Here is a 144,179-nt window from a genome sequence, read left to right as displayed (position 1 = left end):
AGACATAGGTTCAGCATTCAACCTCATTCTAGATATATAGCATGACCCACATACACTGTGATGATTTTCATTTCTCCATCTCTGCTAGATTGATAACTCTATTGTCTCATAAGCAACTTGCTATATATAGGCCTACAACCTATTTCTCACATCCTCTACCCCAGGATTTGTAACTGCAAGGCATTTCTGATATGTACATTATGCAAATATCAATTCCTTTCTTAGGTATTTTTTATCATAATAAAACCAGCAATGTCATTCTATTGTAAGTACACTACACTGTACATCATTTGAAAGTAAAAACTGATAATTGGATTGAAGAGATTAACTTTTTAAGAGAAATTCAAAAGATATAAAAAAATATTATATACAAAACCTTACATGTACATGCAATTTATTTTATTATTATCATACAGTGGTGATATCAAACTCAATGGATGGGTGTTCCTCTATTTGCTTTTCAATTGTCAATACTTTTAGGCAATGCTATTTTTCTATCAAACATATTTATTTGTTTGGAATTAAAACTGAGAATAAAGGTTGTAAACAGAGTGGGTGGTGTTTTTGCAGAGCTCGAGCTACTTCATTCTTCTTCTACTCTTTGTTACAATAATCCATTTTGATAATTTCATAATCATTTATTCAGAAGAAACCAAATAAATAGCTTAAACGCATCCTTATTTTTTCCTGGTCATCCATGCTACTATATGGAAAATATTACTTTGTTATGAATTTCTGACCAGGTACAACACAGCATTCCATCGAAGACCCAGTTCACACCTGAACCCTCCATGAGCCAGTTTCCACTGAAACACTACCGTAATTCAGTGGGAATAGATCCATTTCATTGTGACTGTGAGAACACGAAAAGCAATCATCCAGAAAGCAGGCAATCTGGTCAAGTAGTTATGTCCCTTTTAAAAGTGTGAGTTTCTTCATGAACAGGTTCGTGAGTGACTGTGAACAATAGGGTTCAAGGAAATTATAAAAACTGGCTCCATGGATGTTGTGATGACCATACCAAACATGTACAGAATTTTGTCCAAAAGCCAAACCTCCGACTATGACCCCACTGCCCAGTATCACATGGTTCCATGACAACAAGAAAGACACCGTTCTCATTACAATCCCAAAAACTAGTTTAATGAAATTTGAAACCGCAGCGTAGGCATTCTACACACAGCATAATAATAATAATAATAATAGTAGGCATTTATATAGCGCCATCTATCTAGAAATATTCTAGTCCGATGCGCGTTGTTATTATTATTATTACCCCGGCTTTAGCTTGAGCTGCCTTTCAGCGCTCATGCATTCAAGGAATTAATCCTGCCGGGTACCCATTCACCTCACCTGGGTCGAGTGCAGCACAGTGTGGATAAATTTCTTGCTGAAGGAAATTACACCATGGCTGGGATTCGAACCCACGACCCTCTGTTTCATAGTCAGAAGACTTATCCACTGGGCCACAACGCTCCACGTTATGTGCGAAGATCGCACGGTTGTGTCCTAACTTGCGCTAAAACCAGTTTAATGAGGCATGGTTTTCTGAACCGGTTTGGAAGATCGCTTCCAAAACCCCTTTGACTGTTCTCATTACACATTAAACTAGTTTCCACTTAACTAGTTTCCAGTAAACTAGTTTTAGATCAGTAACGAGATTGGGGTCATAGATACGGCTCACTGACAGTTTTGACTATGATAATGCTAACAAAGCAATCTTCTGAACTGGTTCACTAAAATCAATTCAGTGGGAACTGGATCAGAAAATGTCAATGTGAATTGGTCTATTCCATGAACACAAGGCTAGTGTGATGATGAATAAATGTCAACAAAACTATAAAACTGTTCCTGAGAGTCATGAAATGAATAACCTTATTGCACTTGTGTGACAAAAGGCACAGCACGCAATACAGACTTCTCAAGGATTAAAACTTCTTCAGTTACATGTTCCAATCATACTGTGAACAAACATGTCTGAATGACAAACAAGATTATACAATTTATAAAAAGTATATGATACTGTTCAAAGATATAATTTTTCACAGGACATCAATGACAATTTTCTGAAGATTTTTTTTCTTCATAAAGAAGTATATATATGAATTATACAGAGATAACATAAAAAAAAACAACAAGAACATTCTCAAATATCAAAAGACATTCATAACAATATAAATGTATGACATAATACTAAAATAATACTGGTAAAAAATATCATAACATTGCAATCAATGTCAGATTATTATCCTATTATTCATCATGCAAGTATTCTCTTAAACTTATTAAGATTTTTCCCCAAAATGAAGACTGCCCACTGTGTACACCTATACCAAATGATAAAAAAATGCTTGATGTTATCAGGAACTGATAGAATAAATAAAATAAAATTGATTTTTTTCTATCCCATTCTCCCCTTTAGAATCTCATATTTATTAATTTAACAGCTTCTTATAATATTGTAAGATTCAATTACCCTGATTAATATTTATAGAAACTGAAACACAATGCAGCTGTTCATTTTCATTATGTATAAATCATGTACGTACATGTACTTCAGCTCTACATTGTAAGTGTTGACACAAGAACAAACAGTTTCATTCTCCAATTGTGTTTTTCACATACGGTATATTAAAAAAAAGGATTTTGTTCCTATAACAAATACATGTACACGCACGAAAGGGAGATACATGTAGATATAAGGATAAGTATATTGCCCATCCAGATACTATGCACAACCACATTAAAAGTGTATTGTGATTTCTACTAGAGCTTGAAGGCATGTTGACTGATCATGTACATGTAGATAATAATGCTGTCTACATAATGGGCTGATTCACCATTACACAATTTATGAATATTTTATATTCTATTTCTACATGCTCCTTTTTTGTCAATATCACATTTTCCTGCTGTAGTGATTTGTTACATAAACATGCACACAACTGAAAGCAAGTATATCACAAGAAATTAATATCAGTTAGATCTACACCTAAATAAATTATTCTGCTTTTACACAAATATTATTTCCATTGTACAAGTAGCTTGTGAGACATGTGTTGATTTTTCCCAGAAAAATGAGAATGTGATGAAATGGTTGCGTTGTGCCCTGATTTACTGGAAAATTATCCTGTCTAAGTTCTTTCTGTGACTTGGGTAATATATTTTCATAAAAAATAATGTGGTTGTACACTTGTAGGTAGACTATATCGGAATATATATGTAATCAAAGTGAATTTGCGTAGGAATTTTGAGTTTAGATTGCATGAAATCTCATTTCTCCATGCAGGTACTGGATTGAAAAAAAAAATTCTCGGCAAGTGTGTGTCCGGATAATAGAGAGATCCAGATAAGGGGAGGCCGGATAAGAGAGGTCGGAATGTCGGAACGTACATATATGTAGAAATTCAAAGACATCATCTATTGTTATTTTGTAATCAAATTTGCTGCAACTGACTGGATGAGCAATTAATTTTGATGTATTGTCATTAATCTTAATCAGCCTGCTTTTCTGATAATCCTACTATTTCTCTACATGCCCTCAGTGACAGGCAGTGCCAGCGCTAATGGAACAAATCAAAACAGCATTAATATCCCATCAGGTAGTAGTCCCTTCAATTATAGGTGATTGATGGTACAGCTCAGAGACACGCTCTCACACACACACACACACACCCTAAAACGCACATATAATTAATTGAATCAATATTGAAGATGATGAATATGAATCAATAATGAGATGAATACCCGCTTACAGGTAAAATACAGATTCAAGGTACCCTCATTCATTTCCACAGGTTACTGGTAATAGATTTTACCGTGTGATATGATTCAAAGGATTGATTAAAGGAGAATGAAACTCTTGGAGCAAGTTTGCTTTTGTGAAAGCAGAAAAATCAAAGAATAAGATTAACAAAAGTTTGAGTAAAATAGGACTAGCAATAGAAGAGTTATGAGCATTTGAATGTCGAGATCACTAATGCTATGGAGATCCTCCCATTGGCAATGCGACCAAGATCTATGATGTCACAGATGAACAACTCTCCCCTTTTGGACACTGAAAATATACCCCAAAACATCTCTTTGTGCTCATTCTAATCATGTAAGACAAACGATTCATCAATGATATAATGTTGTGAAACCTCTGTACTTGTCCTCTCATAAAGAGAACACCTCACCTTGTGATAGACTCTATAAAAGTGATAATACAAGTGAAATAAGTACTAAAGTAATGAGGGAGTTGTACGTGTGTGACATCACAGATCTTGGTCGCATTGCCAACGGGAGGATCTAGATGGCATTAGTGATCTCAATATTCAAATGCCCATAACTTTATTATTTATTCAATCTTCCTCAAACTTTCAACAATATGTTTCTTTGATTTTTCTCTTTGATATGGATTCAGTTGGTTTCAAGGGTTTCATTCTCCTTTAACTACTATATCCAGCTGATTATAACAGGAAGAACATACTTACATATAAAAACACATTGGAATACATGATCGATCAGAAGTGGAATGCTTTAGAGACATTTTATACTTGGTGTGTTTTCCGAATGTAAAATCTTTACAATCAATAGATCACATTTTCGTAAAAAATTTCCCAAATCAAACAAGATTTTCAGCAAAATTAACTGAATGTAGATATTTTTAATTTCATTACCAAAAATCATTTTACCAAGCTCGGCATGTAGGCCTATTCACTCAATAACATTCCTTTTAAACATACTAATCATTATTATCATCATGACAACCAATCACCACTATTATCATCACTATTCTTCAATGTGATATGACTCATCATCATTACCTTGCTATCAATTTCCCTTATCTGTATGCAGTTCTTCGAAACATTTGTATCAAGAGCAATAGAAATGTTTCATATCATTATTATAAACATCCTTGTCTATCAACACACCCTACTTTTCACCGCAGTTACCTGAAAAATCATTTATCAATATCTTCCGAAATATACACGTACCTCTCTATTTTACAGTGTTTAACGGACTTTGGACACTATAACATATAGTGCACTTAAACTATATATGTAAAGTACAAACAACTTTATTAATGCTACATAATATTATGGTTAAGATAAGATGATAGACAAGATTGTTTACAAAGAAGGTGTCACTCACAGAGGCTTTCACACCTGCCCCATCACAAAATGACTGGTATTTTCTGAAAATTATAGGTATTTTACTAAAGTACTGTACATGTTGTATGACTTGTATCCCCATGAAGAAAATAGATGGATGAGTCGGTACTTCTACAAGAATATCTAAAAAGTCACAGGGATATTTGCAACTTGAAAGAAAATAGCAAATGGCAAAAACTTTGAGCTGGCAAGAACAATATCTTCATCATGTTATAAGATTGGTAGACCCTCTGAGAACATCTTCTTTAGGCAGGTGTGCATGTGACAACTAATGATAAAGTATTTTGAGGGCCTGAAAAAAGTTCTTGTAATCTACAGGTAAGTTTGTGATCAGGTGGGTGTGAGAGCGTCTATTAAAAACTGAACCTAATGATTATCACTTCAATTTCAATAACACAAAAAGTGTGCAATACTGCAATAAATCACAAACGAACATAAAAGCTTAAATATAGGGACCTTGAATACTACTAAAGCACAGATTTACACTAAGTGTTTTTTTTTCTTAAATGACAGCTTATCAAAATACAGCATTCTTGGAACGTTTTATCAAATACTTAAATTGCTGTTCAAATAAGGCAGACGCAATAAAAGTTTCATAAAAATTCCTGTGTATACAAAGGTGTTTTCTTCTTCTGCACACTGTAAAAAATAACCATAATTTACAGGGAAATAGGCCTATAATCTTGTGTATAGAATATGGTAATGAGTGCATACATGTAACAGCTCATTAATGGTAGCCACAAGGCTTTATAGAAGAGAGAAAAGTAATATAAACCTTTCAGAATGAGAACAAAAATATCAACTATATAAAATCATCAATAGGCAAGGCTGACATCTTTTAGGTGTGTAGGCCTATTTGATGAAAATAAAATTCCAGAAACAATTGATATTTTTCTAAATATCAAGATAAAGGTTTTTATTTGATAAGAGAACACTAAGTTTTGAAAATTGTGTTAATAATGTAGGCCTACATATTTAACTGATGTCAATCTGAAAATACTAATGAAAGGCGTAGAATAAAACAGCCTCAAAGGAAAATATCATAATGATATCATATCAAAGAGGGTGTGGTTTGCTCACTTACTAGTAAACTGTTTTCTGAAGACGATGGCATAGCAGGTACACCTCAAGCAAGGACATCAGATTAAACAAATAGAAAGTAATTCCTGGTAATATCCACTTATTGATCCAAGAGCACTGACAGAGATCGCTTAAGGCAGGTGTTGGCTTGACCACGACTGACACACCAAACAGAAATGACCACGCCGCCACACAGGTAAATTCTATTTGCAATCCACCCAGCATATATTCTGAACCAAAAACGTGAGCAGAGAATCCTTCAAACACCACCACGCAGGCGCTGAGCTGAGATGGTATAATGTCAGAGCAGTCAGTGTCTACAATAACAAAACACAGATCAGTGGAGCAAGCAATCTCTGGTCTATTGACAAGCAGTCTGCTAGCCTGTTTAAAATTCAGACCCATTTTTGGATGATCGAATTCTGAACCACAGAATATGATTGTTTGGTTAGTATGTATGTACATCAGCCGACCAATTGGATTCAAGAGTAAGCTGATGCTTCCTGAACAAATTGGTCAGAGGCACTGATATCATGCTATAAAACATGCATACTGAAGTGAAATGAGTTTCAAAAACTCATCCAACAAAATTAGGGGGTAGAATATAAAGAGGCATTAAAAAAACAACAATAAGAAAGATCATTTGGGTCTACAAACCGAGACTAGATGGAATACAATGGAAGACATAACTTGATAAATAACCAAATCTGGCCAAACAATGACACTAGAGAGCGGCATACCTTGGTTGATTAGACGTCAAAGGAAAGAAAAAGGGCGTCTACGAATCATTCATGGGCATGTGACAGAAAAAGGCATGATGGGTGGGGATTCTCTCATTGGCCTGACGATAATTGCCTCGCACTAAAGATTTGTTCATTTTTTCATGGGCATGGTCATCATCACATGCACTCATTAACTCAACAAGATTGCAAAGATATTATTCCTTGTTTTCAAGACTTGGCCATTCTTTATCATTGGCATAGGGCTCCAAAGTTCAAGGTCACCTTGGTGTCAAATCTGTTTTAATAAAAACAGAAAATATCAATATCAATGAAGGTTTGATGATATTTACCAAGGAGTAAAGCAATGAACTATCAAAGTTTGATTTTGTAATGTCAAGAAGATACAGGAGAAGGCCACTGCAGACTGAAGGAAAGAAGAAAGAAATAAAAAAAGAAAAGAGGAAGAAATGAAAATCAAAATGTACACAGAAAACATGGTCACTGTGGAATCAGAGCATTCAAGCGAGATTTTTATCAACAGTGATTCTCCTACATTTCAAGCCCAACCACTTGATCTAACTTCGAATGCAAGTCCCAACCGGTAGAAAGCCTACAGACCTTTTAAAGAATAGAGTGATTGTATTCAAATGGGTTTCAATGACTGTCAAGTGCCAACATACGATTCAATATTTCATGAGTGGACTTTAATAGATATTCGTTTTTCCAACAGGCAAAAAAAAGCAGTTGAATGCAAGTTTGGTTTCAACTAAACATTGGATTAGAACCATTAACCTTCTGCTGGAAAGATGGGCGTCTGAACCTCTAGACCCTTCCAATTCACACACAAACAGAGCACTGCACTTTTCACATCTGACAGGGTTCATCCAATCTCAAAGCATGATCAAAGAAGGCAAACACATGGAAGTACGCTACTCTGAGCTAACTAAACAAAGTGAGAGTTCCAGGCTATTTACTTCATAAAATGGTCTTTCTATGGTTCTTTGGGGTAATAAAACTTAGGCTTAAAGCCTGTATTCACTCCATGCTCAGTAAAAATGCTGTTAAAATTTTGATACAAAGTAGTTTACTATATGAACCTCACAGCAGTTGTTTATAATCGGTTTAAACAAGTTTTTAGAATCTTTAACAACAAAGTTTAATTTCTAATATTTGATTCTCAATAAATCAAGTTAAATCATGTTAAACAACTAATGTATGGTTCATAAAGTAAACAACATTGTATAAAATTTCAAACAGCGTTTTTACAGAGGTGGTAGTTCCATGGTAAATTTGAAGATAATTATTTTCAAAATCTGAATTCATGTATAATAATAATAACGCAGTTCTTGTATAGCACACATCACATTATGTCATAACGTCCCTATGCGCTTCCAAAAGACTTTTCAAGGAATAAACTCTTGCCAGGTACCCATTCACCTCACCTGGGTTGAGTGCAGCACAATGTGGAAGAATTTCTTGCTGTATATCTGATAAAGTGAAAGAGTTTATCATAACACAGATGTTGCGTAAAAAATGGAATCAAAATTTGATGACGATTGATAAAATTTACAAAGAAGCAAGAAAAAGAATCTAAAAAGTCAGGAGTGGCAATCCAATGGTGGAGGGGCCTTAGCCCATCCCCCTTTCACTTTTGTGGGGTGGAGACAAAAATAAGGGGAGAAACAGAAAGAGAAAGAGAAAAGGAAGAAACAAGGAAGAACATAATTAGAGATGTCTGGGTCATGTAATATTACCCCTGTCATTCGACAATGTCACCTATTTAGCTCATGTTGCCACCCTAATAAAGTACCCTGGTGCTACCCTGTACAGACAAAAATACTATCATTAAAAAAAGAGAGAAAGAGGGACAGACATCAAGTGATCATTATATAAATCAGACTCTTTCTAGCATCTTCAGGACTGCAATCCTTGTCAATTTTGAATACACACATTTATATGAAACAAGATTCATAAAATACACCAGCAATGATGTAGCATTCTCAAGAAGAAAACAAAAATTTAGCACTCATCAAAGATTACAACTTGAAGTTCAAAGAAAGATAAACTAACTTGTTCACATGCTCATAATATTTGGGCTAAATTTAGGCATCTATGGTAACAAGGAGCTAAAAATGGGGGCAAGAATTAGCCCTATCATGTTCTAATCCTGTATATCGTCCTGGACTATTCTTGGATGAGTTACAAATCTTGCATGAAATTTGATCTGTATCTTCCGAGAAGGAAGCCAATGCATGAACTACCACATAAATTCACTGCATGAAAATAAACTTTCTGGCAGACTGCGGTGAATTCTATTACCACGAAACTGTTTGATTTCATCCAAATACTTCAGATGTCCTACATCAATCGAAGGAAAAAGCACACTGACTTGATAATAAGTGGTACATGTATATATGTACGATTGTCCATTTCAAAAACACTTTACAAGAACAAATTTATTCCAGATAATATTTTAAAATTTTTGTGCATGCCTTCGCATCAGAAGCTACTACAAAATCAACATTCTTGTAACGATGACCATAGTTGGTCATTTGAGGGCAGTATTTACAATTAGGATATATGTAGGAAGCATAATTTCAGAACATACGTGTTTACTTAATGGGGGATATTCTGGAGGCTTGGGCCATACAAAAGAGCATTGCACGCGTGCGGGTGGGAGTGGGTCGGGGAGAGTGGGCGTGCCAAATGCCACACAACTCGCAATTGTTTGCTATTATGAGCATCTTAAAGGACAAGTCCATCCTAACAAAAAGTTGTTATGAATAAAAAGAGAAAAATCCAACAAGCATAACGCTGAAAATTCCAAATCAAAATCGGATGTATATAAAATAAGAAAGTTATGACATTTTATGTTATGTATGTTTTATGTTATGACAAGTTTCGCTTATTTTTCACAAAACAGTGATATGCGCAACAAGGTGAGTCAGTCGGTGATGTCCATCACTCACTATTTCTTTTGTTTTCTATTGTTTGAATTATACAATATTTCATTTTTTTACAGAGTTTATAATAAGGACCAAGGATTTGGATGAAATTTTCAGTGTTATGCTCGTTGGATTTTTCTCATTTTATTCAAATCAACTTTTTGTTGGGATGGACTTGTCCTTTCAGCAAGGAGAAACACAGTAAACACTCCTTGTTTGGGCAGAATCAGTACTTCATACTTTACATCATGAGCAGGTGAGCATGAAAATAGGAATTCATACAATAACTTCTATTTTAATGCATGAAAGTAAAAAACAATGTTGTGTACATGCATCTATCATATCCAACTTATATCGTGTATGGGGGTCAACAATTGAAAGAGGGATTTACTCCACTACCCCCCTAGTCTGCAGACACAGACCCTTGGTTTTTGCAATTCGCAAAGTGCATAATGCAGAGTCTGAAGCCGTGAGACTAGATTCACTATGTACTGTGGCTGGCTCTACCAAGGACAGAACCTATGGCGCTTAGTCTTTACTCTAGACCTGTTATTGGTTGTTAAAGTGTCAAATATGAGTCTGTGCTTACAGACTACCCCTTCCCCACCTCTACACCAACGAGTACTTACAATACCTGCCCAAAATTGTACATTTTCAAGACAATTCCTCTTACATGTATGTCCACAAAATTCTGACTCATGAAATAATAATTGACAACTTGCAGTAACTTGAAACTTCTGGCAATCATACCAACAATTAATGGGTGGATAATGAAGGAAAGTCCTATGTAGTTCACAGCATTCCTCCAATACAATATCAACTCGATGAACTAGTTTTAACAGACTATCAAGGGAGACTTCAGACTTAGATTTCCAGTTAATCTATAAAAAAAAAACTTAAAACCTCAAAGGCCAGAAAGTTTATGCCTATATCCAAAAATAGACAACAAACAAAGTACAGTCCACCATGGATTTATAAAAAGATGAGCCCTGTTTCCATTCTTACTTCTTTCAAATTATTTTTGGCAACTTTTGACAGAAATATCACACTACAACGGAAGGAATGTACAGGCCTCTGTGACAAGGATGTGTGGAGTTGCCAAACTGTAATGAACATGATGCAGAAAATATCATTATTGGCACTGAAGAAACATTATAACAAAAGAAAGGGAATTAATACGTACATGACATTAATTATAATGCATTATTGATTCATGGTTTCCTTGGATGTACAAAGGCATACTTTAGTAAAACTATATTCATCTATTTTTCCCATTAAAACTGAAGATTAAAGTATGAATACATGCAGAGTAATGGGTACACTGTAATCTAACAACAACAAAAAAGAAGCTACATGTATTAGAGCTTTCCCAAATTTAAAAATAATATAAACACATACTTTGGACAAGGGGTTATAAAGTTTAAATCTCATTGATTTTGGTACAAACAAATCTATCATATCAGTTTCAAATCCTTCAGTGCAGAACTGTACTGAAATGGACCATTGTGTTTAGTCACCAGTTTCGCCAAATACATGTATGCCTTTTCATACAAGGTTTCAAAATAAAATGAAAAGATAATAATTTTCTACACTTCTTTCTGAAGCACTGATTTGAACATAAGTATAGACTCTATTCTTTCTTAGAGTTACATGTAGTTTAATTGATTTGTTTAGTCTACATGTTGTAAGAATGTGAACTAGTAGTACCCCGGGGGGGGCACTCAGTATATAATGCATAGTGGGTATGTGCCGCGGAGGGGACCCCCATTTTTACACTCAAATTTCCGTTCCAAGGCATAGCATTTTTGTCCTATTGAGAAAAAGAACAAAGAAAGCCGCTCCAAGGCATAGCATTTCCTTCTTATCGAGAAAAAAAGAAGAAAGAAATCCGCTCCAAAGCTTCGCATATTTTTCGTTACGCCGTTCCGGTCGCATTGATCTGCTACAATTTTGGTGAAAAGCGGCCGTAGAGCGCTTTTCGACCATCGCCTAAGCGCGAGCGCACCCGGCGGAGGCCGCGCTAGCTGCGCCATGCACGATTGCCTGTTCCATAGGGATGCATACGCATTCACAGAGATACGGAGATCCGTTCCGAGGACCCCCGTTTTCACAAACATTTGTAGTTCCGAAGCCCGTTCCGAGGACCCTCCTTTTTACAATAAGCCCACTCCAAGGCCCCCGTTTTTTGCCTCGCCCGCGGCACACCCCTACCACTTTTTTGGTCGAGTGCCCCCCCCCGGGAGTAGTACAGATAGACACGCTTCGTGAATACCGAAAAGTGCATGCGAACTGTTAGCCAAGCATTTGTGTGAACACAGTGTGTTCTTTCCAGCAGGGCATGTTCACACACAGTGAGAATAATGAGACCCATTAATGTACTCATTAAAAAAAGTTTGTCATCATTCCCACTCTCTACTAACTGATTCATTTATAGAGCTTTAGAGTGGCTTTGCAAGTTGATCTGGGAATCTGTTTTTAGTTCCTGTATTACGCATGAAAGATGGCAAGCTGGACAGAGAAGCTAGAGAAGCAAACAAGAGGGGACTGCCTGAAGAGAGGGTCACATTATTTTGTAGAGAGTATTGCATACATATAAAAAGAAATGAATCAAGTAAAGCCCACGTTGGTAAACTCTCAAAACAAATTAGTCAAAACTCTCAAAACAAATTGGTCAAAATGACTGGTTAATCAGGTCAGCTGTTATTCTAGTCATATCTATTTTCTAGTAATTTTTTACTAGAGCAGAGTTATTTCTGACTAGAATATACGTCAGAAATGTGACTAGACATATCATTTGCACCCAGCTGACTACTGATCTAGTCAATTTGACTTATTTGTTTTAAAAGTGTATTCACTTTCAAAGTTTGAAAAGGTAGTAATAACAACAATAAAATATATGAGAAATGTGATCTATATCTACTCAATTTAGGATGCAATCTTCATTCTAAAGCTTTTTGAAATGATGTACGGTTGCTAAATCTGTGAGTGTTTAACTCATCATATCAATATAAAAACATTACAATGGAGGGTGCTAACCTTATCCTGAACCAGAATAGACCATTTAACTTTCAGAGTACACACAACTTTAAAGCTACGACTTGGCTGCTTGTTGAGATAATCATGGACATGGCAAGTTCACCTAATGTTCAATATCTCTACATCTTCTTAAGATGAAAAAAAAATCACATTAATTGACAAAAAAAAACTTACATTATACTTTTATTTAGCACTATTCAATCATTTAATAAGGTTATACATATTTAAGAAATTTTGAACAATTTAATATACTTTGAACAATTTCATCAAACCTTCCTTGATGTGTTTCTGTCACTTGTCTTCATTTATTTTAAAACCTATTAAACTTGATGTAAGCAGGGATTTACTAGGATCAGGGTGGACCTCACATTTCTACACATCATGAAGCAATATCTTTTATCACACAACTGTTAAAATATATTTCAAAGATGAATAGAATATTTCAAGAAATGAAACTTAGGCAGTTTTGGACACCAATTAAATTCAATATTACCACCATAAACAATATTTGGACTTTAAGAATTCCTGGTAATTTTATAAAACTTTATTCCTCCACTTTTGTGACCCTTGCCATCGGGTTTGCCATTAAAGTGAAAGAGTAATACCCCTTTCATAAACCCAATAAAACACAATTATGCGGCTAATAGCAGCATAATTTGGTCGTAAAATCAGAGGAGGACAAGAGTTATCCGCATTATTCTGATGCTGCTATTATCCGCATAATAGCGGCATCGGGACAAGATTTTGAGTTTATGAACGTATTTCCAAATAATGCGGATAATTGCCATGGTGCGGTCACAAGGTCACCCTTTTCCAACACAACCGCATTGGAGGGGGCGTGTCCAGTTGTCATGACGATTATCCGCCTTTTTCAGGACGGGCGCTCGTAAAAATAATTTATGGAGTTTGTGAACGCAATTTTTATTGAATTATCCGCATTACTCTTAGGCGGCTAATTGGAGGATATGTTTTATTGGGTTTATGAAAGGGGTATAAGAGAAGCCAATCTGTCATAGCTCTGTGAGTTTCCAGCTCCGGAGCCTCAGATTTGATATTGCAGATTAAAAATAGACAAACGGGATGATCCTCGTGACTCAAGCTAAACAACCCTGGGACAACCGGCCGTTCGAGATCTATCAGGAGGATCTATCTATGGTGATCGTGTTTTTCTAACAGAGAGAGCCTTGCGGTCTAAGAGAAATACTGGGAACTGGCAGGGACACTATAATTAAACAGGATGATATTGTTGAAAAGGTCACATATAGAAGATGTTTATACATGTAATAGGTAAAAGTTTTTCAGGGAATCGATTAAAGGAGAATGAAACTCTTGGAGCAAGTTAGCTTTTGTGAAAGCAGAAAAATCAAAGAATAAGATCAACAAAACTTTGAGTAAAATAGGACTAGCAATAAAAGAGTTATGAGCATTTGAATGTCGAGATCACTAATGCTACAGGAGATCCTCCTTATGGCAATGCGACCAAGATCTGTGATGTCACACACGTACAACTCTCCCATTCGGACACTGAAAATATACCCCAAAACATCTCTTTTTGCTCATTCTAATCATATGACAAACGATTCATCAATGATATAATGTTGTGAAACCTCTGTACTTGTCATCCCATAAAGAAAACACCTAACCTTGTGATAGACTCTATAAAAGTGAGAATATAAGTGAAATAAGTACTAAAGTAATGAAGGAGTTGTACGTGTGTGATATCACAGATCTTGGTCGCATTGCCGATGGGAGGATCTACATGGCACTAGTGATCTCAATATTCAAATGCTCATAACTTTCTTATTTATTCATTCAATCTTCCTCAAACTTTCAACAATATGTTTCTTTGATTTTTCTCTTTGATATGGATTCAGCTAGTTTCAAGGGTTTCATTCTCCTTTAAGATTGTAATACATGCGGATGGTAGAGCCGGATGGTTGGTGACGCCAATCCTGATTTAAGGGGGATAGTTTACATACCTCATGCAAAATGCACAGTTAAACAATTAACACAGTCATAGTTTCAGCGAACCAAATTACCAATTTTGTGAAACCATTCTTAGCAGTCGCCAGTCACACATTGCCACATGGCGGTTTATGGGGTTTGGTACCATAAGTTGAATGGAATCCGAGCCCTTTATTATTTAGAGTTTAAAGGACTTTGATTGCATCTAACTTTGGTAGCAAACATCTTTACCTTGAATGCTAGCAATTATATGGGATGTTATTAGAAACTTGAAAGACAAATATGTATTGACAAAATGATACTTCTTCGAGTGACGTATGCTGTGCCATTCCTGAGTATCTTTTTAAATAAAACTTATCATTGAGCTTTCTTAATTGGCAAAGTAATGAAAGCAATGATTCATTGTTTGAAAATGCAAATAGGCAACCTAAAGTCTCAATTTTTGTTCATTTTGATTTGCATTACGGGTATATCCATACATCATTTTTTTAATACAACTGGATTAAAGATGTATAATTGTTAACAACTCAAGGAATAGAACAGGATTCTTTAAACAGCAATTCATGGATGTTTGACAAGAGAGACTAACTGCGTACCCTCTACCTCCATAGATTTATTTATACTAAAGGTGATATCTGTCAACCAGTGGAGCACTGCTTACTCTACCTCCTAGTACGATCATGAAAGCCTCTTTGAGTCACAAGCTATTGAGGGCTCCGGCAAGGGGAAATACTGGAATTAAAGGCATGCTGTTGCCATGGTGATCCAAAGAAGATCCACGACAGCCTATTCTTTCTATAGCTTGCTTTATTGGCAGTACATATCTGTCTCGTCAGAAAAGACTTTGAAGGTTTTCAGAGTGAAATTTCTTTCTTTGTTGAAGTGCCACAAGGATCACATTAGATTGACCTACTTTTGAATTTCAGATAACTTAAAAAATAAAAATAAAGTCTAAATATAAAGTTAAATCATGTTTTAACTGATTATCTTATGGATTTGATGTTTGACATATAATAACCAGCACATCAATGATGTGGTACTCATCCAGGATGGTCAAGCATCCAGCAGATAAATTATCAAAATTTATCAAAATTTTGCTTTCCTCAGAAATTCTAGCCCAGTTGACACAGTATTAGAATGAAAACCATGTTTTAACTGAAAAAGTGCCGATTAGAAATTTCATGAATTTTGATGAGCTTCGTTTTATATCCACCAACTACATGTAATGCTATCCTATAAAACAAATGGAATCGAGATTGATCAACAAACAAATAAAGAACATACACTGTTTGTGATTTTTTTTTAATGCACATATATATTAGTAAATTAGTTTGAAAATTATTTCCCCATTCCCCCAACATAAAATTTGTGCATACACCATGATATTATTTTTCTTAAATCATATGTGAATATGAAAGCTAACAGGATTGTTTTTTGCCTTCCTCAGAACTAAACTTGTATTAAACCTCTGAACATTTTTTTTCTGTAAAGGCATTGTCATCTAAATGGACAACACAAAGTTTTAATAAAGAAAAGGCATGACAATTGTAACATTTTTCATGAATATGCCAGACAATTGTGACATTTTTCAAAAATATTCCAGAGTTGATAAAAATGTAAAATAAATATTGTCCAAAGCTTTAAAGAGAGTAAATTCAACCCCTTCTAGAAGAACCATTCACACATTTTGCATTTCTTCCGTTCCCCATAGTCATTGCAAGTTTTTTAAGAAAAATATACACTAGGTGGTTTCAGACCGCCTCGAAGTTCGTCAGTTCCAGGTATTCTCTGATCGGGAAATTTACCCCGATCAGAAAATACCAGGTATTTTGGTAATGTGAAAGCAAACTACGCGTAATTTCCCCGAAAGAAAATACCCGCTAAATAGTAGGTACTTGGCGAAATTACGAGAACTTTCGCAGGGATTTTTCCAAGGTCGCAGGTATCCTGGCAATGTGAAAGCAATTTACGGGAACTTTTAGCCCAGCGTGTCGTTGGGCGCGGGCGCCGTGGGTGGCTGCTGGGCTAGTGGTTTTGAATCTCGCGCCTTGCCTGCTTATTAGACCATACTGCGCATGCTCCTAACTTCAGGAATTTATCCCGAAGAGTATGTTTCAAGGCGGTGTGAATGCAGGAATAATTAATGGGTATATTTTAGCCTAAAATGTTCTCGTAATTTAACAGGGATTCTTGTGATCGAGGCGGTTTGAAACCACCTACTGTATGTCCCAGTGTTCCTCCTGCAGGATTCCTTCATTTTCTTTGTGATTTTTGTTTGTTGTTCTTATACGTGATCAGGCAAATCTTTAGGGTGTTGACAAATGAGACTGCGGGTGTTGGCTAGGATAGCCACGGAGAGGGCCAGGGGTGACGTTCTTCCTCCTCGGACGACGTGCATAACGTCCTCCAAGCACGGAACGGGAATGAGGAGTACTCTTGGAAGCCACCATTCTCAAGAGGATGGACTCAAAATGAACTTTAGTGTCACTCTTCTTTTTTTATAGCATGCATACCCAAAACAGCATGAATAGCTTATTCAATGAAAGTTTTTACAATCATAATAAAGAAAAAATAGTGGTTACTATCAACTAACACTTCAAGGAATTATTACTTTGGTTCACACATTAATTCCTATTTATTAATTTCAGGCTTTTCATGCATCCATTTCAACATCCTAAGATTTTAGAATACCAGATCAGTATGTATTGTAATACATGAATCTTCATTCGTCTACAGTAGATTTCAAATGAATAGCATGCATCGATATGTAAGTGGACTCTCAAAAGCACTCTTTAATCAAAACATGTCATAATACACTGTTGTGATTAATTTGATGTACCAGTACAAACTAGTGTGGACTACAGATGAAATTCTGCTGGATACTAGAACTAAATTGCAAGCGGGCATTGCAAGTTCATTCAAGCATACTGCTGAAGAATAATGCCAATACCAAACAAACTTCCCAAATCAACATAAAAATTAGGCTACATGGAATTCATTGTGACTTAGAGGCTGTTCTCACTACGTTCCTAAAACTAGTTTAGTGGAAACTAGTTTAACGCGTAGTGAGAACGGTCAAAGCGATCTTGGAAGCGATCTTCCAAACCAGTTTGGAAAACCACCTCGCGATGTAGTTTTCAAGATCGCTTTGCCTCGTTAAACTGGTTTTAGCGTAAGTGAGGACACAACCGTTCTTCGGGAAGCGATCTTCGCACATTTTGAGCGCGCTACTCCACACGACAGGTGTAGAATGCCTATGCTGCGGTTTCGAATTTCGCGCGAAACGTGTCACCCCACTGAGAGCGTTTCCATAGCAACAAGAGCGCTTTACGTGAAGTGATTTTGAAAACCACTTTCATGTGATCAAGTGGGAACGCTAGCAAAGCGATCTTCCAAATTAGTTTCCTGAATCGGTTTCCAGTAAACTAGTTTTAGAAAGCGTAATGAGAACGGCCTCTTATATCATGTACCAAACATCCATTATACATGTAGGCCTACATGTAGTCCTATTTGAAAGAGATATCACCCTCTGAAACGCAACCCTCCCCTGTCCATAACAAGATGTGCCTATAGCAATGATGAATTCATACCAATGTAATAATACTTATTAATAGCTGGCATTATCGGCTTAAGTGATAGAGTCCTGTTATTTTCCCCCAATTTTACCTTTGACCTTGGTTTATCATAGCATGCTACACATTTCCTGTTGTTTTGGACTGGCGATGAGCGACCTCCCATGAATACCTCCAAAACAAGCGGCCAAAGATTTCTTGAACATTGCAATTAGTAAAATAATATTGCAAAAATTGTAAGAAAATTTGAAAAGCAAAAAAAAAATGAGTATGTACACTTCGGCCAACGCATGAAACAAAATTTCATACATACAGATGTACCGGGTAGTTGAAAAACAGTGATGTAAATTTGGTATTATCATTTAGACATTAAATATTTTGAAAATGATAGGGTTCTTATTGGTAAGATAACCAATAGTGAATATGTAAGCTTCTATTTATCATTTTTTTACCTCTAGATAAACAAAATCATAAAACAAGAACACTCAGGGAAGCTTCTTCAACAATTTAGAAATAAATTTTGTTCATTGTCATAGAAATATTGTAGAGCGTCCATCTCACAACTGGGAGGTCGGGAGTTCAAGCACCAGCTGTGTCAGACCAAAAGACATTCAAAAGATGGGAGTTGCTGCTACCCCGTTTGACGTTCAATGATTTAAGGGAGAGAGCAATGTCGATCTAGTCCTGCACAGTGGCTGCCATGCCAACTATCAATTGGGCAAGAATAAAGATGAATTTTCCGATTATTACTATTTCAAATTTCTTGAATTTGAACAATTAAATATTGATTTTTCATATTCATATTCAGAAGTTTCGACCGATATGTACATTCTAGGGCAATTTGGTCAGTCCACTCAGGCAACATTTATTTCAAACATGGTGATTGTTGGTCATAACTAGCCATGGCATAATTTCCTTCAGCAAGAAACTGATTCACAGTGTGCTGCACTCAACCCAGGTGAGGTAAATGGGTATCGGTAGGAAGTAATTCCTTAAAAAGCTGTGTGCGCTATGAACGCCTAGCTTAGCCGGGTAATATAGGAGCGCCTTGAGCACCTAACAAGGTGGATATGTGCGCAATATAAATACCCTATGTTATTATTATTATTATAACCATTCAAAGGGGAAAAACTTCAGTCTCGCAGTTTTTCTCAACTCACAAGCTAACATCAAGAAGCTGAATACAATCATTCTGTGGGTCTTGCCAAGACTACAATTTGCCGTTTTTATAACTTCAAGAGTACATGACTGATACAGTATCCAAACTGTGTAATTAGTTATCTGAGACATTCATTGCTTGGAGACAAAAGGGCGGTGAACTCACATTTGACAAGGGTTTCAGGGAGGGGGGGATTTGGGCCTTTTTGACACTCAACAAATATTAGTCAATGAACTGAGATTCAACCTACGTCGTCAGTCTTTCTCCATGATTCCAGCAACACAGGGATAAAAGAGCTTCCAAGCACAGCAGCTCTCACATAATTCCTCCTCCTTGTCGGATATTTTAAATTAGTGGATTTTGTTTCCAGATGTGAAAATGACGATGATATGAATCAGAGATGAAGAAGAGAGTAGCAATTTAAATATGCAATGAAATTTTCCATTTTTGGAGGGATACGAACCTCTGCATGAGTAAATTAATATGATTCACCTTCAGCAGTTCATACAGTTTGCTGAAAGTATGGACTTATGTACTGTATGCACGGTAGTTCATAAAATATGAATTTATACCCACTCAATAATACAAATACCCATAAATATCATATAATATATACTTCACATAAACCCTATACCAAAGAGGAGGGCTTATGAATTCTACCCTATCTCCATAAGGACATAGAAAACTTTACAAGAAAATTTCTATTTACTAGCAATGACATCATAAAAATCACTGATTTCATTGTAGACTATGAAAGGGCAATGTTTCACCATGGAGCTACCAACGGAGCTCCATGTTTTCATTTCAAAACTAAATTGACTTGATTTTATCAGCAAAACAACATTTTAATGAAAAGGGGGAAATGATAACTAAATGAAATTTAGTGTTTATGCATATTTCATTTCATATTTTGCCATAACTTATCTCAATAACAAAAAAATGCATAGGCGGCCGCGTACCTGAACATTTACATCAAGTATTTATTTTTCTTTCAGGGCAGGGGGGGATTACCATGGTTCAATTTATTTCTTAGAGCACATTACTCTCATGCTAAAAGAGTAATCCACTTTAAATTGCTTACATATTGGCAGCTGCACTAATGGGTGTATATGTGTCAAGATTAGAAGCATACCCAATAATGACATTCATAATAAAGTAGGCCTCATTAAAACATGTTCCATTGAAAGCACACACTTGATGGATTGGGCAAGGAACTACATGAAAGCCAAAAAAATGTAACATAGATCTTCCCCCATTATAACAAAGTAGGCCTCATTATAAAGCATGTTCCATTGAAAGCACACACTTGATGGATTGGGAAAGGAACTATGTGTAAGCTAAAAAAAATGTAACTTCGATCTTCCCCCATCATAACATAGTTTCCATGTTTGCATAATTAGTAGTGCGTACACATATGCACAGTCAAACCAGTTATAGCAGCCACCTCTCTATAGTAGCCACCGCGTATAAAGAAACCATGGAAACTGATTAGCAATGAACACAGAAGCACGATGTCTGCATAAGAACCTGCCTATAGCAGTCACCTGTCTACAAAGGCAACGTTTTATGTTTCCCTAGGTAGGTAGCTCTCCATACTAGTGTTATGAGGGAAAATCATATGTACCGGCTATCAAATAGTCATCTGGCAGCAAGATACATGTAGATACAGCCCACTGGTAAGGTGACACGACATTTGCTCCTGCGACGATTGCTCTGGGCTTAATTTTGTATAAGATGTAGGGTTAGGGTTGCAATAGGGTGAGTTTTAGGGTAGGGTATAGTGCTAAACCCAGGGTTGAAGTTGGTCATTCGATTCGTGTGTGAAATTTAGAGCGAAGCAATCGTCGCCGGAGCAAATGTCATGAAACCACTGGCAATATTAACAATGTGTGAATACCAGCATGGACGTCGACACACGACTTCACTCTTCTCAAATGGGGCGGACAACAAAATAGGTTGTTACCTCCCCCCCCCCCACCTCAAACGATAGACTCGCTGCTCACATCCATGAGCATGAACCACAGAACCAGTTTAATCAGATCGGTCCAGGCAAGTGATTTTCAAAATGTGAATTGGGTCTTGGCCTGCATACTGCAATGTCAATCACACTTAATATTCTGCTAACATGTACACTGCACAACTTTGGCAAAAGGAAGCAAGTGACACATCAGTCAAACTTGAGTTATTTTTGGTTCTGAAACACCCTTTGTATGTTACACTTTCAGGCAAAATTTGGGGAAGAAATTATCATTCAATGGCAAAGATATTGAAGAAAATATGCTGTTAAATTGCATTGCTGCCTATGTAAATGACGAACACACATTGCTCATCTACAACAAATGATACTTTCCTAACTTGCTTCCTTTTGCCAAAGTACGGCAGTAATAACAGTTCATCCACTCCCTGTTCACAGTACATAAATCATGAAGGCTACAAAATGATTGATACCTACTTATACTAATGCATAAAATGAGATATCATGAATTATCAAATAAGGCCATTGCCATACAACATTTGTGTAAATGTGTCAAGGGATCTTTTAATAAGTGTCACATATTAACACACACATGTAATATAGGCCACAGCTACATGATCATATATGGGAACACTAAAGTACAGATCTATGAAATGTAAATTAGATTTATGTCTGGTACATGTAGGTGAATGATACAAATACTGACGTAGGTAGAATACTGATTAAATATCAGTAACTGGATAAGGCATTGAAATTTCAATACAAAAAGGGTAAAAACATTGTAGCCTAGGCCTGTATATAGGCTAACATTTTCCAAATAATTTGTATTTTCTTATTGTTGCTTTCTAATGATCATTTTTTATTTCTCTCAGAGTTGATATCAATGTAAAGGATTGTAGCTTCAGCTGTGATCAAGGGCTCAGCTTTGTGTTACAGAGCCCAAGGTCCCGTAACACAAAGGTTAGCAATTTATCATATGATTGGTTTATCACGCCTGATCATTGCACATTATAGTCAATGGAATCAATCGTTAAAAAAAATGTTCTACGATCATTGCTAGGCTTTGTGTTACGGGCCGCTGATGTAAGACAAGACTCCTCCTATATGAAAATATATTACAATCTTTCATTTCCCCTTCTTCTCCTTACTTTGTCAACTGGCATGACCTTTTGAAATTAAAAATAGGAACAAGCGAGAATGCAATTAAACCTGACAGTATGCAACCGGTAAGGAGGCCACAAATAGGATTTCCCCCCAATTTTGAATACCGACATGAATGATCCCAAGTACTATTTTCGTTCCAAGCCTGCATACATCTACATGTATGTCTTGAGACACAACTTCTTACATACCAGTGAAGTAATATGGTTGTAAATGTCAAATTATACCCAATTGCACTTTTGCCACTTTCTTTTTACTGATTTTAACTTTTAGCCCTTTTCAATAATAGTAAACATGTGCAAAATACATGCAGCCTAGAACTTTGAAGACAGGACATATGATGTATTTGTTACAAGGAGAGAGTTTAAGTATGTACCAAAACTGGGCATAAATGTATGTATGGTTATCTTGGAAACAGACCTGTAACTTGTCACAATGTCAGAATTGGTTTCATAATTTCTCTGCAATTATTCATTTTCCACCAGAATAAATTCGCACATTTTTCATTTACCAGTATATTTTTTTAATTGTATGTATACAATAAAATTTAATTGACAACAATGGTAAAGAAGGGAGAATATTAAATATGTGTGATGAACATATTGCCTAATTTAATTTTTTTCAATCTTATTTTGCATCTAAAAAAATAAATAACCACTATTTTTTAATATTTCCTCTTCACTGTATTTCTTGTAAGAATATTTCAAATACCTAAAATGTGATTTTTTGTAAAATTTTCTAAGAAGCTCAATTGATATACATTTAAAAAGATATTGTTGTGTCCATTACCACTGTGTCTACAAATCACAATGTACCAGTACATTATTTCATTAGATTTTGTTCAAATCCAAGTTATGATCATGATCATAACTGGAAGTTAAGTTTATAAAGTTAATTAAGCTTCAACATTTTTTAACTTCTAAAGAGGAAAAAAAATACTTACTCGACTGAGAGGTCTTTTGACTTGCCTAACTTTGGGCAGATCACGAGAGCGTTTATGAGGGCGAGGAGGCCACGGTTTCTTTCGGTACTCTATGACCATCTTGAATTCTTTCAAAAATCAATTCTTCAAAGAGTTTACACAAATAGTGGTCTTCCCAAGTTCAGGAGTGTTAAAAAAGGAAAGCTTCAATATAACCACATGTGGTGGCAAATGTCATAGGATCTTGCCCTTGTCCTGATGAAAGATTTCCAATGAAGTGTGGGATGAAAGCCCCCAAGAATTAAAACAAAAATTGTATTTTTGCTTCAATGTTTGAAGACTTTTTTAAAAAGGTCTGAATCCAGATTAAGCTTTAAATCATAAATGCTTGGTGGAACTGCAAATTGGAAAATCCATCATTATTTACTATCAAAAGTACTGCAAAGATCATTTTATCATCACTGATCATTTAAAATGTTGATAGGTTTCTCATCAAATTTAGTTAATCCACATAAATGCAGCTGCTAAATGCTCTTGATGTTCACATTCATCTGTAGAATCACAGGAAACTTTCAAGGTGCACTCACAGGAAGATTATCAATGTCCTGTTTGTGACTCTCTTAAAGCACCTTCTCCTGACAATCAATGGCTCATAACCAAGTTGATGCTACAAGGCACTTCCACCATTAATGCCACCAATTGACAAGTGAAACAAATGAATCAAATTCCAAAATTAAATGCTGAAAGATCCTTGGTCCTGCTTACATGAGCAAAATAATCAGTAAAAGATTTATATAATCATGAGAATATATGTTAAGACCGACATCCTAGAGTTTGTAGGGCTTCAAGGAGCTCCGATTCAGGATTACTGCAACAAGTGACAAGAAATTACAGAAAATCAAGTCTTTCCCTGCTAAAATTACAGACAAGAATAGCTGCAGTTGCAAGAAAGCAGGAATCAAATTTGAATGAAGGCTGTTTAACTGGAGTTCAGAAACACTTGCTGCATGTCAAGAACTTCTTTGAAAACTTCTATACAAGCCGACTTAAAAAAAAGAACCATTCAAACTTGATCCTCCGGTAAGGAACTTGGCAGTCCTCAAGACGAGAACGATCTGATCCAGAATGAGGGTGAGAGAAACTCCGGAGTAACTGATTGGGCTACTTCCTAGGAGAGTTCTGACTGAACATCCTGTCGCACGCATCAAAATGCTACAAGCGGGTGAATTCATGACTCGTATCAAGCACCCCCTCTACTGTTTGCATAAAGAGAAGGGCGAGTCATGTGACGTTGGCACATGGAAGTGAATGGTGTAACTTATGCCTACAGTAAGCAACACAACAGAAAGGCCAGCTAAGGTTCAATTTCATGTGCATGTATACTATCACCAAAATAATAATGGGGAACCTCTCAGCTGATGAGAGTCTTATTAAAGGACAAGTCCACCCCAGAAAAATATTGATTTGAATAAAAAGAGAAAAATCAAACTAGCATAACACTGAATTTTTCATCAAAATCGGATGTAAAATAAGAAAGTTATGACATTTTAAAATTTCTCTTATTTTTCTCAAAACAGTGATATGGACAATTAGTGACCTGTAAATGAGACAGCCGATGATGTCCTTCACTATTTCTTTTGTTTTTTATTGTTTGAATTAAACAATATTTTATTTTTTACATATTTGACAATATGGACCAACTTGACTGAACCATATAGTATAAACAATGCTAATTTCACAAGTTCAGGGAGGAATTATTCATTGTTTCACTTGTTAATGAGAAAATTAGAATATTTCATATACTAAAGTACAAAGAAATAGTGAGTGGATGACGTCATCAGTCTCCTCATTTGCATACCGACCAGGATGTGCATATAACTGTTTTGTGAAATTAAGCAAAACTTTAAAATACGATAATAATAATAATAATAATGGTATTTTATTTCAAGACTGTTCGCAGCAAGAGCTGAATTGTACAGAACTTTTACATAAAAAAACAATATGAAACATAACAGTATCAAAATAGAATTATACAAATACACAAAGCATGAAAAAATATACAATCATTAATACTTTTGGGATTACTATGAATCAACAGAATATTTTCAAATATATATGTCATAACTTTCTTATTTTACATCCGATTTTGATGAATTTTTTAAAAGTTAAATGCTTGTTGGATTTTTCAAATCAACTTTTTGGTGGGGTGGACTTGTCCTTTAACTGGAATTGCACAATTTATATTAGGATAAATGACATTATATTGATTTTTATTCACACTGAATTAAGAAAAGCTGTACTTACATGGTTTTCCTATTCCATGCTTGTAAATTTGTTTTATGACAACCCCCACAAGAAAGAATACTAATACTGACCAAATCTATACAGAAATTGGGATAAGGAAAGGGACCTGGCATTTCCAATTCAGACTTTGGTTAATAATATCTTTTCATACAAAATACATGTGTTTAATCTGAAAATAAATTCAAATTTTGTAAATGAACAATCTTTACAGTTCAAAACTTGATACGGGCTCTACAATGATTCAAACCAATACTCTTACTCTTCGTCATCAAAGTAAAACTACTTTGGGACTTTCTGGAGACAAAGTATACCTCAAAGTCAAAGACATTAAACATACATGTACTAGTACATGTGTAAATGTAATAATAAAGCAGGAAGTGCCATCTCTGCAGTTTCACTTGAGTTTGATTACCATCAGAGTAACAGAGGTTATCAAAAGGATAATATTGGAAAATCAATGATGGGAACTATATATATATTGTCAACCTAAATATAATACAATCAATTGTGGATAAAGAAATAATTAGGCTTTACTAGAGGGCTCCACACTAACCCTTTTTTCTACTGGTCCAACCTGTTCATGTCGGACCAATAGATACTGAGTTTTTCCATTTTTTACTGGTCCACAAAAATAAAGAAAAACATGAAAAATGGCTTGAGTTTATTTTGCTGTCTTGTATTGCTTTTATTGCCTCAAAAAAAAAAAAAACATATAAACAGTACACACACACACAACATAGTTCATTAGAGCCATTTCTCAATTTTGGAGAGCCATTTATTATAACTTACAAAAGGGGAGAAATACATGTAGGATTAGTTACTATTATCAGGTTTTTTTTACTGGTCATGTCGGACCAGTAAATCTGGCTATTTCTGAAAAGTTACTGGCCCAACAGCAATTTTTACTGATCTGGGACCGTCGGACCGGTGCCAGTGTCGCGCGCTGCTTTACAGAAGTGTTGAATATTCTGTACCTCTACTGTATATCTTTTTAAGGTTTTTAATCTTTAATTAACTGCAGGCATATATGTATATCAAATAAATCTCTTGCAACAGTATTGTTGAGCAAGTATTTGGGTGCAAGTACTGTAGGCTACTCGTGCCTCTCCTGCTAATCAGTACTGTGCACGCTCATAACTATGAAAATTTACCCTGAAAAGATCTGGTTCAGATTGGTGTGAATGCAAATGAAATTATTACCCTGAACAAGTTCAAGTAATTTCACAGGTATTTGGTGATCAAGTCGGTCTGAATATGCATAATGTTTGGGCCGGCCCAAATCCAACGTCACATAGGCATGTGTGCTTGGGCGGAGGAAAAAAAAGAGTATTTACAGCCTCAAATTTTCTAAGTGGAAGTGAGCAATTAAAGGTCAAATCCACCCCAGAAAAATGTTAATTTGAATAAATAGAGAAAAATCAAATTAGCATAATGCTAAAAATTTCATCCAAATCAGATGTAAAATAAGAAAGTTATGAGATTTTTTAGTTTTGCTTATTTTTCACAAAACAGTGATATGCACAACTCAGTGACATGCAAATGAGACGGTTGATGATGTCCCTCACTCACAATTTCTTTTGTTTTCTATTGTTTGAATTATACAATATTTTATTTTTTTACAGATTTGACAATAAGGACCAACTTGACTGAACCATACAGTATCAAACAATACTAATTTTACATGTTCAGGGAGGAATTAATCATTGTTTCACTTGACAACGAGGAGAAAATTAAAATATTTCATATAGTAAAATACAAAAGAAATAGTGAGTGGATGACGTCATCAGTCTCCTCATTTGCATACCGACCAGGATATGCATATAACTGTTTTGTGAAATTAAGCGAAACTTTAAAATGTCATAACTTTCTTATTTTACATCCGATTTTTATGAAATTTTCGGTGTTATGCTTGTTTGATTTTTCTCTTTTTATTCAAATCAACTTTTTGTTGGGGTGGACTTGTCCTTTAAGGCTGCCCAAATTTTGACAATCGTGAGAAGAGCTTGGTCTGAAGGACTTGCAAAGAGTAGATTTAGACCTGTCCAGGGCCAGCTATAATATTGATTTTAATAAGAAATAGTTATGAAACAACGTGCAGTGTAAAGTGGAACCCTGTATATATTACAGGATAGGCCTTGATGCATACCATGTACAGTATACTGTATATCAGCAGGCACGGAAAGAATATCTTCAAGTGGACAAGGCTTCATACTCCCACTCAGTCTACACCCTTTGTATTTTACCTCAATTTTTTAGATGTCAGCCTACATATATCCGATATCATATCACCTGGTGTACGTTCTACCTGCATATATTTGACTCTTTATTTCAGCTTTCCATTCCTAGTCTGTCATGCATGCAAATGTAATCTAATCCGGTATGATGCCTACAACAATGATATTTCCTGTTTTTTATTTTAAGATAGCTTTCGCTTTTGACGGATTGTATCAATTTCATTTTCTTGAGTACGAAACAAGATCAATCTAAATTATTTTTGTATGATGAAATGTGAACATGTACATGTATGTGCAGGTTCCGTCCCCTTTCTATTGATACCATACAGTGTGATCAACGAATGTTGAATAATTAACTTCCTGTTCATAAAGCTACAAACGAAATCAGGATTATGATGATCTGGATGAACGTATTGTGCTCAACCATTAGGTACATACATGTATTTGTGATTAAAATCCAGTCAGACCAAAAGTATTTCTCAACCTCAGACAACAAAATCACACAGGGAAACAGTATCCAAATCATGAATTTGAAGATTGTATGGAACACTGGCGGATCCAGGGGGGGGGGGGGCAAAGCCGGCCCGTGCCCCCCCCCCCCTTTTGAGAGACACAATTAAAATTTTCATTGTAAAAATGCCGTTCAAACAGAAGTGTGTCCCTCCCTTTCAAAGTGAAGACCTTTTTTGGGGGGGGGCTTGTCCAATTGATTCATGAACGAAATATCCTTAATTTTGGGTTAAAAACCTTCTTTTTTTTTGCTTGTCAAATTTTTCCTCGGAAAGAATGTGCCCCCCCCCCCTCCCTTTTGGAAAATCCTTGATCAAAATTCTGTGCATAAGTTTTGAATCCCCCACCTAGTTGAAATGACAAAGAAGAAGCATTTTGAAATTGTGGACGGACGACAGACGATGGACGCTGCGCCACGGCATAAGCTATCTAGCCCAAAAGGCCAGATGAGCTAAAAACACAAAAGATTTTTAGAGATAAGAGAGAGAGTACAATGAGAGTTCAGATGCATGAAGGTTGTTTTGAAAGGAAAGCTTTTAATAGGATATCTTGTGATCCTATAATGAGTGACCATGTCCTGTACATGCAAACTATATCCTCTGTTCACACTTTTGTCCAAGGGGACAGATAATTCTCCTCTTTCCCTAGGGGTTCAGAGACAAAATTTGGGAGATGGAGAGATGTAAAGTGTGGACTGATGGGGCATTCACATTAAAGCAAAATGTAATGAATTGATGGCATGGCATTCAAAGCATATATGACACATGTGCTCTTCGCGAATTGGAATCCGTGTCCACACCACAGAGAAATATGTGAAAGGTTGATCAGTAGGGCCTGTCTTACAAAGAGTTGCGATTGATCCGTTCAATCACGTCTATGGAAAGCCAGCAATGTCAACATCTAAAATACATGTTTGTTCAAAATATTTTCTAAAAATGATATATATTCATACTGTACATTCAATGTATTCTGGACGATTCGGTATGCTTCTCCTTGTTTTCAAAGGACAGTGAGCAGATATCCTAAAGAAAAATAAATAAATGGGAGAAACCTCCTCTCATAGTCTAAACCTGTGTTTCACAATTCAAATTTTTTTATGTTATGTCATACAAAGTGGCCTGAAAAGAAAGAAACATGCATGTTGATTACATAAGGTCTGAGCCTGCAAACTTAACTGAAGCTACATATACATTGTACTTTCAACCAATGTCTAATCAGTGTGGAGCATAAAAGCAAAGACCCCCCCAAAATACAAAAACAAAATCTTGAAAGGTAACTCACCACATCTAACGATTCCACACGGATAAGTCTGGCCATGGTGTTTTTCTCTCTATATTAAATCCACTTTAACACATTCTAATCAATGATTTAAAAAAATTCTCTCCAACAGATTCCAATCAATGCTTTAAAGCCACTCTAACAGATTCCAACCAAGTGATGTTTCAAATTCACTCTAAGAGATTCCAATCAATTATTAAAATCCACTCTAACAGATTGCGATCAATGTTTCAATCCTGTTTCACAGAATCAAGTCTTGGATCCACTCTAACAGATTCAAAACAATCTGGAACAATTCCAGCAATCCTATCCTTCCAAGAAACAGATAACAAAACCACTGCACAGCTTGAGCAAGTCAAGAAAATAGATCAAGAGCAGTTCATCCAAACAGAAGCAACTTGTAGTCTTTGGTGCAGCAAAGGTATAGGCCTAGTGGAAACGTGAATGACAGAGCTATCAAATTGCACTTGAGGAACACAAACTATCCACCGATACCTGCAATCTAACCATACCTATCTATCATGACCATTATACTGGTATGATGTATTATTGTTGAGTATGAGAGAGATTCCCAGGTAATGGTGTTAGTTTTTTGTTGACAGTGGCACTTCCCTGAACTTCCTATTCATGTTCATTAGAGCTTGGAAAGGAAATCTACCTGGCCTTAATTCCATGCACGTTCCTGTTTTTATCTCGGTCGGAAAGAGAAGAAAATAGAAATCATGAACGTTGTGTCTATTGATCTGATCCAATTTTTAAAGTATGTAGGAGTTGTACCAGTACAATTATGTCGAAAGTACAGCAACAACGTTTAGAGACAATCATGTCAGATTAATGCATATACATGTATACACGCATAAAATTTGAAGGGTTGAGTGATAATCTGATATATTATCTCAATTAAAGTTAAATGGGTGGGCCTCTTCACGTATTTTTCATTAAATCAGGGATAACTAAGAAACCTGGCATGAATTGCGTCCCAGATAATATCCACAACCAAATTGATTAAAAGAGAAGCCAATCTCGAAAATAAACTAAAAAGTAGTTGGCATGTATGTAGCCTACATGTACACCCACCACAACCACAATTCATAGGCATTTTCTGGAATCTTCAAATTAGGCCCCCCCCCCCAAAAAAAAAATTGTTGACTTGGCGTAAAAGGCCAATGAAAATTTGGGTAGGTAGGGCAGATTTTTTTTTTTTGTCGCTTATAAATATATTTGCATACATGAAAGTAGCACTTTATACACATACATACATACATGTACAGTGGCGTAGATAGGTCCGCACACCTTGGGGATGATCTGATGAGAGGGGTAGACCATATATATGAACACAGAACAAGCCAGAAATTGTTGAAATCTTGAAAGCAAAGAACATCCGGGGTTTTTCCACATTGCGATAACGATATTTACGCTATTGATCGCATGATCAGATTAAAAAAATAAAAAAGCATAGGGTCGGGCAGGTTATACCAAGTAAACAATTTTTTTTTTTGCCTTATTAACAGGGTGCGACATAAGCGCTTGCCCGATTGCCCGGGGCAAGTAAAAGTTAGAGTCGGGCAAGTGTTTTGAAGTAAAGATAAAAACTACTTGCCCAGATCGGGGCAAGCAAAATTTTCACTGTGAAATGAAATTTTACAAAGTTTCCCCATACTTCACACTCAAAAATACAGAAGAGAGAGAGAAAAACAAAGTTAACAACCTCCCTCAATTCAAATTGTGACATTTTTTGTGATCTACACACAAAAACACAGACACAGAGTCAGCATACATACATGTGGCTGGTGTGCCCAGCCTCCAGCCTGTGTGGCATGCATGCATGGATCTCCATGCTGCTGTGCATACCTGTACTATCCCCGATCAAATCCGAATCAAAGTGAACAAGCTCACATGAAAAATAGTTTTTCCACCAAAATAATCTCAAAATCGGCGGAAAATTGTTATACATATATGGATTCTCAGATTACTGATTTGGTGATGTGATTGGAGGAGCAAGTTATTGAGTTTTCATAACCAGTTTTTGTTTTGAGTGTTGTGATCGGTGTAGTGGGAAGAAAGATGCGTGCAAATCCACGATGCCGCGATGATTCATTTGATTTTTAAGTTTGTCAATGTTTCTCTGTGAAATTTATTTATTTCTAAAACTTTTATTTTTCCAACAATTTTTAAAATATATTTCAAACAAATATCAGCAAGATTTTTGTTAGATGATTGCATTTTTTGTTTTATTTCAAATTTGAGCTTTCTTCCTCTTTCTTTCTTTTTCTTCCTTCCTTCATTCCTTCCTTCCTTCCTTCCTTTCTTTCTTTTCTTTCTTTTCTATCCTTTCTTCTATCTTTCCCACTTGCCTTTTTTTGTTCCATCTATCTTTTCAATCTTTCCTAGCTTTCTTTCCTGATCTTTTTTTTTTCTCTCTCTCTGTTCTTTATTCTTTGTTTCCTTTGTTTTCTTACTTGTACTTTCCTTCTTTCTTTAAATTTCTTCAATTTTTCTTTCCTCTAATTTGTCGTTGCTTCCTTCTCCCTTCCTCTCCTTCTTCTTTTTGCTCTTTCTTTCTTTTCCTTCTTCCATTATTTTTTTTTTTTCTAATTCTCTCTTCACTTCATTCTTTCCTTCCACTAAAGTTTCATCCTTTCTTTCATTCGTTATTATTTCTTTCCTTCTCTTTTTCCTTATTCTTTCTTTCCTTTTTTGCTATTTCCTTCCTTCCTGAAATTCCCCTTTCTTTCTTTAAAAAAATGCAGGAAATCTTTTTTCTTCATTCTCTCTTTCTTCCCTTTTTCTTACTTTCTTTTCCCCCCGGCTTTTTTATTTTTTTCCATTCTTTCTTTCACCCATTAATTCATTTTCCCTTCCTTTCCTGTTCTTTCTTTCCCTTTTTCTTTATCAATTTCACAGAATGAAGGAAACCTTTTTTTTCTTTCCTTTGTTCTTTCTTTCTTCTCCATTCATCTCTTTTCTTTCCTTTTTTTCTTTCTCTCCTTCATTCTTTCCTTCACCCATTCGTTCACCTTCCCTTTTTTTTCTTTCTTTCTTTCTTTCTTTCTTTCTTTCTTTATTTTTTCCTTCCTTCCTTCCTTCCTTTCCTTCCTTCTTACTTCTTTAGTTATTTTCAGTGATTCCCCTTTTTATTTTGTGTCACGGTCATATACAAAAGCACATGAAAATATATGAGAGAGAAAATTAATCAAATGGTGTATTGACACCAATTTCGGTCATAGGAGGTAAAATAACTTTGAAAAAAAAATACTACAAGGTACAATAATAGTTCACGTTAAAAAGAGAGGAAAGGAGCAATGGTATATAAAACCGTAGTACTTACTTTGTATCGGAAAAACGTTATTTTGAAGGATTTTTTTCGGGCAAGTGAAATGTATTTTCGGGAAAATATTTTCCAACTATTTAGAAATTCACTTGCCCGACTGGGCAAGTCCTTCTAAAAAGTTATGTAGCACCCTGCTTATTAAATACAGCAAGCCTAAAGTGGGCCTACATGTAGTGTTATAATGTGTTATAATGTTAGCAACTAGGGCTGGGACTAAAACCCGGGTACCCGGGTCCCGCCCGGAAGCCTCGGGTACCCGGGTAGAAAAATCAATACCCGATACCCGAAAATTGCTCACCAGTAACGTACATGTATTTTATTTTTATTGCGTAGTGTAAGACATGATTGTAACTCATCACAAAAATACACAATTCTCATTTTGAATCTCACCAATTACCCTCGAAATATCCATAAATATACAAGTTTTTCAAGTGATGATGATGTGACTGAGATCGTTTAATCGTCGCCATGTTTCTTTTGCAGCGCAGTGACGTCATCTAGCCACTGCGACGCAAGCCAATTTATGAATGAAAATATAGTAAGCATGCGCATTGCAAGCCTCCCGTGCCCACGCAGTATTCCATTGAAACAAGTCTGCAATACTCTGTCACCTCGTACCAAAATCGACCTAGAATTCCACTTTTCTATATTTAATATGAATTATGAAAGGTATTCTCAGAGGATCTGTTTTCTCACCGATACCAAGCAAAGTAAGCAAAATTTTATTACTTCTTGCTTTTCCGTCAAAATCTTACGAAGTAGCGTCAATATTACATCGTGTTCGTGAGTTTGTAGAATCTATGGCTACGTGAACAAAGTCAATTGATTTCCGGGTTTCGGAGCATACGAAGCGCCAGCCAATCACGATCGTGTTACCATTTTCGGTTTATGATGAACTGAAAATGGTAACAAGAACGTGATTGGCTGGTGCTTCGTATACTCCGAAACCCGGAAATCAATTGACTTTGTTCACGTAGCGATAGATTCAACAAACTCACGAACACGTTGTAATATCGACGCTACTTCGTAAGATTTTGACGGAAAAGCAAGAAGTAATAAAAATTTGCTTACCTGTGTGGTATCGGTGAGAAAACAGATCCTCTGAGAATACCTTTGATAATTCATATTAAATATAGGAAAGTGGAATTCTAGGTCGATTTTGGTACGAGGTGACAGAGTATTGCAGACTTGTTTCGATGGAATACTGCGTGGGGCACGGGAGGTTTGCAATGCGCATGCTTACTATATTTTCATTCATAAATTGGCTCGCATGGCAATGGCTTGATGACGTCACCTATGGGGTTTTTCCACCAGTCATATTTCAAGCGACATGATTTTCGGGTACCCGCCCGAAAATTACCACGGGTACCCGAAAACAAAAAAACCCGAAAGTCCCAGGCCTATTAGCAACAAAACACAAGTAGCCAAACTTTGAGCTACATGTACAAAGTGAAGCCAATAAGTCCATGAATATCAGGTATGATTATAACCTAAAAATATTATGTGCATTTTAAATCTTGAATCTCAGAGAATCGCCAGTTGTTTTTTTCTCATCGCCTGGGAATTACCTGGAAAAGATCTTGATTTCCATGAATTCAGGAAATCTACACTGATCTAGTATTAAAGTCAAAAACTAAATATCTATTTCTGAAAGCAAAAGGACAGGAAACTTGTCAACTGATTTCTTAGAATTAATAGGTGGTTTCAGACCTGACCACCTTGAAGTTCGTCAGTTCCAGGCATTTTCTGATCGGGAAATTTACCCCGATCAGAAAACACCAGGTACATGTAATTTTGGCAATGTGAAAGCAATTACATGTAATCTCCTCGTAAGAAAATACCTGCTGAATAGTAGGTATTTGTCAAAATTACGAGAACTTTCGCGGGGATTTTTCCAAGGTCGCAGGTATTTTAGCAGTGTGATAGCAAATTACGGGAACTTTTAGCCCAGCGTGTAGTTGGGCACAGGGGCCGTGGGTGGATGCTGATCATGAGCTAGCCATTTTGAATCTTGCGCCTTGCCTGCTTATCGGATCATACTACGCATGCTCATAACTTCAGGAACTTATCGCGAGGGGTATGTTTCGGGGCAGTGTGAATGCAGAAATAATCAACGCGCATTTTTAGCCTGAAAAAGTTCTTGAATTTAATGGGGATTCTTGTGATCGAGGCAGTTTGAAACCACCTACATGTACATACAGTTCCATCCTACATATACATTGTATGCACCCCCTGGACACCTGGCCATACAAATTTCACTGTAACACACTGCTGCATGGGGTCAAACCAACAAGACCACAGAAAGGAAATGATATCATTCTTCATTAGACTTGTTCACTGTCTACACATATCCAGAAGGAATTGTGAAAACCTTGGGCTTCTTTGCTGATCATACATACTAATCACCTACATCTGTGTACACATATAATTATTTGGACTGTAACTGTGCACATTAAGCTTTATCTGAAAATCTGCCTAAAACTATAAAAGGGACATTAAGTGGTTTCAAACCGCCTCGATCATAAGAATCCCCGTTAAATTACGAGAATTTTTTAAGGCTAAAAAATACCCATTAATTATTCCTGCATTCACACCGCCCCGACACATATCCTTCGGGATATTAAAGTTCCTGAAGTTACGAGCGTGCGCAGTATGGTCTGATAAGCAGGCAAGGCGCGAGATTCAAAATCACTAGCCCAGCAGCCACACCCGGAGCCACACAAGGTGCCCGCGCCCAACTACACGCTGGGCTATAAGTTCCCGTAAATTGCTTTCACATTGCCAAAATACCTGCGACCTTGGAAAAATCCCCGCGAAAGTTCTCGTAATTTTGACATGTACCTACTATTTAGTGGGTATTTTCTTTCGGGGAGATTACGCGTAATTTGCTTTCACATTGCCAATATTACCTGGTATTTTCTGATCAGGGTAAATTTCACGATCAGAAAATACCTGGAACTGACGAACTTCAAGGCAGTCTGAAACCACCTAATAATTATATAATATTGACTGGCCTTGAGGGGAACATTGAAAATGCTGCCCGCAAGAGAATCACATTGGCTCGAGTCTTTAGACAAGCGCAATATGGTTCTTTTAAGGGCAATATATACTTGATGTTTTCCAAAAGAAGAGCCAGTCAATTTTATCATTATTACCTACAGCTGTATATTGTAATTCAAGCTATTAATTGGAACAATCTATATGCCTATTTGCTTATTGACAACTTCTGATGCCAGGTTATTAAAAAATTGGGCAAAGTGATTCTTGCTAATAAAGCAATTGTGACGTAATCTTGAATTGTTACCGCGCAGTCGCGCATCATGCATGGCGCGCACATACACAACGCGTAAATATCTTGCGCTTGGGTTTGATCAGCTGGGAATGTGTATGCACTGGCCAAGCCACTTTATCCATGTTTTGATTCATAACATATCAGCAACCCCCCTCTCTGATTTTTTTTAATGGCCCTATGATCATTGAAATTCATTGATTGGATATTAAAAAGCTAATAACAAAAGTTGTACTGTTGTATCCTGCAATTTTCAGACCATTCCATGCTTAAAGGGATGCTCCGGGCTGAAAATATTTATATCTAAATAGAGTGAAATTCACAGAGCAAAATGTTGAATATTTCATCAAAATCAGGTGACAAATAATGAAGTTATTGAATTTCAAAGATTTGCATTATTCCGGTGAAACAGTTACATTGTATACAGGCATGTCTTCATGAATATTCATTAGGTGGGCTGATGATGTCACATCCCCACTTTCCTTTTTCTTATGTTATTACATGAAATCATAATTGTTTCATTTTTTCATTTTTTTAAGTCCTTGGTAGAAATTTGTTGAATAAACCTTAATTCATATAATAAAATACAAAAGAACAAGTGGATATGACATCATCAGCCCACCTAACGAATATTCATGAAGACATGCCAAGAACTGTTTCACCAGAATAATATAAATCTTTAAAATTCAATAACTTTGTTATTTGTTATCCGATTTTGATCAAATTTTCAGCATTCTGCTTTGTGAATTTTACTCTATTTATTGAGATATAAATATCTCCAGCCTGGACCATCCCTTTAAGCTTAAACCGAAAGTCTGCCTAAAACTAAAAGAGTCAATAATATGAATTATGCTTCATCTAGTCTAATCTTACAAACGTGTAATGGCCATTGAATCTTTTTTTCAATTCAGTAATTCTTTATGAGAATTCATGTTTTGATGCATAACATCAGCACCCCCTCTCTCTGATTTTTTTAAATGGCCCTATGATCACTGAAATTTATTACTTGGATATTAAAAAGCTAATAATAAAAGTTGTATTGTTGTATCCTGCAATTTTCAGACTGTTCCATGCTTGAAAAGTGGTTTTCAAAAAGATATTTATTTTCATTGGGCATCCAATCGAACAGAAATCATAAAACACATACATATTTCATATCCTTTAATAACATTGTAGCTTTTGATTGTAAAACGTGTCAATGCTAACCTTTTCAGCCACATAATCAAGGCTTCCTGATACAAAAACTTCTTCATTACCTACAATATACCATGTTTGTCGAGCATGTAACGATGCATGATTGACCGATCAATCAAAGCTTTACTCATGAATATTCATGAAATTTTCTTGAATCGACTACTCTGACTGGTTCATCTGGTTAGAAGGTGTGGTTTCGCCGGCTTCCTGGGTTAGCTATTTTGCATCTGATTGTCTACCAATTTGGTAGCAGAAGTATAACAAAGAACATTTAGAAATAAACTACAACAACCATTCGGTTTAGTAAAGGTCTCGTAGCTAAAGCACCTCACATGTTAGTCTAACAAGTGTCATAAAAAGTGTGACCTTAATTTGCGCACGATCGTTTTGCCAAGCTTTAGAACAGAAATCTAACAAATAACAATACAGTCGGATCATGACGTGCAAATTAACGTTAAAGGAGAAATATATTGATTATGAACATATGGCCTTATTATATATTAATGGAAAGGTAATGATGTGGGGATTATCATTAGGTCATTTGAAAATAATGAAAATAATACATAAGGTGGAAATCGCATATTAAAACTTGCTAAAATGCCTCTCTGAAATATGCCTCGCATCGGTCTCTGAATTGACTCGAACTTGATGACGTGTATGATGGTACCAGAGACGTGAATGGCTCTCCCATGTCAAGCTCCACTTGCGTGCAAAACCTATTGCGAATGCTAGTGAACGTGCGAAAGTCCACACTGTCACTGAGTACTTCGATCATGAAATGGAAGAAAACCCAGAAGTTATACCTAGATTTGGATTTTGACTCAAGACGACACCAGGCATATTGCGATATGCATGGATCGTCTTGGCAAAATACAAAGAAATCAAGATGGCGACGTAAACACGAAAAAATGAAATCGATAGCGTAGAAATTTCGGAAATGAAGTTGTATCCCATTTACATGATTTAGGGCGAGATCTTTTAGAAGTAGAAATCTCAGGGGCGAAAGTTTCTGTTTTTTTGCGGTACACGTACATGAATGGGACAGAATCCCTGGTTCCGTGGAGAGTAAAATCAAAGGGAATTCGATTGAAGAAGAAGAAATTATGGATGACGAGGAAAGCTCTCAAGCAACAGCGTAAGAAGTACAAGTCCTGGAAAAGATTTAGAGATGGTGGACAAGCAAATATGATTGACTACAGAAATTCCAGATGTGAGGCTATCCAACTGCCTAAGATGACAAGATATCTCAGGACGTTTGAAAAAGACATTGCCCAAAATGTCAAGGCAAACCCAAAGGCCTTTTGGAAGTATGTGAACAGTTCCCTGAAGTATGGTTCAAAATGTGGAGTGATGCAGAACAATCAAGGAATTACTGCTGAGAGTGATGAAGAAAAGGTAGAATTGTTCAATGCCTTCTTCAGCAGTGTCTTTACAGAAGAAGATTTAGAGCAAGTCCCATTGCTATATCACAGACACAGAGAAAACATGTTATCTGACATAGAAGTAAGGCCAAGCATGGTCAGAACAAACTCAAAATGCTGAAGATCTGTAAGGCAGCAAGACCTGATGGGTTTCACTGATAAGTTCTGAGAGAAACAGCAGAAACTATATGTGTACCCCTTGCACTCATCTTCAGGAAGTCACTGAAAGAGGGTGTGCTCCCACAGGCATGGAAAGATGCCAACATAAACACCCCTTCACAAAAAAGGTAGCTGCAGTGCTGTAGAGAACTACAGACCAATTAGTCTGACTTCAGTCATTTGCAAGATTTTGGAATCAATCATACGAGATGCTGTTGTTAAGCACCTTGTTGAGAATGAAGTCCTGCATGACTTCCAGCATGGATTTCTACCAAGTAGATCATGTGTCACACAGCTGTTAGAAGTCATAGAGCTCTGGACATCAACTCTTGATGAAGGATACAAAGTGGATGCAATCTATCTCGATAATTAAACTTTTGACTCCGTGCCTCACCAGCGGCTGCTGAACAAAATTGAGTCATATGGTATTACAGGTTGTATCAAGAATTGGCTACATAGTTTCCTTATAAGACGCAGACAGAGAGTTGCCCTTAATGGAAAAGTTTCTCGGTGGCTGCCTGTCCAAAGTGGAATTCCGCAGGGAAGTGTCCTCGGCCCCACCTTGTTTGTGATCTTTATCAATGACTGGCTGAAGTTGTCGACAGCATTGTCAAGATTTATGCAGGAATTTTGTGAAATCAAGCAAAGGAGTGACTGTGACCGACTTCAGGATGACATAGATAAGCTGGCGGAGTGGTCAGAGAAATGGCAACTTAACTTCAATGCATCTAAGTGTAAGTCTCTACACATAGGAAAGAAGAGCATACACTTTCAGTACCAGATTGATGACACTGTGCTTCAAAAAGTCAGCAAAGAGAGACTTGGGAGTTATCATTGACTCTGACTTGAAGTTCCACTCCCATGTTGCAAGTGCCGTACTGAAAGCCAACCGTGTACTTGCTCTGATCAGGCTTACTTTCATTTATAGAGATAAAGATACCATTGTTAAATTGTACAAAGCATTGGTGAGACCTATTCTTGAGTATGGAAATGCTATTTGGCACCCAAGGTATGTCTGTGACCTGAAAGCCGTTAAAAAGGTTCAGCGACATGCTACCAAGTTGGTGCCATCATTGAAAGATCAAGACTACGGTAGAAGGCTTCGTTCCTTGAAGTTACCTTCCATTCAGTACAGAATGCGAAGAGGGGATATGATACAGATGTACAAGATCATCAATGGCATTGACGATTTGAACAAGGACATGTTCTTTACATCTGCATCAACTCAGGCGACACATGGACATCCATGCAAATTGTATGTGAAGAGAAGCAGACTGCCTTGCCAGCAGAGATAGTTACCGCATCGACATTGAACAGATTCAAATCACAGTTAGACAAGTTTTGGTCTGCAGTGCAATATACTCACCCTGGCTTGTACCTCGAGCGAAGTTCGTGCAGGCTCCACTCCACTTCACTACCGCTACACTACGCTCCACCTGCCCAAACTTCGAGTCCATGAACTCGATATGATATTCCGAGTGACAAAGGTGGGATTTTATCAGGGGAAAGTAAAAAATTCATGGAACATCTTGATCTTTAAAAACAATCAAAAGTTTTTTATAAAACTAATATTCTTACTTTAATTTTTTAAACAAGGTTTCACTTCTTTTCCATGACCATGCTTCTATCAGTCTTAAAATTGGTGATTTAGAGCCAACATGAAGTTCCTCACACGTATAAAAATTCGCTGCCGATTTCAAAACATCATGCGTGAGGGTCTCGGCAGGGCCAGGGAGTGGAGCCTGCACAAACTTCACTCGAGGTACCTGGCTTGGCAACAGTAACTCTGCCACTGGCACATCACACAATATTTTTCCACATTATGTATATTTTCGTTATTTTCAAATGACCTAGTGATAATCCCCACATCATCACCTTTCCATTGATATAAGACCATACTCATAATCAATATATTTCTCCTTTAAGAAGTGTTTTATATCGTTTGATCTAACGTTTCTCCGCGCTCCGTGAGTTCGCCAGGCAGCGGCATCGGCAAATAGAGCGGCTGGGACTGCCGAGCCCCAGCCCCGGCGAGCATCCGGGGGAGCTATGGCGAGCTAGCGCTGCGAAGAGCTGGCGGCTGTTTGTTGAACAACTTACCAGATCCAGAGTTGAAACAGTGGAACTTGCATTGCTATTACTGGGAGACCGTTGAACTGTGACGAGTGACATCTTGAAATTGATGATATCTTATTTTCTTGTTTTGATGATTGAAAATTTGACAATTCCCCTCGAGCTGCTCACTTGGCCTGGGCTTGGCTGATATCGAATCACTTCCGTAGCACACACACGCTCGAAAACATATCTGATATATAGTTCGCTGTTCTTCACATCAATGAAATATCCATGTCGATATAGCATCAGCGAAAAAAAGGCCCAAAAAGGTCGAAAGGAGAATGAGGAAAAGACATAGAGATGTAGTATGGGAAAAGAAAGGGACACAAGAATAGAGAAAGCATACACAGAAAAAGAAAAGACACTTAGATTTATATCGTATTACAATTACCGTATTATTATTATTATCATCATCATCTATTTGGCATAATAAACATGTAAACAACATGTATACAAACAACAACATAATCATAAAATGCAGGTTATTTATTGCGAATGTTGTATCCACACTTATATTGCCATATTTGTCTTATTGTAACTTAGTTTGGGGTAGTAAGCCTACTTTTCCGTCTATAAACCTAAAGAAACTTGTTACAAAACAAAATAAATTAGTTAGAATCATATAGCTGGAGCAAGCCCTAAATCTAAAGTTAGCACACTATATAATCTGAGTTTAAACTGCTTACTTTAGAAGATATTACAACCTTAGTCCTATACCAGCAATGCATTTTTATTTCAGTGTATCAATCGGCTTATTTGTTTGATACATAGAAATTTATATAAATACAATACACGCTCATCTTCATTAATTCATTTGCCAAGATACAGGACGTGTTCTTATCAACATAATATTCGTTCTACATGTCCAAAAAGTGGAACAATTTACCTACAGACATCAGAAATGCACCAACTTTGAATAACTTTTGGACAAAACTTAAGAAAAAACTTACGTCTGGTCCCTAAATTTTGTGATTTGCTTTCATGATAGTTTTAGTTGTGCCTTTGGTTTGACAATTTATTTTCTGTTTCAAATGTCATACTTGTATTTTATATAAAGTTGCCCTGCCCCCTATTTGTTTTCCCCTTGTTTTGTATTGTACTCTGTTTATATAAGGTTTTTTTTTCATGTACTGTGTACACTGCAAAAACTCCGGTGTTGAATTAACACCAGCCCGGAATCTATATATGTCCACACCAGAGAAGTATTGAAACAACTCCAGTTTGGAATCAAACAGATGCTGTTTTAATACTAATTGGTGTTGTATAAACACCTATCTGGTGTTAAACCAAAACGAAACTGGTGTTGTTTAACACTTCTCTGGTGTGGACATATATAGATTCCGGGCTGGTGTTAAATCAACACCGGAGTTTTTGAAGTGTATTTATTGTTTATGTCACGGTGCACTCATCACACGCTGTGCTTTCTGAGTTGCTACCTCCATTGTTTTGTTCAAGTTCATAAAATGTATTGATGCTTTTATCGAGTGGAAATAAATGTACTTCATTCAGGTCAAATGGATGCCGGTTAAAAGAAAAAGATTAAATTATTCTCACGTTTACCACGCAACACGACCGACGGCCGCTGCCCAACTCCTGTTTAGGGTTCCTCTGGAACATGTTTGCTGCTTCATTTGTTTTGCATTCTATTTATTCACATTATAATCAAAGGTTTACACAACAAATTGCAAATCACGAATAGGCTCTACATGCATGATGTTCAAAATACAAATTCACTTGGAGGTTTTTCTTTCGATGAATCTTAATTAAGCCGAGTAATTCCTATTTCCTTTCCTATTATTTTGCTTTCTTTAGCTTACCTCTCTCGCGAACGCATGTCATGTTTTAAATAATTACCTTTTTTCTATTAGTTTCTTGTTCCTGGCAAACCAAAATGCAAACTATCAGGGTTCCAAAATCAGATTCAGGAACTATAAAAGATACCAGAAGGAGAAGTTCAATGATGATATTTCTGTTATTTCTAATTTACCCTGGAATGAAATTTATAGTTGTAAAGAAGATAATGTTGCGTATGACAAGTTTATACACCTTTTTGGTAAGGTATGTGATACACATTTGTTGAAAGGTCTGTGCGGGCAGGTAAAAGTAAACTTTGGATTACAAGTTCAATAAAACAAAAGTATAAAACAAAAGCATAAACTGTACTCAAAGGTGTTATCATCGAACTTTGATGCAAATGTTTACAATAAGTATAAAAAGTATAGGACTGTACTAACTTCTACTCTGAGAAATGCGAAAAGAATGCATTATGGTCTGTTGTTTGAATCATAATGGCAATTCAAGTAAAACTTGGAAAACAGTGAATGAGTTACTGGGTAAACAGAAAAAAACCCCAAGGGGTTGGTAGAGAAATATTGCATGTTTTCTCTGAACAGCTGAAGCTGGAATCCAAGTGTGTAGTAAGCCAGATGAGATTCTGGAGATATTTAACAGTTTTTTGTGTCTATTGGGCCCCAGTAAGCAGGAAAGATAGATATGTCACAGACTACTCATGCTTTTGGAGAGGGTACCAATATCAAGTGTGGAAGTTGAAAATATCCTCCTAAATTGTGATACTATAAAAAGTCACATGGACATATCCCAGTGAAACTCCTGGCAGACGCTGCTCGTCATCTTTCACAGCCTCTCACTTTCATATTCAATTTGTCACTTATACTTACGGGCATCTTTCCTGGCTCTATGAAGATAGCTAAAGTAAGCCCTGTCTATAAAAAGGGGAGTAAATTTGACTCAGGTAATTATAGACCCATTTCAGTTCTACCAATTCTTAGCAAAGTTTTTGAGAAATTGGTAAATAATCGTTTGATGGAATATTTGAATAGGAATTACTTGCTATTTAAACATCAATATGATTTTAGAGAGAAACACAGCACAAAATTATCTTTAATCAATCTATCTAGCCAACCATCTGATAAATTATCAAGATAAGGGCCAAGTAACAGTTGGCGTTTTTATAGATTTGCCAAGGCTTTTGATACAATCGATCATGAAATACTTCTGCATAAATTATGGTATACAAGGCATTCAACTTGACTGGTTTCGTAACTATCTATGCAGTTGCCAGCAGTATGTTCAACACAACGGCTCATCATCTTCCCTCTCATCAATTGTTTGTGGGGTACGTACCTCATGGATCCGTGTTACGTCCAACATTATTTTTGATATATATTAACGATTTACCCAAATTGTCAGATTACTTGCAGATGATTCCAATATTTTTCATTCGTTCCCATCCAAGCATAAACAAATTGATTTATAGAAATATCTGAGAATCTCAGGCTAATTAGTCAGTGGTGTGATGAAAACTAATTATATGATAATAAAGCATATAAGGAAAAAAGTTAGCGTTGTAGGTGAGGTGAAGATTAAAGGTAATAAGATGACCGAAGTGAAGTTCATTATTTGTTGGAATACTTATTGATGAGTATTTAAGTTGGAGTGAACAGATTAATCATGTAATTGATATACTTCGCCAAAAAGTAGGAATTATATATCGTTTGAGACACTTTATTCCCCAACGAATACATTTGTTGTTATATCACTCATTTATTCAATCACATATCTCTTACGGGCTTGAAGTTTGGGGGTGTGCATGCCCCTAAAAAACAAAATACATAAGAAATACATTATACAGAAAATGGCACTGAGAGCTATTACATTCAGTTCGAGAATGACACCGTCATCGCTTTATTTCACTCTTTGCGTGTTTTAGACATATTCAAATTGTACAGGCACTCTGTAGCCATTATTGTTTATAGACTTATAACTGAGCAATTGCCTCATTCAGTATGAGTATTAAAACTTCTTTGAGAATCAATATAGTACAAGACTAAAACAATCAGCTCTACTCTTACCAAGGGTGAGGACAGAACATGGCAAAACTTCAATCTCATTTATGGGTTCACAAATCTGGAATAGCATTCCTGATGAAGTAAAACGGCTCAAATCTGTAAATTACTTCCGCAGAGCACTTAAAAACATTTTCATACAAGAATATTTATGAGTTCCTCAATCATTTGTATATTGTATGTATGTTTTATTTCATTTGTATGCAATTCTTGATTTTACCCTATTGTGCTAGACCTAGTGGCGTACCGTGGGTCACGGCATTGGGGCGGCACCAGCAAAAATTTCGAGTCACTTAGGGAGCGAGCGCGCTTCGCGCTCAGTTGTCAGGTATACTGACCTAATAGAGATATTTTAAGGACATGCAGTGCCATTAAACGGATATGTATCTCACTGATTAAATAGTGCGAGCGCGAAGCGCGAGCTGAAAATTCTTTATGTTAAGAGCTAATTATAAGCAATTTTTTGTTATTATAAGCAATTTTTTTGTTATCACGATACATAACTGTCTCGCGAAACAAACAATGCGAACGCGAAGCGCGAGCTAAAATTTTTGTATATATTGACCCTAAACAGGGAAATTTTAAGGACTATATTTTAGAATCCATTAAGAGTATAAATATCTCACCATAGTCATCTAATGCTAGTGCCATCCTTTGCTGATTTTATTAGAATTACATCTAAACACAGATCATGAAGCACGTTTTGTAGTCATTGTAATCATGATTATCATACGCATCTTACTAATCAAATACTGCAAGTGCGAAGCGCTAGCTGAAAATTTAGGAAATTCAGACCTGAAGAGATGCATTTTTAGGCTTGTTTGTAGGAATTCCCTAAGACCGTACGTATTTCACTAACCAAATAATGCGAGCGCGAAGCGCAAGGTGAAAATTTTGTATATATTGACCCCAAACATGGATATTTTAAGGACTATGTTTTTTAGGAATCCATTAAGAGTATACATATCTCACCATAGTCATCTAATGCGAGTGCCAAGCGCTTGCTGATTTTGTTAGAAATTAGAATTACATCTAAACACATGAAGCACTTTTTGAAGTCATTGTAATCATGATTATCATACGCATCTCACTTATCAAATACTGCGAGCACGAAGCGCGAGCTGAAAATTTAGGAAATTCAGACCTGAAGAGGGGCATTCTAAGGCTTGTTTGTAGGAATTCACTAAGACCCTACGTATTTCACTAACCAAATGATGCGAGCGCGAAGCGCGAGCTGAAAAATTTATTTCTGTGGAGTCCTTTTGAATTTTATATGACAATTTACCCTGTATCAATGTATTTTGACATTATTTGGTAATAAATTCAGTTCAGTCTAAATAAATATGTTTTACTGTCCTTTTCTAACATTGGTAAATGCTCAAAATTTATCTCCTGTTTTTGCGCTGCAAATATCTCACACTAAACTGATATAATTCGATATACTTGGTTACAGTGGTATCACATAATTCGTGTGCAAACGGTGGAGAATCCAGACAGGAACATGCCCTGGATGGCATGATATCGGAGGAGAACCAGAGCAAATTAACCTAAAAATAATGAATAATAATAATAGTAGTAGATATCACTCCCCCTTATTTTGAAGGTGAATGTGATAAAACGAAACTTTTCTTTACGCTTTCTATTATAGCTTGGTTGCTTTGGTTTCCCACATGGGCCCTGCGGAATGGGCCCGCATGATTTCTCTAAGAATCGCATTATTTAGCACCCTGTCTAAATTCAAAATCTTTATATAGGCATAATCGGCATTTTTAAAAGATTAAACATGAATTTTTGAATAATCTAACCTCTGAGGGAGGTACACTGCAAAAACTCCGGTGTTGATTTAACACCAGCCCGGAATCTATTATGTCCACACCAGAGAAGTGTTGAAGAACACAACTTTCATTTTGGTCTAACACCAGAAAGGTGTTCATACAACACCAATTAGTATTAAAACAGCATCGGTTTGATTCCAAACTGGTGTTGTTTCGATACTTCTCTGGTGTCTGGGCTGGTGTTAAATCATAAATCAACACCGGAATTTTTGCAGTGTAATTTTAGGGGAGCAGAAAACAGAGAGAAAATAGGCCTATAGAAATTAGGGGTTGGGGGTAATGACAGCTGTATGCATGAGTTTTTAGTGCATGGGGGTCGATCTCTTTGCCTTCTTGCATGATTTCTCCTGGATTTACATACTTTAGCGGCCCTATCATAATTAAAACTAGCTTTTCATAAGCACGGTTTAGATAAAACATCAATTTCAAAAAATAATGTGACCTGAGCGCTGCGAATTGAGGGAGCAGAATCGCGAAAGGGAACAATAAAGAAGGGGGAAATAAAGAAAAATAAAACTCTTTATAATAAACAAGGCAGTCACTACAAATTAAGAGGTTTGAGGAAATTATTGGAGCCTGGTCGCTTCGCTTTCTCGCACATTTTTTTTTGTTCGTTTGTTTATTTCAGGGGCATGAGATTTTACAGCACTTGAAAAAGTTAAACAATTTTGCCATCATTAATTGCTAATCGAAAATAGGTCTTGGGAATTTGTCAGGGATTTCATTAATTTGACTGCGCCAAATCTTTATGACAAAAAGGGGGATGGTCAGTTTAAGATAACATTGCGCACATGACTGTCAGTCAGTGGCGTACCTGGGATTTTTCACAGGGGGGGCAAAACCGTCCGCCAAAAAATTTGACAAGCAAAAAAAAAAAAAGAAAAAAAAAGAAAGGTCTTCAATCACAAATGAAGGATTTCGTATCAGAAAAAAATTTGACAAGCAAAAAAAAAAAAGGTCTTCAAGCTCGTCAGGGGGGGGGGGCAATAAAGGTCTTCAAGCTCGTCAGGGGGGCAGGGATACGTCCTTTGCATGGGTTGTGGCTCGTCAGGGGGGGCAGACTGCCCCCTCTGCCCCCCCCCCCCCCGTAGGTACGCTAGTGCTGTCAGTGTAACCGATTTTGGGGGCATAATGTAAAAAATAACACTTCAAGTTATAATCTAAGCCGTTTTTAATTTCATTCTTTATTTTCTCTATATTAGTTTCTTTGCCAAAGTGCGAACGAAATTACGTTTCCCGATTCAAAATTTGGATTGTATTTCCACGCTTGGTCGCTTGCTACGCATCGAGACGATCGGGGAGGGAAGGGGGGGGGGAGGGGCGCAACTTCAATGTTTGCCCCTAGCGCGATAAATGCTTGCTCTGTATTATAATTGCTTTACCTTTAAATTCCATGTAAAAAAGGGTTACCTCTTGCTGGAAAGAGATTATATAATAACGTTTTACTAAACTTTCATGATTCTATTTTATAAAACTTAAACAAGATTTTTGAAAAGGTGATTTTTAAAGCAGAGGGTGGGGCGAACGAAGGGCAAAGGTTCTTACTTAGGGGAGGGGGGGGGGGGTCGGGTGTAATCACCCCTCCTATTGGTGCCAACCAGCGGTGACGATATATTTTTACAACTGGGAAGCCGAGGGGACACGATTATATCTGGATGACTGGATGAGGGGTCTATGATTAATAATTTTCAATCATTCGTACGCGTTGGAGCTTTGGGACAAAGCGCCTTTGTTATTTTCAAGTTTTTGAAATTTAGCATTTTAAACAACTTACTGATCGGCCTTTCGCAAGGATGGAAATATGTAATACCCTCTATTTACTATACCTGTAAAAACATGTTTCAGTTAATTGCCTGGCTGCGAGGAGTGGAGCCCCCCTTTTTTTGCAATGTAAATCGCAGTGGGGGGGGGGGGGTGTTACAAAAAAATGTTAGAGGGACACATAAACCTATCACCAAAGTTTGCACAACGGAGGCTTACATTGCTTAATGTATTGTGAATAAAAATACCCTACTAGTGCACGTTTTTATGTCAAGCAACATGATACGGGCCAACTGAGAAAGTTCTGAACAGATAAAACTGGATTCTTCAACACTTGACGACTGGGATTACCATGTATTTTACTGGGTTTTATTATTATTTTACTTTATTTACTTATTGATTAGTATTTTTCTATGTTTATTACTTTTTATTATTTTTTTTTCATTTACTTAATTTTATTTATTTATTTTTATTTTATTTATTTCTTTGGGGGCGGGCACTGATTCCTAACCATTTTAATCGAACGCTAATCAACTTGATACTGGGGAGGACTTCACCAATTGAGGCAAAGACATATACCTAGTGCGGATATGAAGAAACATTATTTCGTCAATTTTTATTTATTTACCGTTTCAAAGAATGTGTAGCACAAGAAGATGAGAGGAATTGAAATGGGGAGGGGGGAGGCTGATAAATACACAGTGACAGGGGAAGAAGGAATGAAGCAAAGAGTTTGTCAACGAAGAGAATTGCGGTTTTGTCAAAATGATGAAGGTAAACCTTGAATATTGAATTCGGCGATCCCGGACAAAAATTGATCAATCACATCAAAGCGAATTTATGAATTAGGTTCTTGCCCTAGGTAACATACTCGTGGATCAGGATTTCATAAATGGATTGCATTCCAGCCCCTTCCAATCAAAACAGCCCGTATTTTTTTAGACAAGGGAACAGAAAAAAAGGATTTCCTAAAAACTGTCTTTCTATAAAAAAAAATTAAAATAAGAAAAAAATTTGGCAATGGGATAGGGTGGTAAGACCCAAGCAAATTGACCCATGTCATAAAATGAAATTAATTTTGAAAAAAATCAAATCAAAGGTACCGGAGCACACCATGGCAATTTTTTTCATTTTTTTGGGTGAAATAAAATAGTATCATTATGCATTTTAATTATTTATTTTTAAAATTTTAATCATTCTTAAAATTTAGTTACCTTTATATTATTATTTATTCATTCATTTATTTAATTTTATTTATATATTTATTCATTTACTATTATTATTATTTTTTTTTTGGGGGGGTAGGTCTTGCCACACCCTGCATAAAGGTAATCAGCAAAGTACAGAGGAAGAATAAATACAAAAGGAATGATGGAATATATATATGTTTTTATGAAGGATGGGGAAAACAACAAAAGATTGAGGATAAATAAGAAATTGAGAAAAGATAAGAGAAAGGGAAATAGATATCCATTTTCTTTTTAATTTGATAAGCTTATTTGTAGGATGAAGTAATCAACACATTGCCATCCAGGTTAGGAGCAAATACCCACACAATTATGAACAAAGGACACAATGTCATATACAAAAGCAGACCACAAATTCATCACTTTCTTTTATCACTTAGACAGTTTATTACAAAAACAAAAGAACTCCATTTTCCATCTCATGAATTATAATCATCTGATAAACGTGTGGACATGGACAGCTTTGTAAGAATGGTTTTCTAATACTTGGCTTACTCAGCAGAAAAAAAATAAGAAAAATTGAGGAAACCTCACATATTTCATAAATATCGATGTTACTCGCTATAATTTTCTTTTGATACACACAAATAATACCATGTCCCATTGCATCCATAATCTTTTGTGACATAAAACATATAAACATTAATAATAAACATGAGCAATGAAGCCATATTCAATTAAGATGCAGTGATATGCATGTAAATTGATACAGCATCTGCCCCTAAAAGGAAAGTGTGACATATGTCACAAAGAGTCCAATAGAGTACCGCAGTGTGACGTCATCAATTTTCAATGTGTGCATTTCAGCGTTTTTTATACCTTATTTTGGTAGAGCATGATGAAAAATCCCCACAACCCAAGTATGGTGGGAATCGGTCCATGGGGCCCCGATATGACCTCATGAATACATAATTAGCCCCATTGAAGTCAATGTATCATATTGGCCTGGTTCTAAATGTTAGGAACCAGGCCAATAATACGTTGACTTTATATGGGGCTAATTATGTATTCATGAGGTCATATCCATATCTCAGGCCCCCATGGACCGACTCCCACCAAATTTTGGAAGTGGGGATTTTTCATCATGCTCTACCAGAATATGGTATTAAAAATGCTGAAATGCACACACACAAAAAAACGTTTTTTGCGACGGCATTACTTCGGTACTCTATTGATTAATGCTTGTCCTTTAGACCATCAGCCTGTTTGCAGTAAAAAGCTATGAACAAAGTTACAATAAGACTAAAATAACTTACAAATACCCTTCAAAAACCCTTACCAGGTACCTGTAAAATAAATGAGGCTTAATATTACTGTCTATGCCTGGCCGTACTCAGACAAAAATAATGGTCCATTAGGAATAAGGAATTCATTTAAAAAGAACTAATTACATATATGAAGATGTTTAGTAAAGTCAGACTCATGAATTAATGAATGAATATAACATATCTAATTTAATTCATTAATTAATTTATATCACCAATCATTAATATTCATTTGTATGTTAAAAAAATTATTCAGTAATACATTGTCCTGAAGAATTTCCCTTGTATTTGTCGCTTTCTAATGTAATTTTTTATAATTGTATCTATGTATGTGATATATGTTATGTTTTATTACAAATGTTTAAATTGTGTGCAAAATGAATTTCCATGTGGACAATAAAATGAAATTGAATTGAATTTGAATCATTCAGTAATATATATGGCATGATCGCATTCTCATTTTATTTTATTTTCAGTTAAGGGGATGAGTTCTGCTTTTTGACATCAATTATAGGTAAGTATGCGTTTGTGCAAAAATATGAACGAAACCGCTCTACGAGTGTGTATTGATGTGAACGAAAAACACAAAATTTAATTTCAAATCTTTTAGCAATAGGGCACTTGCAGTCTCCAACTCTGTATTATAATTTTGTATTGATACCATGTCTTTTTGAAACAGGGCTTCAGCTATTTAACTCCCAAGAGGCGAAATGCAGTTCGTATATTCATATATATATATATTTTTTGTACAAATAATCTACATCTGACTTCTTTCATAATAAACTTTACAAATAACTATTTATTACAACAATACAAGTTCTCTACACAAATTGCATTTATAAGTTTGCTAAAGCTGTCCAGTGCCCACGAGGTGCACCCATTTTGACAAAAACCTATTACTCGACGCACTCGGAGATAACAAAAAATTTACAAGACATACCAGACATAAATACAGATTCAAGCAGAAAAATCACTCATTCTTCACTTCTTCGGAAAATACCATACTTTACAATAAATACAAAAGAAAGGCAGAAAATATACAAATGTTCCAGTTTAAACATGAACCAGAGCACATATACCACATTTAGAGTAGGATCTCACAGTTAAATTGTCAAAGAGACTGAATCAGAAATTAAAAAATGGGTAAATCACAATACTTTAATAAACCCTGTGTTTATAACAAGACTGTAGTTCAATAAATAATGACATAGTTGATGAGGAATTACAAATAAAACAATGCTTGGTCAAGATACCAAATATCTTGAATTCATTCTTTATGATCAAATAAACCTTATGGAAAGACTTTCAAGGAGTTCTTTACAGAGACCCTCTAAGAATTGAAAAATGAAATACCAAGTAGATGAATTCTGCATTAGCAAACAACATGGAGATCTGTGTTGGTATTTCCATGGAAAACATATAGGCTAGCACTTACTAGAATTACAATGATATGCACTTTAGTGAAACTGGCTTGAGCGACCATCCGTTAAGAAGGACCAACTGTCTATAAATACTAAAAGTTAAAGATCAAGTTCACCCCAAAAAAAATGTTGATTTAAAATAGAGAAAAATAAAACTAGCGTAACACTGAAAATTTCATCAAAATTGGATGTAAAATAAGAAAGTTATGACATTTAAAAGTTTCGCTTATTATTCACAAAACAGTGATATGCACAACTCAGTGACATGCAAATGAGACAGTCAATGATGTCCCTCACTCATTATTATTTTTTTATTGTTTGAATTATAAAATATTTCATTTTATACAGATTTGAAAATAAGGACCAACTTGACTGAACCATATAGTATTAAACAATGCTAATTCCACATGTTCAGGGAGGAATTGATTGTTGTTTCACTGGACAACGAGGAGAAAATTAAAATATTTCATATTCAATATAATAAAATACTAGTAGTGAGTGGATAACGTCATCAGTCTCCTCATTTGCATACCGACCGGGATGTGCATATAACTATTTTATGAAATTAAGTGAAACTTAAAAATGTCATAACTTTATTTTACATCCGATTTTGAATCAATTTTCAGTGTTAAGCTTGTTGGATTTTTCTCTTTTTATTCAAATCAACTTTCTGTTGAGGTGGACTTGTACTTTTTTCTTCAATAGTTTTTCCCAGTGAAACATTACAGGAACCTGCGCTCAAAGACCACCTGTTCATGAAGGCCGCTTTCCTTTGTCACCCTCAGGTGGTTTTTATATATATATAGGTTTCACTACTATGTTAGGTTCAGAGGAGGAAAAGAAAAAGCTCTTGAAAATCATCTTTATCTTTGGAAATGAAAAACTGTAAAAAAACAAAAATATTAACAGTCATTAAGTTGACGACATCCTCCGATAACAGAGATGATCAGTGATTGGTCCAAGCCTCCTCTTCCTAATGACTGTTTGCACTGCAAAAACACCGGTGTTAATTTAACACCAGCTTGGCATCTATATCGGTCCACACCAGAGAGGTGTTGAAACAACACCGGTTAAGAATCGAACCGATATTGGTTTCACACTAATTGCCGTTGCTTAAATGCCAAATTGGTGTTAGCCTAACGCCAAATCCGTGTTGTTTCAACACCTCTTTGGTGTGGACTGATAAAGATACCATGCTGGTGTTATATTTACACCGGCATTTTTGCAGTGTGGTTGCACTACATTCTATCTCGCCTGCACTAGAGCCCATCTACTACTATAGTGTGTAGTTAGGGTATGTCTATTTTCCTTAGAACACTGATTAGTCTATTGATGGGGGGGGGGGGGGGGTATCGCACTAAAATTACCAGCTGTGATACGTTATTATATATATTATATTCATAAATGGACCTGAAATGTAAAGGCAGTTCAATTACATAGGTGCAGATACAGGAAATTATGCAGCGCATTCTTGCAATATATTGATCTGCATTAAGCGGACATATCCAACTTAGAAGTTTTTATTTCTGCATATAGTTGAACATTTTGTGATGGTTTAATTTTTGCTTATATTGTATGAAGTCAAACATCACAAAAAAATGACTTTTGTATAAGCTGCACATACCAACAAATAATACCATGAACAACCACTCATGAAAAATACTGAATAATTCACAAATCAGTATATCTTGACCCAACTGTGGCATGTATCCACTCATTTTGTTGTTTAAAACTTCTTTGCATACCCTTCTATTAATATTAGATTCATTTTAGTTTCATAAATATTTTTTCCATTATCCAAAATATTAGGAGCTCGTTAAGAGCACATAAAGACCTGTAAAAACAGTTTTCACTGTGTCAAATTCATTGCAAATAGAAGTAGTGGGATAGTCATATACATCAGGAAAGACAACCTTTTACACAGCAGTATTTAGAGGAATCAATTAACAATTATAGAATAGAAAAACAAAATACATGAATTTACCTTTTTCTTTATTAAAACATAAGTAGCAAAAACAAGTTGGATAATTTATCCCATGGAAACTATATTACGTGACAGTACGAGACAAAAAAGTACAAAAGAGCAAAAAGCTGGCATCTCAACTGCTGATTCCCCTTAAGAATCAATAACATTTTGATCTCCTGTAAAAAAACAACAACAGTTTTTTCACATTTTCTGTAACAAAATACATTTTCTACATGCAAAAAAAATACTGAAAACACTGATTTGGTGAAGAAATTGTAAAAAAAACCTGACAGACAGGGTGCAAACAACTAGCATAACATTTACCTTGTTTTAATATTTCATGTGTACACATTTAATAGCAAATAGACAACTTTAGAATGTGTTTTAGCAAAAATAAGGTTGAAATACAATGGTTCATTTGATATATATAAATATATTCTGGTGGTGTTTCTTAAAGCTGTTCTTAAGTAACACATGTCGAGAGGATTGTTCTTTTGTCTGAACTCACTCAGATTCATGAATCCTTCTTAATAGCCATTTCATAACATTCCTCATTATCAAAATTGACAATATTAGTATTTTTCTGTAATTTCTACATTTTTCCCACTTCAATTTAACATATATATTGTAGTTTTGATTGAAGTGATGATATAAAGGTTTTGATTTATTTCCCTTCAAACAAAATCTCGCATAAAGTGAAAGGTCCTGATACAATACAAACATGTTCAAAATATCAAGATTTAGCTCTTCTTCTGATTTATTTTGAATTATATTAGTGCTTTTGATGTAAATCACACCTCCACACTTTAGATTTCAGTTATAGGAAAAGTCATGTGAAACCTTCCGATCAGCTTCATGAAACAGCCCCCAGAGAACATGGAATCACTCTTTCTCCTCTTTCATCACACACAGCGGTTATGTGAGTTTTACACGTTGGTACAACAGGGCAGTGGTATTTTATTAACTGTCATTCCAATACAGTGTAAGACTTACATATATTTTTTACAAAATTCCGTCAGCAATCCTTGAAATTGGAAATACATTAAGCATACATCGTGTGTTGTGATTGTGAACCCAACATAAAATGCAGAGGTGGATCCAGTCTCAGGTACGATGCCATTTCACAGGCCGTATTGTTTGTGCAAAATTATTGTTGACCCGTTGAAACTATTGGGTGGTATTGTGATAATTAAACCTAGGTCCGTAGTCTTAACTAGAATTTTAAACCACACTCACATGGAATGCTGGGCTTTCATAATATTTCTTACATATTTTGTGGAAATTATAATAGATCATTTAATTCACTAAAATTCACAATATTTGAGTATTTGCCTATTTTTCCCATTTCAGGACTCAAGTGATTTTTTGACAACTTTTTCCAGCAGAATAAGAATAAGTTTGAATTGGTATAGCTGACAACCAGCACTCCATGAAAATGTGGTCCAAGGAAACCCAGGTTTGACTACACCATACCATCCAATTGGTGATTTCAAGTCCGGTGTTGAAATTTGGATTGCTTCCCCTAGCTCAAAAACTTATTCAGAGTTTGTAAAACTGATCCACATCACATTATTGACATCTCAACAATGAGTGAGTGACTTTTCGGGACCATCCCCATTTTATGTTTGGTGTTATAATCATGTAAAAACTGACCTAACACCGACACCAAAAGGTCAACACTGAACTTGAAATCACCCAATGTGTCTAATCAATCTTGATCCACCCCTGCACTAATACCTGCTTTAGCAAGCCTGGAGTTCCCACAAGACTCCCTATCAACTTTGCTTTTATGTCGTCAAGGAAAGAAAAGAAAATCCATATTTTATTGTGCGAAATAGACTCTTGGTCTGACGTGGCCGAGGTTTGAGCTCCCAACCTCCTGGTTGTGAGACGGATGCTTTACCAACTGAGCCAACACACTGGTAAAGGGCTGGCAATGAGTATTCATTCCATTTAGAACTTATGACAGTATGATTTTTCTTTTTGTTTTAATTATAAAATCATGTATGGTATTGTAATAACCTTTCATTCCAAATCAAATCACAGTGCATTAGAGTGCAGAGGGCTCCACAGGGTGGAAAATTATTATCCCCAAAGTGTTTTCATTCTGCAGTGCTTATACTCCTAAAGATTACATACTGGATCCTTTTTTTTGGGGGGCAGATTTTACTTGCAGTTTGTATGATGCACACAAGTGTAATTATATTGACCACATCGATACAATATCCATTGTTACAATTACAACTTGAATGGTCCTAAAGCTTGTGAAATACCTCCCTATGCAAGGGGGGTGTTTCACAAAGATTGAGTCGCACTTAAATGCTGGCGTGTACATGATATGCAACGCGCGATCTTATTGATCAGTACGCTGTAGTGCGCGTCCTCTTGGCATGATCTGACCAATGCGGTCATGCCTTTTATACCGCACGCAGCTAGACATTTAAATGCGACTCGAAGTCATACTTAAATCTTTGTGAAACACACTCAGGAGGACAATTTGCACCCCTAAAGCACCCTAGAGGTGTTTCACAAAGAGTTTAAGTGTGATCTAGAACCATGCTGAAACGCCAGGGCAAACATGATACTGAATGCTTTGAAAACCTAACTCATGCATGAATTGAAAAATTGAAGTCCATTCACACTGTAATGTCTTGCAATCTCCCTCTCCCTCCCATGTTCTTGTACATGTGTAAATGGCTTTTACTATCATGACATTTCAATATACAGCAAATACAGGGGTGTGGTGATTTTCAGCAGGTAGGTTAGCGACAATGAACAACTCCACTAGAAAATAAAATAGCTCCTGATAATATGTACAATATTCTTCTAATAAATCTGTTAGCTTCATGAATTTCTCTATGTTAAATACATGTATATTTCCGAACATTTTTTTTTTGTCTCATATCTTTGTTATAAAAATAAGAGTTGACGATGATGGTGGTTGCATGACCGACAGTGACAGCGATGAAGGAATAAGTATTGTGTCCACTGCTATATCAGGCAAATGTAGCATGGTGGCACAGATCCCTGCAAGTGACGTGCATCCCAGTAAGTGAAAGAAGTTGATTGTTAGTGGTAGAACGTTTATCTACAACACAGAGACAAAATGGGAGAAGATTTCAGCAATACATGGTGTGTCTCAAACGGACACTTCGTACGTCATCATTTGAGTCCTATCTTCTCCGTTCGCTTGCACTATGTGGCTCGCATTATGACTAGAGTTGTAACTTGTATTGGAGCGTTTGACGGTGGGCACCGTGTGATTGTTGCGTCCAACGTCCGCCTTGGTCGATTTACTTCTAGCAGGAGCGCTGTTAGCTGGCTTCCCCTGCCCTTGCATCATGGTCTCCGCCTCCTCGTTCATCTTAAGCGCCGTGACGAAGGAAATGGGTCGCCGGAGCCGCGACCCCTCCCGATTTCTCATGGCTACATGCGGCATTTGAGGTTCGACGTGGTTGGGGGCACTGTTCGCTTTATGATTGTTGTGCTGCGCGTGGATGTTGTTCTCGTGGTGGTTCACGTTATTTGTTTTCATGGCATGTACATTGTTCCCCTTGGAGCCGTGAGGGCTGTGCCTGTGCGGACTGTGCACGCTGCCCATCGAGGGCGTGCTGCTCATCTCCCAATCACGGAGGTTGTTTCGGCGCGACGCAGGACTGTTTATCAGTTCGCTGCTCCCGTGAACGGGTGTGTTGGACTTGCTCTCGTTGCTGAAGCTAGGGTCCCTTCTTGAGTAGCGTATCCTGTTGTCCGTCTGTGGGGATGAGCTGTTAACATCGTGATGTTGATATAAGTGGACCTGGTTGTATGGGTTGACGGATGATGGTGGTGGAGGTGGTTCGGCTTCGCAGTCGTCTCCCTGGCTTTCATCTCCTAGACCTTCTCTCCTGATGTCTGAGAAATAAGGTGCTGTGTGGTTGTTACCTACAGTAGAGTGTACCTGTCAGACAAGAACACCAAAGTAGCAGATTAAATAAAAGCATCCTAACTCCAAACCCCGAGTTAACCTAGTCCTATAATGATTAATCTTTGGCAAGATCTTTAATTTGCATCATTATAACTACTTAATTACTAGATTTCTGATTATGACCAAAAGCACTTTAATCAGTTGAATTAACTGGGTATTATAACTAATAGAATGGAACTCCTACTTACAGGGTCTATTGGGAGATTTCAGTGTTTCAAAAATTTTCAGCTTCTGTGCATTTGCTTGCCAATTACAAATAATCCAAATTCATATTAAAACCTCTTCAAACATTTATTCATACAAGAATAATATATTCATAAAAAAGAAAAGAAAATCTGTTGGAAGTCAAAAGCTGGTTCTCCTATTTATCAGCTAACCAACACCCATACATCCACTATTCAAAATTTACAAATTACTATAAAAAACTTTGATTTTCATTTAAAATCCTAAGAAATGGCATTAACTTTTTAAAATAATAAAAATTTTACAAATTTCTTGATTTTACATTTTCCAAATTAAGAATGTGAAAATATCCTTGAATTTGCCATTAAAGATGTGTCTTGAGAGCTAGATGTGTAGATACATAAAATCCCCATATCTAAATGATGAATAAAAATTCTGGTACATAATGTGTGTTTTCAATGTAGATAATTGTTGGCTTACAGATAAACAGTACTTAGTATTAAAATGAGCGATTCTTAATGACTAAAAGTTCATCAATTCCTTCCGGCAAGATTTCAAATTCAAGGTAAATTTAGTTCTGTGAAAGTGAAATGTATACATATATGTATAATATATCCGCAATCAAGTCTCGCACAACTTTTGAGACCATATCTGCGACCCTTGATAAGTGGTGTGAAAATTATTATGCAACAGTTTGCAAATGCAAGTCAGACAGAAAATTTGACCAAGTGTGCTTCCATACATATAAATAAAATGCAAATTGTGTTTTAGCCAAGATTCAATAAAATTAATTTATCATTATTTCTAATAATGCTGATTAAACTCAAGTCAATCCTGTTTATGATCAGAATAGTTTCATTGACAATTTATATTGAAAAAAAAAAACCCAATAAAATACATGGATTTAAAAAAAGGTATACATGATCAGAATCACACACAGGTCTAGAAACTGATCACGCTGCCCTTTAGATGTCATGCTTAGTTTTTGTTTACATTGCTCTATTACCAGACACCATATCAAAAGCAAAATTCTATGAAGAATATCACTTGTGCTGTTAAGCCTTACAGAAAGAAGAATAAGAAACAATTGTACAGTATAAAATTTGACAACCTATTCTATCACCTACGCAGGGGCCGCGTAACCGGGGGGGCTTCAGCCCCCCCACTTTTTTCCAAAACCGTGTACAAAAACGTAAAAAGGACCATATGATTGTGATTTTTAGCATGGTCAGCCCCCCCACTTTGAAAACCGTTCCGCAGCCCCTGCTAAGTACCCTGTAACATAAAATATAAAACAAATTTTATGCTTGATTTTAACTCTCTTGTATATGTCTGTCTTACAATTATAATCAATTTTTTTTAAATGCTATAGGCCAAAGAGGATATACATATTTCATGTAAATTCCAAGTATACACTTACAGTTGAGATGGAATTTGTTACTTTCCAAATAACAAATGTGGTGTAGCAATTAAATATGGTGTAGTAATCAAAGAAATCTTATTTGCTTCCAAAAGAGTTTTCTATTCGATATAATGATGCAAAATGTACAGTGCATATGTCGCTACTAGTACTAGGGATATGTTGATATACAAATTGCTTGATGCATGTTGTTAGTAACCACGGCAACCGGTGATGTGCTCCGCCATCTTCCTCCTCTTCCTCCTGATGATGGTCGGGGCGATGATGTTGGTGCGTGTTAAACGGTGATGCTCACTTCTACGTGATGAAAGGAAAAAAACACAAAAGATACACAGACCTCACCTGATGTTGTTTGTTATTGACGTATGGCGCCATCGTGCGTTGAGGTGTGACCGTCGTTCTCCCGCTCTCCACCCTCACATGGACCTGGCTGTCGGTGACACCATTACCCGTTGCAGTGGTGGTGTGCACCGGCATGTACATGGCGGCAAGCGACACCGGTTTACTCTTGAAACCAACATACCTGGAGAACAAGAAAATGTAAATGACAAAATTATGTGAATGATTATAAAGAAAGTGCCCTTTTTATTTTCAAAGCTGTTCCTTTGAATGGCTTTACAAAATAATTTTTCAAGATTATGCTTCTTACTTAAAGACTAACATGTATAAACCACAAGCTTCTAAATGATTAAATTTTTTTTTGAAGATTCAAAGATCATATCCACCCCTACAATGTGACACAATTTTCCTTTTTTCTTCTACAATGTTTATCCAAACAAACCTGTTTGGGTGACATTGGCTCTGTAAAACCTGTAAGATAATATCTGTTTCAAGATAGGCTTTCTTCATAACAACTCAGTACTGTTATTGAAATCCAAATAGAAAAAAATCAAGATGAGGGCAGTGCTGACGATACTATGAACACATAACGAAAATGATGATGGTCACAACGACGACGATGATGATGATAATGATAAGGATGATGTTGGTAATGATGATAGTGATGATGATTATGATGATGATGGTGCTGTTGCTGATGATGATAAAGATGATGATGATGATAGAGATGGTGATGATTATGATGATGATGGTGATGATAATGATGGCAATGATGTTGATGACGATGATGATGACGACTATGATAGTGATTATGATGATGATGGTTTTGATCATATCTTATATTTTACCTTGATGGCTGTGGACCACAGAAGACCTCCATACAATTTTTAAAACATCCTTTATCAAACGGATTGTGACCACTCTGGAATTTACCGGTTACCTGTCATAGTAAAACAAGAAACATGTTTAAAAACCTACTCTCTAGTCATAATGGTAACAATTCAATGTTTGAAAATAAAACAACGACCCATTCTTTTATATTTTACTTGAAACGACTAATCTAGAATTGATGATCACAAAAATATTGTAAAAGTATGTAATGGTGAGTTTGGAACAAAATAACTGTTTGATAATTATGATTGCTGCCCTCATTATAAAGAACCAGATAGTATATTACTATTTTTCAACTCCAGATGGCAGCAGACAAGTACACTTCAAGGACAGAGATTTTGCAATACAAGCCCCCTTTGAGTTATACACTCTTGTCACAAAAGATCAAAAGAAATTAGAGACGGATGTTGTTTGATAAAAATAAATATCATAGTTGAAACTAAAAGCCATGTCTAACCTACACGTACAAAGGTATCATTAAAAAACAATAACGTGTTGTAAAAGAATTGAAGAATAGAATCACGTATCATGTACTTCAAAAAAGTTGTTTGTGGCGTATGGTGTTTTGCGTGTCAACATCACCATGGGATGGCCTCTCTTCTTACCAAGAATACAAAAGGAAACTTAAAATAACTCTTCAATTCGAACTAAGGAAATACCTTGAAGTTCCTACAAACAAAAGATGAAGTGTCAGGTCTAATTAGGCAAGCAGGGTGACAGGAAATGCAGGGGAGGGGGCAGAGAACATAGGGTATACAACCAAAAGAAAAGTAAAATTAGGATACACTGAGGGGAAAGGGAAAGGGTTAAATAAAATGCTTTCCTACAACAATTTACACTTACGATTTTCTCTGCCATTTTTCTTACATGAAGTATTATCAAAGAGCAGGACAAACTTTATGGAAATGTGTGATTTTCCCTTTGGAACTCAGATTGTGCTCACCAAATGAATTGTTGGCCCATTACCTTCAAATTGTTTTTTGAACTCATTCATGCAAGAAGTATATCATTAACTTCCGCAAATGAAGGATGATATGCTTTATGAATATGTGCCATTTCTTGATTATAATTGCGATTAATTTCTGATAAAGGATTGATAAACTCAAATCTGTTTTTTGTCTTTGGGATGCACATTAATCCTGGTTACTGCACTCATGCTTAATTGTATACACTGTATGCACATTCTCTATTAAAGGTCAAGTCCACCCCAGGAAAATGCTGACTTGAATAAATAGAGAAAATCAAACTAGCATAGTGCTGAAAATTTCATAAAAATCGGATGTAAAATAAGAAAGTTATGACATTTTAAAGTTTCGCTTATTATTCACAAAACAGTGATATGCACAAATAGGTGAGTCAGTCGATGATGTCCATCACTCACTATTTCTTTTGTTTTTTATTGTTTGAATTATACAATATTTCATTTTTTATAGATTTGACAATAAGGACCAACTTGACTGAACCATATGTATTAAACAATACTAATTCCACACGTTCAGGGAGGAATTAATCGTTGTATCACTTGACAATGAGGAGAAAATTAAAATATTTCATATTTCATATAATAAAATACAAAAGAAATAGTGAGTGGATGATGTCATAGTCTCCTCATTTGCATACCAGCCAGGATGTGCATATAACTGTTTTGTGAAATTAAGCAAAATCTTAAAATGTCATAACTTTCTTATTTTACATCCGATTTTGATGAAATTTTCAGTGTTATGCTTGTTGGATTTTTCTCTTTTTATTCAAATCAACTTTTTTTGGGTGGACTTGTCCTTTAAAGTCAAGTATGCATGACATTTGCAATATCATTGCTATAAAATGAGAACTTCCTAATATGTATATATTGTGAACTCTATCCTGGAATGAAAATGTAAAAGAAAAATTACAGAATCAAAGGGAACGGGAGGAAAAAAGTGCAACAAAATATAAGAAAACCAGGAGAGGAGACATTTCAAAATAGCTATTCTTAAAGTTATGCATAACTTTACGAATGACTAGCACACTTATACTTTCTAAAACTAGTTTACTGGAAACAGGTTCAGGAAACCAATTTGGAAGATCGCTTTGCTAGCGTTTCCATTTGATCACCCGAAAGTGTCTTTCAAAACTACTTCATGTGAAGCGGTCTTGTTGCTATGAGAACACTCTCAGTGGGGTGACAAGTTTCGTGCGAAATTTGAAACCGCAGTGTAGGCATTCCACATACAATGTGTGGAGTGGCGCGCTCGAAATGTGCGAAGATTGCTTCCCGAAGAACGGTTGTGTCCTCACTTACACTAAAACCAGTTTAACAAGGTAAAGCGATGTTCAAAACTACATCCCGAGGTGGTTTTCTGAACCGGTTTGAAATATTGCTTCCAAGACCGGTTCGACCGTTCTCATTACACGTTAAACTAGTTTCCACTAAAGTAGTTTCCAGTAAACTAGTTTTAGGATGGTAATGAAAACAGTGTCTAGGATACATTCTGGTGCAGTTGTGCTCTAGTGTTCTAACAAAGTGGGATTTAATTCCTATCCTACAGAATCAAATTTCAACTAATAAAACGACTTTGGCTTAAGATTCTATTTACCACAACTTACAATATAATCATATTCCTAAAAAAAATCATATTTTCAAATCAAATGACTCACAATGAAATTTAGCAAAAGCACGTATTCCATTCGTTTGTAAAGTCATGCATATAACTCTGGGAGCAGCTTAATGAAACGGCTCCCGGGATTGCCGGGTTCTCTGGTGCTGCAATATACTTACCTGCTCGTTGGTGGTGCGTCCCTTACAGACGAGAGATATATGGAATACAGTAAGCACTATCACTGGTATGAAGCATAGGGTATCTATACTCATCACAACAATACTGACATAGCAAAAAGGTAGAGTGAAAGTAGGTCAAGGAAATCAGAACATCTAAAAAAAAATATCATTAAAAAAAAAGAATATACAACATTTAAAAGCTTCATTTAAATGCTCACACACTTGGGTGAAAATTTAGTGAAAAAAGCATGCAGTAGTGCATTGCACATTGTGGAACTACAGTACTATATAAAAATAAACTGTATTTTTCATTAAAGCTTGTCAAAATAACATAGTAGGACATAGAGAAAACACAAGGTGACTATAACCTTAAAATCAAAGATCACAATATGTTCACAAGACAAATGTACTCTAGCCCAGCTGAACAGCGCGATGCTCCATTCATTGTCAAGCAGAAAAAAAAGGGAAAAAAATGGTTTTCCATCAAGCATTTTACGTGATATAACTTATTATTAGTTAAAAAGAGAAGGAAATTATGTATGAGGCCATCCATTACTTGAAAAGAGGCGACAATAGAACGGATAGGTTTATCATAAAATGTTGCCGATAATGAAGGGAAATAAAGCTCTCATCAGGTTACTGCATTTGCAAATTGGTTGGGTGACTCCATGCCTGAGTGATGCACCGACTTCCTGTATCATTTTGTCTCATATTTATCAATGAGTAAATGTGACAGTGCTGGTGAGAAAAAGCTGGCGGTAAAATGCAGAGTGTAATGCAGACCTCAACAGTTCAGATTTTGATGATGATGATGGAGATGATGATGGTGATGAATGATAAACATGACAACAGTGCTGAATGATGATGAAAATTATGATAGTACATGTATAATGGTGACAGTAATAACAATGATGATGGTGATGAAGATGATGATGATTAAGATGATGACTCTACTATGCATAAGTTGGATGTAGATTAGGATTGTAGATGACAATGATGATGGTGGCGATGATAGTGATAATGGTGGTGATAATGATGATGGTGATACTATGCAGAAGTTGAAGTTGATTAAGAATATAGATGATGATGAGGATGATGACGACGACGACAACAATGATGGTGATGACGATGATGATGTGGACGATGATAATGATGGTGATGATAAATGATGGTGGTGATGCTAAATGATGGTAGTGATGATATTGTGGATGGAGATGGTAATAAAAATGATGACGACGATGATGGCAATGATGATGATGATTTGTACAAGTTGATGCTGACAAGGATGATGATGATGATGGTTCAAGTAGTCATGATGACTACAACTGTTAATGATGCTAAAAATATAATTTTAAATGTTAGGGATAAGAACAGTGCGTGATCTATTTATAACAATAAACATGGAGCAATAAGAACAACCAAGACATGAAACATCCACCCACACAAGCAAAAAGATAAAGCCATGAAACAAAATATTTCTATCTACATGTACATGTAGATTCCTCACTGCTTTCACATGAATAAATTGCAAATAATTGCTTGAAGGTGGATCCATACAAAATATGAAGGCCCATAGGACCAATATGAACAAACAGACACTAAAACAGCTTCAAAATCTAATGAAATCTAACACGTTTTCACAGCATCACAAAACACATTGATTTTGCATTCCATCCAATCTGTCTACAGGAAATAGTGAAAAGTCAGAAAACAAAGCATGAAAAATTAGCAATTTATTGACACAATGACAGGAAGGGGGGGCTTGGTGGGGGGGGGGGGGGGTTGGCAGTGTGACACGGATTCAGCTGTACCTGCTCGTAAGTCGTTCTTCCTCTGGATGAGAGCGAAACGTGGAAGCCTGTTAGACCGAACACAGGCAGAAACGTGATCCCTACTATACACATGATGACCACACTGAGAGTAAGAGTTAAGTCATGTTCACACAGTGTGTTAGGATGAAAAATCATGTTCACACAGCAATTGTTAGGATGGAAGACATTCAATGGATATGGGTTAATATGAACTGAAGATGGATGCTAGAAATCTTTACAATGCGATATCAAATACGATTTCAATTCAAATTCCCCTGACCCGAACATTAAAATGACATTAATTGAAGGTTGAGGCTGTGTTCAACAGCATACACTATATGTCACAGTACAGGTGAGGAATTCCCTGATGCATTTTCTCACTGAACTACTCACATCCACAAATATCATATTTTATAGATTTTGGGTATTTGTTATTGATATTTGTACCACTTTGCGAAACAAGGTCCATGGGCCAATTGCATTATATGAAATACTTAAATTTGTACTTCTAGTTGGTGGAAAATCAAATTTGGCTTAATTTTTTTGTTTCGTTTGTACTACTATTTCTGCAACAAGTTCCTTCTCTAATTGTTGGTTTTCCTTAAAGGGGAAGTTCACCCTGATGAAAAGTTTGTGAAACTGTAAAAATAGCAGAAAAAATAATAGAAAATATTGGTTTTGAGGAAAATCCATCACGGATTAAGAAAGTTATTAAGGTTAAATTTTTTTATTTAGTGATGTCATTTACAAGCAGGTGCCCCAAGTGTTATGTCAGGCATGTCAGGCATCCAATCAAAACAAATTTTGAGGTAAAATCAGTAAATATATCCAATAATAAAAAAAATTACTTCAGATCCTTCACATCATAACTATTCTAGGCACACACTATTATCTGGAATACTCCTCAGGGAGTGGAGGGTATGCGCACATTGTGTGCGGTAATGACTGATTGAATCCGATGACCGGGGTAATGATATATATCTGTAAAGCGCTTAGACACGTTGTTCCGATGTATTAAGCGCTATATAAAAGCGGATTATTATCATCTAGTAATGAAATTGAACAGTAACATGCATTTTGGGGGATTTTCTAAAACTAAATATAGGATTTAAACTCAATTTTCATAAAATTTTAAACTAGAAAATGAAATACAAACATTTTGTCATTACAAAGTATAAAATCAAAATCGAAGAATTCCCGACATTAAGCTGATGACTTTGTGTACAACAGTGATGACAACATGGCTATGAAGTCAGAGGAATGAATAAACTTGTAGCGTCTAGGCTTACAGGCTTAGACGGCGCTGAAGTCAGAGAGTGACGACATTCAGAGGATTGCATTCAAAATTAGTCAGCAGACGATTGCATTAGAATGCGTTCCCTCGAGCACACGAGCAGCGACCGTCAAAATCAATGCCAAAGGAATACATCTGTATGATGTATACAGAAAGCATGAGTTTATACATACATGTACTGTACTATTTACATGTCAGTTTTAACCTAAACCATCCCCTTTCCCCGCTTCAGTCTGAAATGACAAGAGGCGGGGAGAAGGGGGGGGGGGGAGCAGAGAGGGATTGGGAAAGAAAATGTGTGTTTGAAAGAAATTGTTTTAATAATGATCTTCAGTTTGATATTTCAAAAGATCAAATTCAGTAGAGTAGGCATGTTTACAAGTTGGAAAGTAAGATATCAGAATCAGAATCCTCAAAAAAGAAATGAGAAAAAACATTCTAAACCCCTAGTGGAAAATGACAAATACATCACAAGCGCTTGGATAAAAGGCCATTTAAAAGAATTAACAGAGCATGAGGTATTCATGTATGTAATACATGATCCTCTTTCAATGCAATGCTTGATGTATATGAAAATATCAGCAGATTTATAATCGGTACTACATTGTGTACACACAAACGCCGAGTTGCAGTTATATTGCTGCACGTACTAATTTCTACCCCCCAAAAAAGGAGAAAAGAAAAATGACGTGATTGAAGTTTCATGTTGCATTTTGTGGATTAAGGAGGTAGCCCAAATTAGAAACATGTCAATATTTTGTCAGTCCCATATTCATTACTTGACTTGACTGTGAGGCATGCAAAATGACACGTGCCTACCAATAGCTAGAATCGCTATTTTTTTTCCCCCGACTGTAATGAGAGAGTGTTGTGAATTTTTGCAAGAGTGACTGAATACCATGTATCTGAAAGAGTTCTGGTCACGAGATTGAATTGTGGATAAACCCGACTAGAAAATGTTGATATTTTCTTTCACCTTTGATAAAAAGATGTGCTTAAAATGTGTATTTTGTGAAATTTTATTCCTTTTTTCAGCCAAAAAATAAAATGTAGTGAATGCACATACATGTAGAAACGCATGTATGGGACTGCATACATATATATGGTCCGATTAATTTTGTGCAAGTTTGCAGTAGACCTCGTTACTTTCTTATTCTTCCCATAAAACCAGAAGAAAAAAAACTTGTAATGACACTTTCATTTATTCAACGACAAGAGCCCATTATCATAAAAACTATCAATTATGACTTTGTCACTAGCCAATCATCGCTTTGCAACCTTTGATGAATGCACTATAATGATTATAAACTCTCCTTTAAAACTCCTTATGGGTACTCTTTTTGTCCACACAAATGTATCACCGAGGCTCCAGGTTTATGTCTTAGCTTGGAAAGAAGGGTGATACCGGTAATCAAAATATGACATCACAGGAAACTCTCTAAATGACGCTTGCTAGTTGAACAAGTTGGAAAACAAACATGACAAGCTCAAGCTCTAATTGCCTTGCAATTGAACTAGTAAGTAACCCAGGTATGAGTAAGACATGACCCAACTAATGGGACCATCTTTTTAACACAAAAGTCAATGGCAATCGGAGATTGTTGTCTTTTCAACATTTCCTCAAACACAATTTTTTCATGCTCTTGAAAGTTCGGAAACAAAATCCAATTGAAAGCGAGATCTAATTCTGTTCAGTATGACTGATGAAGGTGTCACTTTTCATTGCTGTAACACAACCCCCATTTGTTGTCTTACACATGCATGTTATGTTATATTGCTGTATCCAAATACATATTATACCCCATTATTTTGAGGGGTACTCAATACCAGTCTTTTCCACAAAGCTGCTTGCAGCTTGTGCTCGTTGAGCCCTTTGCGCGCTGATGTTGCAATCTTGCACGTTCGTACAATTAAATTCAACAATCATAATAATTAGTTTTCTCCCTTACCTTCAAATTAGATAAGGTAAGCTAATACAATGCAATAGTTCTTGAATAACATCTATATAATAATAATAAGTATCAATGGTGCAATATGGAAATCTTGAATTAAAGAAAATAACATGGAAACAATTGCCATTATTATCCCCCAAAATTAATTCAGCGTGCAGTTTATAACTCTTTGCACAAGAAATGGAAATGGGAAAAGGGATATATTTACTGTAATATGTTAATGAGCCATCATTTCTCAACAATTACTGCTTTGGAGGTTCTGTCTCTAGGAATATAACTTTGTTACAGCAAACAACATAAAAATTACAAATTTATTTTCCAATTTTAAATTTTACATGTAAGTACAGAGGGCTCATTCATCACTCAATGATCCTAAAAAAGGTATGTGTATGTACAAACCCATATCACAATCAATGATATAAAATATGCAATTGACATGTATGCCTACATATACATATATTTGTATTCAAAGTGATGGCCTGGAAACATTACGCCCTTGTGGCCTATAGCTACTCATGTACACTAACGATGTCTCACGAACAGTTCTCTGCACTAACTAATGAACAAATTTGGCTCCATGACAATTTCTTGAAGGGAACAAAAAAGTAAGACCTTGAAGACTTTACGATGGAGAATCAGTAGTTGACATTGCCAAAAATATACATGAAAAATGACAAAACCTTCACAAGAACCTCTCTCCAAAAGCAAAGCAGAAACTGACATATCTGTCGCTATCCATACTATGGACAGACTGGTATATATATATATTTTTTTTTTTTTGGGGGGGGGAGGGTGGGGGAGGATGGGAATGCAATTTTTATTGTCTGCTCAGTCAATGTACTGAAATTTTCAGACTAATCTTAAATAAATTTCCTGTAATATCTGACCAATAAGACTATTAAAAGTCATTAAAAAAATGTAATCACAAAATATTGATTTTCATCTTACTCATTTTACGTGCTCACAAAAATCGAGAACTCTTCCTTTGATAAACGTACTACTACAAGAACCTCATTCTGCATAATCCAGCACTGCATACACAGGCTGACATTGCATGGGTCACACGAGGGCGTGCTGTGAGAAAGGCAAAACCAGAATACATGACTCATTTGAAAGGGAAGGCCTAGGACAACTATAAACATCACTAGTGACACCAGAGGCTAATGACAACATGGATCTATGAGGATACAGATGATACATATCCTTTATCAGCTTCAGAGCTTGACATGTAATAATTAACAATAAACTGAATCGAGCGGAGAAGTCTATGAGTTAGAGTGAGGTGGAATAATTTGTCTTCAATGCTGTCGTTTTTCCATGAGGAAGATCCGTACAGGAAATACTACTGACACCTTAAAGCAATTGCGAACCAGCATCCCTGTATATATAGCACCAGCTCAAGTCCTCAACTTCTCAAGCCCGGTCAGGTTCCTTACCCATGTTGCAACATTGAGCAGTGTAGTCTTGCAATATAGACCCACTTGGATGATAACAAACCAATTCACTACTCAATACATTCATATCGCAATAATTATGTTAAAAAGTAGCAAAGAAGGTACCCTTCCATGCAGAAACATCTGAGTTTTCTTTAAACAAATAAAATTATAGATTAGTTTATCCTCTGTATCACAATAGTTATCTCTAAAGGTATATTTCAAGTCTACATGCACATGTAGCCCTTCATAAATACAGTCAATGAGAGACAACATAAGAGTGTTGGTTTGTTCACTCCCCCCTTTAAAATGCTTCTGGCAGAGTTAACAGTAAAATATTTACACCATGTGACAATTCAGAGCTCTTGAGAGACAGTGTAAAATGAAAGCCAGTTTCAGATGAAGTAAAAGATAAGAGTGGGGGAAAAGTATTACAAACACAGCTGAAACGTCTTTCAAATCATTATTCTCGCCAAGGTTAACAGTTTTCATCTGTAACCATTTCAGGTAATATGTCCTGGTAGGAACTTGTATGCCCTACATATATATGAATGCAATGTTGTGTAAGTTTGGAGGGTTTTTTACTTCAAAATTACATGCCACTGTTTTTTTTTTACAGCCAGTTATTGAATATGAATTACATATTGTTATTGACAATTTTCTGAGATAGGTTTTAATTGATGCAAACAGCAGAAAAATCACTAAATCAAATTGATAACCTTGACAGTGGGAGTGCAGAATGAAAATATTTGCCACTTCATGAATCAGTTGGCACCATAGAGATGTATACTAACTACGCTAGAGTGCGGAGTCGCCATAGGCGCGCGTACTTAACGTCTGTGATTGTGTGGAGCGTGGCGGCCATTGCTCGATAGGTATAGATTCGCAAAAGTACCCGGATGTACCCATAGCTCGTGCGTTGTAACGCTGTGAAAAGGGGTGCCGTCTCCGGCCTTTTTCTTGAAGAAAAAAACACAACCTCATAAAAATCGAAAATATGAATGACAAATTGCATCTCAATACACTATTAGAGTGATTACATGGGGATTATGCTATTAATTTGGCATTTTAAAAACCTGATTTCTCGGGATGAAATTCTAAATAATTTGCATTTACCTGTCCGTTTATATAGGCCTGTAATAGATAACAATGTTGATATACTAACATATAAACAATCATATAAAAATAAAAACATACAGCGGACATTAATAGAAAGATTGACAATTAATTCAAAAGACTGCAGTGAATTAGCCCTTCTCTGGATTTCCCTACCTTTAACTGCATCGTCCTCCTTCCATCCTTCCCACATTTACGTCCTTTGATTCTATGTTTATGTTGGATATAATTTTGTAATTTCTATATAGGCCTACATGATATGTAACTTGCTTTAATTTGTATGAAATATAGGCCTATCATTTTTATATATTAAGTTGTACAATAATTCTGTATAAGTTAGTGTTTTGATCTACATGCGCTATTAAAGGGCATCTCATTATTGTTCTTGGTGAGCCTCCCGTTACACCATCAATGTTGAAATTTGTGTTATTTGGTGAACGTGCTGATTTTGTTCTTATAGGAACATAATAAATTCCCCAAAATCTGCAGGCCTATATGGCCCGAAAATAAAATATTGATTTAAAATGTCGAGAATATAGCCTAATTTGTTCAAACTTTTCAAAAATGACAGTTTTAATTCCCTTCACTTTAAGTTAGATTTGTTTTAATTCGCTTTTTAGGGGCCGTGTGTGCAATTAAAATAACAAACACACCTAAGCAAATTCGCTTTAACATACTGATCAAAATAAAATACAGGGGGCGCGACCGGACCCCTCCCTGAAATGAAAATGAACATTACACATAATAAATGATTGTGATTTTATGCACCCCATCACTTTCAAAATTATTCCGCGACGCCGTAATTAACATAATATAATAATTTTGTTCATCCATGGAAATCTTATTTAAAAAAAACTGATCGAATAACCAAACTCAGGTCCATAGGCCAGCAAATGACATTAAAGGAAGAAAACTAGAAAATCAAATTCAGTTATACTTTTAAAATGAAAAACAAAACTGGATATTCAAAACGCGTGTTTATCTGTTTATATGTTAGGCCGGTGCCAGTGCTTACAAATATTTGCCATAAAGTTCATTTATTCAAGCGACACAGACACAGTTAATTAACACAGTTTCAAGGCAGGTATCAAATTTGAGATTAAATTAGGATTTTTAATATCTTATTCCAAGTATTGTCACTTTTGCAATATTATTGTTTCATAATTATGTTTGGTTTTAGTACTCACAATTTTGCAACCGTTTTCATAATTATGATAAGTTTGCATTGATGTCTTTCATGATATTAGTTTTATACACTCTTGCAGTAGTAATAATATTCTTTATAGTATAATACAAATTATCATAATCCCGCCCCTTTTCTCCTCTCCTTCTCCCCCTTCTTCCTCTCCTTATTATTCTATCCTTGATTTGTTCACATGATATTGGTCCAATCATTATAGGATCAGAAACAACGGCGATAAACAAAATATTTCAGCCAGTTTGCCGATCAGCATATTTTCAGCCGGGGAGAATCAAGTCTATACTTTCCAGAAAATCAAAGTAAAATTGTTTTGCGCATTGTGATTTGTTTACTCTCCGAAATTTTAAAATGTTTGCAAGGCAATAACACTGTACATAAACATCCAACCCCCCATTAGGCCTCCTGTACATTGCAAAATTGTACGACTGCATGCGCGCATTTGATATGCAAATTTTGCTGTCAACAAACTTTTCTATACATTGATCGAAAGTAAGAAAGTATACTTTTATATACATATTTATAAATATGATTGGATGGTTGCCAGCAAAGGAAATCTAAATCATCAATTTTTAACTGAATCAATGCGTAAATCATTTCCAAATATCAATAAAAAGTCATTTTATGATTCGCGAGTTTTTGTGATGTTGGTTTACATCAGCGTGTAAGACATGGGGAAAAGGGATCGAGTTATTATAGGCCCTATTGTGTAGATATATATGGAAAATGAATTATAACAATTATCTAAAGTGAAGAAATAAATTATCAGCAATCAGCATAATAGTAATTAGGAAACTATGAACTATAAAAATACAATCGTGGTTTTTTTTTCGATACAGCGTCTCAGATGCATCAGACACTGTGATATGGCCTATGAATTTTCTTAGGTTAATGTACATCAAATCATATTAAAACACATTAAATTTATTTATCAGGACCTAGGCCTAAATGTTATTTTTGATATTCATCTCTTCCAAATCATTAGAAAATAGAAGTCATATTAATGTATCGAAATTTTACCTAAGCAAAAACAATTGGGACTTTAAATCGTTTGCCTGTATTATAGCTGTATCGGCCTATATATTATGCGCTATAGATAGGCCTATATAGGCCTTTTGACCTCAGTTTTGCTAGATTTTTGTTGTATTTGAACTTTAATCCAGTGCAATATTTACAATTTTGCTTTTCCATATGCTTTCGTGCTCATATGTCATCAATTTGTCATGTTCTGTGCTCATCCGTGTACATGCCCCATAGGTACTGTACGCTGAATGGCAGGCTGCGAATACCTATCGAGCAATGGCGGACGGTCTCCACGTAATCACAGCGATTTGACGAAGTACGCCCTCTAGCGTTACTAGTATACATCTCTATGGTTGGCACTCATCATGTTTCAGAATGACTATGTGCAATTTCAAATGCACATTCAACATACAGGTTAGAGAAAAGACCCCGCACTCAGGGTTAAATTGGGACATCACTACATGTACACGTAGAAATCAGAAGGCCCCACTTGGGAAGGTGAATAATAATTTGTGAGTTTCACAGCTTTCCACGTCATTTTGCAGGAAGAATCAAAATAAAATGAAAATATACACCGCAAAGGTTTCCTCTTTTAATGCTAATAGGGTCTATATCACTAAAATATTTACAACAAGGAATTCATACACACGTAACATACACACAGACATATATGGATACAAGCATGGATTTCCATCCATGCATGATATGGTGGTCCATAGACATGTTTCTATATCAGGCATTTTAACAAAGGATAGAGTGAGTAAAAGCATAATTTAATTCCTAAACTTGCACACTTGTTCATTCTTAATTGTTTGAAATATTTTTTTTTTCTAAATGAAAAATCCCATGACAAAAATGAACTCAACCTTAAAAGTGAGACTTTCTAATTTCCAATGAATAGATTCATTTCTTCCTGTACATTCTCTATTGGACATGCACATGTAGGCTACATGAATGATAACTGCAAAACGCTCACATAGACATGAGCATGTAGACACAAGAGGGCAATGGAAACGATCCCTGTATTTTGGCACCCAATCTGACATTATTCACTTTCCTTTTCGGAGATAAAATTACACGCATTAACCCTATTCAATCGGCAAGTCCATTCCAGTCACTGACTTCGCTCATCTACCTCCGCCTTTGGGAGTGGCAGGGTTAATACAATAGTCCATTGTTTCCTTAGGGGGATTTATGGTGGACTTCCAAACAAATCCCCTTAACATCAAATATGATCATCCCTAAATCTGCTAATAAGCCACGGTATGACAGTTTGACATGTAAACACAGCATGGCCGATTTATTTCTAGGGGGGGGGGGGGGGGGACTCACGTGAGAATAAAACTGTAATAGCATAGCTAGTGCAACATTGATTTTAATGTACTTTAAAAAGATTTCTTATGGGACAATATATCTTTTACGTAACTTCCATGTAATCTGAATACTAAGGAGAATAAAAAGCATGCCAATAATGCCTTCTTCAAATACAACCATTTCATCTAAACTCTTAAGTTTTTTATTAAATGTGTTGAGATAGGAGCTTTTTAACAGAGAGTTCAGAAACTAATTCAGGCACCAAAGTATCAGACATCAACGGATGGACAAGGGTATTTTACGGGGGGGGGGGGGGGGCATCGTAAGGTGATGTAGTGGTAATAATAAAGATGACCTACATCTCTTTTCACTACATGCCATAATTTTCCCCTTCTTTTATTTTCTACTCTTTTTCTTCTTAAATTCATTTCATTCATCAACCCTGCATGCTCCCACCATATGATACAACTCCTAACAGGGGCGGATCCATTTTGAAATTTGACAAGCAAAAAAAAACAAAAGGGTGTCCACTTTCAAAAGAGGGGGCACACCTCTGTTTTAATGGCATTTTTACATTACAAATTTTAATTTTGCTTCTCAAAGGGGGGGGGGGGCACGGGCCAGCTGTGCCCAATCCTGGATCCGCCAGTGACTCCTAAACATAAGTATTGATAGTTCAAAGATTCACTTTGAATTAAAATCACATGAGAAACAGTTTGAATGAATTAAACTTGTCAAACGTTGAGGTTGTAAAGGTTAAATAAACACTGCATGAGTAGTATCGTGAGAGGCAGATTCTTTATTCTGAATACCCTCACATTTCATGCATGGCTCGGTCGCAATGAGGCAGAGAGTCAGGGGAATACCCTCATCTTATTTGCATAGAGACCTCTCCACTCTATGATGTCATAATGACTACCTCTTCTCCAAACAACCTCTAGTCTCCATCACCAATACACACATAACATTTACATCACAGGTTTGTAGCTTGCATTGTGGGTATAATCCCTGAGCAGTTTGTCAAACCATGCAAAAGTAATAGTGTATCTATAATTTCTTAGAGCTACATGTAGCTAGAATTATAAACAAGAAGTATAATCAGAGCATAAACACAAAACACAGTTTATGGAGAGGGAGAATATAAATCGCATTGTTTTTAATAATCTCTTTACAACCCACCAATTAAGTTTGACATCAGAAGTAAATGTCACCATTCATTTACACGTAATACATGTCAGAATTGAAACAAGGCCCTTTGTAGAATCACTATTAAGAACTTTATTGCATTTCATCAAACTTTTGCACCTGAGGCTCTGCTAAATTATCTTTTCAAACAGCATCTTTTTCTACACTTTATATGTGTGTTTCAAGAGAGATGTTTATTTTATGACAGACAAAAAAAATTGATTATACCACACCCTGACTTGAACTGCATGTCAATCAGTTTAAAAAAAAATCAGTCAATAGTTCAACAAGGATTAATCTTATTTCCATGGTATCACGAGACATACCAAGTCTCATGCTTTAGGTGCGAGACTCCTGCCTTTGGGACTCTTGCTTACCCCCCCCCCAATCTCCTCCTCATGCCTAGCTGGTCTTTGAACTTGGCCTCTCTGCATTAAAGTCAATGTTCTGATACAATCTATGGTTATTCTTGAATAGGAATGAGTAGAAATTGATTGAATGTATCATTCTGTAGGGAGATTACCAGGGTCCCTATCCATGGCAGCTAGCCTTGAGGGGGAAAATGCACAGCGGAAAGGTCACATTTGCCTCCATTGTCCCAGGTGCATGCTATCCTCTCTGGGAGATCTGGGCGGGGTAACAAAAAAAAAAGCAGGGAAAAACTTACACGGGGACTCGGGGCAAAATCAGCCCCCGAAATGACCTAAAGAGCCCTGGAAAAGTAATAAAAAGCCCCTGCCATTCCCTAAGGTTCTAATAATATAAACTGTAATACAATGTAGCAAAGTTGGGCAAATGAGCTAAAAAAAAAGGGCTGGTGAGCTAAAAAAAAATAGCCTCGGAAGAAAAAAATTTACCGGTGTATTCATTTTTCCCCTGACATAAAGCACAGCGACTGATCCTGTATGATATAGTTGATTTGTATGATTGATTTAGAATCAGATGAAGCTCAATAAAATCAATCATAAAGTCATTCATACCATCAATCATAAAATCAATCATACCACTGATCGTAAAATAAATTATACGATTAATCAACAGGCAATAGGCTATATACAGCCAGGCCGTTGTTTCATGAAGCTTGTCGGATGTCACTGATTGTCATTGACAAGTGCCAACTGTCAAAGGCTCCTGAAAATGATCCTTCCATTTCTTTGGCCAAGATTGAATTTGTCAGTGTGGAATGCCTCTGGCATGTTACTATGATGATACATCATTATCATGGTCATCAGATCCTGGCTTGCCCGAGTACATGTACATCATGTGCATATTCTCCACTCCCTGGGGAGCATTCAAGCAAGAGCTCCCAAGTTCAAATTCTTTATAAGTATACTACATTTGATTTTGCATCGTACGGGATACCATACTCGTTTAACACCCGGCAAAGTGTACACTGCACATGTAGATGAATATCTTGCCAAAAGATGTCCTTGTCGGTGGTGGGATTTGAACACGTGACTCTACCACTAAAGAGTCAGGACCACTACACAACACCTCCACCTTGCATCTCTCCTACCAATCTTCTCTCATCTTCTTCCTCCTATTCACCCATCTCCTGGATCATCCTTACTTCCTTGGGAAGGAATTGTCTCCCTCGTCAGACATTGGTGATGGGAGCCGAGACACCATGAGGCATACAGTGACTCAAATTCCTGCAAGATGATAGGAAAGGTGAAATCCAAGCTCCCCTAATTCTCCCCATATCCTGAGCCCTACCTACCAAGAGCTTTCACACCTGCCTTATCACGAAATACATGTATACCTGGGTCCCGACTTACGAAGAGTTGCGATTGATCCGATCAACCACAATATGAAATGCCAGCAACGTCAACAATCTAAAATGCATATTAGTTCAAAATATTTTCTAGATATAATGCATATTCATACATTCATAGTTTTCTTGAAAATTTAGTGTCCTTCTTCTTACTTACAAACACTAGCGTACCTACGGTGGGGGGGGGGGCAGTCTCCCTGCCCCCCCCTGACGAGCTTGAAGACCTTTTTTTTTTTTCTTTTTACTTGTCAAATTTTTTACTGGTACGAAATCCTTCATTTGTGATTGAAGACTTTTTTTTTTTTTTTTTGCTTGTCAAATTTTTTTCTGGTACGAAATAATTCATTTGTGATTTTTTTTTTTTTTTTTTTTTTTTTTTTGAAACTGTGATATGGGAACTGAGGTCTGAAGAAGTTCTTGTTTTAAAGTTACAGATATTTTCTTTTCCCAATCATGTGACAGTATCCCTACTGCAGAAAAGCCCCTTAAGATTACAGAAAAGAAATTATCAAACTCGTAGGTAAAAATTGAAAAAAAGTCAACAGAATTACGTAGCCATGTGTTGTAACAAATACTGTTCATGATGTATTTCCAAATTGTGTAAATTTATTTCAATTAATTATTTACTCATTTATTCGTTTACTTACTTATTGTTTTTGTGTGGGGGGGGGGGGGGCTAAGTAGTCAAAATCTTGAATGGCTTACATGCAGTTAAGTTCTATTGCTGTAATATGCATTGGTACAATAATTATAAAATATATGAAAGAAGTGTTTCTCTCTTGTAGAGAACAGCCTTTTGAAGGGTCTAAGGCTGTTTTTGTTGAGAAAAAACAACCCCACTACAACTATAAGAAATGAAGATAAACCATAGTTGTCATCTATTTATAAGGGTAAATATATGCACATGAACTGTTAAGAGGTTTTATACTAAAAACAAGCATGTAATGACATAGAATTCATGTACAATATTGTAGACGATATATAATGTACATAATACAGTGTATGCTCATCATTGAATGCTCCCAAAATGTATAAAACGACACCCTCGCTAATAAATGCAGCTATGATGAGCATTATCCATCAGCAAGAGACACTTGTTGCATGCTCCTTTGGTGGAAGCATCGATCCGCAACCACTCTTTAATAATCATTATGAAATACATCAGACTTGTGGTGCATGAAGATCTTTCACTATGAAAATTGAAGTGAAATTATGATTAGCAATTACATATTTACTGTCTTTTATGTTTTAGTAATGTACATGTATGTAGAGCATGTCGAATGTTATAAGCATTAGCCTAGGTATAATAAATATGAGCCATGTTTAAATGGACCTTTTAGTAGTGATTCTGCTATGTACCTTTTTATCTTTATTAATAACATTGGAAGTTAAATTAAATCAAAGAGAGAAGGATACCGAGATCTAGAGAAGGGGGGAGAGAGAGATAGAGAGAGAGAGGGGGGGGGGGGCACAGAATTATACACAGTATACCCAATAAAGGAGCCCCACTGTGACCTTTCAAATGATTCTGGATACATTAAACTGTTTGGGATGTTATCCAGCGACAACATTTCTCCCTGGCCACAAAGCCAAGTTGTTCCACCCAGAACATATTCATGATGCATCAATCGAAATCATAACATTGATGCGAGTGTCTGCGAGCCAGCCATCTATCTTAACACAGCTTCCGATACCTCGCCGGAGCCCCACAAACTACCGATATTTCAATGAAAAGATGGATGACGAGAAAAAGAGTGTTGCCACACGGGAGAAGATGAAACGGAAGTATGGGAAGATGTGATGGGATAATTATGAGAAAGAGATTGAGGGCTAATGAAAATGATTGTTTTTTTATTTTTTAAAGAATAAACATCAATGATTTACTATTTGAAAGAAATTGATTTTGCATAAAAATACAGAGAAAAAGAATTGAGGAAGAGAAAGGTGGATACAGAGAGAGTACAGAAACAAAAAGGGGGTGACTGGAGAAGAGAGGAAAATGAGAGAGACAAATAGAGAGGGGATTTTTTTGTGGAGTGGACTATAGGGGCAGAGAAGGAAAAACCTTTAAAAAAAAAATCATGAAAATGGAGATGTACTTGACAAACCCGATGCGACGCAATCATACTTTAACAACACCATCCTCAGTCGCTTTCCTGGACTGGTTCCCACAGGACCCAGTCAGAAGATTCTGTTGGTGCTCACGTACACTCTGTCAGCAGGATAAATCAATCTTGTTGCTATGGTAACATTCTCATCATTGTGCAATGGGTCAAAGTTTTCTCAATATTTCTGTACTATTTCATCACCGCAGCCTTATACCTTTAAATATTCTGCACAACATATCGCAGTACTTCCGGGTGAAGATGACTTCCAGGTGAACAGTACCTTTCAGTCACTTGTGAATCAGTTCAGGAGGCAAAACGATCTCAAAAAGCTTAATCGCAAGGTGGATTTGGATACATTTTCACAATCATGCTACACCGATTCTTAATGCAATAGCAGTAGCTTTTACTAGAAAGTGAATGTGAATGGGGTCCAATTAATTCAAATCACTTTTAATACCTGATAAAAACAACAATACAAAACAGAACACTTGATATTTCAACAAACCACAAATGGTAATCAAGAGACATTTCATTTTCCAGGGAGAAGATCTTCATATCAAGAGGCAGTCCTAATTCCATGTATGGGGAAATATACCAAATTGCTCTTTTTCCCATTTTGCATCATATCAACCATAAGAAGCCAGGAGAAATATGAAGAAACAAGCATTATATTGAATAAGTAGGATTAAGAAAAGGCATTTGAAATCACTAAATTTCTGGATTCAGAGATGGGTAGCTGATTTGCAGTCACATTTTCATTTACGTTCAATTTTAGGATTGATATGTAAAAAATCAGCCTTGCTCTTATTGTAGTATCAATAGAGAGTTAACTCCAACTCTCAATGCATGGAAGATCAGAGAAATAAGTATATGTATGAAGGAATATAAAGTGAGAGGAATAATTTTGAGATTAATTATTAATGGGATTATCAGTTTTGGCAGATGAAAAAAAATCAGTAAAATCCATGTGTTTTTATAGTCTATCTCTCTATACAATAATAAGATATAACACTGTACATGTTGATGAACCATAAAATACAAAAATCTGTTCACTTAAAAAAAAAAAAAGAAGATAGAAATACAAATGAAAACAAAAATAGGAACCATAGGTTAAACAATTTCACAGGATGTGGTGTTGTTTCAATCATTTTTTTTTTAGAAATTACTTTAAATCTTCTTACATCAGCTACATGTATGTTAAGGGACATAGAAATCAGGAATCACCAGATATTCTTTAAATGAAACTTGTTGGCCAATAGTGATGGACAAATTATTGGGAAAAGGGTAAATAGTAAAAAACCCAAATGGCCAAAATGGCATAAACAATCTCATCAATTATTTGTAATGCATGCAACGAATCTAACAGTCCATATAGGGTACAAGGTCAGTAGATAATGTTAATTAATTTGTTGCCACCGAACCTCTGAAAACAAATTGACAGGATGCCATTAACATTCTTGAAATGATTATAAAAGGAAAAAAAATAATAGTATGCTACATAACAATTATATGACAAAAGAAAAAAATGACTGATTTGAATACATATAGATAGACTGAACAGGAAAGGTCATTCCCAAAACAAGTATTTTATCATTTGTGAAACATGAAAACTATTTCAAATTTAATTTTTTTTTAATCCAAACTTCAAATAGAACCCCCCCCCCAAAAAAAATACTAAAAATAATATATTCCCTTGAAAATATCTTTATTAGTAACATTGTGCACCCACAACAAACTCATGCTGACTATTAATTCTCTTCATCTGAAATTAAATCTCAAATTGGTGTCTTACAGCAAGATAAATCACCAATATTTATCGCGCAGGTCTCTAGTCCGCTTGGATAGTCACCTGGTAATTTATACATAATGGCAATGTGTGGGGAAAACATGCTTATTTACAGGATAACGAAGAGATATAGCACTGCATATCAATTCCTATTGGGTAGCCATTTACCTCACCCGGGTCAAGTGTGGCAAATGTTGATCAACGCATACTAAAGGACGTTAGTGTCGAGGCTGGAATTGAACCCTGAACCTTGTGAACTGTAGTACAGAGAAACATCTACTAGACCACAACAACTCGATCTACATATTCTATGTAAAATGGGGAAATATGAATTAAGAATGTGAGTTGCAGTACTGACAGCACTGGTCCGGGGTGATTTCAAGCTCAGCATTGGTATTGGTGAGATTTTGGTTCACCCTCGACATGTACACTGAATGTGGGTTTACAAAAATGATACCAATCCTACATGTATATCGACACCTCTGACAATGGTCTTAGCACCAGCCTCACTTCAAGTTTGGTGCTGTGGCTGGTGTAAACACCAGTCCAACACCAACAGTAGCTCCCAACACCAAACTTGAAATACCCAGTGGGTTGTTTCTATTCATCTCTTAAAGGAGAATGAAACTCTTGGAGCAAGTTCGCTTTTGTGAAAGCAGAAAAATCAAAGAATAAGATCAACAAAAGTTTGAGTAAAATAGGACTAGCAATAGAAGAGTTATGAACATTTGAATGTCGAGATCACTAATGCTATGGAGATCCTCCCATTGGCAATGCGACCAAGATCTATGATGTCACAGATGAACAACTCTCCCCTTTTGGACACTGAAAATATACCCCAAAACATCTCTTTTTGCTCATTCTAATCATATGACAAACGATTCATCAATGATATAATGTTGTGAAACCTCTGTACTTGTCCTCTCATAAAGAGCACACCTCACCTTGTGATAGACTCTATAAAAGTGAGAATATAAGTGAAATAAGTACTAAAGTAATGAGAGAGTTGTACGTGTGTGACATCATAGATCTTGGTCGCATTGCCAATAGGAGGATCTACATGGCATTCGTGATCTCAATATTCAAATGCTCATAACTTTCTTATTATTCATTCAATCTTCCTCAAACTTTCAACAATATGTTTCTTTGATTTTTCTCTTTGATATGGATTCAGCTGGTTTCAAGGGTTTCATTCTCCTTTAAGCATTTAACCCACTCTATAGTGGATTTGGCATATCATACATTAAATCATATAAATTACTATCTTTATTATTATCAAATATATTTGTTGAAAAGGATACGAAATAATTGTTTGGTAGTCTGAGATGGGGGATTTGGTCTCCAGCACGTAGATTAGACTGAGGACGAAGACGGACACCATGTGCATCGTTAATGAGAGAAGAAAAAGAAAGAAGTAGCGGTAGTTTCTCCTCCCGACACAATTATTCACCCATGGACAGTGATGATCAAACCTCTGTAAAACAAGAGAGAAAAGAAAATATACAATGGGTGATTTCAAGTCTGGTGTTGACCTTTTGGTGTTAGGTCAATTTTAACACGAGTATTACACCAAACATAAAATAAAGATGGTCTGAAAAGTCACTCATTAGTTGTTGAGATGTCAATGATCTGGCTCATTTTTACAAACTTAGAATAGGTTTTGGAGCTAGGGGAAGCAATCCAAATTCCAACACCAACGCTAATACCGGACTTGAAATCACAAAATATCAATATCAAGCATCATTTTTAAGAAAAACAAAATCCTTTACAGGCAAATGTTGGAAAATCTACAGATTATTCATCTACCGGTATAAATTCACTGTCACATAAAATGAGACAGTACATGTACATCATAAATAAGTCAGATTTATCAAAACATGTGATCTGAAATCTGATATTCAAGGCTACAACTTAAAATTGACATGTCCAAATTAAAAAAAAAAAGTAATAATAATTGGCACATTTTTTTTTTTGGGGGGGGGGGGGGGAGAAAAAGACTTCTCAGACATTAAAGGGGTGAATTGCAGCATACTATCTTTACAAATACATTTCTGAAATTATGATAAAATCTATATTTTCAAGGCACCTTCAAGTTTATGAAATACATGATTAATGGCTTTGACAATTCATATCATAAAGAATCAACAAATGAACAGTAACAACACTTCTGTAACATTGTAATGACAGAATGATAGTCATGTTGAACCATATTCAAAATTTCAGACTGACTTTAAAAAGATAAAGGAATTTAAGAATATGGTGTTATTTAAAAAAAGGAATAGTGTAAAAAAATGTTAAAATACTGTATCCATATGAAACACTTTAATATGAACTACATACATGTATATGTTTACATAATCACTGAGTATATGTACAGTGCACATTGAAATATCAAAAGGTTTTCAATTGAAAAACCCAAATGTAAAATGATTTTCTTATTTCAATGCACACAGTGATGAAAACAGAAGCTGACATTTGTCTGGTTCAAACAAATAATAGCCAGAAAGGATGGTGATCGAGGCTTTATTGGAAAGTTGATCAGTTGCTCTGGATGATTTCTAACAAGCAATATGTATATATATTTTTTTTTATTTTAACAATGCTGTACTGTACATCCTCACAATCTTTATATGCTCCATATTATTTTTTTATTTCATTGTTCGAAATAGACATGAAACGAAATACTCAAAAAATTTGCTTTGCCCAATTGATCGTGGGCCCGGCAGCTGCTGCTGTGCAGCGCAAGATCGACAAGGCTCTGTCCCTTTAATCGTTGAACGCCAAACAGGGTAGCAGCAACTCCAATCTTTTAACGTCTTTTGGTCTGACACGGCCGGGGTTTGAACTCCCGACCTCCGACAATCTATATTCTTTTAATACCATACATGTACAAGTATATTCATTTTCAATTCCTTGTTTTCACTTTGAAGGTAATGGTCTCATATCCATACATGTATCCATGTGGAATAAAATTTGACTTTGCACTTACTCATGGGGGAGGGGGGAAGGGGTAAGAGAGAATCGGCATTTCTGTTTTTTTTTCTGCTCCTGTTCATTCAAAATTATTGACCCAAATAGTTTTATTTCTGATTTTTTTTCTGGGCTTTATAGCACAATATAGCCATACTGTATTTTTTCCATGGGGGTGGGGGGGGGGTGGGGAAGGCTTGCAAAAAAAAATGTTGGAATGTTGGTTGCACATGTCTAGACTTATGTTATGATTCATGCCAACTGTTTGTTTGCTGCTGCTACCAGTCCATACAAACCATCAAAGCGGTATAAAACTGTATTTGATGATGGTAAAAGATCAAATTCTAGGGCAAAGCTGGCAGCATACCTGAACCAGGCATACAATATCATTAGCTTGGTTTACATGACACTCTTCCAAGATACAGGCTGTTGTCCCAGGGGAGGGAATGATCTCTTCGGATCTTTAATAGGCCAATCTCTTTTGTGATAGCCCATTTACACGCTCGGACAAACGTGTATTACACAAAGGGCATAAATGTTACCTTTGAGATTCGCACAATGCTACATGTATTACGTAAAGGTGAATTAATACACATGTATGCGCTTCATCCATGCACCATATTTCATGCATGAGCACATTTGATAAAATAAAAAAAACGAGTGTGCCCATCCAATATGCAGTTAGGGTCACTCCCTTCTCCAAACTTCTTGACAGAAGGTGAGATAAGAGGAGAGAGAGTGCTTGGCAACCATTCAGATTAAAACATTTGTAGTGGATTTCTCTTCAGAGACTAGTCTGAATGGGCAGTAGTACCGTCTTCACACTGGCCACAAGCACAGCTACAGTACCGGGACTGTAGCGGTGTTGCCTCCAGTGTGAATTCTCGGACCCGCAATAAACTACCCCAGGATAACCTCGCCTCGCTATAACTCCGCAAAAAACTATCGCTAGGCAAGCCATAGTAATAGCAGCGGGAAAGCCCCAGTGACTGTTGCGGTGTTCCTTCAGTGTGAAGGCACATCGCTACAACACCGAGATAAACCACCTGTGTTATGTTTACTATAATGTAGGAGTTTCGTGGTCTAGTGGTTATGACTCTCGTCTTTCAATCTGAAGGACGTGGGTTCGTTTCCCCACCCTCAAGTATTTCTGGTGTATCAGAGTCGCGTCACTCGTGGGGTCACAAGCCCACACGTTTTGTTACGGAGGTCATAAAAACCACCTGCTGCAGAGTGAATGTATACATGAAATTTATCCCGGGACTGTGCCCGGATAACTTTTCTTCTGCGAATGCATTTATAGCAGGTGTCGCTTTCCCGCAACAGCACCAGGATGAATTTGAAAACCAGTGTGAAGACGGTATAGGAAGAAGAGAGTAATTCATACTACCAGAACACCTGAGCGGGTTCAAGGAGGCTCCAAAATTGTAGCTCAGGTTTCAGAAAGAATTTTTATTCAGAAAGAATTTTTATTGAGAAATAATGTGATCCATGATTCAGAAAGGAGACATTGCAGTGAGAAAACTGTCCCATGAGAAAAGCTGCTGTTTCCTGACAGCAATTCTTTTTCACATATTCCAAGCAAAAAGGACCAATATGAAAGAGAAACTCTATTCTTTGGATACTGAACTTGTGATACATGTATGATACTAAAAAAGATTGTGTACATGTACATGCTGTATGTAGGCTATTAAAGCCCTTTCAGAAGCTTAAAACTACCCCCTAAATTTTGAATAAATTTATCTAGAATACAAATATTGGCTTTGAGTATTGAGATGGTTTGAGAATATGACAATGCAAAACATGTGCCATGTTAATAATTATTTCACATTCATTTAAGATCATTTTTAAAATATTTTTAAAAATAAAAGCATTGCATCATAAATATTGTACACAACATATAATTCTTTAATATCAAAATCATGATATTGTACTTGCTGTAATGACCTATCAAAACAAATACTGAGCAATGTGTATCAAATAAAGGATATTACAATGCACGTTTCCACATCAATGCTTTCCATGAATACCAAAATGACTCATAATAACAATTGAAACCACTTCTTCTTTCTCTTCAAATTTACACATTCCATAACCATTAAAATTCTCCTGAAGGGTGTTCAGAATGTCTGGTAATGGTATACAATAAAATCCAATTTCCTGAGCAATTTGCCTGAGAGCAAAGCTAAAATTTGAGAAAAACAGATTGATTTACACAAATAATTGTTTTATTGGGCAATTAAGGAAAAAATAGTGGATATATGCATGTACAGTGTAGTCAAATTGTCAAGTTCTGCAGAAAACTTGAATCCCCCCCCCCCTAAAAAAAAAAAATAAAGAAATTGGTCAATATGAAATAATGCAAATTACATTGCTTTTCAAAATAAAACTTGTCTTTTACATTTTTAATGGGAACAAGCAAAGGAATACAAGGGATATCATGGTGATCTGCCCCCCACCCACCATTGATTTTGACTGAAAAAGGGAAATACCCGGTATATAAAAGTCTGAAATAATGGGAGTGAGGGCAAATGTGGGGGGGGGGGGATAAATGCAAGAATTGGTAGAGAAATATCATGTCTCATAATAAATTTTTCTCATTTCATTGTTTCCCACTTTTCTTTGCATGCACACATGTCATCATTTATAAGAACTTCTTTCAGTGAAAACTAAATAGAAAATTCCCTTTTATGTACATTGCAAGTAAAAGTTTATGGAAGCCAACTACATGTACATCTTCTTTATTCTTCAATACATGTAGTTGTACACATTAAACAAAATAATTGACAAGTATTACACACATGTACATGTGCATAATCTGCTTATATTCAAACAAAATTCACCTCATATTCATGTTTGCAATTTGTTATGTTGCTTATGCCATGAACAGACAAGATGAAATAAAATTCAAAAGTCAAACCATCATGAGAAACATCTGAATTAAAAGTTTGAGCAAAAGGTTGCCAACCGGTGGCGGTAAGTGACACAAATGCAGTAAGGAGTCAAAACAACATTTGTGACGTCAAATCCGACATAAAATCTCTCTTGATAAATGTCTGTAGGCAGGACTAGAGTATTGCTCATGAATGTGAGTGATGCATGGATACGTCATTTACAGACATTTACCCCACCCCATTTTCTAATCTCCTTGTGCTCTCACTGTATACTGTATCTTTTAAAGGACAAGTCCACCCCCCAAAAAAGTTGATTTGAATAAAAAGAGAAACATCCAACAAACATAACACTGAAAATTTCATCGAATTCGGATGTAAAATAAGAAAGTTATGACATTTTAAAGTTTCGCTAACTTTCACAAAACAATTATAAGCACATCCTGACTGATATGCAAATGAGGAGACTACGACGTCATCCGCTCACTATTTCTTTTGTATTTTATTATATGAAATATTCTCATTTTCTCCTCATTGTCCAGTGATACAATGATTAATTCCTCCCTGAACATGTGGAATTAGCATTGTTTAATCTATATACATGTAGTTCAGTCAAGTTGGTCCTTATTGTCAAATCTAAAAAAAAAAAGAAATATTGTATAATTCAAACAATAAAAAAACAAAAGAAATAGTGAGTGATGGACATCATCGACTGGCTCACCTAGTTGTGCATATCACTGCTTTGTGAAAAATAAGCAAAACTTTAAATGTCATAACTTTCTTATTATACATCCGATTTTGATGAAATTTTTAGCACTATGCTAGTTTGATTTTTCTCTATTTATTCAAGTCAGCATTTTCCTGGGGTGGACTTGACCTTTAAGTATAAAACATACATGTACACACATGTACATGCAGGTGTGCTCAAAAGTTTCATTGTGAACCCCATCACAAAATGCACTCCTTCATGCTGAGTGTTGAATGTAAACAACACTGCATGTTTGAAGAGCCCAGAGAAACAAACTTTATTGAAATGTAACATTTTATCACCTGACTTTACAATTAAATATATCTAAAACATGGCAGCACTTGAACACTTTAAATATGTTCCTTTTCTGGTGGGGTTCATTGAATTTTGAGCACCACTGTACAAGCAAGAGGTGGAATAATGAAGAGGTTAATACAGAAAAAGTTGTGTTAAAATCCCTTTAAAAAAAATGAAAAAATGAGAAGCAAGTTTGTAGGATTGTACAAAAGTTTGTTGGAAGTTAGTTGGAACTCCATACCTGGTCATTGGGGGCATGCCCCCAACCAAATTTCCACACAAATACACATAGTACTCTGTACCTGTACAGCACAGACCCTCTCCTCTCTTGAGCGGGCCCATTTTGGAAGGGTGAAAATTAGTAAATTTTAGGAGTAAAGACCACTTTTGTAGTGAGTCATTTTTTAAAAGAGTAGAATTTTAAGGTAATAAATTTAAAAGAAAATGTTAAATAAATGTTAGCACAAGGAAAGTAGAAGTACATGTATATATGAGCTCATTTTGCTTTCGGTGTCATTAATAGTAGTCAAGTTGAAGAAAACACAACAAACTGTTAATAATTTAGCTAGAATATTCTTTATTTAAAAAAAAAATTTGGCTCTTTTTTCTAATTTCGGCCACTGAGCGATCAATTCCATTTCCTGAAAGAAATCATGAATAAAAAATTGCATTCAGATGTAGAAAAAGTAAAATAATAAGAAACTAGTAAAAGATTGCCTTGGGAAAATGGGAAAATTATATGTTTTCCAAATCAAATTACAGAACTATCATACCCAAGTCTGACAAAGAAATAAAAACATGCTATATATGCATACGATGACATTTAATTTCTGGATGTTTATTTCTTTTTATAAGGGCACAGCCAAAACAAGCTGGAGGGCAATTGGAGGCATCAGACGGGGAACATGATGGAGGTGATGAGGAGAGGGGGTGGAGAAAGGGGAGAAATAGAGGATAAAAAGCTGTACAGTAGTTCTCTATCAGACCAAGTTTCCTCAATCTTGAGATTTTAGCCCAATTGAAGTTTCACCTCATTCTCATTGACGTTTACATCACAATTTAAACCCCCCCCCCCACCCCCAAAAAACAAATGTCTCCACTAACCCAACAGAGGGGAGGGGGAGGGGAATTCTCACCTGATTAGGTTACGAAGCATGTACACTTAACAAAACTAGAAATTTGACGTGTCCAAAGGACACAGATGCCCCCGCTTCACGCGATCAGAAATTCATTCAATATGATTGAACTTAATATCACGCAGAAACCAATATGCATATATATAAAATGAACAAATTTTATAGACCTTTGAACCAACAATTTTTTTTTAAATCCATTAAATATTTTCCGAGCTATGGCGCGGAAACCAACTTGCATATTTAATGAGCTGTGACCTTTGACCCTTGAACTACGGACTACCTGTATTTTGGTGTCATCTACCTACACACCCAAAAATTTTAAAATCCATTAAATATTTTTTGAGTTATTGCGCGGAAACCAAGTGGGGGGACGGACGGACAGGGGCAACGCCGCTTAATGCCCCCTCCGGACTTCGTCTGCGGGGGCATAAAAAAAAAAATCCTTTGGTGACAAGGTGTTATCAATTATTGGGAAAACTTTCCAGATCAGAAATATCAGAATATTTGAATATTACGGCTGATGGTTACGAGCATGAAGGGATAAATAGGAGGGGAGAGGGGAGTGGACTTATCTTCATAAAGACATTCAGACAGGATACAGTCTAGTGATGAAATAATCAATGGGAAATGTTGGCATCAATTATAATTTCCACCCACACGTAGTGCACGACCAACACGACCTAGTCGTAGATCGGCACCGATAATGGAGCATGTGGACGAGGTGACATGTGAGTGTTGAGTAACTTTCTGAAATGGACGGGGTAGATGGATTAATGCTTTTGTGACAAGTCGGACTGATTGGCACTCCTGTATAATAAAGATATCAATCTCATTGTCGCTTAAAGGAGAATGAAACTCTTGGAGCAAGTTTGCTTTTGTGAAAGCAGAAAAATCAAATAATAACAATAACTCAACAAAAGTTTGAGTAAAATAGGACTAGCAATAGAAGAGTTATGAGCATTTGAATGTCGAGATCACTAATGCTATGGAGATCCTCCCATTGGCAATGCGACCAAGATCTATGATGTCATAGATGAACAACTCTCCCCTTTTGGACACTGAAAATATACCCCAAAACATCTCTTTTTGCTCATTCTAATCATATGACAAACGATTCATCAATGATATAATGCTGTGAAACCTCTGTACTTGTCCTCTCATAAAGAGAACACCTCACCTTGTGATAGACTCTATAAAAGTGAGAATATAAGTGAAATAAGTACTAAAGTAATGAGGGAGTTGTACGTGTGTGACATCACAGGTCTTGGTCGCATTGCCAATGGGAGGAACTACATGGCATTCGTGATCTCAATATTCAAATGCTCATAACTTTCTTATTATTCATTCAATCTTCCTCAAACTTTCAACAATATGTGTCTTTGATTTTTCTCTTTGATATGGATTCAGCTGGTTTCAAGGGTTTCATTCTCCTTTAAAGAAGTACTATACTTTGGAGGGGCTGGCATGCATAGTACTTTAATACTTGAACAGTTCAACAGCAGCATAAACTTACTCTGAGAAGATTATAATGTGCTCTGTTATCATTTTGAACGAATATACATGTAATTACACCCATGTAACCTGTTGAATATTAAATTCCAAAACTTCCATTTATAGGCTTGTACATGTACATGGGCCCTCTGGCACAAAGCAATGGCTTTAATATACATTTACCTACATGTACATGTAGGTTTGCACCATCAGCAATTTAAGACAAATCTGTATTTTCTTGGAATTAATCAGTTCAATTGAAGAAAAATTTGATTATTAATAAAAGTGGTACTGCCTACCTAGAATCCAGTTTTTTTTATATTGGATTACATTAATAGGCTTATGCAAGTGTTCAGGTTGCAAAGAATAATCTTTGTTCATTAAAAAAATGCAGAAAATTCAAATGTGCTAAATAAAAGATAGGTCAAAGACATGTGTACTTCTGACTTTTAAACTTGAATATAAGCAAACTTACGATATCCCATCTCGATGTACATGAAGAAGCAAAGTGCCTATCAATATTTTATTTACTAATTTATTTATTAATCCATCCATCCATCCATCCATCCATTCATTTATTTTATTTTATTTTATTTTTTTTTGGGGGGGTGGTCAAATTTTTTCAATAAAAGGTTTCCTTTCTACAAATAGAATACAATTTTAACCATCCTTAAAAGTCCATGTATTGGCATGAGACTGATAAATAATGATAAATAATGAAAGCCATTGACTGTATGTGGTATTGCCAATAATAATTTATTCATTTATTTATTTTTGTTGGGGGGAGCCTCCCACTCCCTCGCAGCGTGAAGCGATAGAATGCAAATGTACAAAAATAAATTTCACGAACTGCAGACACAATATAAGCATGAGCATAAGAACCATTGTGTTGCAAAGCAACAAATGAATTATACATTATCAACAGCAAGAAGGCATTGCCTCATAATCTACCATATATATATATTTTACATACATGTAAATGTATGAAGTAATAAATTTGAAATTTGCAAGCCAAAACCCAAACTACGAATAACATACAAAGAATAATAATTACATACCTCGATACAGTTGTTGCAGACGCTACAATGTGAACATCTTGGTGGTCTATAAAAGCGACAGGTTGAACACCATTTCATACGGACTTGGATACCTCTGATTTGGACAGTTTTATACAAGGGTGCCCTCAAGTCATCGTCTCTGTCTTCGTCTCCAACTGCAGCTAAGAGAAATCAATACTTGAATAAATAACATAACACAATCATATTTTGATCATAACAAGAAATGTATCTATAGGATGAAAGGCATATAGCTTATTACAATAAGAGGTTTCATATTATCTAAATTCCATGAAAATATCCATAATCTCAACTGCCATGCAAATCTTAAAACTCCACTGTTGAAATAACAAAAACGCTACCCCTTATCCAACATTATGAACAAGAAAAACCTCTACCTCAAGCAAATTATTGTCGACTGACTTCCAGTAAATTGCTTCAACACAAAATCAAATCAGAAAAAGAGGAGCTCCTTTAAAAAAAAAAGAAATCTTGTATTGTCCTTGCGAGGATCCTATTGAAATGAAATGCTTACTTCTTGGGAATACTCCAGGGTCAACAAACGTTGCTAGTAGGAAGTTGATAAGGGCGACCAGGAACAGGAGAACGTCAAAGGCAGCTATAGCAGGGTGGTATTCACACGTTATGATCAGACCTCTTAATCTGAAATAAAAATAAAGAGATTCAAATGGATAATGCATTGGATTTTAAGAATGAAAATAATAATAATTCATTCACTTTCCAATTTGCTGTATGAAATAGAGCCACAATACTCTTACTCTCCTTGGAGAATCATATTAACAAATAAATGACCTTCTACATTGCAAATGTATTAGTGGGTGTATGTATTTTCGTTTTCTACATGTACATGTATAAACTAGTGTTTAAAAAAGCTGATTATCCTACTCATTGACCTTAATAAGCGCAGTGGCAACTGAATATGTGAATAGCCTACATTGTACCTGGTTAATTCTCCAAAATTTGTGCGAATTCATTGGTGTTTAATGGAGATACCGTACGGTTTCTGGAAGAGGCAATGAACAAAACATGTTTAGATTCGTGAATGAAAGTCACGACTCTCAATCTTTCTGTTTTCGGCTGATGAGTTGCTTGTGCTATGAACGTGCTTTTAAAAAGTGAACAACAGAAAATGAAAAAAGTGGGAATTAATCTTCACTTCCTGTGTCAAACTGTGCTCTACTGTTGCACAGAAACAAACTGTGGGCTTATAATTCTGAATGCTCTCAAAACAAGGCAACATAAGAAAACATGTTCTGAGATCAAGTTTGCATTTGCGAATCATTCCCCGTCTTAAGACACTTTTTTGACTGCCCTACCCCGATAAAAGCAGGGTGAAAAAAAATCCCCACATCCTATTAACACGCTCCCACTGGGAGAAAAGCAGGACTGTGTCGGGAAGGATTTTTCCCCAAGACTCATCTTGACTAAACTACAGGTAGCTAATTTTCATACCATTGCAGTGGCATCATTTGTTTTTTAAATCCACGATATTCGTCTGTAATTACACTTTGCATGCAACCTTCCCGGGTAAGATTTTAGCGAGTGTCCTCCGTTAAGACGGCGCATGGAGGATATCACCCGTGGTTTTATCGCCTCGTTGAGGAATTCTACCCCGCTTTTTTCAACTCGCCCTCTGCCCGGGCACTGTCTATTAAAACGGGGCTTAAGTTGACTGTTGAACATGTAACTTCAAATGCGAAGATCAATGCACCCTCTGAATATGAGTACAGTGCATGTACATATATATCCATAGACACATATACAGCCATCCGTTAGCACCCTTATCTTGCAAGGCTAATGCCCCCTTCCCCAATCTCTAACTCATCGTTTCCATTCCATTGGGTGCCTAACCACAAATTCCATTTATATAAATTTGTCACTACTCAATAGAGACATATATTCATCCCCAAATCCATACATGTATTTCCTTGCCAAAGGTCTGTTGACTGAATGGAGTAGCGGCTAGGTCAAGATTTAAGAGAGTTACAATGTACATGTACAAATGTTGGCCTGTAGACATACATGTAACTCGATTTCTATGTGCATATAAAGGCAGACATGGATTTGGGATTTTTGGGGGACGGTGGTGGTGGAAGGAAAATTTTTAAATGTCCTAGCTTTCTTATTTTCCACCTGATTTTGATGAAAATTTCAGCATTGTGCTTATTTGGGTTTTCTCTTCTAATTTATAAGTAGTACTCTTTGTTGGTGTGGACTTGCCCCTCAAATCAAAATTAAAGATACGGTAAATGAGGGAAATATAAATTAAATTAATTACATTCATTTTTATTGTCTATGGACATTTTTTACAAATATGATAAAAACAAAATTAGAATACAGGTCATTCCTTCCTCTATTCCCCTCATAATGCCTTGCACAAATTTGAAGGACAATATTTCAACATATTTGTACCACATAAAAGATGAACGTCCATGCAGCAAAGCATCTGTATCGTATATGGATGTAGATCAAGGCGTAATTCCACCTTTTGGTGGAACGGAAACGAATCAATACTTCTTGACCGGTGGAAAACCCCTCGTCCTACGCAAACAATATCCCGCTTTTCTTGGAAGGTTAATTTTAGAGAGGACAGTCTCGTGCAAGTGTCACTGACACTTGATGTTCTGTATCCATGCTTTCTTCATCAAACCACCTCTAAAGCCATCTAGATTCCACCGAGGTACAATTACACGAGTGCTCAAAATGCACTGCATGTACATTGTATTTTCAAATTGCAACACTGCGTGTGAATATCGTGAAATCCTCAAAAAGTAAAGCAGGAGTTCCAAAATAGAAGTCTGGTTTAAAGGTCAAGCTCACCCCAACAAAAAGTTTCTTTGAATAAAAAAGAGAAATTCAAACAAACATAACACTGAAAATTTAATCAAAATCAGAACAATGTTATATTTCCCTATTTTTTTTTCACAACCCAGTGATACATACAAATGTGACTATTTTTTTTTCTCTCTCTCTCTCAATCACTCACTCACTCACTCTTTCTTTGTATTTTATTTTGAAAATTTTACATTTCATCACAGATTTCACAATAACAAGATGCTTCATCAAATCACAATAGGTTACAACAATGTCAATTCCACATGGAATCAAGATTCAAACTGATTCACATGTATTGCAGTAATAAGGAGAAAATAAACTGTTCTCAAACTTTCATTGATCTTATTCTTTGATTTCTCTGTTTTCATACTTTAATCATGTTGATTTTCCTATTTTGAAGATTAACTTTTGGTGGACTTCACCTTTACAGTGTACAATTGCTTCGGGTTTAGTAAGCTGAAATTGTTTTTTTCAATGGTTCTTTTAATTTCTTCTTTCAGTCTTTTTATGAACATGCATGGATATTGACGTGCCCTTTAACTTCTTCCAGCAAGATAACATCCCGATTCCCGAAACTGGCAACTTAAGTAATGTACATGGCAGATTGATTACATCTCCATGTATTGTATGCAAACTACATGTACATTTCTTCACCAACTTTGGAAATAGATGAGTACCAGCACATGATTACAAAATGATTGACATTTAATCAACTGGAGTACATGTACATTTATAATTTTATTATAAAACTTGTTTCATAATTTAATATCCCATTTACAAAAAAATGAACTGATGAACATGAATCTCAATTGACTTTATAACATGTGCAGTACAAGTACTGTTACTAGATGTAATGTTTGAAAATGTCATTCCTTGAATAGCATCAAATCAATCTACATTTGTTTTTCTTCAAATGGTGTTCATTTTGTATAATTTCAGTCTGTTTCAGAGCCATCTGATTGAACTCCCACATTTTGACATTTATCTCTCCCTTTTACTCAAGACAGTCTACTCCAAGCATTTTGCGTGTCTACTATTCTGATATGTACTGTATGTCAACCCTGCAGTACAGTACATGTATATTAAAAGAGTCTTATCATTAATCACTTTTCCTATTAAAAAGAGGTAAAGCTGAAGGATTTGTTCATGCAATGTTTATTAGATCAATATAGTATTATTTTCAGGTCCAAATGAAAGAGCGAGTTTGATTTCAACGGCTGTACAGTCATGTACACTCATATCCTCTACATTAATGTTGTGCAGAACTCTATAGAAAGGCAGTATACATGATCTACATGTATGTAAATGTATATACATGCACCGGTTTACATGTATATGGAGTCTACAACTCTACATACAAGCTACTTCAAACACACGTTCCAATGCGGACTACATGTAGTTGATATTTGAATTCGAACTGCTTTGACAGTTGAAACATTATCAGAACAATTTTTCATTCTTAATACAAGAAGGTTAAACCATTGGCTCTGATATTGGATTAAGTAAATCCCTACAAGCTTCAAGCAGGTTTCCAAATTTGTTGGCAATGTTTTTTTAATGTATTTAACTTTCAAAACATTTACATGTTTTTTTGTCAAAACTCAAATTTGTAAAAATTTACATACATGTATACGTACATACTGTACATGTACATGTGTACAATATACAGAAAAGTCCATTTTGGTTGCATTTAGTCCAGTTTTGCTATTACATACTGTACATGTATAAACCATTCTTATGTACAGTAACAGCAAAATTGGACTAAATGCAACAGTCTACAACTTATAATTCAAATTCCACCAGGTCATTTTCTTCACTTCCATGATTGGCATTTTTAAAATATACAGCTAATAATCTGCGACCAATGATCAAAGCATATTTTCATTTTCAATTATTTTATGCTCCTCATTTTCATTCTTTATGTTGAACCCTAGGAATGCTATCTGATAAACCTATCAAACTAATTTTCCTGAGTGTAATGTAATCAACTACTTGAAAAATTCAGTTGACAAAGAGTTTGGAAATGGGTTTACTCTTATGGATAAAATTTCTCTAAATCTGCTGGAGGGAAAATGTACAGTATCCTCTCCAAATAAATAGCCGACTCTGTAACTCTTGACGTCAACAAGCTTTGTCAGACGGCTCAGATTATACCACAATTTGGACTAGATACATTTTCTTCCATCTCCCCTACAAATCGCTGCCTTACAGTTTACACATGAGTAAAGTAAATTACTCTTTTTTTTCTGTAAACCGATAATTTTCATATTTTGTTTCTGTCATCAAAAGAATTACTTTGTGACACACAGTATGTAATCCATCATCTATTAGAAATACAAGGACCATTCTTGGAAATCACGTAAATTTGTGATAAAAATTATAAAAAAAACAAGTGGTCTATGAACTGCGGTAATCTGCATCATTAGTGTCGATATACTATGTAATCTAGTTTATTTAGCTCCTAAAATATCGAAAGAAACACATTGAGATGTTAAAACACATACAGTATTCAAGAATCAGAAATAAACATGTATTATTTCTGGTAACATTGTGCAAGTTTTTTTTTAAAACATGTACATGTATACAGTACATTTAGATTAGAATTTACAATATATTTATATCATGCAAGTGAGGGACTTTAAAAAATCTTTCGCAAATGTTTTAAGACTTCACACAGAAAACACACTTTTAAACAAAACAAACAAATTATATTATATAACACTTTTAATAGTAACGACAAAGCAACCCTACAAAATTCCACCTGTATGGATCTTGAGAAGATATTAACATGTATATATATAATGTACGTATTGTACATGTACATGTATACATGTCCATGCCTCCTCTTCACAATTCTTGAATTCACTACATGTAGAATTGCACTATAAAAACAGAGAACAATAGGTTTAGTTCACTAATCATATTGTTCTCTCCTTTATAGTGTAATAGTAAGTTAAAGAATTGTGACTGGTAGTGTATCTGAACTTCTCACTGACAACTTATCTTCATCTGATATGAAACTACTGGTACATTAATCCATAAGATGGCAGATGCATAAAAAGCAAAACAAACACTGGTCATTTAACACCTCATGGACACCTCTGCCATAAATATATTTGTTATCTTCATTCACAGCATGATATATTACCCTAAAAGTAATTAGATGTACTCGTTCATGTAAGTATGTTGAAATCGATGCGGTTTATTGATGAGGTACATGTACGCTCACAAGTTTCATTGCTGTCAAATGATTTGATCACAAATCATCTTTTGCTATCTGAAGGTTATGCCATAAAGCAGTTGATAAGGTTAGACATGCCTACATGTACAAGTGTATACACAGAAGTTTTCATACCTACTCAATCACAATAATACAGGTCTGTAAATTCTGAGAAATATTAAATGCCTAAAAAAACCTGATATGTTTTTTGTGCGTGTGTTAAACCTAAACCAGATAAAGTTCCTGTAGTTATGAGCGAGCAACAAGACAAGACATTATTCTTGCCTCACTTTCAATGTTCTTGCTTTCACACTGGCAAAATTCCAGGTATTTTCTATTACCGTGGGGTATGAATGCACCCAAAAGGACTTGATTATTGCAAATTGAATTGGAGTCTTAAAGGTCAGGTCCACCAAACAAAAAGTTGATTCGAATAAGAAAGAGAAAAGGCAGACCAGCATAACACTGAAAAAATTTCAGCAAAATTGGACATAAAATAGGATTTCAAGTTATTGCAATTTTAGGTTTTGCAAAGTGACAATGAGTTTTAACAATGAAACTTTATATTTTCAATGAGCTTATTCTCTTAATGTGTACTGTATATATTAAAGCCTACACGCACATCCGGTCAGTATACACATGAGAAAATTGATGATGATTTTTGCTTGTTGATAAAAAGGATCTCCACAAAGTGACAATGAGTTTTAACAAAGATTTTATATTTTAAATGAGCAATCAAAGTATCAAAGTATCATTGGAGGGATAAAATCAAAGAAATTTTCAAGATGATGATACATGTACGAAAGAAATAGTGAATGGCTCCCTCATTTGCATACCATCTTTGATATGCATACAGTACATGTATCAATGTTTCGTGAAAATATGGGAAACTAATATGCTTTTCACACAACAGAAATTTCCCGGGGTCAAGCTTATAGACCACTTCGGTTTCACACTACGCTTTACCAAAGTGGGCTAGCACAGTAAATAGTACGGTACTATCTGGCCCTGCTAAGAAGCAGGGTTAGCTGGCTCACTGCGGTGCTTAGACCTGCAGTCTGAAACCAAACCGCGCCAATCACTGAGTCGAAATTGTATGTAAATCTGTGCCGCAAATCATGATTATTAATGAGTTGTGGGATAGACCGGGGTTAAGGCGTTAACCCTGGCTATTAAAAAGCAAATAGTATGGGGTTAAGAAAGACAGTCTGAAACAAAACAAAAAGATAGTAAGGGGTTAAGTATAGTCCGGGGTTAAGGATACTGTTGGGTTGAGGAAATGCAGTGTGAAAAGTAATAAAGTTTCTTACATAAGTTTTAAAACTAATTTCAAATAATGTGTACTGAGATCTGAAATCCTTTGTTTTAGAGCTTTTCCATGATCCCAAATTCTTGAACATCATGGACATGAGGCAGTGCTCTAGCCTCTAGGCCAGTTTACCAAGCAGATAATTCATCTACAGCCACTGTCACGCACTGCCATGCACACCAAACACTTCTCCCGGCAGAGATTCATGTTACAAAATTAAATGCTCGTCAGGCTTAACCTCACACTGACACTGTGCACAGGGATAAAAAATGATTTTTTAATGCAGTTAGCAAGCTACTCAGTATTTGAAAAAAAGCCAAGGATCCTTGCATTAATGTATCTCTTACTCTCTGCATGCTAAATGTACATTAACTATTGCTGCCTATTTAATCTCTCTCTCTTTATATCTTTCTCCATCTCTCTTCCTTCAATCGCTTGAATAATCCCTAGATGTCCATTAATTGTTTGACTTTGAAACATTATATAATACATTCATTCATTCTCTCTCACCCCCCCCCCTCTCTCTCACCCCCCTCTCTCTCTCTCCATTCACTTGTTTTCTCTTTAAACCATCTCTGTCCTTCTCTTGCAGGAATCATTTCACATGTTCTTTTTCAGCATTTTCCATTTCCTTGTTTTTCTTTCCTTTTTTACAAACTTTGTACCAACATTCTACCCATGGTCAGAGGAACATATTCCCCTATTTTTCTCTCTAAATTTTCAATCTCTCTTGCTCTTTCTCCTTCGTCCACAATGTTACCCATCCCCTCATTCCATCACCCCCTCTTCCCGTCCCCCCACTCCCTCCCCATCCCCCCCCACTCTCTCCCTGTTTCCCCACACTCATCTTCTCTCTCTCTCTCTCTCTCCAGACAGACATACATATCACTGGGAAGCTCTGGGGCTCTCTCACGTTCGGAGCTACCATGGCTTGACATGAATATATGAATTATAGCGGGACGCCACGCAAGTCGCTGGGAGCGATGCACAAGTTGCATTTCATTAGAGATACGTTGATGGAATAAAGCCGCCTCACAGCTCTCTCCCTTCACGGCGGGAGGATAACTGCATCGCAAGGTCACAGAAAAGCAGAACATACAAATTATACACAAAATGCATGTATAGTTTAAACACTTTTGCCTGCATCTTCATCCCTCAGTTATCTTGGCTCCACATCATCTCCCTCCACTACTGTGTAACTAACTAGATATATACATGTAATCCATTACATGTAATAATCTTTACATAACAAACACAGAAATATCGTTAAATGTCATTAATAATTCCATATTATTATTAAAGCAATTTATCCATGTTTAGGAAACAGGAGATTGAAAAATAGGAGTTTGTCAAAAAGGGTGAGCTTGGGAGAGGGGGGGGGGGGGGGGTAAAGCAATGTATAATTTATGCCCTGTTTAATTGGGCCTGCATGTCTCTTTTAATGATTAAAGCAACATATGGTTGGAGCAGGAATGGTTGGATATACATGTACATGTAGTCAAGTGAAAAATGGTTCATATTTCTTTAAAATAATAATTTTTGAGAAGAGAACACATACATGAAATTTCGATGAGTATCAAATATATTCATTGCCATTGTGCTGAAAGAAAGCCTTTCATTCCTACAGGCAATTATAATAGGAAAATTTCCATATATGTTTTCATGATTTCCTACATGTACATGTATCTCAAAAATAAATATTTACAAGTTGATTTTGCTTTTACTTTCACAAGTGGGAAAGCAACTTTGGCATCGCATGGTGGAAAAATCTCAGACCCAATATATCTGTGACTCCATTCATAGGTCTACACATACAGTACATGAAACTGAAATCAACTTCCTCAGATTTAGAACTCTTACAAACAAATGAAAGTTTTGTATAAGAGATACTTTGTTTGTTAAACTTATTTTGGATGTTTGAATTTTGACCCAGTAATCCCAGTATACATGTACATGTATCTGACTTCATACTGTACGAACAAATTGATGTACCTGAAACTGAAATCAACTTCCTCAATTTTGGAACTCTTCCACATTATTGTACAGAACTTGTATTAGTTTGTAATTTCTGAAGAAAACCGATAGGCTATAATTTTGTTGATAAAAACATTTAAAAAAAATGTTAGCAGCTATGTACAAGGAGTCCACATTCAATTGTGAAGTTTGTTTGTGTTTGTGTGCCTGTGGAAATGTCACAGTTCAATTTACAGAACTACGCAGGCAATTAATTTTTTTTATTGGATTTCCGATAGCCCTTGCAATACGAGAAAAATAAAATAAAGAGTATGCACATGAATGGGATGAATGGAAAGGCTATTCAGTGCAAATAATAGTGATGAAAAAGAAAGTTAAACCAATGTACATGTAGTACTAGTAGAAATTATTCTAATTATATCAAGGCATGACTCCATTACTCATTCAAGTGTATTCCTTTTTAGAAGACAATAATGGGAAAGCTGAAGACAATTCTTATAAATTAGGGTGTACTGCAAAAATCAGTATACAGTGCGTATCAAAAAAAAGTTTACACTTAGAAAAAATCCTGTAAAATTATACATTTGTGATATCCTGAAGATTTTTCCACATTTTAACATTGGTACAGATCCATTTAACCAATTGACAATATAAATGTCGAAAAATATTTTCGCTTGAGTGAGCACCACTTACTTTAGAAAAGTTAATGAAAAATGATTTGCGCAGAACTTTGAAATAGTTATGCGAATAAAAGTAGACCTTAATCATTAAGAACATGTAAAATTTAGCTAGTAAAATTGATTTGAAGATATCTTTTACCTTTTTTAACTTGTTTCCTTGCCCAAAACACTTCGAAGAGTGCATTGCGCCCCACCCCACTCCCCCACACACCGCGGCCATTGTGACGATATTTGCTTTACAATGAGCTGTGATTTACATGAAATGGCTTAGGCTTGATTTTTATTTTGTTAATCAAGCTTGACAATAATGTGGAGAAACAAGTATTAAATGAAAAATGAATTATAAACTCACTTTAAATGATAAAAACTTAGAGAAAAAAATGCTGGAGATATCTGATTTAAACTTTTGTTCAGATTCAGTTATGTCCTCAGATCCAGCTGGCACAAAAAGGGTAAAGGTTGTGCTTACTAAGTGTTGACATTTCAGTTTGGGTGATTAAATTGTTACAAAATGCTTGAATGTATCCGTTTTAATTCAATTGACTAAAAGTGCAGGGGAAATGTATAAGAAATGTTTCACAGGGTAAGTTTGATATCGCCCGTTTCCCCTTGACACAGCGTGAAAACGAGCATTTCTGCGCAAACAGATTTCTGCGAGCTACATGTATACAAAAATGCACAGTGCTCACTCAAGTGTAACATTCTGTCAAAACTTTTACTTTCATTAGATAGATGAGACCCAAACCCAAGAATATATGTGAAAAAATTACCCACATGTTGTATATTTTTTAAAGTGTAAACTTTTTTTTGATACACACTGTATAATGTTTGGGCTGAAATGTTGAATCATATTAAGTAAAGTGCATGCAAATTTCTGATTAATTAACTGATCTGACGACATGCTCCTCATCGCGTCTGGCCAGGCAAACAAAAAGCCGAATACATGTAACTGCAAGTACATTCCCCAGAACTACCCACAAACAGAGGAAGAAATATACATGTACTATGTCCCACCTAAAAAAAAAACCTTTCTACTCCAGGCAAATACATACATACTATATTGCTTGGATATCAGTTCTGTGTCTTCTTTATGACCGATTTTTGGAATTTGTAATAAAATTGGCAAATTTTGTTTCGTAATATTGGTTTGATCCTTCATTTCCCCCCACATCAAAAATGAGAATGATCATGTGCTCGTCAAGTGCTAGCATTGGCAAAACATCCACTGTATTTCTGTGGCAGTGCTTGAGTGAAGAAAAATCAATGATAACTCTTAGTGCAAAAACATAACCGAGTCTGCAATTGAACAGTCCAAATCATCATTTTTCTTTTATTTTGTATTTTGTATTCCGGTACTAGAATATTTGGGATTCCTATTTTCATTGGTAGGCCTAGCTTTTTCGGGGGGGGGGGGGTTAATTTATAGCATGATCTGAAATATTTGCTTTACTTGCCCTACAGAAGGGGCATGTACTGTAGGAATAAGATTCACAAATAGCATCACCTACCCATCCCTTTTTACATGCAATAAGAGAAACCGGGCATGGTGGCTCAATGGTAGAGCACCCGCCTCATGAACGGGAGGTCGTGGGTTCGATCCCCTCATACCAAAGACTTATTTAAAAATGAAACATTTTCTTTTGCCTTCTTGCTAGGCACTCATCATTTAGATTGGAGAAGGGTAATAATAACATATTATCATTATTATGTTATGCAGGGCACGCTGGTACAGCAGTTTCCTACATGAATCTGAAATGGCTATAATTTATTTCATAATTATCTGTGTTATTTTTTTAACATTTTTGTGTCATTAATTACCTTGTTCATGTATATACATTGCAATTCGGCCTTAGCCCCAATGATGTCTTGATTTTTATTAATAAATTTATCTATCCATCTATCTAAACATTATTATTATTAGAAATTTAATAAATGATAAATATACATTATACATGTAAGAGGCGATGATTTTACTATGTTTCTGTTTCTTGATCACAATATACTGATCCTGAAACCATCTGAGAATAATAACTAAAATAACAAATAATAGGGGGCTGACACCGCTGGGATTTCATCCCGATCCCAGGTCGGATGACAAACGTTACCACTGATAATACTGCAGGCACAGACCAGTGGTTTCCGCATATAGTGCATAATGATGAGCCTGAAATAGGAGACTACCGGTATATTCACTCATGTATTTTGGCTACATGTACTTCTATGTACATGTACGGGATTTGGAGTCTAGTCTCCATCCCAGGCATGGTCAAGGTGTGTACCATGTGAGAATATACTGCAGTGTTCCTGATCCCAGTCCTTTTCATAATCCATTTCACATCCACCGTGGTTTTCTACTTTTCCTGTTGATACACTTACATGTGGGATGTGACGAGTTAAAAAGACAGGTCACTGTCACTGAGCCTGTTCTTGTGTGCGAACAAATGTGTTGAGTCTATGGAAATAGCAAACTAATGAGAGAGTCAGGGGAAAAATATTTTGTCTTTTTTTCCAGATGTAATTTGTTAATTTTTTTTAAAGGGACAAGTATACATGGTGTACATGTACATGTAGTTTGTCATCAGGTATTTGACTTGTGGCTAAAGACAGTAACTGACTTTGTCATTATTCCAAAATCAATTATTCAACTTAAGGCAAGATGTAAAAAATGTATATTTCTACATCTTTATTTCAATTAAATTTCAAATTCATTTCATAAAGAAATACATGTATATACATTACAAAATCATTTCATAAATAAATTCACATGCGGAATTAAAACAAGAGAAACACTCCATGCAGTCTCGCCTGGAAAGCAAACAGGCCTCTACAAACTTTATTTCATCACTTGTCCTGTCGGATGATCCAATAAGGCCAAAGGGCCTTTCATTCCCCCCCCCCTGCCATTACATGTAATTTCCCTCCTATGGTGATAACCTCCGATCCATTTTTGGAAGGAGGGGGCAGATAAATGTATACACCACTGTATTCTGATTTTGTTGGAAACTAACAAGAAAAGAGGAAATATTCCCTTCTTTGATAAAGTCAATGAACTCTTGCTTTACCATAATTCCCTATAACTCCATCTTGTATCTGATTCGATCATCAGTTTTAGTTTTTTTGCTTTTTTTTTCAAGTCAAGAAATGGAGCCCAAAAGAGTCTAAAATACTAATCCTATAGGGGCCCCATTTCATAAAACTTTTTGCAAATTTGCAATAGCTGTTGAAAGCTTCTGAAATCATTCAGTTGATTGGCCAACATCATGGGAATTATATTCAGTCTTTATGAAATGGACCCTGGTGTTCAAACTCATTATTGGATTAATCATTGGCATATCAGAATGTACATGTATGCCAAGAATGGCATTTTATGGGGGGGGGGGGGGTGGGGGCTTCGCCAGAAACGGATTCTGTCTCATCCTACATGTACACAATGATGTCAGGAATCTAACATCACCTGAAATATCCTCAAATTGAGGTCAAAGTCAAGAAAGAAAGAAGGGAATATTCCTCATATATTTTGTAGTTTTCAATTAAATCTATAAACTTTCAGGGATATATCAAGTTATCGACAATAGATGGGCGTTTCGTGTTAAAGACCTGTGTGAAATGTGAATCAAAATTTCGATTTAGATCCCTAAGAACAAAGAACACAAACTGCATAGTTTGTGTAGTAGAGCAAATATGCAATTCTCCTTACATAATTTTTTTTATCCATTTTATTATCATCAATGTCAAACTAAGAACACATACCAGCTGATTTTAAACTATTTTGCTGATACACAATCAATGTACAATGTCTGTGGTTCATTCACACTGAGCCTATTTTTTTTTAATTGCAAATTGTGTTCCTCTTTCAAGAGAAAGCAGTATTCGATATGCAATGCAAACAAGCAACCTCACCAACATGTAGGCCTACGTACATGTACATGTACGTTAGCTAGGGACAGTGATTTTCCGTTAAAAAAATTGCCTTTTCCGTTTCAGAAAATCTCAAATTGATGATGATGCACAGCATTTGTATAGCGCCATATATCTGTCAAAGACATTCAAAGGCACATTGGAGGAGCCAGCCAATCTGGGTCGCCTACAAGGGCGCGCACACAGAACTGTGACCCGCAGGTCTCTCCTCCCGATAACTGGTTGGGGGAATGCAGGTGGACCACTACACCGGGGTTTCCCGCCTACTCTTATTTGAATAGTGCAGTAGGTTCTTAACGTGCAAAGGTGGTGATTCTCCTCTACACGGGGCCTCCATTTAACGTCCTATCCAAGGGATGGAGTGTTTTCCACTGTAACATAGCCTGCATCTATGAAACAGGGGAGAGACGTTTACACACAACGCACTGGTTTCAGTCATCCGCCCGGGGTGGACTCGTTGAATATACAATACCCATTGAATAGCAATATCACAACACTCGCGCTGGTCAAAATTTGTATCTGCCACTGTACCAACAACGCAATAGAATCTGTTCTAATCGGATCTATGCGGGTGCACAAAATATTTTGACTAACACATTTAACATGAATACATCCTCACCTTTCACATTATTAGCATTATTTTACGGTTAAATGAAATTTCATCAATAATTTTGGGGTTTTATGGACATCGTTATCAGCAGTCAACGACTTTCGCCAATCCGCCATCTTGGATTTTAAGACCGTAGAGGGCAGCAACACACGACCGTGTTGTCCGAATGATATGTGCATGTGAAGCCCAACGGTTTTGTGGCCATTTGATATTCATATTTTGTTGTAATTTCTGTTGCTGTTCTGTGTATTTTGAGGAAAAATACGTTTTCCGTGATTTTCCATTTGAAATGCCACTTTCCGTTTCAAAAGGCCCTTTCCGTGAATTCCGTCCATTTTCCGCGATCGCGGAAAATCACTGTCCCTAGTTAGCACACATACTCAATATCAATGCAAACTGCATAAAACATGGAATGTTTACCTCACCAAAAATGGCTACAGGTACATTATACCACTTTCATGGAAATGGTCAAATTCTCAAATTTACCTGTAGGAAGTAACTACTTGATTTTCATAAAAAGATAAATAATTCATTGTAATAATACATTTTTAGTTTAAAAGTTGGCAGATATTCATAATATTCTGCTTTCAATTTTACAAAAACTTTATACATGTATCCTGGTCATCAGTTCCTGACTTGCAAACATAGCCAGGCCTGCACACTCTCTCCACTAGCCATTGACTTCTAGCATGACTTCTGAAAATTTCAAACATTACCTCAAAACATTTCTGTTTAATTCTTCTTAATTTCTTTTATAATTTCCTAAAAAGCGCCTTGAGCACTCTACAGAGTGGATTTGGCGCGATATAAGTCTAATTATTATTATTATTATTATTGGAAGCATTTCAACATGAGTTTCCAAACTCAATTGTAATAGACATACATGCACTACATAGGCTTTTCCATTGCACCTGATAAACCATTCAAAACCTGGGTGGGGAGTACGCAAAAGAGGACGGAACCCTTGCCAAAATATGTCAATCTGTGGAGGGATTCGAACATATTTCTCTCAAGAAAAGAATTGGTTTTGGGATTTAATTCAAGGGGGCTACATCATATGTAAATGTATTTTCTTCAGATTGAGAATGTGTGGAGGCAGGACAAAAGTCTGTATTGTGTGAGGATACTCTCAAAAGCATCTGGGACTTATATAAAGGACAAGTCCACCCCAACAAAAAGTTGATTTTAATCAAAAAAGAGAAAAATCTAACAAGAATAACACTGAAAATTTCATCAAAATTGGATGTAAAATAAGAAAGTTATGACATTTCACTTAATTAAAAAAAAAACAGTTATGCTATTATGCACTATGCTAGTTTGATTTTTCTCTATTTATTCAAGTCAGCATTTTCCTGGGGTGGACTTGACCTTTAATAAAGCTAGTGCTGCAAGTCAGGCGGCATGTTCGGGTTCTGTTCAGTTCGGCAGGGTTCGGCAAATTCGGTTCGGGGTTCGGCAATAAATGCGCAATTAAATTATTAACATTTAAAACTAGGGATTGCCAACCCTCGGACAGATTATTGTATCAATATTCTGTCGTATATTTATTATGAATTTTGTTTCTAAAAAGAATGGTTATAAAAATTGCTGCATAACTTTCTTTTATTTATTTCAATCTTGAAACCAAAAATAAGAGTCATTTCTACTTTCATTTTTAAATTGAATAAAAAAAAAACAAAGAAAATAATATTGATAACGAGAGAATGAGGATAGAAACAGAATTACAAAGAACAGAATATTTTTTTGTTCATTGATTATTCCATGTAAATATGATCATGATCGATTACGATGCCATTGCCAACGCAGCTTCTCCGATTGGAAAGTGTTGATCGGGAATGTCGGAACAGTAGACAAACAACCTCCACTCAACTGTTATTATACTGGTAAAATTAACATTCCAAAGAATCTGAAATCTTTTAGAAAGTCCCTATTTTCTGAAAAGTGGCTAAATCTGGTCAATCAATTACTTTAAAAAGATAAAATATCAGTCCATTCTTGGTCCTGAAAGATCGACACTAGAGTGACTTCACAAACATATTTCCAACACGAAAATGAGTACATGGGACTGTACTGTGTATTTTAGTGTTATGAAATAACTCGGCATTGATCGTCTGAACCAAGACGGAACTGAAAATTTATCATTTCATTTTCAGTAAATGACCAGAATAAACCACTTTCTAGAAAATATTGACAATGGAAAAACATTTCAAATTCGGAATATGAATTTTACCAGCATAATAGCAACTGAGAGCAGGTTGTTTGGACTTCCTGTTTCAACTTTCCTTATCAACCATTTCCGGTTCACGATCAGGGAACATGCATTGACTTGCTTTGAATTTTTATCTTTTCTGTTTTTTCTAACCTCATTCCTTCATCTCTTATTTATTTATCTTTAATATTGATATGTATATTTCAGAAGGTGAAATATACATACTGTACCATTACTTTGTCAGTCACAAGGAATGAATTTATGTCAGTTTTTTTTCTATTATTAAATACAAAACAATTACATGTATGCCCGATCACAATCATGATCGATTACAGTTATACGTTATTCAACTACACTTTTTAATCGAGTTTAGCTTAAAATGTCCCCCCATTTTATGAGAAAAAAAAATAAATTCATGGTAATAAAAAAATTGAGACTGATAAAAATTCAATCAAAGACGAGACCGAAGCTGTCATACTTTGTCATTTACGAGGAATGAATTCATGTCTTGTCCTTTTTCTTAATTAAATAGAAAACAATTAGGTACGATTACGATCACGATCGATTACGGCAATACGTAATTCCACCACACTTTTATACCAAGTTTAGCGTCAAATGTCCCCTCATTTAATGAAGAAAAAATATATTCATGTTAATAAAATATTCTTAAGTTGATAACAATTCAATCAAAGACAAGATGGGAGCTTAAATAGTGGATTTAAAAAATATTTTGTGCGGAATTCTTATTGTGCACAATCACTAACCAATATTTTTTTTTCATTTTATATTTAAATATATGTAGTCCCCGCGTGTCTTCATATTACGTAGTAAAATAAATGTGCCTAATTTTCTTTTTCCCGAACCACCGAACCAGGCTTTTGTGTTCGGTTCGGTCCGATTTGGAAGTGCCAAGTTCGGCGAACTTCCGTTCGGTTCGGCAGTTCGGCTACAGCACTAAATAAAGCTCATCCCCTCAAAAAAATAAAAATAGAATACCTGCATGTATAGGGACAGTGATTTTCCGAGATCACGGAAAACAGACGCAATTCACGGACTCAGCCTTTTGAAACCGAAAACGTATTATTCATCAAAATGCACAATAGAGCAACAGAAATCACTCCCATATCCTCAACGAAATACGAATATCAACTGGCAAAAAAACACGATCTTACTTTGCTACAACCATAACAATCCACACATCGTGACTGCAATGATTATCTAAATATGACTTGATTCGAGAAAAGCTAGAACTATCACTGAAGGTGATAAATACCCCCGCTGTACGTTGTTACCATAGCAACAGTTTCTAACACATGGAAAAATATGTCTTGCCCAGTATTACATGTACAGTATGTACCCAAGACTAATGTGTGAGCTAAATATCATAATTGGTTAAAAACAGATGAAGTAGTTCAAAATGCAAGTTTTTTGCCTAATTTTTGGACATATATGTTGTTACCATGGCAATGCATTTTCCAACACTTACGCCAAAATACGCCAAGCACATCTTTACCTCAAGACCAATGTGTGAGCCAAATTTCATGAGAATTGGTTGAAAACTGATAAAGTAGTACTGTAGGAACAGCTAGATCTTTACCAAATTTGGGGTATGTTGTTACCATAGCTTCCAACATCTTGGACATCTTTACCTAACAAGTGGAGCGCCTCTGGCAGTCTCACCTGCATTTACGTGATTCAATATAGCAGCAGTGCTGACTTTTAAAACTACTAAACAATAATTATTCACAAAAAACACCATTCATATAATATACAATACTACACTCATTGACCCTAAATAAGATTTGACCTTGATCATGTGACCATGTGACTTGATTACCCCTATGTCCACGATTCATAAACTATATCCATAAACTTTGAACGCTACATGTATAACAGCAATTTAATACAATTTACCTCCAACATGGCCAAAGTTCATTGACCTTAATGACCTTGGTCATGTGACCTGAAACTTGCACAAGATATTCAGTGATATTTGACTACTCTTATGTCCAAGTTTTATGAACTAGACCAATACAATTTCAGAGTTATGATGGTAATTCAACAAATACCCCCAACTTGGCCAAAGTTCATTGACCCTAAATGACCTTTGTCATGTGACTATGAATAGCATGATGACATTTCAAAAACTTAACCTTAGTTTAAGATTTCGATATTGACTCCCCAAACATAGTCTAAGTTCATTGACCCTCTATAAGTGACCTTTGACCTTGATCATGTGACCTGAAAGGCAGGATATTCAGTAATATACTTGATTAAACTTATGTCCAAGTTTCATGAACTAGGTCCATATACTTTCTGCTGTCATTTCAAAAACTTAACCTTCGGTTAGATTTGGTGTTGACGCCGCCGCAGTCGTCGGAACAGCGGCACCTTATAGTCTCACTCTGCTAGGCAGGTGAGACAAAAACTGAAAAACTCTACCACATTGAATTTGCACAGAAATCAAGTTGACGGCCTGCGAGCAGCAGGCCTTCATTCGACATGGGGTCTGAGCGTAATGCGGGAGCAAAAGGCCGCTGCCACTTCTGGGTTACATATCACATGTAGTGCAGCGCTCCATGCAATGACTTTTGGACACGTGATGCTCTATGTAGAACGGAGGTCAGGGGCTGTCGAATGGAGGGCGCAAAACAAGGCGATACATGTCAAAAATTTATGAAATAGATTACTAACCTCGCAATACGTGTGAGTGATTACGGGCGAGACAGACCTTGGCTTAGACCAAAAGCTTCGGTCTCTGTTATGTTGGTTATTTTAGACCAAAAGCTTTGGTCTCTGTTAATTATGTTGGTTGTTCAGCTGAACTCCGTTGGCTTCTCTCACCAAATACAGAGACCGAAGATCTAGCGCGATCTGTACAGGGGACTCAATGGCCATATGTTTATGTGTATTAACTTCGGATAAAACAGGGCAGTGAAGTTGCGCGACAGCCAAGGTAAGTCACTGTTTTTGTTCCTTTTAACTTTATTTTCCCCAGTTTTTGGCAATTAATGCCAAGACAAGAGGGAATATTAATTTGCATTTCGGTCGCATTAATTTTCAAAAGTTTGATTCATTAAAGACAAAAATTGAAGAGCCCCGACGGGGGGATTATGCATTGTAAGTCCCCTAATGGTGGCTGCACGATAGCGAGCCGTCTGTGTATGAGGAGAAATTAAAAAAAAAAAAAAAAAAAAAAAACTCCTCGAAACAGACGGCTGCCAGCTGTCTAACCTGTCCTTGGCTTTGCCTTTGGTCGGACTTTAGCGTTAAAACTGTAGTCTACATGTACATGACATCTAGACATATATAGGCCCTATGCATTAGCAGATTAGAAATAGAATCGAGTCGAGACTCTCAGTCTCACGTCTCCGCCTGCGCCTGATCTGAGCAGAGGTCAATGTCAACGGTACGGTACTACACCGTCCCAGTACCGGGTACATCATTACATGTACGTCCCAGCTCGGGTCGACTCGATTCGGCATGAAATTTGGTCTTAAAAAAAGTGAAAATAGTATTAGTAATACTCACGGAAACGCGAAAAATAAGCCAGATGTACCAATCACAAGGATATAGGCAATCGTCACAGGAATATATCTTGTTGAAAGTTTACATTTCCCTTTACAGCAACCCATGTTGACAGATATACACACGACATTTAGCGATGGAAATTGACTTCGGATTTCCCCTCTTCGTGAGTTTCGCCCATCTTGTTGATGTTAGTTTTTTCACCACCGGAGTAAGGATCTATACGCCTAACCAAATAGTTCTTGACCTTGAAAAAAAGAGAAAATGTGATCATATTTAGTATTTTTTTAGAAATAAAATTGACTTTTGATCATCATAAAATAATTCAAAAATATTTAAAGAGATTCTATTTCATTTTGATTGTTGTTTATTGAAATGCGCATTAATACAAACTTTATCAAATGCGATTAGGCTAACCAGAAACGCGATGCATTCTGGGTCATGATAAGATGGCGACGCCCAGGGTTATCTAAAATCTCCTGTTATTAGTGCTACTATTGCTGTTATTACACATCAATGTGCGCCATTTTATATTAAAAATGGGAGCACAAGGGAGTAAAGATGATCAGAATACAGACACTGGACGGAACATGAGAAAAGATGTTCGAATAATGAATTTTTATGAGGTCAGTATAACCGGCTCATAATTCGCAATGATTTTCCTCTTCAATCATCGTACAGTCCCATACGTTTGTATTGGTGTAGGGCGTAGACAGTAGGCAGCCGTCTGTCTCGAGGATTTTTTTAACATTTTATGTTTATTTTTCTTTAATTTCTCCTCGTACATAGATGGCTCGACAGTGACAGGATTAAGCGGTTGTAGGTATAAATCACGCTCTAAAACTGTGTTCTTTATTAAAAAGTTGTCCTTCATATTCATTTTTGCAAAAGAATATCAAGTTTTCAATTAGCCTAATTGTCTATAGTTATCCTGTTTATGATAAAAATACTTAGAAATTGGGTTAGGTTAGGGTTATCAAATTATCGGGGCAGAAAATATATTTTTTCAGTTCGTGCGTCGAGCTGGCATTAGTGATCAGTGAGATTATGTTTTTAATGACATTCATTCTATTCACAGCAATATATTATTAAACATAGCCGCATGAATTATAGATAGGTCTATAGTTATCAGGTGAATAATTTACCGCTACACACTGATCATGCAGATACTGTTTTGTAAAGGGGAATTTCACCTTGATAAAAAGATTGTGAAAATATAGGCCAAAGAAAAATAATTTCAAATCATCGGTGAAGGTGTTATTTAAAAAAAATGGAGTTAGTAGAATGTCAAATGCTTGATTTGTGACGTCATAAACGAGCAGTTGCTCAATATTTTATGTAATATGAAATGCCAAAATTTCCCATTTTTAATGGTCCGTAATGACCCACTTTTTTCTTTTTGGAGAGAGTATGAAGTTATCTATTGATATACTGAATGTACAATAAAAGTCATTATCGCGTATTTCTTGACATTTCATTTACTTTTTACCATAATTATATCCGATATAGCTGCTCGCAAAGGCCTACGCCGTCACAAATAATTATTTAAAAAATCTCTCCTTTAATTTTTTTTTGGTGGGGGATGGATTTTTCCTGAACGCATACCAATTTTTCAAATTATTTTTTCTGCTATTTTCATAATTAACTTTAAATAAATTCACCTATGCACTACTTAATTTTTTCAAAGACAAAATAACAAAATTACATCTAGTCTTCATCATCACCATCATCACCAACTTCATTCTCATCGTCATCACCACTACCACCATCATTATCATCATCATCATCATCATCATCATCACCGCCACCATCACCACCACCATCATCATCACCAAGATAATTTTCATCATCATCTTTCTTTTTTTTTCTTTTTTTTTTCCCCTTCCCTTCTTCTTTTTTTCCTTCCTTTTTTCCTCCCTTTTTAGAGGGGCACACCACCAAATAAATATGTTTGTTGTTGTTGTATATAAGTTGGCGGATGCCTCATGAAATGAAATAAAAGAGAAAATAAGGAAATGGAAAAAGTAAGAAGAAGGATAAGAAGAAAAAAAGAAAGCCAAACAAACAAGACAAAATAATATCAAAATTTTGTAATAAAGTCAGTCAGTTTAATAATTATGTTTTCAATAAAATGAGACATAAAAGAATTGAAACAAGTAAAAAGGGCTACATCATAGTTAAAAGAAATAGAGGGAAGCTCCGAGACAATAAAAAGTGTAAAAAAAATCAGAAAAGACTTTGAAACACTCTGAACACGAGTATAATATTAAAAAAAATTGGGAATAAGCGAGGACAAGTAGCTGAGGGACCCCCCCCTCTCTCTCTAGTTATTTACTCAAACTCGCATATACAAGAGAAGAAATTCTTACTAATCAAAATATTGCGAGCAAAAAGCATGAGCTGACATTTTTTTAAATATTCAAAACTGATAGAGAGACACATTTTGAACAATTCATGAAACATAATAATCATTCATTATAGCTACCAATCGGATTGCGACAAGATCTGAGAATTAGAAATTCATTAAAAGCATAAAATTGTATAACATTAAAATAAGACGGGCGCAATGCATGAGCTAAAGCTTTATATACCAATTAAAAATTTGGACATTTTTAGCGCTTTCGGTAGTCATGAACAAAATTCATATTTCATGAAAGCTCAAATCCAGAGGAGGAATATTTTTTATTAATTGACTTAAAAAAGGCTGTTCTAATTAAGCCCCATTTAATATTTGATTACAAGTCTCGTTAAACAGTAAAAGAGGAAAAAATAAAGCATATTGTGTTCCTCAATTCTCTTTCTCTTTAACCCTATTTTTTTTTTTTTTTTTTTTTTTTTTGGGGGGGTGGAGGTATTTTGGTTTTAAAAAAAGAGAAAAAACGATAATTGCTGGCTAGTGGGTGTATAGTGGTAGGGATACCCCGCCCCCACCCCCCCCCCCCCCCCCGTAGTTACGCAAACATGGGACCAAATGATCCTACTTGTTCCAAGGCAAAACTTGTGCAATCAATTAAATGTTATTTTTGAGAAAATTAAAGCTTGCGCTGTTTAAATTCAATCTCTTTCACCTAAATTTGCGATGAATGCTAGCATTATGAAATATATAATTATCAACGTCTGGTGAAAAGAATAACCAACCGATCATCTGACGAGAACGCATATCACGTGATCTGCATATCAGCTTCGATCGCGAGTCAGAAGTGAAGAGCAACTGGCAATAAAATCTGGAAAAAGTCGTCAAAATGTAAGTTCCCCTTCATTTCTTTCAATTTTTTTTTATTGCTAACAATGCTTTAACTTTCTTAAACAAAAATTTAATGAATAGACAGTACGATAGCTCGTACTTGTGTTATAATACACAAATAATCATCTTCACAAAGATTTCTGACACAAAATACTACAGATGTCGCCTATGAGGTCCATACATGTAATGTTTGGACCTCATTGGTACTAGGAGTGGTCGCCAACATGCGCGATCGTTTGGAACATGTTTTAAAAGGGTTTTGAGGTGTTACTGCTTTACAATAAAATTAGTGATTTTATTAGAAAGATAAACGAATGACGCATCTTCCGAGCAAAGTCGCAAAGGAAAATAAAATGAAAATAATTCTCATAGATCACAGGTCAATGAACAATCGGCGGGACATCTTTTATAAGTATTTTTATGTTAGGTGCTAGCGATTTAGAATTATTGGAATGATCTCTTGATCTCATACGATGTAAGAGAGTAGCGCAGTGACGTTCGTCAATAAGACGACCTTTAAAAGTTCACGGCGGCGACCGCTATCACCACGAGGTTGAAGGGAAGAAGTCTGTCATCATAAACGATGTAAGAGAGTAGCGCAGTGATGTACGTCAATAATACGACCTTATTAAGTTCACGGCGGCGTCCACTATCACCACGAGGTTGAAGAAAAGATGTCTATCATCATAAACAATGTAAGAGAGTATCGCAGTGATGTCCGTCAATAATACGACCTTATTAAGTTCACGGCGGCGTCCGCTATCACAACGAGGTTGAAGAAAAGATGTATATAATCATAAACGACGTAAGAAAGTAGCGCAGTGACGTTCGCAAATAAGACAACGTTTGAAAGTTCACGGCGGCGTCCGCTATCACCACGAGGTTGAAGAGAAGATATCTATCCTCGTAAACATCGTCAAAGATAATACCGCGTCTTTCTCCCTGATTAATGCGACCTCTAAATAGCTATCACCTCAAAAACAATTTTGAAATATGTTCTGAACGATCACGCACTGTAACTAGATCTACGCCGACTTTTTATATGGCTAGAAATCTATGTCTTGTAGAAGACTACCAAATGGCTCCAGTACCAAATTTAATAATTCATAATTTACTTTATCCCAAAACATGGTGAAAAAATTTAACAGAGATATTGTTAATGTTAAAATTGAATACTAGGATTTATTTGTTTGCATTTACAAAATGTTAATCAGTGGTAAGGTCTTATACTGTGAACGGGATCTCATGCTTTCCAAAATGCCCCTCGCTCAATTCGTATCATACTCAATATATCTTAAGTAGATGTAGACTCAGTGGAAAATATTTTTCTTAGATTCAAATATAGAAAATAAATAAGAACTTACATTTAATCTTTATCCAAAAACTTGGTGAAGAAATAAACAGAAAATGTGTAAATCCTTTTTTTAACACTGTTGAATACATTGGGAACAACAATAACAATTTTTTTTTTTTAATTCAAAATGGCAGGCACGGGTAAGTTGAAAAGATTTGAAAAGCTGCCGACTGCTCTGCTTATGAAAAGTGCGATCTTGACCCGATTAAACAACAACTTCTTTTGAAACCAATATCAAATATAATCATGCCTGAATTTGTACCTTCACAGTGTTTGATGGTGCAACAATATGTATGGAGTGATTGGAGTCAATGTTGAATTCCACCGATTTTGATGGAATGGTCATTTGGTCCTAAAAAACAAGATGGAATTGGAAAGTGACATTTCAGTTTGTTGAAGTTGCCATCCTATGCAGATGTTTGGTTGTTTTTATTTTAGATGGTGCGTATGATCACATGTGCATGGTTTGTCTACTTTTTGATACATGAGTTTAGTGAAAACCTGTGGAGTATCAGGTATGCTTGTATATATCATATAGGTATGCTTGTATATATCATATAAAACAATACATTCACGGCCAGTGATCTGGACAATGTGCTGTGTCTGAAATCAGTGGTATTTTTCAGTGTGAATTAAAAAGAGGTTTCTTTTTCTATTTTTGATTCTACAGAGAATAAGCAATGGCCAGGTACTAAACCCAAGTCTGTTATTGGTGAGTGTTTCAATAAAGTTTATGTTTTTTTTTATTGTTTGTTTATAGAAGTTTGAGGTGGTAGATATTATTTAAATGAAGATTTTCCTCTTGATGTCATCCATTAATTCAAGAGAGCATATGCTTAACTTTTTATTGCACACATTATTTCATTTTAACAAAATATAAAATGAATCCTGAATTGCCACAAGTCGTCCTCTTTCTGATATAAATGTGCATCATTTTTTATACCAAACATCACATTATACATAATTTATGTTTTTCTTCGGAAGGTGCGCCTTGAGCATTTAATCAAAATTGAAAAGACGCTATATAAATCATATGTATTATTATTATTATATTTATTAAGGCTAATCTATTATTCATGAGTGTTTTGTTGGACCCCCCACTATCCCTCTTTAAAAATACAAACCACAGCAATATCATCAATTCTCTTTGTACATCTATGTAGGCTCTATCACAGTAGTATACTATGTTCATTTGTTATGAGCAGACAAATGAGCTCTCACTAGATGTGATGTCACAACAATGTATCTGTCCTTAATATGAACTCTGTTTGTACATCAGACAAACAAAGCTTGACCTAGAACTGTTCTGTGAAGTATCACCTTGAAACTTGATTGTGGTTTGTTTTTGTGGAGAGAGGGAGATCTGTCAAGCCAGGATCAGCTGTACTATTGAAAAGAACACTTAGAATGTTCTCATGGAATTTCTGAGACCCATTTTATATTGAATTAAATAATGTATTAAAATGAGTGAGATATTTGAAAATTACCCTTAAAATCTTGTCAAATCTTTATTCTACGAACCATTTTATCTTTCTTTTTTTTGTCTTTTTTTTTCATGCCATTTTACTAAATCATATAACCAATGAAAAAAATGTTGTTTGATTACTCTAATATCACTCTCCTCACATCCATTTCAAGTTTCAGTATGATTATTTTGTAGATGCAATGGATTTTTGCCTGCTTTTCCTTGACGAATGGATTCTAATATTTCCAATACTATAACATTAAGGCATTATTGCAGGGAAAATATTGGTAGTTAACAAGAATTTTGAATCTGATATTTTAAACACCAATAAATAAAATTTGAAAAGTTTCATCAATAATTACTTTCCACCAAATGATGGATCTTGATTTATATTTATTACATTGATTGGCAATTTTTTTTTCATTTTTCATTTTCATTTCAAATAAATCACTAGCTTTTTTTCTTATTTCCAATCAGTGAGAAGTTATTTTGAATTTGATCCCTTCAATTATGTATCATTTAAAAAGTATGGCAAAAAGAAGCTGCTGAAAGTATTTTACAGATTGTTGTCATTGTATTCTTTTTATCTAGGGGTATTTTCCTGAATACAGTCGGCCGTTAATTGAGCGCATCTTTACTTTAGAAAGAGCGAGTGGAACTGTAGACGAGGAGAAGTTTTTTTATGTTGTTAATAAGATTCTAGCACCAAGTTCATCAGCCTCTTTGTCAAAGTTTTACTTTGAATCATTCTGTGGATCAGAATCTTTACAGGAGAAAGGTAAGTGAATATGATTTAATTCAGTTTAATTGTATAATGGAATTTATTTCAACAAATACACAAATGGCAGCCTGTGAAGACATGGAATACCCTACCACACAGGTCTACCCTGAAGAAGAAGAAGAAGAAGAAGAAGAAGAAGAAGAAGAAGAAGAAGAAGAAGAAGAAGAAGAAGAAGAAGAAGAAGAAGAAGAAGAAGAAGAAGAAGAAGAAGAAGAAGAAGAAGAAGAAGAAGAAGAAGAAGAAGAAGAAGAAGAAGAAGAAGAAGAAGAAGAAGAAGAAGAAGAAGAAGAAGAAGAAGAAGAAGAAGAAGAAGAAGAAGAAGAAGAAGAAGAAGAAGAAGAAGAAGAAGAGGAGGAGGAGGAGGAGGAGGAGGAGGAGGAGGAGGAGGAGGAGGAGGAGGAGGAGGAGGAGGAGGAGGAGGAGGAGGAGGAGGAGGAGGAGGAGGAGGAGGAGGAGGAGGAGGAGGAGGAGGAGGAGGAGGAGGAGGAGGAGGAGGAGGAGGAGGAGGAGGAGGAGGAGGAGGAGGAGGAGGAGGAGGAGGAGGAGGAGGAGGAGGAGGAGGAGGAGGAGGAGGAGGAGGAGGAGCCTAAAGGCTGAAATTTGGCATGCTTGCATGATATTTTCTCGATCATATCAGGAGACAGGAGGAAGACATTGTAGCATGATGCCATTATGCAATAAAATTTTGAGGACAATCAATATAATGAATTGTAAAACTTCTAGAAAATCAGTGTAAACTATTTCACATTTATATTTCATGTGACCAGGCACCACAGAACTCATAAAAAAGTTGATGGAAATAAAATTTCAGTTAAAAAATTCTTTAAAAACAAGAGACTCTGTATTAATCTGATATATACCAGGTAACTCAGTGGGTGATCAGGATACAGTGTACAGTGTATATATCATGATGATTTTAACTTAACTATAACAAAGAGAAGAACAAGTAATACTGCTTTTGAGGAAAGAAGAATTAAAATTTAGTTGATGCCCTAATTAAGCACGTCCTGATCTTTTTTTTGGGGGGGAGGCAAGTATCAATGCAAGAACCAATACTCTGTCTTCATGGGAATTCAAAGAGTTGAAAATATTCAGGCCTTCATAAAGCACAACTAAAAGACTAAAGACAAGAATAGCTTAATTAAATTTGTCGAAAGTAGCATTTTAGGATTGATGGGTACATTCAAAGGTTTACACTTTGTAGGAAAGAACATGCTCTCTCTAAAAATTAAAAAAAATGTAATCTGACTATTCTGACCAAATATGCCGCCGTTTCGTTGATTTTTTTATGGTACTGGGTCACATATTTGAATTTGGTGACACGACGTCTGCTCCTGTGACATTTGCTCTGGTCTTGGTATCTCAGGGGGCGTACAGTTAGAGTTAAGATTGTAATAGAGATTTTGGTTCAGAATGATGTAAAGATTAGGATTAGGGTTTATTTAGTTTTGGAGGTTAGGGTTCATGTTTGGCTTAATGTTCAGATTTTCCATCAGAGCAATTGTCGCCGGAGCAAATGCCATGGAACGTTGAATCAAAAAAATGTACTTGTCATCAAATTTACTGCACTTTCTGTCTCCGTGTGTAATCTACAGATGTGGAGCTCCTGGTATCCACCGCTTTCAGTCTCTTTCTAGTCTCCTGCGAGATCTCCCTGGAGGCTTCGACCCTGGACCAGGAGACACAGCGGCTCCTGGTACACTCTATCGTATCCCAGGGAACCAGTGGGGCGGGGCTAGAATGGATGGAGAATCACTGTGGGGAGCTTCTGATGGGCATGCAGCACTGGTTTCTGGCTCAGATAAACCCCGTAGATGATGTAGACTCAGTGAGTATTACACGAATAGCTTTGTATTTAGTGAAAACCCCTGATGAAACAAACAGGAATTCAATGAAAGATGTTAGCTAGGTTACATTCAGATATATCAATCATTCATATCAATTTTTGAATTTTCATGAGTATTCTATAAAAAATAAATGATTGTTCAGTTGTTGCTCATGTGATAAAAATAAATTTTCACTAAATTATAGGGGCACTCAATATTTCATTGAGCATGTGTGCTTCTGCCCCAGCTGTCTGATGTTATGGAAACATTTGATAGAAATACTTAAGTCCCATGGAGCCTTCAACCCAATGTAGCTATATATAATTCTGTTAGAGATATGGTGATTTTTTAAACCAAAATATCATATTCACCCCTGAATATGCTGTTAAGGTCTCACCGAGTGTAGCATGATTTAAAATATGTGGGTTTTTTGTCTCTCAGGGATGCCACTTTTCCGTATTTATACGGAATTCCGGCTTTTTTCCTGCTATCTGTCTTATTTCCGTATTTCCGACTTTTCCTGTTTTCTGTGTATTAAAAAAAACGGAAAGTCCTCCTTTTTCCCCCCCTATATCTCCCGATTGCGATGCATGACCGAGTGAGAGATATTTCCCCGAGATATTTGCTTTTATACAGTACATAATTTATAAACGCGCGCACTGCCTACTACGTTCATTGAGTTATGCTTTTATCAAGGCTTTCTGATTAGAATTATCGATATCCTGGCCAATCAATGCGAGCGACAAGTTCCGAACGCATGCACATAGACAAGCGCAAAGTAGCGGCACGAATCGCGGTATAATAGCGACTGGTAAATACGTCTGTACAGATGATGACGTCATCCAAGATGGCAACTTACGATGACCAATGAAGGAATCGAGGATGACTAAGTTTTGATCATCATTTGAAAGGAATTAGCGGTAACTGCAGTCTAAGGTATGATGTTTCTGAATTTTATATATTTTCTCATAAGTTTGGATGTAATTATTTTTTTATAATGTTACATTTTATGTACCAAAAACGATCCGAAAATCGGGTTTCCGCCGATTGTTAGATCTAACGTTACTGCTGCATGCTGATACGGAACCCAGGGAGCTCCGGGCCGGAAAGCGGGCCGGAGCTCCCTGGGTTAGCTGATAGGTTGTCTATATGTACGGGCCAACAACTCTTCAGTCTATGTATTGGTGAGTGGAGCCAACGCGGTTCAGCTGAACAACCAAAATACAGAGACTGAAGCTTTTGGTCTAGCGTTCTATGAGAAACACACAACTAACTACCATCAGTTTTTCAAACCTAATTGACTTCAGTCATCGATCACAACAAGATAAGAAGCCACTTGGTCCTCCCCCCTCCCCTAAATTTGAGGTGGGGGCGGACCGCCCCCCCCCCCCCCTCCTAATTTTTTTTTTTTTTTTTTTTTTTTTTTTGCTTGTCCAATTTTTTACCTGTGACATGTGTCCATCCCAAAATTAAAGGTGGACCCCCCTAAAAAAAAATTCTTGGACACTATCCCGGCCCGCGATAAGTTTCAGTATTTTTGGAGGACACCTAGTGGCATCCCTGGTCTCTTGAAGACAAAAGTAACCCAAAAGGCATTTTAGTTTTTGAAACGTAAGATGTTTCAAGAAGCTTACACCCTATCATTAGACTAAAAGTTACAGTATACTTGGGTATCATGCATTTGCTAATTGAAATATTTCAAGAATCACATACGCACTACATGTGGAAACGTTGTGTGTGGTTACAATATGTGTTTTACAATCCAAATTTAATTTTTTTTTTTCCAAAAGTGGCCTTCGAATGGGGGTGAATGTGTTTTCTCTCATTTTGATTTCCAGGCAACTGCAAGGGAATACACCCTACCTGACCATGAGGGCGCCCTTCTATCTATCGGCATGTGGTGGGCTTTGTCGAGTAGCTTACCATCTATCTACACAGAATCCAAGACCAACTCTTCTAGTGTTTCATCTGGAGAATCTTCTAAGGCTCGGGTAATCTCTTCTTTCAAACTTACTCAGCTCTGCAAAAAAAAATGCCTACACTTGGATTAAGTCAAAGTTTACTCAGTATTTTGCTTGAATGAGCAGTTTAGTTAACTTGAAGTCAGACTTTTCTTTTAGAAGCTGGAAAAAATCTGAGTAATTTTTATTCATCGGCCCCACAAACAATCAGTGCTAGCTTTCTTACAGGGCCCTGTGTTCTGTTATATAGTGCATCCCAGAAAAAAGGAAAATGGGATTCCCATGTCTATTTTTCTTCAAAGGCAAATGAATTATGATATTTAATTTACATAATCATATAATTCAATTACTCCTTTTTATTTTGATACCTAATATGTGACGAACACTTCACGCATTAATGAGCAAAACGAGTTTGAAATTTTTATGTCAAAACCAGGTTGCGCAGAAATATTGGACAAGATTGGTTCGTGATACGACGAATGCGCTTATTCGACAATCGCCTCAGCATTTCTTTTGTATTCTTTGTGAAGATTCTCTCACTGATCCCTGAAATGAGAAAGGATTCAGATTCACACGTGAGGTTCTGTGCAATTCGTTTCTGATAGGCCTTGAATATTTATTGATTGTAATCTGCCATGCGTGAACGATTTGCTAAGCTTCTGGTTTCAAATTAGAGATGAGATTCCACTCTTGCCATGAGTATCAATTTTATAGTAAAAACATATTTGATAATTGTGAAATCTATCTCTGAAAACGGGTTTCCTTTTTTGTGGGAAGCACTGTATAGCACTTACAGGGCATGGTTTGAGTTTGAATTGACTTCAATATCATATATTTGGTCTCAAGGGACCTACATTACACATTAGAATGAATACAATCCTTTTGACCTAGCAACATGATAATAATGTCCTTTTAAATGGATAAAACATCTATTTGAACACATTTTATAATGCTACCTCACTTGATTTGTGTTATCTATTATCTATGCAGGTTTTGAGCAAGCAGCCCTGGACACTGTTGTACAGCAGTAGAGAGCATGGACTGAGTGTTAATAGACTTCAACATCATGTGTTTGGTTACAAGGGACCTACAGTACTCGTCATTAGCTTTGAGGGAGGGTTCATGTATGCTGTAGGACTGGACACAGAATGGAGGTAAGTATGGTTATAGTTTCTCTTAAAGTCTGTATCTAGTTGTATTTTTTTGGGGGGGGGGTCAAATAATTCTGTTTTGTGACTTAAAAGATTATTCATTTTTGTTGAAGTTTGAATTGAAAGTCATATAGATATCAAATTGAACTCTTTGCCTGCCATTGACATGATCCCTCATGTGCCACATTAATTTCAAGTTGCAACCTTAAGAGGGGCTTTGTAATTAGATCAGTTATAATGGAAATCTGTGTGTAATTTAATCTATTATAATGAATATCTTTGTGTAATCTTTCTGTGTAATTTATCTTCTCTCTTTATTATATCATTGTATGTTCCTATATTTTGTAAACAAGTATATTTCAGCCACTGGATGCCTCTTGTGTATTGCCAATAAACCATTATTGTTCTAATATATCTTATATAGACTGTGCTAAACAATAGCTTTTGGTTGGTGCACTGTACAATACCATGCACACATCACTATTGTGTATGTGTGTAAGGAAAATAGCCTTAGAGCATTCTGCATGTATTGTGAATAGAATGTGACTTTAGTCACACTTGGTAGTCAGCTGGATATGACTCTAGTAAAACAAACTGGGCAGAGAGTTAAAGATATTATCTTTTTTTTATCGTTTTATCTTTACCCGCCACCACCCCTGAAGCCATCTGTCCTGATAATAGAGATTCTCAGAATTTCTGTGTTATTTGATACTCATTCCAATCTGAATTCAAAGTGTCACCAGAATAGATGACACAATGTATTTTCTCCTCTCTCGTTTTATATTTCTTTTACTTGTTTGTGCCAGAGAGGGTACAGTACCATGGGGCGGTTCAAGCTGCGTAGCTGTCAGACTTGCTCCAGAGTACAGTATTACTGAAGGTAACTTCTCACATCCTACCTTACACTTGTATCACAGTGAGTAAAAGTCACAGAGATGCATCCCATTGACTGAAAGGTCTTGTTTATGGCTTTCAGGGTGATTCTAGGGCAATGTTTGAGTAATATCTTACAAAATAATTGTAAAGGCCTGGTCCCACTGGCCGACGGACACAAACTGTATTCATTATGGGTACAGCGGACAAGCAAACTTTTGGGGTGGCTCCATCCGTTTTCATCCGCTCCAGACAATGGACAAAATGTGCGAACAATGAAATCAGAGTGGACGGATGCTCGATAGGTATAGAGCGTATGAACACGTATGCAAAGAGTACACAGCAGATAAAGCAGATACATAACGTTTTCCAACGGATTCTTTTCCATTTTACATCCTTGCTGCATCCGTAAGTGCAGTGGGACCAAGCCTTTAGTAACTTTCTTTGACTCCTGAGTCACTTTTGACTGTGAAAGAGAATCGGGGGTAATACCTGGATAAAATTGCTTTGATGTTTCTGAATAGATTATCAAAGTTGACCCAAAACATACTGGAAACTGGTGTGTAGTTGTAAGATGCCTATGGGAATTTCATCATTCAGGGGCAATGGGTTAACAATCATTGCTATTTACAAAAATATAGCAAGTTGAATACTGAATTAAGATGGATGTCATATAAAAGAGATGGTATACATCATTTCATTTCTTTTAAAAAATGCACAAAAATGGAACGATTATAAGAGCGCTAATTGTTACGGTTCAATGATCAGATGAGATTCCTTTGTTTTCTCAATATGTAAAAAATGGTTAAAGTGGCTCATTATTGATGTTGTAAATTGTCCAACTTTTCCCAGTAATACGATGTAATTTTCAAGTCACCAAAATATTGCCCATGTGAAGAGGGGTACAATCTAAATTTTACATCATTGCTTTAACCCTAAATAGACTGGGCTATTTTGATGCCTAAGAAGACTGGGGGGGGGGGCTGATTCAGCCCCCCCTTATGATCTCGGCCGTCGACCACCCGATCGCGACGAAAATTGGCACGTGCATTACCCATGGCATAATCGTCAAGACTGTAGGATCAAATTTTCCGAAATATCTCATAATTCATTAATTATGCTAATTTATGCGTAAAATCAGAGATTTGCTCTAATTAACTAAATAAGGCATCTAAACTGCTAATTTTTTATTCACAGACTCTTTGTATGATTCTGATCAAATGTACTTTAAAAAAAATTCAATATCACAATTCTTTTCTTATGTATTTTATTGTTTTTAAAATTTCTTATGTATTTCTTTGTTTTTCGACTTTTTGTTTTTTATTGTTTTTTCAATGGAAATCGTCCGCTACTTTATTCTGACCATGAACAAGATGAAATTAATTAAGTTTGATTAGTAAAATTGAAAATAATGATACATTTATGAATTTTGGCTAAAAACACAATTTGCATTGGATTTGTACACAAATTCACGTTTTTGAGTAATTTCGGGTCGACATGCACTTACAAAATGTTGCGTAATTTCGGAACCACGTACCTGGGCATCGCAAATTTGGTCTCAAAGGTTGCGCAAGACTTAAAAGAAAAAAGTCAAGGAATGGCGCGGCGCCAGCTTTTCACGTTACAAATTTATCGCGAGAAATGTTGAGGGGGGGCTGAATCAGCCCCCCCCCCAGTCTTTTTAGGGTTAAGTAAGTATATTTGTTTTCATTACAGAAGTTTGATTTCTTTTATTATTGAATTTATGAAAATTGTTTGGTAATAGGATACACCTCCATACATATTTTCTTCTACATGACTACCATACTAAGTTTTGTAGTCCAGAATTTGGACTATGCTTCATCCTATGTTCCCTATCCTTTCAGAGGGGGAGTACATGGTTCTATTCAATGAGAAATCACGCAACCTGCCGAAAGGACTCTTCATCGGCCGAGACCCCAAGAGGAGACTCCTCTCTATAACAGAAGGTCTTCAGACTATAACTCATAAAGGACTTACTGCCAGTGTCGTCAATGCAGAGGTTAGTGATGTTGTGGGCGTGCAAGGTAGAATACGATGTTCAAGGTTATAATCACTGGCGGATCCAGGGGGCACAGCCTGCCCGTGCCCCCCCCCCCCCTTTTGAGAGGTACAATTAAAATTTGTAATGTAAAAATGCTGTTAAAACAGAAGTGTGCCCCCCTTTTGAAAGTGAAGACCTTTTTTTTTTCGTGGATGAAATGTCCTTATTTTTTTTTTTGCTTGTCAAATTTTTCCTTGGGAAAATGTGCCCCACATTTGGAAAATCCTGGATCCGCCCCTGGTTAAATTATATCTGAAAAGCTCATAGAGACACCATTCTGATGAATTAAGTGCTGCATAAGAGTGAATATCTTACAGAAAATATTAGGAAATACAGGAAAATCAGTATGAAAGATGCATAGCACCTTTGAACCCTCCTGTTGGGCACTATATTTTTTCTGCAATGGTTTTACTACACTCCCCATTGATTTATCTATGGTGAATGTGAGAATAAGCAGTGAGAAAATCTTAAGTTTCTAATGAAAATAGTGTGATATTGCAAGTAAAGATCTGGATCTAACTTAGTTGTAGGCTGCAGATTTCTAATGATGGGAATCGCAGCCTCTTTGAAGGCTGGTAGTCCAGTGGTATATACAATATTGCCAGGCGAGTAGTTTCATATGTGGGTTGTCCTTGGAAAGAAGAAAAATTGGTAGGAGTCTTGATTCTTGATGAATTTCAGTACAGTTCATATAACTTAACTCTGGCTCTTATCACAATTTAATCATAATTTTCCATTGAAGGTTTGGGGCTGTGCCAGCACAGATGTGAAACAAGAACAAGCCAAACAGAAGAAGACTGAACTAAAAGATGCTGAAAGAAATGCCAAGGTATTTATTGATTGATTTATTTATTCATTCATTCATTCATTTATTCATTTATTTATTTATCCATCCATCCATCCATTCATTCATTGATTTATTTTAATATTCATTTACTACTTACATGGGATTGTGGTGAGATATATTCTCCCCCAGTAAAATTAATATATTTCCCTGTCATTTTGATAGACTCATTACATCATTGGAGATTTGCTTACCATTTATGAGGATGAATGCAGGAATGCAAATTGTTAATGTTAAGACAGAGTTTTGGGCATTCTTTCAGAAAGCCTTACGATCATAATAATTTTGCCATTATGGTAATTAATTAAGGAAACCTTTATTTGGATAGGCTGCTATATCTTACTAATGTGGTTATTACCATAATGGCAAAGTTATTGGTCTTTATGTAAACAGGCTCTGGGTCTCTCAAGTAAAAGAAACTGGTCAAGCACAGCAATTAAGACAGTAATATTAGTTTCAGAGATTTAGGGTCAGGTTTGTGTTTAATTCACTTAACACACATAAAGAAATATGTGGGACTGCACAAAAAAAATGAAGAGTGAAAGGTTAGTCCAATCTCTTTCATATGTTCTTATATGTACAACAGGTGGGGGGAGGGGGGGGGGGTCTCATACAGTGTCTCGTTATAACTCGGGGTCCTGTTTCATAAAGAGTCACACAAAAATGTTAATTTTGTCATTATGAAAACTACCATGGTAGGTAACTGGGCTCAGCAGCCATTCAAAACATATGTTTTCTTGGTAGTTACCATTATGGCAATGTTACTATGGTTGTAAGCCTTTGTGAAACAGGCCCCTGCAATACATATGGCAGTCCTTGCGAAGAGCCCAGGTGGGTGTTTCATAAAGCTGTTCATAAGTTAAAAGAGACTTTAAGAACGACTGGTGAACATTTCTTACACACTAAGTAATCACCAATGAACATATCATTTTCCACAAGAAAGAATCACCAGTCGTTCTTAAAGTCGCACATAACTTATGAACAGCTTTATGAAACGGCCCCCTATTTTCGGTGCCTTTCCCAGGTAAAGCTACCAGGCCAGTGGGACGACAACAACCCAGACAGGCTTCTATTAGAATGGGGCACCACCAGGACTGACTATGCTGATGCTTACAGGGAGGAGAAGGAGCAATCTTGATACAGGTCAAAGTTCAAAGGTCATTCCTTCCAAGTACTTCCTGTATTAGAAACTGGCAGGGGGGGAAAAAAGAGGTGATCAACTCAACTGATAATGTGCAAGTGATTTGTGATCTACAACATAGAAGATAAAGACTGCCCATGTATCAAGTAATATTTTATTTTTGTATCATATTTTTCCTGACGTAATTTATTATAGTCCCTTTTATTGATATCATGGATGATACTATGTGTGTATATAATGGTACTTACATGTATAAGTCTTTGCTACAATCTGTTTTTTTATTTTTTTTATTTTTTTATAAATGACACCATAATCCACTATGTCGATGACTGAGAATAAGAGTTGTATGTGTGTAATCCAGATAAGATACCGATAAACACTTAATCGAGTGACAAACACAGTTTATCGCGAAAGGCTCTGGCAGGCTGATGCCCAGTAACACTGAAGTTAAATGAAGTTCATCTTCAGCAGCAGCGATTCTTTGCTCTGTGCTAGGGCATGGCGTACTCTGTCAATGTTAGCTGCTGTGCTTTCTTCTGCTGCAAAAAAATGACTCGTACACCTCAAGATGCTTGCGGTGATATTGCAATGCATTGAACCAGGTCCCCCACCTGGAGGCACATGGCTCTGGCGGGAGAGTAGTCGAAACATCATTAGGCAAATTCATGGTAGACATATGCGCCAAGTATCGGCGTTTGCGTGCAGGCTGACGCTTAAAAATGTTCCACACGGACTCCAAGTTTTCCATGAATAGGTCGATCCCTCCGTCCGAGAGATGCACTCCATCTCTGCTGAAGTACAGATGTTCTTGCACATTAAAGTGGTGACCTATACAGGACGCGTTCGCCATCCGCAGGACCTTTCGTTTATCGTATTTGTTGACGTCTTTCCGCACATTGTTAATTGCAACTTGGGATGTAATGTTTCCTGACTATAGTAGAATAGGCGAGGCACTATGTTTGAGAACGATATATAACACGCAGGCAACAACGATCTCGCTGTAGTGAGTGCCTCATCCACTGCTTGCCGACAGTCCTTAGCAGCATACCGCCCCAAGTCCTTGCAGTTAGCGTGGATGATAAGCATTCCCGGAGAAGGTCGCGACCTCAATAAGCTCTGTAACTGTTGTGGGAAGTTGCGCAGCAACGCTCCTCCCCGTCGGAACCACGTAACCTCAATCCCCGTGATTCCGAGATCCCGACAGCCCTGGGAAAAAGCCTGTTCACCAGCTCGCCTGACGAAACTATCCCGGCAAACCCAAACACGGCGAGCCTGGGTACGTATGAAAGAGAAGACAGGAAAACAAAATTCTTCCGAGTATTGTGCCCTTTGTCAAATTTACCTAAATAACAATGCATAAAAATGCACTTTCTCTCACTGAACATCTTTTTCTTTTTTTTCTTTAAACACACAAATCACATCGGCTTCACATGCAACTATAAATATTAACTTCAGCACTTATTTTTTCTATACATGGAAATGAATATCGTGTTTGTGTAACTGATATAATTTAAACACTCAAAGAAAAACAAATTCTCCCTAAACTTTCAAAACTAATATAAACACTACAAAATACAAAAACCATATATTTTGACATATGTTACACGCTATGAACCAGACCTTATCAGCCATGTCCACCAGTAAACTCTTCAAAATCACAGTAACCCTAGAAAACGTTCGATAATTATGCTATAGAAAAGGCCTTGCCAGTCATTTCAACGAACATAAAACCTATAAGCCTCACTGCGCCATCTCCCCATCTCTTTGATTTCATCAGCTGAAAACCCGCGTAAGGCCGCAGTTGTGGCCGCTCCTATCCTAAACGAATGTGTATAATATTTACTGAATCAACACCTAATGAAGCCAAAGCCTTGGCCAGCATTGCTTGAAATTGGTATCTTGTCAACGGGGACCCGTCGGCGTGACATAAAAGCAGACCTCCCACTCGAGGTCTCAACTGGAGATATTCGTACAAGGCAGCCACAGGACAACCGTCCTGAAGGAACCACCTTGTTTAATTTTACATATTTTGGAATGGCAAAATTAATTCTTATAACTGTATTTACTTGGTATCCATAGTGCATGTTATAGACATTAGGTTTTTAAAAGGATAGTGTTAGAGGTAAACCAAAAATATAGGAGACAAAGCATTCTCATTTAGGTGTACTGCAGTATTAGAATATTTCTTTGATCTGTTTAACAAACAGGTATGTACTCTGCTAGTTGGATTTATTATATACAGTGCATCCCACAAAACAGAAACCCATTTTCAGAGATAGATTTCACAATTATTAAATATGGTTTTACTATAAATCTGATACTCATGGTAAGAGTGGAATCTCATCTCTCATTTGAAACCAACAGCTTATCAAATCGTTCACGCATGGCAGATTACAAACAATAAATATTGAGGCATATCAGAAACGATTTGCGCAGAAACGTACGTGTGAATCTGAATCCACTCTAATTTCAGGGATCAGTGAGAGAAGCTTAACAAAGAATACAAAAGAAATGCTAATGAGCCAATCGTCGAAAATGCACGGTCATCGTATATCACGAACCAATCTTGTCCAATTTTTCTGCGCAACCTGGTTTTGACATTAAAATTTCAAAATCGTCTTGCTCATTAATACGTGAAGTGTTCGTCTCATATTAGGTATCGAAATAAAGAGGAATAATTGAATTATATGATTATGTAAATGAAATATCATTATTCATTTGCTTTTGAATTAAAAAGACATGGAAATCCCGGTTTCCTTTTTTCTGGGAAGCACTGTATAGTACATGTATACTTTAAGCATTAAAAGCATTACATTTCTTAAAAATTACATTTACAACATTCCAAGTGCCTTTAATGTGTTGCATTTTGTTTTTACTTTGTGTTTTAAGATGAACATTTATTAAAAGTGTAGTTTACTTGTTTATTTATGATTTGTATTTCATTTTTTTGAAAATATAATTTTCCTATTTAAAATAGGCGTTTTCATATACTTACTAAAATGTGGTAGATTGTTTTTAAAAAAATTTATATCTTGCCATGAGCAGTAGAAAGAAGAGTGTTCGTCAATCTCTAAATTATGTCTGCATGCCAGCTTTTGAACAAATTTAAACAGAAAAAAACAAACACAAATTCACAATGATTTCTTGAGATTTCTTGTCAAGACAAGCCTCTCTCATAGGCTGTCATACAAAATTTGAAAGTCAGAATTGGGAAGTGGGGGTGCTGCGTGTATTATTCTCCATAATCAGCACCCCCAGGTATTCAAGAAGAGATTTTAAAATGGAAAAATGTATTTTGAAAAATGATCTAAATTTTGTTGTGAAAACCTTTTCTTTTAAAATTTCTCTGGACGAATTTCACTTCCATTTTGTAGTGAAATTTTCATCAGCACCCCCACCCAAAAAGTTGTACTCAGGGCCCTGCCCCCCCCCCCTCGATACACATTCATCATTTGTAGAAGTGTTTGTTTCGCCCGGTGATGCATAGCTGTAGATTTTCTCGATAAGAGGGTGATACAATCATGTAACTAAGAACGTCATTCAAGTCTTTGTCAAAAATTGAAGAACCATAGCACCTATTTCAGAGCAGATAAAATATTACAGATGTATCACTCACCCTGAACCTAGGACACATTTGCTGTTACGGTTCACATACTTTTGACAGACTTCTCAGTATCCTTTGTAATTTGATGGACATTTGAAAATGCATTGCTCTGTTTTTTATTCCTCCATATTTTGCCGAGTAAACACACACTATCATATCAGATGGCTGGGTGTAACGAGAGGGAAAGACATGACTAAATCCTCACATAAGTATGAGTAGGTACTGACTTGGTGTTGCTACTGGTAGGCTTACATGGATGCTTACGTGTAATTGATGAATATACAATTGTGTGTGATAATAGTTATAATTGAACAAATGGACAGAACAGCAAACATAATTTAGTGATATGACAACTACTTAATATTATCCATGGTATAAATGAGTACTTACATTTATATTACTTCAGTATTGAAAATGCAGGTTTGTCAGAAAAGTATGGAGATTTTTGCAGTTTTCTGCTTATGGTACTTGTTTATATTATCACTGATATTTTCATTTCACTATGTATATGTTTTGACTTTTACTAGTAATATTTTAGGTTAATGTACTTACATTTGTGATATTAGAGTATTTGATGATTTGGTAATGCCATGACAATTTGTCTTTCTTCCTATTATTATTGTTTTAAATGTAATTTTATGTTAATAGTTGTACAATACATGTAGACAATGCAATGATTTGTTGCTTACATTGTTGTTTGTCATTTGAATAGCGGAGCTTAGGTTTGTTTTCCCCAATTTAATCAGTTCATTCCCCATTTTTTTTTTTTGTGTGATTCGTATTGTACTATAATTTATGTATCTTTAATTGCCGAATAAAATAATGATAATAATAATAATAATTTAATCAGTTCATTCAGAATGTTCACATTTGAAAGAAACTCTTATCTTTTTTTCTTTGAAAATGAACAATTGATTGTTTGCTGGGATTGTTTTTCTGTGTGCGTGTGTCTTCTTTCCTACTCAAGTTCATGCCAAATAAGCATTTTTTTAATTGTATGTAATTTTATAATTTTGTAACTTAATGGGTCTGGGGCTGTATTTGCAGGATCATTCAAACTGCAGATTTTGACAAAGTTTAACAGAGAAACCTTTAATTGGACAACTCAGATGTCATACCATGTGCAATTTATTATTAAACAATATATAATACCAAATTTTCTTGTTTTTCCTGTGTCATGTTTTGATGTGTTGGTTTCGTCTGGGAACCTCTAGTATATATGCAAACAATCGTTATTTTTCATTACAGATAATATACTTGTTAGTAGTTTTAGGAAAGACTTCCATATGTCCCCTCCACTAATTAAAAAAAATACTTCTCCAAAACCCCCTTCTTTTGTTCTCTTTTTCTTTTTTTTTTCTTCTTACTTTCGGTTGGAACTTGGATTTGAACCTCTCGCTGCAGAACGAGGCATCTCCATTCTGTCGCCTTACTCACTGAGCTAGCAGGAATTGTTGAAAGCCATGGGTTTCATAACGGTTATCAACCAATATTATGACTAGTCTACTCTCCAAGAGTACTGGGTGTTTATTTTTCTGACTAAATAAACCGATGCCATTGGGAATTACATACACTCGAAATTTTGACAGAATAAAGCCATATTTTGGTATGCATCCAACTTTTCCTTCTTAGAATCCCTTAGATATATGTTACATAATTCTTGATAAACCTTCTCCATATTTTTTATTCAATTTTAGTGGAGGGGTATGAGGCGCCGAATGTACCATTATTATATAGAACAATTATTTGTTATATAATCATTATTTATTAAATAATAACTATTATTTATATATAATTTACATTTTATTTGTAAATAACTACTATTATATAAAATATCATTTCTAATTATTTATATATAATTCCAAGTAATACTTCATTATTTGTAAATAATAATAGTTCGACATTCCATTATTTATAAATAATGATTATTTGTTTTTCATTATTTATAAATAATGATTATTTGTTTTTCATTATTTATAAATAATGATTATTTGTTTTTCATTATTTATAAATAATGATTATTTGTTTTTCATTATTTATAAATAATGATTATTTGTTTTTCATTATTTATAAATAATGATTATTTGTTAAATAATGAAAAAGTCTACTTCATTATTTATAAATAATTTTTTCGAGTGCACCATTATTCTCATTATTTATAAATAATCATTATTTAATGTTCGAGTTTTCCATTATTTATAAATAAAGATTATTTGTTAAATAATGAAATATCTACTTCATTATTTATAAATAATAATTTTGTTTCAATATCCCATTATTTATAAATAATCATTATTTATAAACAATTTTTACAGTTTGCCATTATATACAAATAATCATTATTTATATACAAATAACCATTATTTATTAAATAATGCCATTATTTATTAAATAATGCCATTATTTATTAAATAATGGAAAACTCGCTATAACATGCAAATGTGGGACCGCCCATGATATGAATATTCATGATGCGATTTCCTTTTTCGTGATTTTTCTTCACAAATTTTTGTCCATTTCCTCTTCATAATGACATTTCTTGAAGCAATTTTCTAGGGATATGGTCTGATTGTAATATTCTTCATTTTCTATATAACTTCGTCTTCGTAGAAATATCAAAAAGTGTAATTTTATACGATTTTTCCTACAGTTCACAATCCCCATAGGCGCGCGTGTACGGTAGGGACAACCGGCGAATCGACGGAGTGCTCTTCATCGAAATACTACGTTGGTTGGTCCCCGGAAGTGGCGGGCGGAATTTAGCCCGAATCCTCGATGGAAGTCGATCAAGTGCATATGAGCTGAGAGAGTGAAATACCAGTGTACTTGTACAGGCCCTTCTACTTTTTATAAATATTTCTTGTTGCTTTTTTTGTTAAGTTAATTTTTCCTGGTGTAGAGATAAGTTTCAGTTCTAATAATGCACTTCAAATACATTTTGGAGTGTCTGTTTGAGGCGTTTGGGGCGATTTCACCCCGGCCCCAAAATGCTCGTAACGACAATACGGGGGCATGATGACCCCTAAATTTTTAAAAACTTATTTTTCTATTGAAAATTATCACAAAATTCACCAAAAGTGTGCACGAAAGCCTTCGTATTTCACTTTTAAAACTCCGAAAAGTGCCCAAATGACAAGCTTGGTCGCTTCGCTGTGTCGCTTTCAACTTGAGAACGTTTACGCGTCTGCTCCCCCCCCCCCCCTCCTCCGAAAGAAATTCTGTATACGGCCATGCTCTAAAGAGCCTGGCACATTGATTTATGTATACTTTCATTTTCATTATTTTTATCTCATTATCAACATGGCCTTACGCAGAATTTTTTCCAGGGGGGCCGGGGCCGGAGCATGACGCGCGTAAACTTTCTCAAAAAAATCTTGAAAGCGAGACAGCCACGGGACCAAGCCCAAATGACAAGCTTTGTCGCTTCGCTGTCTCGCTTTCAACTTGAGAACGTTTACACGCGTCTGCCCCCACCCCCCGAAAGAAATTATGTGAACAGCCATGCTCAAAAGAGCATATGGCACATTGATTTATATGTACTTTTCATTTTCATTATTTTTATCACATTATCATCATGGCCTTACACAGAATTTTTACCGGGGGGGGGGGGGGGGGGCAGCTAGGACGCGCGTAAAGTTTCTCAATAAAATCTTGAAAGCGAGACAGCGACGCGACCAAGCTCAAATGACAAGCTTGGTCGCTTCGCTTTCTCAAGATTTTTATGAGAAAGTTTACGCGCGTCCTGGAAAAAATTCTGCGTAAGGCCATGTTGATAATGAGATAAAAATAATGAAAATGAAAGTATACATAAATCAATGTGCCAGGCTCTTTAGAGCATGGCCGTATACAGAATTTCTTTCGGAGGAGGGGGGGGGGGGGGGGGGAAGCAGACGCGTAAACGTTCTCAAGTTGAAAGCGACACAGCGAAGCGACCAAGCTTGTCATTTGGGCACTTTTTGGAGTTTTAAAAGTGAAATACGAAGGCTTTCGTGCACACTTTTGGTGAATTTTGTGATAATTTTCAATAGAAAAATAAGTTTTTAAAAAATTAGGGGTCATCATGCCCCCGTATTGTCGTTGCGAGCATTTTGGGGCCAGGGTGAAATCGCCCCAAACAGACACTCCAAAATGTATTTGAAGTGCATTATTAGAACTGAAACTTATTTCTACACCAGGAAAAATTAACTTAACAAAAAAAGCAACAAGAAATATTTATAAAAAGTAGAAGGGCCTGTACAAGTACACTGATATTTCACTCTCTCAGCTCATATGCACTTGATCGACTTCCATCGAGGATTCGGGCTAAATTCCGCCCGCCACTTCCGGGGACCAACCAACGTAGTATTTCGATGAAGAGCACTCCGTCGATTCACCGGTTGTCCCTACCGTACACGCGCGCCTATGGGGATTGTGAACTGTAGGAAAAATCGTATAAAATTACACTTTTTGATATTTCTACGAAGACGAAGTTATATAGAAAATGAAGAATATTACAATCAGACCATATCCCTAGAAAATTGCTTCAAGAAATGTCATTATGAAGAGGAAATGGACAAAAATTTGTGAAGAAAAATCACGAAAAAGGAAATCGCATCATGAATATTCATATCATGGGCGGTCCCACATTTGCATGTTATAGCGAGTTTTCCATTATTTAATAAATAATGGCATTATTTAATAAATAATGGCATTATTTAATAAATAATGGCATTATTTAATAAATAATGGTTATTTGTATATAAATAATGATTATTTGTATATAATGGCAAACTGTAAAAATTGTTTATAAATAATGATTATTTATAAATAATTGGATATTGAAACAAAATTATTATTTATAAATAATGAAGTAGATATTTCATTATTTAACAAATAATCTTTATTTATAAATAATGGAAAACTCGAACATTAAATAATGATTATTTATAAATAATGAGAATAATGGTGCACTCGAAAAAATTATTTATAAATAATGAAGTAGACGTTTTCATTATTTAACAAATAATCATTATTTATAAATAATGGAAAACTCAACAAATTATTTATAAATAATGAAAAACAAATAATCATTATTTATAAATAATGAAAAACAAATAATCATTATTTGTAAATAATGAAAAACAAATAATCATTATTTATAAATAATGAAAAACAAATAATCATTATTTGTAAATAATGAAAAACAAATAATCATTATTTATAAATAATGAAAAACAAATAATCATTATTTATAAATAATGAAAAACAAATAATCATTATTTATAAATAATGGAATGTCGAATTATTATTATTTACAAATAATGAAGTATTACTTGGAATTATATATAAATAATTAGAAATGATATTTTATATAATAGTAGTTATTTACAAATAAAATGTAAATTATATATAAATAATAGTTATTATTTAATAAATAATGATTATATAACAAATAATTGTTCTATATAATATTGGTACATTCGGCGCCTCATAGAGGGGACATATGGAAGTCTTGCCTAGTTTTATGATCTTATCAACAAAGTGTATGATTTTGAGTTAATGTTAACGTATACTTGCAAGGAAAGGTTTTCATAATTATCTTTTCATATGAAATTATTGAAACTTCAACTTTGACATTGTGATTGCTCTCCAGTATTGAATGAAAAGATGGGGTCATTTGGCAAGAATTTTTTTCGTACTGGAAAGAACAGTTGAAAATGTTCCTCTGCTCATCTGTTCATGGGAGGAATGAATCAATGTTTTTTTTTCTTTTAAGGTGTATTATGAATATTATGAATATAAAAGCTTGTTGCGTGATAGTGATACACTTTGAAAAAAAATCACCTTAGCATATCAGACTGCATCTCTGGTTTTATGAAAGTATGTTGAAAGAGCGCCATCTTTAGATTAAAAACATGAAGTTTTGTGAGTGCTTTGTTCTCGGCACAATTTTATGAAGCATTTTGTTGTTCATTCCCCCAGACAAACTGACAAATTTGCTCTCAACCAATCAGATGCAGGGATTTCAGTAGCTTATCACTGACATATTGCGTCATACCGCCTGGCACCCAGAGCCCAGGGGAAGAGTTACTGAATACCCTGGCTATGTGACTACCTCTAAGACAGAATTATGAAAATGTAGCCCAATAACAAGGGAAAACAGACAGTGCTTGCAGGGAAGTAAATTTGCATCTTTCTTTTCAAAATACCACAGTTATTAGGAATGCTAGAAGATACTTTATTTATTTATTTATGATTTTTTTTTTTTTTTTTTTATTATTATTATAATTTTTTTTTTTTTTTTTTTGGGGGGGGGGTTCAAATCCTAATTGCAACAGAGAGTTTTGAACACACGTATTGTAATTTCAAGTGCAAACAGAACATGATAAACCTTGCCAAATATCATTAAAATTTAATCCTCATTTCCTCATTTCAATGTAGCTTATCACTGAGGTATCACAATACATTTTTGAAGTGCCAGTATATAGAAGCTTCGGACCTGATAAATGTTGATAGAAAAAGGCCAGGGATAGATATTTTGGTTTAACTGAGTTTCCTATTGGTAATATATAGAATATTGATTCTTGCTGATGTAAAATTATTATTGTTCCAGGTACAAACAGTATCTCAGAGTCTGCTGTCCTCCCCATTCCTTACGAGGCATAGCTATAAAGAAGTGTGAAAATATATCAAGTGGTATCTGAGTATTTAGTAATATAATATCCAGGCACAGATCCAGGTATGGGGGGCAAGACAGTTATAATAATCACGTCCCCTTCCGGGAAGCGATATCACCCTGCGTTTACTGCTCACAAATATTGCCAAAACAAATTGGATCTTTTTCTGTGCCCCCTCCCCCGTTAAATGAAATCCTGGATCCCACATCGCAAACTGGTAAAAGATTAGTTGGATTAAAGATACACCATTTATTGTCGTAAAATCCACTTTTCGGACAGTTGGACAAAATACAAAATATGAATTCCTAAAAGTTGTCAGATTCCATGTCATTTTATGAATGTAATTAAAACACACGTCCCTTTAATGATAGTTTTACGTAAAGGATATTTCTAGTGAAAGGACGAGCGCCTGCTTGTTGGCATTAGAACCTGGAAGATGGCCAGTCCCATTATGAAGGCCGACACCGTAGTCCCAGGGAGTGAGTACCCCTGTCATGACTAACACTGAAAATAACATGACAAGATAGACATGCCAAAAGGGAGAGAGTCAGAGTGAGTCATTAATAATGAAGGTGATTTTCCTTTTGCCCTCATAGGTCTATCTTCATTCCTCTAGCACCCACCCCCATATCAAAATCTCAGCGAAAAGTCTTTTTATTTTCGATTTTCTGGAGGCAGCGCCACAGGGGCTAGGGGGTGGTCGCCCTTATGATTTTTCAAGAAATTAAGGAAGAAAAAAAGAGAGAAAAGGGAAAAGAGAAGAGAGAAAAGACATGAAAGAAGGGTATCAAAAAGAGAGGTATAGGTAGTGTAACTATATTACCCATTTTATTCAATAGGAAAAAATATTAGGGGGCCTAGGTCGTCTCCCCTACCCTATCAAAATACCCTGGAGCCACCCCTGCCCAGAAAATTGTCAAAACGGTAACAGAAGAAAAGAAAATAAAACAAGACATTTTCACTTTTCAATTACCTTCTTTCTCATCTTTTAAAATTTTAAACATGTTTCCAGGAGAGCATTAAGCTTCGTTCTTGTCCTCTTAATTAATATCCTATGCACATGACCTCCTCTTCATCACCTCTTTGGTATACCCCCCCCCCCGCCCGCCTCTGCTCTTTTCTCTTCAGTACCCATGTGGCTCGGTTCTTTTCCCGTTTCCAACTCGATCAGCACCTCCTTTCTACTTCCCGTCGTTCCTTTCACTCACATCATATAACCTCATCCGTGATCCCTTTCCCAGCTCTCCGTGTTCTGCTAAGTTATATCGCCCTCTTACAGAAACGGTTTTCCACTGCTTATAATCATATCCTTCATATAAACCTACATTCATTAAATTTTGATATAAAATTTTCCCCTCTCAACGCCCCATCCTCCGGAGGTAAAGAGCCCTCAATCGAACATGATAACCGCCGGGCTGGATAACTGCCAGAAAAGGAATCGTACCCCTTTAATTTCCGGTTTAGTATTATAGATGAAAGATGTAATCATGCTGTAATCATTAAAAAAAATGATGCTATCCCAGGTTGCGCTAAAGACCCGAACATTCATGTATTCATAAGGCTTTAATTGTCCAAATAAACCATTTAACGTGGAGTAATTAGACACACACATTTATAAAGAGTTGCCCTAGCTGTTTTTGAGCCCCCGCCCCCAAGTAAAAAAAATAACCAGCAGCATGTTCCCTCTTGGTTTTCTCTCTTTAAAGATCAAATCTCCCTAACCCCTCCTCCATAATCTTACACACTCTTAACACGCACTAAATAGGCGTCTTTGGCGGCGGCAAGGGGGGGGGGGTGTAGAAGGTAAGTCCTGTCCACTTTATTTATCTCCGCTAGACATCATACGGTGTAATTCCATCTTCGATGGCAGTATCATTTCTAATTTTGTTTAAAAATATGTCTTATCACTCGAAGATGTGGACACAAGCCCTGATCCGGTGGCGACGAGTATCTGACTTCGGAAGCAGTAGGCCTACACGCCCCTGAGAATGATCTATACAGTGCGTATAAAAAAAAACGGGACAGATTTTAAAAGTCTATGAAATTTTTGTTTCAAATTATGATGTCTATATTTTGGTGTTAATAGGTGCTCTGAAGTCTTATCTTTCAAATGCTTTTAAAGATATTTAGTTTCGTTCATGCTTGAGCGAACACGAAATGTTTTTGTCTGGGGTTAAAAAGGAGGCTTGCGCCAAAATGGCATAAAATGATGAATATGATGATCGGACTTCTTGCTAATCAGCAGACTTCCTCTTAACCTTTTCATTATCTTTGCCATTATTTTCAAATTATGCGGTAAAAATTCATTTTCAAATCTATTTATTTGCTTGCATTGTTCAGTTGTTTCTTTTTAATATGTTCTCTTTTAGCTTTATTTTTTCAACCGAAGTATGGGAGAGCATGTATTTTCTTTTTCAAATCCTTTCATTGTGAGCTACAAAGGTAATGATGCCTTGTTGAACAGTGCCATACAGATGGGCGGGGGCTCGGGGATGCTCCCCCCCCCCCCCCTCAATTAAAAGAAAAATCATGACCAAGAAAAAAAAGGAAAGATAGAAAGTAAAATATATTATTTTCTGAATATTATGTCAAAATCTATCACAAAATTTGATATTGTAACAAAGAAATGGGAATATTTGCGTGCTCGCTTCGCTCGCTCACAACTTTTAATACATTTTACCCGATCTGCCATATCTAGCTCCTTCAAAATTGACTCAATACACCATTGCCAGTGAAAGACATGAATCCTTTCCTGTTTGTCCTGTCAAGCATATAATTAAACTTAATCAAGGAATCAATAACCCCTTGAAAAATGGATTCATGTCTTTTAAAGGAAATAATAAAAGGATTTGAATAATTACAAGTTTTCCCAATTAATAATGCAAATCTTCTTGCTTGGGTTGACAAAAAGTCTTCTTTTCTTACTTATGAAGGAAAATTCAAATGTAAAAGAAGTTTAAATGAAAAAAATCATTCAAGTAAATAAATAAATAAAATTTGACAGCATAATTCGAAAATTATGGCACAGATAATGAAAAGGTTAAGAGGAAGTCTGCTGATTAGCAAAAAAGTCTGATCATCATATTACTCATATTCTGCCATTCTGGCGCAAGCCTCTTTTTGAACCCCCGACAAAAACGTCTCGTGTTCGCTCAAGCATGAACAAAATTTATTTTTTTAAATTGCATTTCAAAGATAAGATTCAGAGCATCTATTAACATTAAAATATAGATATCATGATTTGAAACAAATTTTTTATAGACTTCAAAACTGTCCCGTTTTTTTATACACACTGTAGTGTGTTCTTATGACCGACGTGACACTCCTGTACATTCCCAGTCATAACCCGGTGCAAGCATATATGGTGCCTGTCAAGGAATGAATTCCTCCATCAGGTGTCCGTTCGTATCACCTGGATCGAGCGTGGCAAAGTTACTAATGCTGCAGTGGGATTTGAATCCCATACTTTGTGATAAAATTCCCTATAATTTTTTCTGTAAAATTACACTGCATTCTGCTATTGTGTACATTATTGCGATTAGATATTTTGTTTTATAATCCCAATCTCATGACCTAATCCGGCATTATGCTATCATTATTTTTTCATTATTTACACACTACTCGTTATTGTGGATTATCGTTCAAATCCAAGTGCAAAATCCTTGCTTCCGTCAATCGCATTAATCCATTTTATTATTATTCGTACAGTTTGTAAGTGTGTGGAGGTTATTGTATGTATTATTTTCATTCTATTTCTATTTCATATTTTATGTATATGTTGTAATATCAAACTTGTGCTGTTTTTATTGTGTTGCAGCCTTGCAGCGCCCCTTTGTATATCAGTTTGCTAACTGAAAGGGTTACCCTGTTGAAATAAACCGTGA

At 35.9% G+C, this 144,179-nt stretch overlaps 2 protein-coding genes across 3 annotated transcripts; one reads left to right on the top strand and one right to left on the bottom strand.

The window, feature by feature from the left end:
• Positions 1-57,047: 57,047 nt before the first annotated feature.
• Positions 57,048-113,757, bottom strand: LOC129254367 (palmitoyltransferase ZDHHC5-like). Of its 2 annotated transcripts, none has more exons than XM_054892829.2 (8): positions 113,337-113,757; positions 93,565-93,692; positions 93,033-93,193; positions 83,743-83,915; positions 64,448-64,550; positions 61,647-61,738; positions 60,802-60,982; positions 57,048-58,829 (listed from the first exon to the last, which is right to left on the bottom strand). In XM_054892829.2, the coding sequence occupies exons 1-8, from the start codon at positions 113,438-113,440 to the stop codon at positions 58,029-58,031; spliced, it is 1,743 nt and encodes a 580-aa protein (XP_054748804.2). In that variant the 5' UTR covers positions 113,441-113,757; the 3' UTR covers positions 57,048-58,028. The 2 variants fall into 2 exon arrangements, with proteins under 2 accessions (XP_054748804.2, XP_063971579.1); XM_064115509.1 differs by having other exon boundaries at positions 93,033-93,187; positions 113,337-113,541.
• A 2-nt stretch (positions 113,758-113,759) lies between these two features.
• LOC129281179 (uncharacterized) lies at positions 113,760-134,795 on the top strand. Its single transcript, XM_064115508.1, has 10 exons — positions 113,760-113,959; positions 118,602-118,643; positions 119,988-120,174; positions 121,773-122,005; positions 123,842-123,994; positions 124,955-125,118; positions 125,922-125,995; positions 127,854-128,008; positions 128,793-128,879; positions 129,919-134,795. Exons 1-10 carry the CDS (start codon positions 113,873-113,875, stop codon positions 130,030-130,032), a joined length of 1,296 nt encoding a protein of 431 aa, XP_063971578.1. The 5' UTR covers positions 113,760-113,872; the 3' UTR covers positions 130,033-134,795.
• Positions 134,796-144,179: the final 9,384 nt, after the last annotated feature.

Source organism: Lytechinus pictus, chromosome 2 (genome assembly GCF_037042905.1).
Source record: "Lytechinus pictus isolate F3 Inbred chromosome 2, Lp3.0, whole genome shotgun sequence".
NCBI lineage: Eukaryota > Metazoa > Echinodermata > Echinoidea > Temnopleuroida > Toxopneustidae > Lytechinus > Lytechinus pictus.
The sequence above is the reverse complement of the archived record's forward strand: the minus strand, read 5'-3'. Positions and strand labels throughout refer to the sequence as shown.

Coding starts and splice junctions, on each gene's coding strand:
- LOC129254367 (XM_054892829.2), bottom strand. CDS start 113,440: ATGGGTTGCTGTAAAGGGAAATGTAAACTTTCAACAAGATATATTCCT. Junction 83,916..93,032: donor TCTGCAACAACTGTATCGAG/GTATGTAATTAT, acceptor CTTGTTTTACAG/AGGTTTGATCATCACTGTCC. Junction 64,551..83,742: donor GACTACCAAACAATTATTTC/GTATCCTTTTCA, acceptor TTGCTATGTCAG/TATTGTTGTGATGAGTATAG.
- LOC129281179 (XM_064115508.1), top strand. CDS start 113,873: ATGGGAGCACAAGGGAGTAAAGATGATCAGAATACAGACACTGGACGG. Junction 122,006..123,841: donor CCGTAGATGATGTAGACTCA/GTGAGTATTACA, acceptor TTTGATTTCCAG/GCAACTGCAAGGGAATACAC. Junction 125,996..127,853: donor AGAGTACAGTATTACTGAAG/GTAACTTCTCAC, acceptor CTATCCTTTCAG/AGGGGGAGTACATGGTTCTA.